This window comes from Medicago sativa, chromosome 4, assembly GCF_051527215.1.
Source record: "Medicago sativa cultivar Bolivia chromosome 4, Bolivia_mono, whole genome shotgun sequence".
Taxonomy (NCBI): Eukaryota; Viridiplantae; Streptophyta; class Magnoliopsida; order Fabales; family Fabaceae; genus Medicago; species Medicago sativa.
This window is the reverse complement of record NC_140752.1, coordinates 26,080,377-26,224,555: the sequence shown is the minus strand read 5'-3', so window position 1 is coordinate 26,224,555 and position 144,179 is coordinate 26,080,377. Positions and strand designations below refer to the sequence as shown.

Genomic DNA, 144,179 nt, shown 5'->3' with positions numbered 1-144,179 from the left:
TCATTTCATGTCTCATATTCATCATAAGCATCCACACTTCATATTCCTCTCCGTCTTATTTCTTGCACTTTAAGTTTCAATTTCATGCAAAATTAGAATGTAAACACTTAGGAGTTTTGTAATATTTTCCTTTATGCACTTTTAATTTCTTGGCAAAGAGGCCATAGAATGTATCTAGGGTATGATGTAAAGGACAATGGACTCTAATGATGTACACCGACACAAGCACCGACACATGCACACACTTCACTTTAGATAAATAGCTAGAATATGCATGTTTAGATGTATGTTTAGGATTGTATGTTTAGATGAATGCCTAGGATTTATACTTAGAAAAAATCATTTTCCAAAAAAATATGAACAAACTTCACTCAAATCATTTTTGAAATAAACCTTGGGATCAAAATCCCATTGTATTTTCCTTTTTCATTTTTTTAATCAAATTTCAATGAAAATAATCATGTTTGACTTTCTTTTGCAAATCACTAATCGAACTCCACTTTTTTCTTAAGTCTCAATGCTCATGAAGCCTCTCAATCTCCATTCTTCAAAATTCCAATTTTCAAACTTAAAATCAACCAACAAAAACAAAAACATTTTTTTGGAAGAGAACTACGGTGGATTTGATCCCTTAAACGGGTACGTAGGCAAGGAACAAAATTCCTTCAATTCAACTAAAATAAAAATCCAAAAACATTCTTCTCCCTCCAATTCTTCACTTAGCAAACTTTAGGTGTAAATATCATTTTTCAAATAGCATTTAAAAATAAAGCGCGCACGTAGAAATTAAAGACGGTTCCTATAGGATACTATAGTCGTTATGGGTGCCTAACACCTTCCCGTAGCGAAAACAACTCCCGGACCTCGATTCTCAAGGGTTTTGCTTACTTTTTCCCTTCCCAAGAAAAAATAAGATATCACCGGTTTAAAAGGTTCAAACGTTATCAATGTTTGACACCCGAAAAACCAAGATAAAACAGCTGGCGACTTCACTGGGGAGATTCGAGAGTTACGCCTAGTCTTTATTTCCACGCTTGTGCTTGTATTTTTACTTGCTTCTTTTACTTGCTTTCCTATGTGAATAAATGTTTAAATTCTTGCAAACGTTTGGGGTGAGAATATCAAAAGTCCTGCACCCGGGCTGAGTGAACTTAGGATTTAGGAGGGATATAATCGACAATCCATTCCGGGGGTTGCCTCGTGTTTTGGATTATGCGATCAATCCCACATAGCTGAGGCATTTTGGGGGTGATGTTGTCGGCGCGTGTTGTCGCGTTTAGGCACTTTACTTCTAATTGTTCTATGACGCTATGAACCGTAGATAACCGAACCCATCCATGGCCATTTTCTAGGACGTAGTGCGGATGCTAAACCGAGTGTTGTCTCGAGTTTTAGTCGTCACGCGATGCTACACTCAAGTTAGACCTTCTTACGCATAATCATGAAGCGAGTGTTGTCTCGTGACACCATGATATACGTCAGAGAGGTTGCAACTTGGGAACCTTTTTTAGAACCCGGTTACTATTTTCTAAAGCCCTAGATTCACCGGACGCCGTGTCCACCCATGACTCCTCGACTTTGAACTTCAACCCACCATGTTTTCTCCGAACTTGAACATAAACATGCATTCATGCATACATGCATAAACTTTTTCCATGCATTGTTATCGAAGGGCTTAGACAAGTTGAATTTGTAAACATTGTAGGAATGAAGAGGACTAATTCCTACAAGTTCAAGGAAGTGGATTTGACTAGTTTGAGAGATTTGGCACTCAAGATTGAGGATCCGACTGGTTTCCGACGTCGTTACGGGGCTTTACTTACTATTCTCCAGACTAATGTGGATGAGAAGCTTGTGCACACTCTGGTGCAATTCTATGATCGGGACTATCGGTGCTTCACTTTTCCGGACTTTCAGCTGGTGCCTACTCTAGAGGCTTATTCTTCCTTGATGGATCTGTCTATTGCTAAGGGGGTACCTTTCTCAGGACTTGAGCCTCCTCTTACTCCATTGGTTATTGCTAAGGATCTCTATCTCAAGACCACCGATGTCTCCAAGAATCTTGTCACTAAGGCACGTATCCGAGGGTTCACTTCAGAGTATCTTCTTGGGAAAGCCAACCTCAAGACCACTTGTCAGGACACTCTCGAGGCTATTCTTGCACTTCTCATCTATGGGCTTATTCTCTTTCCGAATCTTGATGGCTTCGTGGACATGAATGCTATTATGATCTTCCACTCCAAGAATCCGGTTCCTACTTTGCTAGCTGACACATACCATGCTATTCATGATCGTTCCGGCAAGGGTCGCGGATACATTCTTTGTTGTGTGCCTCTCCTCTATAGGTGGTTTATTTCGCACCTTCCGGAGTCTTTCCACACCAATCCGGAGAATTGGTCTATTTCACAGAGGATCATGGCTCTCACTCCTAATGAAGTGGTTTGGCTCACTCCCGCTTCAAGAGTTAAAGAAATCATCTTTGGTGGTGGAAAGTTTCTTAATGTACCTCTTCTTGGTACCCGGGGTGGAATTAACTATAACCCGGAGCTCGCCTTGCGACAATTTGGTTTCCCGATGAAAGAAAAACCCATCAATCTTGCTACAGCTCCTTACTTCTTTCACTACTCCAATGCTCCCACAGGCATAAGAGAGGATTTCATAGGAGCTTGGTCCAAGCTTCGGAAGAAAGAGGTGAAGCACATGGGTGTAAGGTCCGGTGTTGCTCATGAGGCCTATACACAGTGGGTAATAAACCAAGCTGTGGAGATTGGTATGCCTTACCCCCCCTATGAGATATGTGTCTGCATCTGTTCCTACGATGCCTTTGCCTCTACCCCCACCTACCCAGGAGATGTATCAGGAGCATTTAGCTATGGAGAGTCGGGAGAAGCATCAGTGGAGGGCTAGATACTATGAGGCTGAGAACTTGATCATGACCTTGGATGGAAAGGGTGAGCAGCAGACTCATGAGGTCTTGACACTGAAGAAAGAGTTAGCTAAGGCTAAAAGAGAGATTGAAGAGAAGGATATGTTGCTTATGAGAGACTCTAAGAGGGTTAGGGGTGGCCGTGACTTCTATGCACGATACTGCAGCTATGAGTCTGAGTCTGAGGATGACGCTTCCACTTCCTGTACTTGAGGATCTCCATTTCCAGTTGTTATTTCCATTTGTTTATATTGAAATTGTCTTGTAAAACTATATGTTGGTTGTTTGTTTCCCGTTCATGTTAATTGTTGTTTAGTAATGTTTACAAGTTTATAATTTGTCTAAAAACCCTTCGATAACACAAAAAGAGTCTTTTTTGCATATGCATTAACACATTTCATGCATCATATGCATTCATCGGTCACAAAAAACTTCTCTCGTGCTCATTGCCTCCTGGTTTTGTCCGACGCAGTCTGAAAAGTGGCTCGTGTTCGCAAAGTCTACCAACCAGATAGAATTCATCAAACAAGATTTCACAAGAGAAGGATTATGGCTAACTTTGAAGAAGAAAATGCTCAGCTCTGTGCCGAATTGGCTGCTATGAAAGAAGACTTGGCTAAGGCTCATGACACTATGTCTGCTTTGCTGGCTGCACAAGAACAACCAGCCACTTCTGTTCCAGTTACTGCTGAGGTGATTCCCTTTATCCCATTGTCTACTGTGGCTACTGATGCTCGTTTTGTTATGCCCAACGGCCGTCCTTATGGTCTCTTGGCTTACTATTCTCCTAATACTGCTGCTGGTGTCTCTGGTTTTGCTGGTCAAGGACAGATTCCTGTGTCCACTGCTATGCCTCAAGTAACTACTGTTGTTACCGACCCTATTGTACACACTGTGCAACAGGTGATTGATGTTGACACTCCGCGTGGACAAGGTCCCGCAATGGAAACTATGAAGAGACAATTGAGGGAGTTGGCTGGAGAACTCCGTGAGGTCAAGGCTAGCCGTGGAAACAATGGTGTTCCTGCTAAGGCTCGTGATCTATGCTTGGTATCCCGATTTGAGGTTCCTAAGAAATTCAAAGAGCCAGAATTCGACAAATACAATGGAACTTCTTGCCCACACAACCATGTTATCCGGTACGTCCGAAAGATGGCTAACTACGCAGATAATGATGCACTGATGATCCACTGCTTCCAGAGTAGCTTGACAGATGACGCGGCAGATTGGTACACTAGTTTGAGCAAAGACAACATCCATACTTTTGAGGAACTCGCTGCTGCTTTCGAAGGTCAATATGAATTCAATACCCGTCTGAAGCCAAATAGGGACTCTCTTAAAGCCCTATCTCAGAAATCAGATGAAACCTTCCGTGAATATGCTCAGAGATGGAGAGGGGCAGCTGCCCGTGTTTCTCCTCGACTTGATGAGGAAGAATTAACACAGACATTCCTGAAGACCCTGAAGAAGGAATATAAGGAGAGAATGATAGTCTCTGCTCCAAACAACCTCTCTGATATGGTCACAATGGGAACTCGTCTAGAGGAGGCTGTTAGAGAAGGCATCATTGTTCTTGAGAAGGGTGAATCTTCAACCAGTGCACCAAAGAAGTATGGTAATGGCCACCATAAGAGGAAAGAATCTGACGTGGGGATGGTATCTGGTAACCCATCTGCAGCTGCTACACAATTACCTCTGCCTTATCACTACATGCAATACTCTCAACATCCTTTCTTCCCACCATTCTACCAACAGTATCCTCTGCCACCGGGCCAACCACCAGTGCCCGTCAATGCTATTGCACAGCAAGTACAACAACAGCCTCCTGCTCAACAGCAACGGCAGCAACAACAGGGTCCCCGACCCAAACCTTCTTTTCCACCAATACAAATGCAGTATGGTGAGCTGCTCCCAACTCTACTTGCTAAGGGACACTGTGTCACTAGACCAGGCAAGCCTCCGCCTAATCCATTACCTCCCAGGTTCCGTCAGGATCTAACATGTGAATTCCACCAGGGTGCTCAAGGCCACGATGTTGAAGGTTGCTTTGCTCTGAAATATATTGTGAAAGACCTGATAGAAAAGGGACGGTTGACTTTTGAGAATAGTGTTCCTCATGTTCTTGACAACCCGCTTCCAAACCATGCCGCTGTTAACATGATCGAGGCCTTCGAAGGAATCCCTGTTCCTCAAGAAGAGCCCATGTTGGATGTCCGCAATGTCGTTACTCCCTTGGTACCACTTCATGCCAAGCTTTGTCAAGCTTCACTGTTCAATCACGATCATGCTTCCTGTTCAGAATGTCTCCAAAATCCTATGGGCTGTCGTGTGGTGAGAAATGATATCCAGAGTCTGATGGATGACAAATACTTGATTGCCAGTGATGTATGTGTGATTGTGCCAGTATTCCATGATTCTCCTGTTGAAAGTGCATCTCATACAAAGAATGTTGAGCCTTTGGTGATCAGGTTACCTGGTCCGGTATCTTATACCTCTACCAAAGCAATTCCTTACAAGTACAGTGCAACCATGATTGAGAATGGAGTGGAGGTGCCTCTGATATCCCCAGCTGCAGTTGACAATGTCGCCGGTGAAATTACAACTCTGAGAAGTGGAAAAGTCCGTCCACCCTTGTTTCAAAAGAAGGTGGTGACACCTATTGCCACGATAACTCCACCAGTTGTTCCTCCTGTTGACAAGAACACCAGCCCGGCAGGCCAATCTATTGAAGAGTCCAACCTGGACGAAATCCTGAGGCTTATCAAGAAGAGTGACTATAAGATTGTTGACCAACTGCTGCAAACTCCATCAAAGATATCCATCCTGTCTCTGCTCATGAGCTCAGAAGCTCATAGGAAAGTATTAATGAAGATACTGGAGCAAGCTTATGTTGACCACGAAGTCTCTGTGGATCAGTTTGATGGGATAGTGAGTAATATTACTGCCTGCAACAACTTGGGGTTTGGTGACGATGAGCTCCCCGAAGCAGGGAAACACCACAACTTGGCTCTGCATATCTCAGTACATTGTAAATCTGACATGATATCCAATGTGTTGGTGGACACTGGATCGTCTCTGAATGTAATGCCTGAATCCACACTAAGGCAACTGAGCCATCACGGAATTTCTCTGAGGGGTAGCAGCTATCTGGTTAAAGCTTTTGATGGATCCCGCAAAGATGTTCTTGGGGAAGTAGACTTGCCAATTACCATTGGTCCGGAGACATTTCAAGTTACTTTCCAGGTCATGGACATCAACGCTTCGTACAGCTGTCTCCTCGGAAGACCGTAGATTCATGACGCTGGGGCAGTCACGTCTACTTTGCATCAAAAGCTCAAGTTCATGAGGAACGGTAAGATTGTCACTGTACATGGTGAAGAGGCATATCTGGTTAGCCAAGTGTCATCTTTCTCTTGTGTTGAAGCAGGGTCCGCTGAAGGGACGTCGTTTCAAGGCTTGACTGTGGAGGGTGCAGAACCCCGAAGGGCTGGTGCTAGTATGGCTTCGTTGAAAGACGCTCAGAAGGCTGTTCAAGAAGGGCAGGCTGCCGGCTGGGGAAAAGTGATTCAGATCTTGGAAAACAAGCGCAAAGAAGGCCTGGGATTCTCCCCAACCTCTGGAGTTTAAACGGGAACTTTCTACAGTGCTGGGTTCATCAACGCTATTACTGAAGATGCTGCTGGAGGTAGTCACGTGCCTACATTTGTTGTACCAGGAGGCACTGTGAGAAATTGGGAGGCCATTGATGTTCCTTTAGTCATGCATGCTTCCATGTAATGTGTCTTGTTGCTCATGTTTTTCTTTGTTTTCAAAATAACAATCCTTTCGCTCTGCCCAAGGCGAAAGTGATATCATTGTAAGGGCATGTTTGTTTCGGCATTGCCGTTATCAATAAAAGTTGTCGTCTTTTTCGCGACTCTTTATTTTTTTTACTTTTTAGTGCCTTTTTCTTGGAAATAATGGTAATGCCAGAAAAAGCCAAAACATCTGTGTTTTCTTATTAATTTTAAAAATCTGCATGAAAAAAAAACATTTTTCTAAAAATCATCCCAATCATATTATGCAGATTGAACCACAATAAACCCGTTGAACACAGTGACCCTATGGTTCCTCCAAATTTTGAATTCCCTGTATATGAAGCTGAAGATGAGGATGATGATGAAGAGATACCGTATGAGATCACTCGACTGCTTGAGCAAGAAGGAAAAGCCATTCAGCCTCACCAGGAAGAAATTGAACTTATCAACCTGGGTACTGAAGAGAACAAGCGAGAGATCAAGATTGGTGCTGCACTTGAGCCAGAAGTGAAAAGGAAGATCATTCAGCTTCTCCATGATTATCCAGATGTCTTTGCATGGTCCTATGAAGATATGCCGGGTCTAGATCCCAAGATTGTGGAGCATCGGATACCGACAAGACCTGAATGTCCTCCTGTCAAGCAGAAATTGAGAAGGTCTCGTCCAGACATGGCTCTTAAGATCAAGGCTGAAGTGCAGAAGCAAATTGATGCGGGTTTCCTCATGACAGCTGAATACCCTGAGTGGATTGCCAACATCGTACCAGTACCAAAGAAAGATGGGAAAGTTCGAATGTGTGTTGATTACAGAGATTTGAATAAAGCCAGTCCGAAAGATAACTTCCCATTGCCTCATATTGATGTGCTTGTTGACAGTACTGCTCAATCCAAAGTGTTCTCTTTCATGGATGGTTTCTCTGGTTATAACCAGATACAGATGTCACCTGAAGATAGAGAAAAGACGTCCTTCATCACTCCATGGGGAACATTCTGTTATAAAGTGATGCCGTTCGGCTTGATAAACGCTGGTGCCACCTATCAAAGGGGTATGACCACTCTGTTTCATGACATGATTCACAAAGAGATTGAAGTATATGTTGATGATATGATTGTGAAGTCAAGTGATGAAGAGCAGCATGTTGTGTATTTGAAAAAGATGTTTGAAAGACTAAGAAAGTACAAGCTGCGGTTGAATCCTAATAAGTGCACATTTGGTGTGAGATCTGGAAAGTTGCTAGGCTTCATTGTCAGCCAAAGAGGCATTGAAGTTGATCCTGACAAAGTTCGAGCTATCAGAGAGATGCCAGCCCCTCAAACTGAGAAGCAAGTCAGAGGTTTCCTCGGACGTCTGAATTATATTTCAAGATTCATATCTCACATGACTACTACTTGTGGTCCAATTTTCAAATTACTCAGAAAGAATCAGCCTATTGTATGGAATGATGAATGTCAGGAAGCTTTTGATAGCATTAAAGAATACCTGTTGGAGCCACCTATCCTTGTCCCGCCGGTGGAAGGAAGGCCTTTGATTATGTATCTGTCAGTGTTAGATGATTCAGTGGGCTGTGTTCTCGGTCAGCAAGACGAGACTGGTAAGAAAGAGCATGCTATCTACTATCTGAGCAAGAAGTTCACCGACTGTGAGACTCGGTACACAATGCTTGAAAAGACTTGTTGTGCTTTAGCGTGGGCTGCCAAACGCCTGCGTCATTATATGGTGAATCATACAACTTGGTTGATATCCCGAATGGATCCAATCAAGTACATCTTTGAAAAACCTGCTGTTACTGGAAAGATTGCGCGTTGGCAAATGTTGTTGTCTGAATACGATATTGTGTACAAAGCTCAGAAAGCAATCAAAGGAAGTGTCCTTGCTGAGCATCTTGCGTGTCAACCTCTTGATGATTACCAGCCGATTAAGTTTGATTTCCCTGATGAAGAGATTATGTATCTGAAAGTAAAAGACTGCGAAGAACCACTGATCAATGAAGGGCCGGATCCCAATAGCAAGTGGGGACTGGTGTTTGATGGTGCTGTTAATGCTTATGGTAAAGGAATTGGGGCCATCATTGTAACTCCACAGGGGCACCACATTCCTTTCACTGCTCGAATAACTTTTGAATGCACAAACAACATAGCTGAATATGAAGCATGCATCTTGGGCATTGAAGAAGCCCTTGATCTGAGAATTAAGCACCTTGACATCTATGGAGATTCTGCACTTGTTATTAATCAGATAAAGGGTGAATGGGAGACTCATCATGAGAAGCTGATCCCTTACCGTGACTATGCAAGACGTCTGTTGACATACTTTACCAAGGTTGAGCTGCACCACATCCCTCGGGATGAAAATCAGATGGCTGACGCTCTTGCTACTCTGTCTTCCATGTTTCGTGTGAATCACTGGAATGATGTGCCTGTGATCAAGGTGCAGCGTCTTGATAGACCCGCTCATGTGTTTACTATTGAAAATATGCCAGATCGAGCTGATAGAGATGTGAATGATAAAAAGCCTTGGTATTACAACATCAAACAATTCTTGCAGAATCGTGAATATCCACCTGGTGCTTCCAACAGGGATAAAAAGACTTTGAGAAGATGGGCTAGCAGATTCCTTCTGGACGGAGAAATCCTATACAAGAGGAACTATGACATGGTCTTGCTGAGATGTGTTGACAAACAAGAAGCTGAGAAGTTGATGCATGATGTACATGACGGTACTTTTGGGACCCATGCTTCGGGCCACATCATGTTAAGGAAATTGTTAAGAGCCGGCTATTACTGGATAACTATGGAGCGTGACTGCCATAAACATGCTAAGAGATGCCACAAGTGTCAAATCTATGCTGATAAGATTCATGTGCCTCCACATGCTCTCAATGTTATAACTTCCCCATGGCCTTTCTCTATGTGGGGCATTGATATGATCGGAAGAATTGAGCCAAAGGCTTCCAATGGACATCGTTTCATTCTAGTGGCAATTGACTATTTCACCAAGTGGGTTGAAGCTGCTTCCTATGCAAATGTGACCAAGCAAGTGGTTGTCAAGTTTATCAAGAATAACATCATCTGTCGATATGGTGTTCCCAACAAGATCATCACTGACAATGGTTCCAATCTGAACAATAGTATGATGCAAACTTTATGTGAAGAATTCAAAATTGAACATCACAACTCTTCTCCTTATAGACCTCAGATGAATGGTGCAGTTGAGGCCGCTAACAAGAACATCAAGAAAATTGTTCAGAAGATGGTCACTACTTACAAAGACTGGCATGAAATGCTACCTTTTGCCTTGCATGGTTACCGTACTACAGTACGCAGTTCAACCGGGGCAACTCCTTTCTCTCTTGTGTATGGTATGGAAGCAGTTCTCCCTCTGGAAGTGGAGATTCCATCTCTTCGAGTAATCATGGAAGCAAAATTAACTGAGGCTGAATGGTGTCAAAGTCGGTATGATCAATTGAATCTGATTGAGGAGAAGCGTATGGATGCTATGGCTCATGGACAGTTGTATCAAGTGCGAATGAAGAATGCTTTTGACAAGAAAGTCCGACCTCGAGAATTCAAGGAAGGCGAACTTGTATTGAAAAGAAGGATAAACCAGCAACCCGACCCAAGGGGCAAGTGGACACCTAACTATGAAGGTCCTTATGTTGTCAAGAAGGCTTTCTCTGGTGGTGCTTTGATTCTTACACACATGGATGGTGTTGAACTCCCAAATCCTGTTAATGCCGATATAGTCAAGAAATACTTTGTCTAAAAAGAAAAGAACAGCGTGGTAGGTCGAAAACCCGAAAGGGCGGCCTAGGCAAAAATGCGCTTCCCGGTGGATCGAAAACTCGAAAGGGCGATCCTGGCAAAAGTTAGGGACAAAAAAAATGAATATGAAAAAGTTCGCTGAGATTGTACGCAACTCAGGCAAGAATGAGCGCCTCGATGAGCCGAAAACCCGAAAGGGCGGTTCATGCAAAAAGGAGGTTGACAATGAAAGACAAGTAACTATATCTGGCAAATCACCATCACCCTTGGGGCATCTACAACTGTCAATGATCGTCTTCATCAGAGGCTTCTGTACTTGTGAATTCAAAATTTCTATGAAATGTAGTGGTCATCGTGTTCAATGTATCACCAACCAATAAAATTACCATTTTTCCAAGCTTTGTAAATCCGTGGAGTTATGCCTTTGGCTGACTCTCACTCTTATACATCATTTTGAGCCTGTGCTATTGTTTGAAACTCTATTTTTCTTTCTACTTTCAATGCTATATATGAAATATTTTCTTTCCATTTGATAATACCAATGTCTGAAACAAACATCTTTTGAAAATCGAAAAATCTTTTTCTGTCTATTTTGAAAGCAAACCCGAGCAACAGGGTACATTTCAATGAAACATGCATGAATAAATGAGTGTCAATGTCTATTTCAATACATGTTACAAGCAGGTTACTCCCCAGGATGATCTGTGGTCAATGGCAAGAATGAAAAAACAAAATGAAAAATTGAAAAAAATGAAAGTGAAAAGCTCGCTAAGTTGAAAACCCGAAAGGGCGGCTTAGGCAAAAATGAGCACCCCGCTGATTGACAACCTATGAAGGCAATTCAGGCAAAAATGGGGCAATAAAAAGAATCTATTCCCCGGTGAATCGAAAACCCGAAAGGGCGGTTCAGGCAAAAATGGGGTTTGAAATTGAAAAATGAAAGGATGAAATATTAAAAAGCATTGACCACAGATGCGAACATCCAATGTTTACCCAGCACTGACACGCCTAGCAGCGGCGACCTGTATCCAAGAACTTTCCAAAGGTCCCTCCTTTACAAGTTTTATTGCCTTCAGCCATGGTTTCGATACGTCTCTCAACGACGGTCTCTCCAAAGAGGTTTTCCCCTGTGAATATGTTGCAGCACGAGCCACTACGTGCCCAACCTTCCAATGTTTTGTCTGCCTTTGTGAAACTTCTCTGTCAAGTTACAAACCAATCATGCATTTCAAGCATTCATACATGCATAATCATGCATTTTATGTGCTCATACATCCAATAATCTTGCTATACCATACATACATGTTGCATATCCAACTGTCAACTGTCAAATTCAATGTCAATTTCAATTTCAATTCCAACTGTCAATTTCAAATCATTTCAACTGTCAAATTCGATGCAATCTCAACTCTCAAATTCCAATGTCAATTCAATCCAATCCTAATTCGAAGCAATTTCCAATCTCAATTTCAATTCAATGTCAAATTCGAAGCAATTTCAATTCAATGTCAAATTCGAAGCAATTTCAATTCAAATGTCAAATTCGAAGCAATCTCAATTTCAATTTCAAATCAATCTCCAATTTCAATCCAATCTCAATGTCAATGTCAATGTCAATTTTTCAATTCAATTCCAATCCAATCTCAATGTCAATTGCAACTCTCCAATTCAATGTCAGTGTCTATGTCTCAATCCAATTCCAATTTCCAATGTCTCTTTCAATTTCAACTCTCAATCCAATGTCAGTGTCTATGTCTCAATCCAATTCCAATTTCCAATGTCTCTTTCAATTTCAACTCTCAATCCAATGTCTATGTCTATGTCTCTGCTCAATCTCAACTTTCAACCTCTCTTTCAATATCAACTTTCAATCCAATTCAAATCAATGTCAATTTATTCTCAATTTGCTCTTGGGCCAACAAAAATGGTCATGTCTACTTCCAAATCAAGTCAACAACAATTTACCCTCAATTGGTATCTTGTTAAACCAGACTTCCAACATATCTTGTTACTGGTCAAGTGCCAGGTTCGATCCAAAAAGAACCACTTGTACCTGCTTATATGCCTATGCTTCCGGACAAACGACAAGTTCGATCTGAAGAACAGTTTGTACCCAGCTTATGCTTTGATATCGGTCAAACGGCAAGTTCGATCTGAAGAACAGTTTGCACCTTCCCACATGACGTGGTGATAATCCAACAAACAAGTTCGATCCAAAGAACAGTTTGTATCTACCCTCTTGTCTATGTCTCCAGCCAAACAGCCGGTTCGATCCAAAAGAACAGTTTGTGTCTGCCTATCTGTTTGTATCTTCAATTAAGTGTCAAGTTCGATCCAAAGAACAGCTTGTATCTGCCTATATGTCTATGTTTCCGGTCAAGTGCCAAGTTCAATCCCAAGAACAGCTTGCACCTATCTCTTGCTTTGTATTCCTTGGTCAAGTGGCTAGTTCGATCCAAAGAACAACTTGTACCCTATTTTCTATCCCCTGGTTTGTCCACCCTGTCAATGTCCATCTAAATCCCCAGTGACATGACATGTTCCATAGACTCCAGTTGTTTGTCGTGCATTCATAATCAAAGTATTGCATGGCATTCATATTTTTGAAAATCTGAAAGCGTATTTTTATGTCCAAAAGCAGTGCAGATGTTAATATTTAAGTATCTTCGTCCCGTCAACTCTAAGACTTCGTCTCTTGACTCTCCGGACAAAGAAACTTAAATAGGGGCAGCTGTTACACCCTAATTTTGGACCTAAAAATACTAATCAATTTTTCCTTTCTTGCATTTCAAGTCATTTGATATGTCTCTGATCAATTGCATCTTTCTATGCATTCTATTTCAATGTTATTTGCAAAATCCACATGCAAGGGTATTTTAGTCATTTCCTATGTCAAACTTCTCTCAGTCTTTCAAAATTTTGTTTGAGCCCTTTCAAGTAGTTTGGATCAGTCTCTGTTTCATTCTATGTCAAAATCCATTTTAAAAAAATTGCATTTGAAGTCATTTTGAGTCAGTTTTGCCCCTAGGGGCATTTTAGTCTTTTCATGTGTTGAAGCCCTGTTTAAATCCTAAAAATTGTCTCTGAGTCTTTTTATTTTTGCTTGTATGAGTCTTTGCTTCAATTTCTTGTTAAAAATCCATTTTTAATCTGTATCTGAGTCATTTTCAGTCGTTTTAGCCCCAGGGGCATTTTGGTCTTTTCACACGAAATTTCGGCGGAGAGAGGTTACTTTAAAGTACCTCATTTAGGCCATTGGTTCGTTTTAGTCCGTTTTGTCAATTTTAATCGTTTCACTTTACGTTATTTGCCGGTTACCAATTTTAATTCATTTTATTTTTATTTTTAGTCCTAAAATTCCTAAAAAAATTGCATTTTAGTCCTTTTTGTCCAAGTCATCAGGTCTGTACACATGTCAGTTTCTCATTTGTCCATTTGTCCAAGAGTTTGTTACAAAGTTATGCCACATGTCATTTTCTTATTTGTCAAGATTGCACAAGTCATCACTTATAAAAAGCCAACTCATCACAGAGACCCACACACACAGTGCCATATCACAACAGAATCAGAAACAGATTTTTGTTTTCTCTCTCTCCAGAAAACAGATCAAACCATCAAAATCCACATGAACTTGATGAATTTCATCAAGAACACGTGAACACAAAACCATAACAAACTTTTCCAGAATTCAATCTCTCATCAACACACAATCATCATCACTGAACACTATCACCAAATCCACAAAAAACCACATCAAATCGTGATCAATTTCATCACAACACAAAAAAATTCGAAGCAAAACTCAACAAGATTCGCGAACAACACAAATCGATCACAGCCATACCAGAATTGAAATCGAAGAAGATTTGAGCGAATTTCTTCGCAATTCTCAGAGATTCAATCGAATCTTCATCATCGAATTGCCTCTTTCTGCAATTCCAGCACAGAATTTCTGTACGATCACAGAAAGAGGAGGTTGAGAAGAGAAAAAGAGGTGTCGAAGGAAAATTGATCAGAGAACACGAAGAAGAAAAGGATCAAGCTCAACAAGAAGCAGATTCAACAAGATCGAATCAGTTACACCACAAATCCACCACCGCAAGATCATAGAAAGAGGAAGAAGAAGGACCTTCGCTGAATCATTCTTGGATACGAAAGATTCCACGAAGATTGCTGGATTGCGTTTCGTTTCGTTCTCTGTTTTGAAATCACAGGTATACTCACCTTCTTCTTCCTCTTACACAAATTTTTTCGCGAGTGTCTTTTGTAGATCTAGGTCAAACGGCTTCAATTTTGGAAAATCCAAGCTCATCTTCGAAATCAACATGAGAAGAGGATGATTTTGCGTGTTTTTTTTTAAGAAACGGTGGAGGTTTAGATTCCGACGCGGTGGCGCCACCACCGGCCACCACGTCGGAATGAACAATCTCGTCGGAGAAGACGAAGCCCTTGCAGAGCTTCTCTCTCTGTTTCTTTACATGTTAGAGAGAGAAATTGTGGGAAGAATGGGTAAAAAACCGGTTCACTAGTTTATATAGGACTGTGAACCGGTTCAAACCGGTTCTTGACCCTACCCGACCCATTCCTTTTGGTTTTGAGCCCAATAGCTGTGTTTGCCATGCCTGCGTGATATTCTGCTACTCACACCCCCCTGTCCTGCATGTTTCTTGCTGTTCTTTTGCTATTTGCACCCTTACCTGTCCAATTTTCTTCACAAAAATTCTTGAATCTTTTTCTATGTGTTCTTGATATTTTCCTTAACATTTTTGTGATCTTTTTTGTGCTAAAGCCTGTGAAAAATATTTGAAGCATTTTTTTTCCTTATTTTTGTTAGAATTAGTAATTTTCTTGCACTTTTTAGTCCAAAAAACCTTTAAAAAAATTCCAAAGAAATTCATGTGCGTTTCTTGATAATTTTGTGACCTTTTAGTGTTAATTTTACATAATGAAAATTGGTAAAAGATAATGTGGTGGTTCTCTTACTATTTTTGTGATATTTTGTGCTAAAAATGAATGAAAACTTGCTTGATTTCAATCCCAATTGCTTGATGAATATTGGTGACCTATACCACTTGATTTCATGGAGTTTTAGCTGCTGTTTGTGTTTGACATTGTTGCATAATTGTGAATCTTGGTAGGTTGCTTAGTTTATAAGTCACTTGTGTAAATAAATAATGTAAATGTGCTTAGGTTTGCTTCTAAAATGTCAAGTTAGTCATGTTGCCTAAATTCCCATTCCAAAATTTGATTCTAAACCTTTAAAAGTGTATTGGAATGTGAGAATTATAGGTCGCATGAACCTTGCACTTTATGAACAAATTTTAGTCATGTTTGCACTCATTTTGCCTTTATTTTGGTTTGTTTTCCATCCTTTATGTTATAGTGTCTTTCTTGCTTTATTTCTTTTGATATTGCCTTATGCTACTAACCATTTCATTTCATGTCTCATATTCATCATAAGCATCCACACTTCATATTCCTCTCCGTCTTATTTCTTGCACTTTAAGTTTCAATTTCATGCAAAATTAGAATGTAAACACTTAGGAGTTTTGTAATATTTTCCTTTATGCACTTTTAATTTCTTGGCAAAGAGGCCATAGAATGTATCTAGGGTATGATGTAAAGGACAATGGACTCTAATGATGTACACCGACACAAGCACCGACACATGCACACACTTCACTTTAGATAAATAGCTAGAATATGCATGTTTAGATGTATGTTTAGGATTGTATGTTTAGATGAATGCCTAGGATTTATACTTAGAAAAAATCATTTTCCAAAAAAATATGAACAAACTTCACTCAAATCATTTTTGAAATAAACCTTGGGATCAAAATCCCATTGTATTTTCCTTTTTCATTTTTTTAATCAAATTTCAATGAAAATAATCATGTTTGACTTTCTTTTGCAAATCACTAATCGAACTCCACTTTTTTCTTAAGTCTCAATGCTCATGAAGCCTCTCAATCTCCATTCTTCAAAATTCCAATTTTCAAACTTAAAATCAACCAACAAAAACAAAAACATTTTTTTGGAAGAGAACTACGGTGGATTTGATCCCTTAAACGGGTACGTAGGCAAGGAACAAAATTCCTTCAATTCAACTAAAATAAAAATCCAAAAACATTCTTCTCCCTCCAATTCTTCACTTAGCAAACTTTAGGTGTAAATATCATTTTTCAAATAGCATTTAAAAATAAAGCGCGCACGTAGAAATTAAAGACGGTTCCTATAGGATACTATAGTCGTTATGGGTGCCTAACACCTTCCCGTAGCGAAAACAACTCCCGGACCTCGATTCTCAAGGGTTTTGCTTACTTTTTCCCTTCCCAAGAAAAAATAAGATATCACCGGTTTAAAAGGTTCAAACGTTATCAATGTTTGACACCCGAAAAACCAAGATAAAACAGCTGGCGACTTCACTGGGGAGATTCGAGAGTTACGCCTAGTCTTTATTTCCACGCTTGTGCTTGTATTTTTACTTGCTTCTTTTACTTGCTTTCCTATGTGAATAAATATTTAAATTCTTGCAAACGTGTGGGGTGAGAATATCAAAAGTCCTGCACCCGGGCTGAGTGAACTTAGGATTTAGGAGGGATATAATCGACAATCCATTCCGGGGGTTGCCTCGTGTTTTGGATTATGCGATCAATCCCACATAGCTGAGGCATTTTGGGGGTGATGTTGTCGGCGCGTGTTGTCGCGTTTAGGCACTTTACTTCTAATTGTTCTATGACGCTATGAACCGTAGATAACCGAACCCTTCCATGGCCATTTTCTAGGACGTAGTGCGGAGGCTAAACCGAGTGTTGTCTCGAGTTTTAGTCGTCACGCGATGCTACACTCAAGTTAGACCTTCTTACGCATAATCATGGAGCGAGTGTTGTCTCGTGACACCATGATATACGTCAGAGAGGTTGCAACTTGGGAACCTTTTTTAGAACCCGGTTACTATTTTCTAAAGCCCTAGATTCACCGGACGCCGTGTCCACCCATGACTCCTCGACTTTGAACTTCAACCCACCATGTTTTCTCCGAACTTGAACATAAACATGCATTCATGCATACATGCATACATGCATAAACTTTTTCCATGCATTGTTATCGAAGGGCTTAGACAAGTTGAATTTGTAAACATTGTAGGAATGAAGAGGACTAATTCCTACAAGTTCAAGGAAGTGGATTTGACTAGTTTGAGAGATTTGGCACTCAAGATTGAGGATCCGACTGGTTTCCGACGTCGTTACGGGGCTTTACTTACTATTCTCCAGACTAATGTGGATGAGAAGCTTGTGCACACTCTGGTGCAATTCTATGATCGGGACTATCGGTGCTTCACTTTTCCGGACTTTCAGCTGGTGCCTACTCTAGAGGCTTATTCTTCCTTGATGGATCTGTCTATTGCTAAGGGGGTACCTTTCTCAGGACTTGAGCCTCCTCTTACTCCATTGGTTATTGCTAAGGATCTCTATCTCAAGACCACCGATGTTTCCAAGAATCTTGTCACTAAGGCACGCATCCGAGGGTTCACTTCAGAGTATCTTCTTGGGAAAGCCAACCTCAAGACCACTTGTCAGGACACTCTCGAGGCTATTCTTGCACTTCTCATCTATGGGCTTATTCTCTTTCCGAATCTTGATGGCTTCGTGGACATGAATGCTATTATGATCTTCCACTCCAAGAATCCGGTTCCTACTTTGCTAGCTGACACATACCATGCTATTCATGATCGTTCCGGCAAGGGTCGCGGATACATTCTTTGTTGTGTGCCTCTCCTCTATAGGTGGTTTATTTCGCACCTTCCGGAGTCTTTCCACACCAATCCGGAGAATTGGTCTATTTCACAGAGGATCATGGCTCTCACTCCTAATGAAGTGGTTTGGCTCACTCCCGCTTCAAGAGTTAAAGAAATCATCTTTGGTGGTGGAAAGTTTCTTAATGTACCTCTTCTTGGTACCCGGGGTGGAATTAACTATAACCCGGAGCTCGCCTTGCGACAATTTGGTTTCCCGATGAAAGAAAAACCCATCAATCTTGCTACAGCTCCTTACTTCTTTCACTACTCCAATGCTCCCACAGGCATAAGAGAGGATTTCATAGGAGCTTGGTCCAAGCTTCGGAAGAAAGAGGTGAAGCACATGGGTGTAAGGTCCGGTGTTGCTCATGAGGCCTATACACAGTGGGTAATAAACCAAGCTGTGGAGATTGGTATGCCTTACCCCCCTATGAGATATGTGTCTGCATCTGTTCCTACGATGCCTTTGCCTCTACCCCCACCTACACAGGAGATGTATCAGGAGCATCTAGCTATGGAGAGTCGGGAGAAGCATCAGTGGAGGGCTAGATACTATGAGGCTGAGAACTTGATCATGACCTTGGATGGAAAGGGTGAGCAGCAGACTCATGAGGTCTTGACACTGAAGAAAGAGTTAGCTAAGGCTAAGAGAGAGATTGAAGAGAAGGATATGTTGCTTATGAGAGACTCTAAGAGGGCTAGGGGTGCCCGTGACTTCTATGCACGATACTGCAGCTATGAGTCTGAGTCTGAGGATGACGCTTCCACTTCCTGTGCTTGAGGATCTCCATTTCCAGTTGTTATTTCCATTTGTTTATATTGAAATTGTCTTGTAAAACTATATGTTGGTTGTTTGTTTCCCGTTCATGTTAATTGTTGTTTAGTAATGTTTACAAGTTTATAATTTGTCTAAAAACCCTTCGATAACACAAAAAGAGTCTTTTTTGCATATGCATTAACACATTTCATGCATCATATGCATTCATCGGTCACAAAAAACTTCTCTCGTGCTCATTGCCTCCTGGTTTTGTCCGACGCAGTCTGAAAAGTGGCTCGTGTTCGCAAAGTCTACCAACCAGATAGAATTCATCAAACAAGATTTCACAAGAGAAGGATTATGGCTAACTTTGAAGAAGAAAATGCTCAGCTCCGTGCCGAATTGGCTGCTATGAAAGAAGACTTGGCTAAGGCTCATGACACTATGTCTGCTTTGCTGGCTGCACAAGAACAACCAGCCACTTCTGTTCCAGTTACTGCTGAGGTGATTCCCTCTATCCCATTGTCTACTGTGGCTACTGATGCTCGTTTTGTTATGCCCAACGGCCGTCCTTATGGTCTCTCGGCTTACTATTCTCCTAATACTGCTGCTGGTGTCTCTGGTTTTGCTGGTCAAGGACAGATTCCTGTGTCCACTGCTATGCCTCAGGTAACTACTGTTGTTACCGACCCTATTGTACACACTGTGCAACAGGTGATTGATGTTGACACTCCGCGTGGACAAGGTCCCGCAATGGAAACTATGAAGAGACAATTGAGGGAGTTGGCTGGAGAACTCCGTGAGGTCAAGGCTAGCCGTGGAAACAATGGTGTTCCTGCTAAGGCTCGTGATCTATGCTTGGTATCCCGATTTGAGGTTCCTAAGAAATTCAAAGAGCCAGAATTCGACAAATACAATGGAACTTCTTGCCCACACAACCATGTTATCCGGTACGTCCGAAAGATGGCTAACTACGCAGATAATGATGCACTGATGATCCACTGCTTCCAGAGTAGCTTGACAGATGACGCGGCAGATTGGTACACTAGTTTGAGCAAAGACAACATCCATACTTTTGAGGAACTCGCTGCTGCTTTCGAAGGTCAATATGAATTCAATACCCGTCTGAAGCCAAATAGGGACTCTCTTAAAGCCCTATCTCAGAAATCAGATGAAACCTTCCGTGAATATGCTCAGAGATGGAGAGGGGCAGCTGCCCGTGTTTCTCCTCGACTTGATGAGGAAGAATTAACACAGACATTCCTGAAGACCCTGAAGAAGGAATATAAGGAGAGAATGATAGTCTCTGCTCCAAACAACCTCTCTGATATGGTCACAATGGGAACTCGTCTAGAGGAGGCTGTTAGAGAAGGCATCATTGTTCTTGAGAAGGGTGAATCTTCAACCAGTGCACCAAAGAAGTATGGTAATGGCCACCATAAGAGGAAAGAATCTGACGTGGGGATGGTATCTGGTAACCCATCTGCAGCTGCTACACAATTACCTCTGCCTTATCACTACATGCAATACTCTCAACATCCTTTCTTCCCACCATTCTACCAACAGTATCCTCTGCCACCGGGCCAACCACCAGTGCCCGTCAATGCTATTGCACAGCAAGTACAACAACAGCCTCCTGCTCAACAGCAACGGCAGCAACAACAGGGTCCCCGACCCAAACCTTCTTTTCCACCAATACAAATGCAGTATGGTGAGCTGCTCCCAACTCTACTTGCTAAGGGACACTGTGTCACTAGACCAGGCAAGCCTCCGCCTAATCCATTACCTCCCAGGTTCCGTCAGGATCTAACATGTGAATTCCACCAGGGTGCTCAAGGCCACGATGTTGAAGGTTGCTTTGCTCTGAAATATATTGTGAAAGACCTGATAGAAAAGGGACGGTTGACTTTTGAGAATAGTGTTCCTCATGTTCTTGACAACCCGCTTCCAAACCATGCCGCTGTTAACATGATCGAGGCCTTCGAAGGAATCCCTGTTCCTCAAGAAGAGCCCATGTTGGATGTCCGCAATGTCGTTACTCCCTTGGTACCACTTCATGCCAAGCTTTGTCAAGCTTCACTGTTCAATCACGATCATGCTTCCTGTTCAGAATGTCTCCAAACTCCTATGGGCTGTCGTGTGGTGAGAAATGATATCCAGAGTCTGATGGATGACAAATACTTGATTGCCAGTGATGTATGTGTGATTGTGCCAGTATTCCATGATTCTCCTGTTGAAAGTGCATCTCATACAAAGAATGTTGAGCCTTTGGTGATCAGGTTACCTGGTCCGGTATCTTATACCTCTACCAAAGCAATTCCTTACAAGTACAGTGCAACCATGATTGAGAATGGAGTGGAGGTGCCTCTGATATCCCCAGCTGCAGTTGACAATGTCGCCGGTGAAATTACAACTCTGAGAAGTGGAAAAGTCCGTCCACCCTTGTTTCAAAAGAAGGTGGTGACACCTATTGCCACGATAACTCCACCAGTTGTTCCTCCTGTTGACAAGAACACCAGCCCGGCAGGCCAATCTATTGAAGAGTCCAACCTGGACGAAATCCTGAGGCTTATCAAGAAGAGTGACTATAAGATTGTTGACCAACTGCTGCAAACTCCATCAAAGATATCCATCCTGTCTCTGCTCATGAGCTCAGAAGCTCATAGGAAAGTATTAATGAAGATACTGGAGCAAGCTTATGTTGACCACGAAGTCTCTGTGGATCAGTTTGATGGGATAGTGAGTAATATTACTGCCTGCAACAACTTGGGGTTTGGTGACGATGAGCTCCCCGAAGCAGGGAAACACCACAACTTGGCTCTGCATATCTCAGTACATTGTAAATCTGACATGATATCCAATGTGTTGGTGGACACTGGATCGTCTCTGAATGTAATGCCTGAATCCACACTAAGGCAACTGAGCCATCACGGAATTTCTCTGAGGGGTAGCAGCTATCTGGTTAAAGCTTTTGATGGATCCCGCAAAGATGTTCTTGGGGAAGTAGACTTGCCAATTACCATTGGTCCGGAGACATTTCAAGTTACTTTCCAGGTCATGGACATCAACGCTTCGTACAGCTGTCTCCTCGGAAGACCGTGGATTCATGACGCTGGGGCAGTCACGTCTACTTTGCATCAAAAGCTCAAGTTCATGAGGAACGGTAAGATTGTCACTGTACATGGTGAAGAGGCATATCTGGTTAGCCAAGTGTCATCTTTCTCTTGTGTTGAAGCAGGGTCCGCTGAAGGGACGTCGTTTCAAGGCTTGACTGTGGAGGGTGCAGAACCCCGAAGGGCTGGTGCTAGTATGGCTTCGTTGAAAGACGCTCAGAAGGCTGTTCAAGAAGGGCAGGCTGCCGGCTGGGGAAAAGTGATTCAGATCTTGGAAAACAAGCGCAAAGAAGGCCTGGGATTCTCCCCAACCTCTGGAGTTTAAACGGGAACTTTCTACAGTGCTGGGTTCATCAACGCTATTACTGAAGATGCTGCTGGAGGTAGTCACGTGCCTACATTTGTTGTACCAGGAGGCACTGTGAGAAATTGGGAGGCCATTGATGTTCCTTTAGTCATGCATGCTTCCATGTAATGTGTCTTGTTGCTCATGTTTTTCTTTGTTTTCAAAATAACAATCCTTTCGCTCTGCCCAAGGCGAAAGTGATATCATTGTAAGGGCATGTTTGTTTCGGCATTGCCGTTATCAATAAAAGTTGTCGTCTTTTTCGCGACTCTTTATTTTTTTTACTTTTTAGTGCCTTTTTCTTGGAAATAATGGTAATGCCAGAAAAAGCCAAAACATCTGTGTTTTCTTATTAATTTTAAAAATCTGCATGAAAAAAAAAACATTTTTCTAAAAATCATCCCAATCATATTATGCAGATTGAACCACAATAAACCCGTTGAACACAGTGACCCTATGGTTCCTCCAAATTTTGAATTCCCTGTATATGAAGCTGAAGATGAGGATGATGATGAAGAGATACCGTATGAGATCACTCGACTGCTTGAGCAAGAAGGAAAAGCCATTCAGCCTCACCAGGAAGAAATTGAACTTATCAACCTGGGTACTGAAGAGAACAAGCGAGAGATCAAGATTGGTGCTGCACTTGAGCCAGAAGTGAAAAGGAAGATCATTCAGCTTCTCCATGATTATCCAGATGTCTTTGCATGGTCCTATGAAGATATGCCGGGTCTAGATCCCAAGATTGTGGAGCATCGGATACCGACAAGACCTGAATGTCCTCCTGTCAAGCAGAAATTGAGAAGGTCTCGTCCAGACATGGCTCTTAAGATCAAGGCTGAAGTGCAGAAGCAAATTGATGCGGGTTTCCTCATGACAGCTGAATACCCTGAGTGGATTGCCAACATCGTACCAGTACCAAAGAAAGATGGGAAAGTTCGAATGTGTGTTGATTACAGAGATTTGAATAAAGCCAGTCCGAAAGATAACTTCCCATTGCCTCATATTGATGTGCTTGTTGACAGTACTGCTCAATCCAAAGTGTTCTCTTTCATGGATGGTTTCTCTGGTTATAACCAGATACAGATGTCACCTGAAGATAGAGAAAAGACGTCCTTCATCACTCCATGGGGAACATTCTGTTATAAAGTGATGCCGTTCGGCTTGATAAACGCTGGTGCCACCTATCAAAGGGGTATGACCACTCTGTTTCATGACATGATTCACAAAGAGATTGAAGTATATGTTGATGATATGATTGTGAAGTCAAGTGATGAAGAGCAGCATGTTGTGTATTTGAAAAAGATGTTTGAAAGACTAAGAAAGTACAAGCTGCGGTTGAATCCTAATAAGTGCACATTTGGTGTGAGATCTGGAAAGTTGCTAGGCTTCATTGTCAGCCAAAGAGGCATTGAAGTTGATCCTGACAAAGTTCGAGCTATCAGAGAGATGCCAGCCCCTCAAACTGAGAAGCAAGTCAGAGGTTTCCTCGGACGTCTGAATTATATTTCAAGATTCATATCTCACATGACTACTACTTGTGGTCCAATTTTCAAATTACTCAGAAAGAATCAGCCTATTGTATGGAATGATGAATGTCAGGAAGCTTTTGATAGCATTAAAGAATACCTGTTGGAGCCACCTATCCTTGTCCCGCCGGTGGAAGGAAGGCCTTTGATTATGTATCTGTCAGTGTTAGATGATTCAGTGGGCTGTGTTCTCGGTCAGCAAGACGAGACTGGTAAGAAAGAGCATGCTATCTACTATCTGAGCAAGAAGTTCACCGACTGTGAGACTCGGTACACAATGCTTGAAAAGACTTGTTGTGCTTTAGCGTGGGCTGCCAAACGCCTGCGTCATTATATGGTGAATCATACAACTTGGTTGATATCCCGAATGGATCCAATCAAGTACATCTTTGAAAAACCTGCTGTTACTGGAAAGATTGCGCGTTGGCAAATGTTGTTGTCTGAATACGATATTGTGTACAAAGCTCAGAAAGCAATCAAAGGAAGTGTCCTTGCTGAGCATCTTGCGTGTCAACCTCTTGATGATTACCAGCCGATTAAGTTTGATTTCCCTGATGAAGAGATTATGTATCTGAAAGTAAAAGACTGCGAAGAACCACTGATCAATGAAGGGCCGGATCCCAATAGCAAGTGGGGACTGGTGTTTGATGGTGCTGTTAATGCTTATGGTAAAGGAATTGGGGCCATCATTGTAACTCCACAGGGGCACCACATTCCTTTCACTGCTCGAATAACTTTTGAATGCACAAACAACATAGCTGAATATGAAGCATGCATCTTGGGCATTGAAGAAGCCCTTGATCTGAGAATTAAGCACCTTGACATCTATGGAGATTCTGCACTTGTTATTAATCAGATAAAGGGTGAATGGGAGACTCATCATGAGAAGCTGATCCCTTACCGTGACTATGCAAGACGTCTGTTGACATACTTTACCAAGGTTGAGCTGCACCACATCCCTCGGGATGAAAATCAGATGGCTGACGCTCTTGCTACTCTGTCTTCCATGTTTCGTGTGAATCACTGGAATGATGTGCCTGTGATCAAGGTGCAGCGTCTTGATAGACCCGCTCATGTGTTTACTATTGAAAATATGCCAGATCGAGCTGATAGAGATGTGAATGATAAAAAGCCTTGGTATTACAACATCAAACAATTCTTGCAGAATCGTGAATATCCACCTGGTGCTTCCAACAGGGATAAAAAGACTTTGAGAAGATGGGCTAGCAGATTCCTTCTGGACGGAGAAATCCTATACAAGAGGAACTATGACATGGTCTTGCTGAGATGTGTTGACAAACAAGAAGCTGAGAAGTTGATGCATGATGTACATGACGGTACTTTTGGAACCCATGCTTCGGGCCACATCATGTCAAGGAAATTGTTAAGAGCCGGCTATTACTGGATAACTATGGAGCGTGACTGCCATAAACATGCTAAGAGATGCCACAAGTGTCAAATCTATGCTGATAAGATTCATGTGCCTCCACATGCTCTCAATGTTATAACTTCCCCATGGCCTTTCTCTATGTGGGGCATTGATATGATCGGAAGAATTGAGCCAAAGGCTTCCAATGGACATCGTTTCATTCTAGTGGCAATTGACTATTTCACCAAGTGGGTTGAAGCTGCTTCCTATGCAAATGTGACCAAGCAAGTGGTTGTCAAGTTTATCAAGAATAACATCATCTGTCGATATGGTGTTCCCAACAAGATCATCACTGACAATGGTTCCAATCTGAACAATAGTATGATGCAAACTTTATGTGAAGAATTCAAAATTGAACATCACAACTCTTCTCCTTATAGACCTCAGATGAATGGTGCAGTTGAGGCCGCTAACAAGAACATCAAGAAAATTGTTCAGAAGATGGTCACTACTTACAAAGACTGGCATGAAATGCTACCTTTTGCCTTGCATGGTTACCGTACTACAGTACGCAGTTCAACCGGGGCAACTCCTTTCTCTCTTGTGTATGGTATGGAAGCAGTTCCCCCTCTGGAAGTGGAGATTCCATCTCTTCGAGTAATCATGGAAGCAAAATTAACTGAGGCTGAATGGTGTCAAAGTCGGTATGATCAATTGAATCTGATTGAGGAGAAGCGTATGGATGCTATGGCTCATGGACAGTTGTATCAAGTGCGAATGAAGAATTCTTTTGACAAGAAAGTCCGACCTCGAGAATTCAAGGAAGGCGAACTTGTATTGAAAAGAAGGATAAACCAGCAACCCGACCCAAGGGGCAAGTGGACACCTAACTATGAAGGTCCTTATGTTGTCAAGAAGGCTTTCTCTGGTGGTGCTTTGATTCTTACACACATGGATGGTGTTGAACTCCCAAATCCTGTTAATGCCGATATAGTCAAGAAATACTTTGTCTAATAAGAAAAGAACAGCGTGGTAGGTCGAAAACCCGAAAGGGCGGCCTAGGCAAAAATGCGCTTCCCGGTGGATCGAAAACCCGAAAGGGCGATCCTGGCAAAAGTTAGGGACAAAAAAAATGAATATGAAAAAGCTCGCTGAGATTGTACGCAACTCAGGCAAGAATGAGCGCCTCGATGAGCCGAAAACCCGAAAGGGCGGTTCATGCAAAAAGGAGGTTGACAATGAAAGACAAGTAACTATATCTGGCAAATCACCATCACCCTTGGGGCATCTACAACTGTCAATGATCGTCTTCATCAGAGGCTTCTGTACTTGTGAATTCAAAATTTCTATGAAATGTAGTGGTCATCGTGTTCAATGTATCACCAACCAATAAAATTACCATTTTTCCAAGCTTTGTAAATCCGTGGAGTTATGCCTTTGGCTGACTCTCACTCTTATACATCATTTTAAGCCTGTGCTATTGTTTGAAACTCTATTTTTCTTTCTACTTTCAATGCTATATATGAAATATTTTCTTTCCATTTGATAATACCAATGTCTGAAACAAACATCTTTTGAAAAATCGAAAAATCTTTTTCTGTCTATTTTGAAAGCAAACCCGAGCAACAGGGTACATTTCAATGAAACATGCATGAATAAATGAGTGTCAATGTCTATTTCAATACATGTTACAAGCAGGTTACTCCCCAGGATGATCTGTGGTCAATGGCAAGAATGAAAAAACAAAATGAAAAATTGAAAAAAATGAAAGTGAAAAGCTCGCTAAGTTGAAAACCCGAAAGGGCGGCTTAGGCAAAAATGAGCACCCCGCTGATTGACAACCTATGAAGGCAATTCAGGCAAAAATGGGGCAATAAAAAGAATCTATTCCCCGGTGAATCGAAAACCCGAAAGGGCGGTTCAGGCAAAAATGGGGTTTGAAATTGAAAAATGAAAGGATGAAATATTAAAAAGCATTGACCACAGATGCGAACATCCAATGTTTACCCAGCACTGACACGCCTAGCAGCGGCGACCTGTATCCAAGAACTTTCCAAAGGTCCCTCCTTTACAAGTTTTATTGCCTTCAGCCATGGTTTCGATACGTCTCTCAACGACGGTCTCTCCAAAGAGGTTTTCCCCTGTGAATATGTTGCAGCACGAGCCACTACGTGCCCAACCTTCCAATGTTTTGTCTGCCTTTGTGAAACTTCTCTGTCAAGTTACAAACCAATCATGCATTTCAAGCATTCATACATGCATAATCATGCATTTTATGTGCTCATACATCCAATAATCTTGCTATACCATACATACATGTTGCATATCCAACTGTCAACTGTCAAATTCAATGTCAATTTCAATTTCAATTCCAACTGTCAATTTCAAATCATTTCAACTGTCAAATTCGATGCAATCTCAACTCTCAAATTCCAATGTCAATTCAATCCAATCCTAATTCGAAGCAATTTCCAATCTCAATTTCAATTCAATGTCAAATTCGAAGCAATTTCAATTCAATGTCAAATTCGAAGCAATTTCAATTCAAATGTCAAATTCGAAGCAATCTCAATTTCAATTTCAAATCAATCTCCAATTTCAATCCAATCTCAATGTCAATGTCAATGTCAATTTTTCAATTCAATTCCAATCCAATCTCAATGTCAATTGCAACTCTCCAATTCAATGTCAGTGTCTATGTCTCAATCCAATTCCAATTTCCAATGTCTCTTTCAATTTCAACTCTCAATCCAATGTCAGTGTCTATGTCTCAATCCAATTCCAATTTCCAATGTCTCTTTCAATTTCAACTCTCAATCCAATGTCTATGTCTATGTCTCTGCTCAATCTCAACTTTCAACCTCTCTTTCAATATCAACTTTCAATCCAATTCAAATCAATGTCAATTTATTCTCAATTTGCTCTTGGGCCAACAAAAATGGTCATGTCTACTTCCAAATCAAGTCAACAACAATTTACCCTCAATTGGTATCTTGTTAAACCAGACTTCCAACATATCTTGTTACTGGTCAAGTGCCAGGTTCGATCCAAAAAGAACCACTTGTACCTGCTTATATGCCTATGCTTCCGGACAAACGACAAGTTCGATCTGAAGAACAGTTTGTACCCAGCTTATGCTTTGATATCGGTCAAACGGCAAGTTCGATCTGAAGAACAGTTTGCACCTTCCCACATGACGTGGTGATAATCCAACAAACAAGTTCGATCCAAAGAACAGTTTGTATCTACCCTCTTGTCTATGTCTCCAGCCAAACAGCCGGTTCGATCCAAAAGAACAGTTTGTGTCTGCCTATCTGTTTGTATCTTCAATTAAGTGTCAAGTTCGATCCAAAGAACAGCTTGTATCTGCCTATATGTCTATGTTTTCGGTCAAGTGCCAAGTTCAATCCCAAGAACAGCTTGCACCTATCTCTTGCTTTGTATTCCTTGGTCAAGTGGCTAGTTCGATCCAAAGAACAACTTGTACCCTATTTTCTATCCCCTGGTTTGTCCACCCTGTCAATGTCCATCTAAATCCCCAGTGACATGACATGTTCCATAGACTCCAGTTGTTTGTCGTGCATTCATAATCAAAGTATTGCATGGCATTCATATTTTTGAAAATCTGAAAGCGTATTTTTATGTCCAAAAGCAGTGCAGATGTTAATATTTAAGTATCTTCGTCCCGTCAACTCTAAGACTTCGTCTCTTGACTCTCCGGACAAAGAAACTTAAATAGGGGCAGCTGTTACACCCTAATTTTGGACCTAAAAATACTAATCAATTTTTCCTTTCTTGCATTTCAAGTCATTTGATATGTCTCTGATCAATTGCATCTTTCTATGCATTCTATTTCAATGTTATTTGCAAAATCCACATGCAAGGGTATTTTAGTCATTTCCTATGTCAAACTTCTCTCAGTCTTTCAAAATTTTGTTTGAGCCCTTTCAAGTAGTTTGGATCAGTCTCTGTTTCATTCTATGTCAAAATCCATTTTAAAAAAATTGCATTTGAAGTCATTTTGAGTCAGTTTTGCCCCTAGGGGCATTTTAGTCTTTTCATGTGTTGAAGCCCTGTTTAAATCCTAAAAATTGTCTCTGAGTCTTTTTATTTTTGCTTGTATGAGTCTTTGCTTCAATTTCTTGTTAAAAATCCATTTTTAATCTGTATCTGAGTCATTTTCAGTCGTTTTAGCCCCAGGGGCATTTTGGTCTTTTCACACGAAATTTCGGCGGAGAGAGGTTACTTTAAAGTACCTCATTTAGGCCATTGGTTCATTTTAGTCCGTTTTGTCAATTTTAATCGTTTCACTTTACGTTATTTGCCGGTTACCAATTTTAATTCATTTTATTTTTATTTTTATTTTTAGTCCTAAAATTCCTAAAAAAATTGCATTTTAGTCCTTTTTGTCCAAGTCATCAGGTCTGTACACATGTCAGTTTCTCATTTGTCCATTTGTCCAAGAGTTTGTTACAAAGTTATGCCACATGTCATTTTCTTATTTGTCCAGATTGCACAAGTCATCACTTATAAAAAGCCAACTCATCACAGAGACCCACACACACAGTGCCATATCACAACAGAATCAGAAACAGATTTTCGTTTTCTCTCTCTCCAGAAAACAGATCAAACCATCAAAATCCACATGAACTTGATGAATTTCATCAAGAACACGTGAACACAAAACCATAACAAACTTTTCCAGAATTCAATCTCTCATCAACACACAATCATCATCACTGAACACTATCACCAAATCCACAAAAAACCACATCAAATCGTGATCAATTTCATCACAACACAAAAAAATTCGAAGCAAAACTCAACAAGATTCGCGAACAACACAAATCGATCACAGCCATACCAGAATTGAAATCGAAGAAGATTTGAGCGAATTTCTTCGCAATTCTCAGAGATTCAATCGAATCTTCATCATCGAATTGCCTCTTTCTGCAATTCCAGCACAAAATTTCTGTACGATCACAGAAAGAGGAGGTTGAGAAGAGAAAAAGAGGTGTCGAAGGAAAATTGATCAGAGAACACGAAGAAGAAAAGGATCAAGCTCAACAAGAAGCAGATTCAACAAGATCGAATCAGTTACACCACAAATCCACCACCGCAAGATCATAGAAAGAGGAAGAAGAAGGACCTTCGCTGAATCATTCTTGGATACGAAAGATTCCACGAAGATTGCTGGATTGCGTTTCGTTTCGTTCTCTGTTTGAAATCACAGGTATACTCACCTTCTTCTTCCTCTTACACAAATTTTTTCGCGAGTGTCTTTTGTAGATCTAGGTCAAACGGCTTCAATTTTGGAAAATCCAAGCTCATCTTCGAAATCAACATGAGAAGAGGATGAGTTTGCGTGTTTTTTTTTAAGAAACGGTGGAGGTTTAGATTCCAACGTGGTGGCGCCACCACCGGCCACCACGTCGGAATGAACAATCTCGTCGGAGAAGACGAAGCCCTTGTAGAGCTTCTCTCTCTGTTTCTTTACATGTTAGAGAGAGAAATTGTGGGAAGAATGGGTAAAAAACCGGTTCACTAGTTTACATAGGACTGTGAACCGGTTCAAACCGGTTCTTGACCCTACCCGACCCATTCCTTTTGGTTTTGAGCCCAATAGCTGTGTTTGCCATGCCTGCGTGATATTCTGCTACTCACACCCCCCTGTCCTGCATGTTTCTTGCTGTTCTTTTGCTATTTGCACCCTTACCTGTCCAATTTTCTTCACAAAAATTCTTGAATCTTTTTCTATGTGTTCTTGATATTTTCCTTAACATTTTTGTGATCTTTTTTGTGCTAAAGCCTGTGAAAAATATTTGAAGCATTTTTTTTTCCTTATTTTTGTTAGAATTAGTAATTTTCTTGCACTTTTTAGTCCAAAAAACCTTTAAAAAAATTCCAAAGAAATTCATGTGCGTTTCTTGATAATTTTGTGACCTTTTAGTGTTAATTTTACATAATGAAAATTGGTAAAAGATAATGTGGTGGTTCTCTTACTATTTTTGTGATATTTTGTGCTAAAAATGAATGAAAACTTGCTTGATTTCAATCCCAATTGCTTGATGAATATTGGTGACCTATACCACTTGATTTCATGGAGTTTTAGCTGCTGTTTGTGTTTGACATTGTTGCATAATTGTGAATCTTGGTAGGTTGCTTAGTTTATAAGTCACTTGTGTAAATAAATAATGTAAATGTGCTTAGGTTTGTGATAGAAATCTGGCAAGTGTACCAAAAACTATCGAAGTAGTAAAAATATCGATCCACAAGGACTGTGTTAATTTCAATTATAGCAAGCGCGTTATATGTTAGGATGTGTAAAGTTTGTATTTTGTTGCCCTAGGCAGTCAAGATTGGTTTTAATCAGAGTTGATTAAAGTAGAAAGAATTTGAAAGAAAATTATATTGAGATGACTGGTTAAGCCGGTGAATCCACTATTGCTTTATATGAAAAAGTCTACCTCTCTCTACTCTCAATTACTACTCAGTTTTTACGATAAATTAACTAAGTGACTTTGATCAATCTCTCGCATCAAAGTCCTTTCCTAAGTTATAACCCTATTAATCTCTTAACGTGATTGAATAACCGCGGAAGCAAATATTGGAACGTTAATTCATGTATCATAACCCTCAATTTCCTATCTCTAGGTTCCTAGTGTTGAGTTAAACAAAATTACTATTTCAGGATTTAAAAGCTAGGGCTAGTAGTCATTCAATTCCTAAGATCGATTCATGTGATTGCAAGAAGCTAGGGCTAGTAGTCATACAAAACGATAACATGAAAAGCAATAAACACAAGTGATTCTGAATAAAAACTGAATAGCATTGATAATAGAGAGAGTTCAACTACAAAATCATATATTACAAGAGTTTCATCATAGCTTAACCAAACTAAAGGTTTAGCTACTCATAGCTAAACAATCATAAGTATTAACAAGAGAAAACATACATAAATCTAACCAACGGGGTGTTGGTATGAGATTCAGGGCTCGTTCCTTGGTCTCCTGTCGTCCTTAGTGCTCCAAATCGCAATAATAATTCCGTACCAAAACCCTTGCTAGCAGCTGGATATTTATAGAAAGAAATTAGGGTTTCAGAAAAGCCCATCATCGTGCCACGTTGCGGGTTGGTCGTGGCACGATGCTTCATTAATCCTACGTGGCAGCAGACAAAATCAACCATCGTGGCACGTTGCATGTTGCTTCGTGCCACGAAATTTCCAGAGATGAATCTTTGTCCCACGCTTCCTTCAACGTGCCACGAACATAACCAAACGTGGCACGATGCTTTGAGTTTTAGGCAATTTTCCTTGGTTTCTTGAAGTTTCTTCTCTTGAGCTCTTGTTCCTGTTTTGGCTTGATTTCACCATGAATCATTGCAGTTGACTCTCTAAATGCTATAATAAAGACCTAAATATGACTAAATAACTAATGTTGATGCACTGTCATCACAACCCCAAACTTAAACCATTCCTTGTCCTCAAGGAATCAATTTGCAAATGGAAAAATCGCAGTGAGATAACAACTTACCAACCAATGATATGCTTAAAAAGTTCACTCCTTTCCGGTGTAATGATGTACCGGATGCCCAGCTCTTTCCTCCAAATCCACAACTCCACGCAATTGTTTGAATAGGGTCACACAATCATCATGCAGGTCTGCTGTATTACCATAAGCTTGAAAAATTTCTAAACTGTCAATCAAAGTCAGAGTCAAGTACACACTTTTAAGGTCTTTCAAGGTTATAACGGGGCTTAGGTGAAAGGTGGATATAATTTGGGAAGTAGTGTTATAAAACAATGAAGTTAAGCTCATACTACTTGGATACTTTGGTAACAAAACAGAAAACTAATCCTTCCTTTCAAATTGAACACAGAAGAGTACTAGAGAACTTATTCTTTTGAGACATATAAACATTGTTGGTCTCTTAAACAATATTATTTTTTTTTTCTTTTCTTTTTCATTCATTTCATTTTCATTTTTTTTCTTTCTGCACATTTTTAAGTGCTTTTCAAGAGATAAAATACAGAGTTTAGCAATTTTTTTTCTTCTCTTGGTTCTCTAGTACCCCCACCCCAAACTTAGTAAGTTGCTAATTCCAGAAGCAACCCCAAACTTGAACATTTCACAACCTAAAGAGCTTACTTCAAACAAATAATTGGGACATTCATTCTTAAGGTCTTCTAGGTTTGTAATGTGGCTGGTCACCGAACAAAAGTGATCTATACCTAATGGCTCAAATTGGCTTTACAAAGGATAAATAATTCATAAATCAAGGTAGGCTCAAAAAGGCTCAAGGTACCAAGCACTTTGCCTTAGTGTGTACAAAACAAGACCAATTAACAAATAGAGAAATATCGCAAGTTCTAGAAACAGCAGTTGCATGGAACACTCATATATGTAAAATTGGAAAAATAAAAATTTGGCTATGGACCTTACAAGTTGAGATATCTGGGAGTTGTGGCTACCTACTTCCTTTGCCGAACACTTCCCTTTGAGACAATTAGACATCATCCTCCTTGAACTCTTTGGCATATCATTGGTATAGCATTGTTATGAAACTGATAAATTTCCACAAACAAACAGATTCATCAATAATAAACAAAGGAAAGCATCACAAACGGTGGGGATTAAAGTTAAACAAATCACCAACATAATGTTTAAACAGAATAAAAATTACATCAAAATAAAAGAAACAAAAGATAGAAAGCTGAAAATAAAATTGGACTCTAAGTCCATCACTACTCATCCTCATCAGTGGCCTCCGGATCACCCTGCAAGTCAGCATAAAATTCATTCATGCGCTGATCGCTAACTGCCTTTCCTCGAGCGAAGTCGGATCGAAGACGACCCTCTCTCTCACCAGCACGTCTCCTCTGCTCCATAATGTAATCCTCCATGTTGGCCTCAGTGCCAAACCTATCAAAAGTATTGCTCTGAAGGGACCTCTGACGGTGCTGATCAGCAGCAAGAGAAAGCTCCGCTCCAAAGTAAGGACCGTCCACATACAGCTGTGATGATGTATCCTGAGCCCAGCAAGCCATACCTCCTAAGTAGTCCAGCATCATCGGGTGTAGAGGTGGGTATTGAGGCGCATCCTCCTGCATAGGCTGTGCCTGAGATGATCCTCCACGCTCTCTCTGAACCGGTGGTCCCTCATGACCCTTCTTCTTCTCAAACTTCACCATAGCGGTATCATCAATGTCTCCTTTTGACTTTAACATGATGTCCCCATGCTCCTCAGGTACACCCTTAGCCTTGCACAATGCGTTGATCAAACAAACATGCCCCAAATGGACTGAAGTTCCACAATCTGCCATTTGTTGAATGCTTAAATTGATTAAACGCCCAACATTAATCCCATGTCCAAAAATGATCGCCTCCACAATGTATAATCGTTCCATAGGCAATTCAGAAGTAGCGGACACACTCTCCAAAGTAGAATGAATGAATGAAGCCCACGCCTTGTATTGTGGCTTGAGATCCACTACATCCATCCTTGTAGGAAGACCAGTAGCCCTAGACCGCGCATAATCCACTCCCACCTCTCCAATTTCATGCAAAATCTGCATCAGCTCATCATCAGTAGGAAAGTTTCTCTGACTCCTCGACCTCCTCCATTCCACATGACAGCTTCTCGGAGGCTTCAACCCTAGAAGTGCATTGATGGCTCTAGGGCTGTAATCAATCTTCTTTCCCCGTACAAAGGAAACATTATCTTTCCTTCCATAAGCATTTGCAAAGAATTCAAGAGCAATAGTACGATTGCCCTCTTTAGTCACCAAGTTGTTCAAGCTTTTCCACCCAAGGGCATTCATAGTAGTCTCAAATTGTGGATACCTCTGGAGATTGATGAAATCGAACTTACGTTCGCCAGAAAACTTGAATCCTTTGATTTTCTCAAACCGTTCGGCATGCACATCATCTTCAAATTTCTCATAAGTGGGTTCGGATGATTGTTGGGTTGATTGAGTGTTACGGGTTGTTCTAGAACGTTTGTGGGTTGATGAGGCCATTTGAAGGGTTAAGGTAATTGTTTGGATAAAGGGAAAGGGTGAATTTGTGGGTTAGGTTTAGTGAGGGAAAGATTTGGTTGAATAAGGGGTTAAAGATTAATGGGTTGGTGGTATATGTGAGCTAGGTTGTGTAAAGGGGTGATTGGGATGATGAATGGAGGGTTAAGAAGGAATTTGAGAGGATAAAGACAATTAGGGCAAAATTCGGGCAGAGTTTTGGTAAGGGAAAATGAAAGTTGTGCAAAGTTTGTGAGGCATGTTTATATAGGCAAAGAGTCGACGTGCCACGTTGGGTAATTTTCGTGCCACGAATAAGTTTGTAACGGTCAAATGTTTTCAAAACTTCCCACTCACGTGCCACGATTCAGTAAAACGTGGCACGATCATAGCTCTGGGCAGGAACGTGCCACGTTCATAGTCCCATCGTGCCACGTTCATAGTTCTTCCAGCAAACGTGCCACGTTTTGAGAGGGTTCGTGCCACGAACATTCCAGTGGCGAACCATGTTAAAGCTACTCTCAAAACGTGCCACGATGAAGAACCATCGTGCCACGTTGGTCTAGGTTTAGAGAAAAAATTTCTTTTCAGCTTTCTAAAAAAAATATTTTTGCTGTTTTTGGTTTATGAAAATGCAATAAATAAATATTAACAATACCTGAGCGGATCAAAATCCGATGGGTTGCCTCCCATCCAGCGCTTCTTTACCGTCACTAGCTTGACTTATGATGACCCCTAAGGATCGTTCAACACCACTCCCGCTCTATTCTTTGGGAGTTCACCTCCAAGGTATGGTTTCAGCCTTTGTGCGTTTACCTTGAAAGTTTGTTGCTCACCAGGCTTACTGAGCTCCACTGCTCCATAAGGAGACATATCTACAATCACGAATGGTCCGGACCACTTGGATTTTAACTTCCCGGGGAATAACTTCAACCTGGAATTAAACAGCAAAACAAGTTGTCCAATATAAAATTCTCTCCTCACCAACCCCTTGTCATGATACCTCTTAGTTCTCTCTTTGTAAATTACGGCGTTCTCATACGCACGCAATCTCATCTCCTCTAGCTCATTAAGTTTTAATAACCTTTTCTTTCCAGCTAAAGTTTGATCAAAATTTAGGGCTTTGATAGCCCAGTAAGCTTTATGTTCCAATTCAACCGGGAGATGACAAGCCTTTCCGTAAACCAACTGATAAGGGGACATCCCAAGGTGCGTTTTAAACGCAGTTCTATATGCCCAAAGAGCGTCATCTAACTTCCTAGACCAATCTTTCCTAGAAGACGCTACAGTTTTCTCCAAAATTTGTTTCAACTGACGGTTTGAAACCTCCGCTTGACCACTAGTTTGAGGATGATAGGGAGTTGCAACTTTATGTTTGATATTAAACTTTTTAAGCACAGTTTCAAGAAGATTGTTGCAAAAGTGCTTCCCCCCATCACTGATCAAAACTCTAGGGGTTCCAAACCTAGTGAAAATATTTTTCTTCAAGAAATTAACCACAGTTTTAGCATCATTAGCAACACATGGTATCGCTTCAACCCACTTGGTAACATAGTCAACACACACAAGTATATGGAGATAAGAGTAAGAGGAGGGAAATGGTCCCATAAAATCTATGCCCCAACAATCAAAAGGTTCAACTTCAATGATTCCAGTTAGGGGCATTTCATTCCTCTTTGAGATATTACCTGTTCTTTGGCATTCATCACACCTCTTTACGAACTCTTGGCAATCCTTGAAGAGAGTGGGCCACCAGAAACCACTTTGCAAGATTTTCGCAGCGGTTCTTTCCCCACTATGGTGGCCTCCATAAGCTGAGCTATGGCAGTGCCACATGATACTGTTAGCTTCCGTACCTGCAACACAACGTCTAATCAAACCGTCAGCACTTACCTTAAATAAATAAGGATCATCCCACAGATAGTGGTTTGCATCCTTGAAAAACTTTTTCCTTCGGTGCTGTTCCATGTCATCCGGAATTATATTACCGGCCTTAAAATTCGCCATGTCGGCGAACCAAGGCCTTTCTTCAATCGTCATCAGCTTTTCATCCGGGAATTCTGCTGTGATAGCCTTTTCTTTCTTCGTCACCTCCTCATTTTCCAACCTTGAAAGGTGATCAGCTACTACATTCTCCACTCCTTTCTTGTCACGAATCTCGAGATCAAATTCTTGCAATAAAAGGATCCACCTCAACAACCGAGGCTTTGAATCACCTTTTGTCAAGAGATATTTAAGGGCTGCATGATCTGAAAAAATAATGACTTTGGAGCCTATTAGATAAGAACGAAATTTCTCCAATGCAAATATTACTGCAAGCAACTCCTTTTCAGTAGTGGAATAGTTAACTTGATTTTCATTTAAAACCTTGCTTGCATAGTAAATTGCATGGAAAAATCTGTTCTTTCGTTGGCCTAAGACTGCACCAACAGCATAATCACTTGCATCGCACATAAGTTCAAAAGGTAAATCCCAATCGGGTGCAATGATTATTGGTGCAGTCACCAACTTGGTTTTAATCAAAGAAAAAGCATTTAAACACTCAGAATCAAAATCAAAATCATTTTCTTTGACCAAGAGGTTACAAAGGGGCTTAGAAATTTTTGAAAAATCTTTTATAAAACGCCGATAGAAACCGGCATGCCCCAAGAAACTCCTAACTCCCTTAACATTAACAGGTGGTGGAAGTTTCTCTATAACCTCTATCTTTGCTTGATCCACTTCTATGCCTTTAGCACTTATTTTATGTCCCAAAACTATACCTTCGGTAACCATAAAATGACATTTTTCCCAATTTAAAACAAGGTTAGTTTCGATGCATCTTTTTAGTACTTCATTTAAGTGGAATAAGCATTGGTCGAAAGACTTACCAAACACAGAAAAGTCGTCCATGAATACCTCGATGTTCTTCTCTATCATGTCAGAGAAGATGGAGAGCATACACCTTTGGAAGGTCGCCGGCGCATTACACAGCCCAAAGGGCATTCTCCTATAAGCAAATATACCAAACGGACAGGTGAAAGCAGTCTTTTCTTGATCTTCCGGAGCCACTGCAATCTGATTATACCCTGAGTACCCATCCAAGAAGCAGTAAAAGGCTTGACCAGCCAATCTTTCTAGCATTTGATCCATGAATGGTAATGGAAAGTGATCTTTCCTTGTTGCAGAATTCAGCCTCCGGTAGTCTATGCACATTCTCCAACCGGTGACGGTACGTGTGGGTATCAATTCATTCTTTTCATTAGCCACTACCGTCATTCCTCCCTTCTTAGGCACCACATGAACAGGACTTACCCAAGAGCTATCAGAAATAGGGTAAATCATACCTGCATCGAGCAATTTTAATACTTCCTTCTTGACAACTTCCTTCATTGTTGGGTTTAGTCTTCTTTGAGGTTGAACCACAGGTTTGTATTCAGCCTCCATATGTATTTTGTGCATGCAATAGGCTGGACTAATACCCTTTAGATCAGAAATGCTCCATCCCAATGCGCCTTGATTACTTTTCAACACCCTCATTAGTTTCTCTTCCTCTAAAGGTGTCAATGTATTACTAATGATTGCTGGTTTGGAAAAATCTTCACTAAGAAAGACATACTTCAAGTGTGGAGGGAGTTCTTTCAATTCTGGATTTTTTTCTTTTTCATTGTTCAATGTTTCCGATCCCCCATATTTTTCACCAAGTAAGCTTTCAAGTGGTGGGTGGTGCATTTGTTGCTTGCTTGCCTCAAGCTGCTTGATACAATCCTTTACTTCAATATCTTCAGTATCTTCATCATCCTCTATAGAATTAACTAATGTTCTCTCTAGAGGTTGTGTTGGTTGAGGCTTACGAGAGTCATCTTCAATTATCTCATCAACAACATCAATTCGGTAGCACTTAGGATTTTCAGCTTGATGCTTCATGGCTTCAAAAATATTAAACACAACTTGCTCGTTGTGGAATCTCAACATAAGCTGGCCCATTTCAACATCAATCAAAGCTCGACCGGTTGCAAGGAAAGGTCTTCCAAGAATGAGTGGCATGTCTTCATCTTCAGCCATGTCTAGGATTACAAAATCAGCAGGAAATACTAGCTCATTGACCTTAACTAGCACATCTTCAAGTATACCAAAAGGGTAAGAGATTGACCGATCAGCTAGAGTAATGGTCATTCTTGTTGGCTTTGGCTCCCCACATCCAAGCTTCTTCATCATTGAAAGAGGCATCAAGTTGATACTTGCCCCTAAATCACACAACGCTCTACCAATGTCTACCGGTCCAATAGAACAAGGAATAGTGAAAGCACCTGGATCTTTTAATTTGGGTGGAAGTTTCTTTTGAAGAATTGCACTACAATTTTCTGAAAGTGCAATGTTTGCATCATCTTTTGGTTTCCTTCTTCGAGTCAGCAAGTCTTTCATAAACTTAGCATACATGGGCATTTGATCAAGGGCTTCACCAAAGGGAATGTTCACCTGAAGTTGTGAGAAAAGCTCCATGAACTTCTTGAATTGACCTTCCTCCTTCTTCTTCTTTTTGGCTAAGTGAGGGTATGGAAGCTTCACATATGATGGAACAACTTGTGGCTGATCTCCATCCTTCAATATTTGACTCTTAGACTTCCTCAAGATTGAATCTTCATCAATCAATTTCTCACTTTTTTCTCCCTCTATTTTTTTCTTCCTTTCATTTTCAACTACTCCTTGATCATTAACTTTTTCAACTACAACCTCATTATTCTTTTCAACTTCACCTTCTTCTTCTTCCTCCACTACTTCTTCATCACCCTTTTTTGGAACTTTTGGAACTAGAGGTGTCAAGACCTTCTTGCTCCTCAACTCAATAGCATTGCAAGACTCATTTTTAGGGTTGTCTTGTGTGTTACCTGAGAATCCGCCTTTATTTTGTTCAGCCAATTGTTTAGCTAATTGCCCAAGTTGAGTTTCAAGCATCTTCCTGGAGGCTTCATTGTTCTTTCGCTCAGCCTCTTGACTCTTCTTCATTTCTTCAAAGTTGCCTTGAGTCATCTTCATAAAGTTCATCATAGTTTCTTCAAGAGCTGAAGGCTTCCTTTGTTGTTGTGGAGGATTAAGCATCTGAGAGTTCAAAGCATTGTTATTTGAGTAGCTTAGATTTGGATGCTTATTAATGCCTGAATTGTAGTATTGATTCTGCCTTTGATATCCTCCCATGAAGTTAGCTTCTTCACTTGATCCTTCCGGAACACATTCACCATTGGGATGTTCTTCACCGCATAAGTCACATTTGATTGCAGCTACCTGTTGTTGCTTATGAGCCAAAGTGAACCCTTGAAACTCCTTAGTAAGAGCCTCTATTTGTTTGTTCATGGCTGCTTGGTTAGCTAGGATTGCTGTTTGTTCACTTACCCCAAACACTCCTCTTTCCTTCTTCTTAGCTTCAGCACGATATTCATTACTCGCCATATTTTCAATTAAGGCTTGAACTTCATGATCAGTCTTGCTCTTAAGACTTCCTCCCGCGGAAGCATCTAAGAACATTCTAGTGTTTGGTGTTACCCCCTCAGTGAAGATTTGGAGGTATTGTTTCTCGGTGAACTCATGATTAGGGCATCTCTTCAGAAGCAAATTGAATCGCTCCCAAGCATCATACAATGATTCACCTTCTCCTTGCTTGAAGTTAGAGATTTCCATCTTCTTTTCCCAATATTTAGACATAGGGAAATATTTCTCCAAGAACTTCAGCTCTAACTCTTCCCATGTTTGGACAGTCCCGTTTGGAATTGTTAGCAACCAATCTTTTGCTCTTCCCGTCAAGGTGAAAGGGAACAGCCTTAGTTTCTTTTGTGCTTCAGTCACGGTGGCTGGTTGCACACAAAACTCGCAAGTCTCAGCAAAGCGGCTCAAGTGTTCATGAGGACTCATAGCTTCAGTCCCATCGAATTGCTTGTCCCTCAAACCGTTGAGGACAGTTGTCTTGATGTCGAACGCTACGGGGTTAGCTGGTTGAAAAGTGTGGGTCAGTTGACCGCGATGAGTGGCTAACCCGTAGTCTCCAAGCTTAGGTCTTGGTGGTACAACTCCTTCTCCTTCCATAGTTGCAGATTTAGGAGAAGAGATTGTTTCAGATTCACTTGAGAGTTGCTCCGGTATTTGTTCTCGAACACCCGGTGGAACGGATTGAGCTAACCTTTGCGATCGGACAGCTTTCCGAAGCGCTCTAGCAGTCCTTTCAATTTCCGGATCGTACTCTAAGTCGTCAGAGCTCTGTTTACCTCGCATAAACAGCAAATTACCTTAGTAGCACTGCACAACGCAAAGTAATCAAGTGAATATGAAAACAGAAAAATAAAAATTAAAAACAGAAAATTAAATTGCAGAAATCCTAAATTATAACGTAATTGCCTTGTTGAAACAAATCAACAGTCCCCGGCAACGGCGCCAAAAACTTGATAGAAATCTGGCAAGTGTACCAAAAACTATCGAAGTAGTAAAAATATCGATCCACAAGGACTGTGTTAATTTCAATTATAGCAAGCGCGTTATATGTTAGGATGTGTAAAGTTTGTATTTTGTTGCCCTAGGCAGTCAAGATTGGTTTTAATCAGAGTTGATTAAAGTAGAAAGAATTTGAAAGAAAATTATATTGAGATGACTGGTTAAGCCGGTGAATCCACTATTGCTTTATATGAAAAAGTCTACCTCTCTCTACTCTCAATTACTACTCAGTTTTTACGATAAATTAACTAAGTGACTTTGATCAATCTCTCGCATCAAAGTCCTTTCCTAAGTTATAACCCTATTAATCTCTTAACGTGATTGAATAACCGCGGAAGCAAATATTGGAACGTTAATTCATGTATCATAACCCTCAATTTCCTATCTCTAGGTTCCTAGTGTTGAGTTAAACAAAATTACTATTTCAGGATTTAAAAGCTAGGGCTAGTAGTCATTCAATTCCTAAGATCGATTCATGTGATTGCAAGAAGCTAGGGCTAGTAGTCATACAAAACGATAACATGAAAAGCAATAAACACAAGTGATTCTGAATAAAAACTGAATAGCATTGATAATAGAGAGAGTTCAACTACAAAATCATATATTACAAGAGTTTCATCATAGCTTAACCAAACTAAAGGTTTAGCTACTCATAGCTAAACAATCATAAGTATTAACAAGAGAAAACATACATAAATCTAACCAACGGGGTGTTGGTATGAGATTCAGGGCTCGTTCCTTGGTCTCCTGTCGTCCTTAGTGCTCCAAATCGCAATAATAATTCCGTACCAAAACCCTTGCTAGCAGCTGGATATTTATAGAAAGAAATTAGGGTTTCAGAAAAGCCCATCATCGTGCCACGTTGCGGGTTGGTCGTGGCACGATGCTTCATTAATCCTACGTGGCAGCAGACAAAATCAACCATCGTGGCACGTTGCATGTTGCTTCGTGCCACGAAATTTCCAGAGATGAATCTTTGTCCCACGCTTCCTTCAACGTGCCACGAACATAACCAAACGTGGCACGATGCTTTGAGTTTTAGGCAATTTTCCTTGGTTTCTTGAAGTTTCTTCTCTTGAGCTCTTGTTCCTGTTTTGGCTTGATTTCACCATGAATCATTGCAGTTGACTCTCTAAATGCTATAATAAAGACCTAAATATGACTAAATAACTAATGTTGATGCACTGTCATCAGTTTGCTTCTAAAATGTCAAGTTAGTCATGTTGCCTAAATTCCCATTCCAAAATTTGATTCTAAACCTTTAAAAGTGTATTGGAATGTGAGAATTATAGGTCGCATGAACCTTGCACTTTATGAACAAATTTTAGTCATGTTTGCACTCATTTTGCCTTTATTTTGGTTTGTTTTCCATCCTTTATGTTATAGTGTCTTTCTTGCTTTATTTCTTTTGATATTGCCTTATGCTACTAACCATTTCATTTCATGTCTCATATTCATCATAAGCATCCACACTTCATATTCCTCTCCGTCTTATTTCTTGCACTTTAAGTTTCAATTTCATGCAAAATTAGAATGTAAACACTTAGGAGTTTTGTAATATTTTCCTTTATGCACTTTTAATTTCTTGGCAAAGAGGCCATAGAATGTATCTAGGGTATGATGTAAAGGACAATGGACTCTAATGATGTACACCGACACAAGCACCGACACATGCACACACTTCACTTTAGATAAATAGCTAGAATATGCATGTTTAGATGTATGTTTAGGATTGTATGTTTAGATGAATGCCTAGGATTTATACTTAGAAAAAATCATTTTCCAAAAAAATATGAACAAACTTCACTCAAATCATTTTTGAAATAAACCTTGGGATCAAAATCCCATTGTATTTTCCTTTTTCATTTTTTTAATCAAATTTCAATGAAAATAATCATGTTTGACTTTCTTTTGCAAATCACTAATCGAACTCCACTTTTTTCTTAAGTCTCAATGCTCATGAAGCCTCTCAATCTCCATTCTTCAAAATTCCAATTTTCAAACTTAAAATCAACCAACAAAAACAAAAACATTTTTTTGGAAGAGAACTACGGTGGATTTGATCCCTTAAACGGGTACGTAGGCAAGGAACAAAATTCCTTCAATTCAACTAAAATAAAAATCCAAAAACATTCTTCTCCCTCCAATTCTTCACTTAGCAAACTTTAGGTGTAAATATCATTTTTCAAATAGCATTTAAAAATAAAGCGCGCACGTAGAAATTAAAGACGGTTCCTATAGGATACTATAGTCGTTATGGGTGCCTAACACCTTCCCGTAGCGAAAACAACTCCCGGACCTCGATTCTCAAGGGTTTTGCTTACTTTTTCCCTTCCCAAGAAAAAATAAGATATCACCGGTTTAAAAGGTTCAAACGTAATCAATGTTTGACACCCGAAAAACCAAGATAAAACAGGTATAGGTAGATGGCAACGTCACCGCCATATCTCGTCCTTGAAAACCTGAAAGGGTTGGTTCATACCAGCGCCAACCTCTTGACCTTGGTAGTTTTCATTGTGGCGATGTTTCATATTATGGTTCTCCTAGATCTAGTTCTGCTTGTTCGCTGTTTGGACTTCGACTTTGCTTCACGGGTTTGATTGTTGGTTGATGACACTCTGTCATCCTAGTTGTTCTTAGGCATTTTTATGTCATTTTGGGTCATATTCATTGCAATGCATGGAGTTACAAGCTACAAAAGGAAAGAAAATGAAGATTTTGAAAACTGAAAATCGGCCACCGATTTGTAAAATCGGCCACCGATTTTTGCTGCAGTTTTAGGCCATCAGCTTCGAAAAAAATCGGCCACCGATAAGAGAAAATCGGCCACCGATTTTGGCACTTCTGGCACGCGTTTTGGAAAATCGGCCACCGATTTCTGGAGCACGGTGGCCGATTTTTAGCTTCTTATAAATAGAAAAGAGGTGTTTCTGAAGAGAGTATCACGATTTTTGGAGATCAAAAGGCCTAGAAACACATAGGAGAGCGATTTGGAGCAACTTGGATCATCATTGAAGGAGTTTTAACAAGGTTTATTCATGAATTCATCTTGTAATTCTTCTTTTATTGTTTATTGCTCAATTATGTGTAACTAAACCCTCCATTGTTGGGGATGAATAGACCTAGATGAACATGTTTGTTATGACCTAGTTTATTTTATTGATTGAAATTCACATGATTGTTTCTCTTATTTCCGTTCTTAATGCTTTTTATTGTGTCGGCCGCCTTTAAATTGATTTACGGTTTATTTTGTGATACGGAAGTGGAATTGATAAATGTTTTGAAATAAGAGATCCTTGCCTTTGTAATCTAGGAATAGATACAAACCCTTGGAATCATTAAGAGAATTCTTGTTCGTTAATGCTTAACCCTAATCTTCAAATTCACTAAGGAATTAGGTCTTTAGTTTAGGTTTAAAGTTTTTGTCACTAAGGAATTAGGGCAAGAATAAATTAGATAATTCGGTAACAATCATATGAGTCGATTCAATAGTTGAGACTAAGTTATTAGCTTTTCATGGTCATCTAGTGAAATTCATCCCTAGCATCTTTCTCCAATTAATCTTAATCACTTTACTTTCCGTTATTTTCATTATTGCACTAAAAACAAATCTCGTACCTTTTTGTTCAATTAAGTCTTAAATACAATTCGATAGTATAACGCGATCCTCGAGTTCGACACTCGGTCTTACCGTTTTAACTTTACTACTTGAACGGTTTCGTACACTTGCGAAATACGCCATCAAGTTTTTGGCGCCGTGACAGAAACCGAAACAGGTTGACCATCACAAATCAGCCTGTGACGGTGGACAAGTTTGAAATCAATCCCGGTCTATTGCGGGAGTTGAAGGAGAATCAGTATGCTGGAAAGTACAATGAAGATGCCAACAAGCACTTGAAGAGTTTCTTGATACTCTGTGAGACAGCAAAAGTGCAAGGGAACTCTGAGGAAGCAAAAAGACTGAGACTGTTCCCGTTCACTTTAACTGATGATGCATATGAGTGGTTTGATTCCTTACCGGCTGGTAGCATAACAACTTGGAATGAGATAGATGTTGCTGGATTGATGACTGATAGTTTGTGGAAGCTGATTAGTACTGATAAGAATACTTTAGGACATTGTTGTTTGATTAATAGACTATGTCAGGAAGCTCAGGTTCCGGTCGAACCCACTGATGTGTATGTGAGGTCTTTGAGGCCTATATCTGATCCTGTGTTAGAAGGCTTTGAGAAAGAACAGGAAGCTTATGATCGGAAGTTTAGGGAGGCGGAAGAGCATCAGGCTATGGAGCAGGATCACATCCCACAGGTGCCTCCACAACAGGTGCCACTACCACAGATGCAGCAGCAGGGTCTTCCACCTTATTTCATGGAGTATACCTATGCCATGGCCAACTGGGCCCAAGACATTTCTTCCAGAGATAGGATGCCGCCACCAGCATTCCCTCAGCCTTTCTACGAGGCAGCTGAGCATTACCGCCAGAGTGCTACTGCAAGAACTAATGCTTATGACAGGTTTGCTAGCCCACTAGAGATGGAGAACTATTTTGCTGAAGAGAGGCAGCGGGGACTCAGAGCGGAGGAGCGAATTAGAGCGGAGTACTTTCGGATTCAAGCTGAGAGGAATCCGGGGGCAGACTCACAGCCTCTCTACTATCCATTTCCACCTTCAGGACCAGGAGGGTCCTCAGGAGCACGACAGTGATTTGGGCACCTTGTCTAGCCCAAACAGTTACTATTTTATCGCTTTCAGTATTTCTATTTTTGTTATGTCATTTAGTACTTTGTTTCAGTTGTATTTTGATTTGAACTTGAGTAGTGTCCCTTATTTGTACTTGTTCTTGAACTTGTTTATTATCAACGAATTTGTTTGTTTCAGGTGACCTATTCCAGTTTAGTAACAGTGAGTTGATGAAATGATATTCTGAAAGTTCAAACGGAGGAGTGACTGGGTTTTTAAAGGCGAAGTGTACGGCGTTGCTAGGTAGTCACAACTCCCAGAAATCTCAGCCATAAGGTTCATTGCCAAACTTTGTTTTTCAATTTACTTATATGATAGATTAGATTTCCATGCAACTACATTTCTAGAACTTGCATTGTTTCTCTACTGTTGATTGGTCTTTGTCATTTACACACTGAGGCAAAAGTGCTTGGTCCTGTGAGCCTTTTTGAAGCCTACCCTATTTTGTTTACTTTTGCTTTATCCATTTGAAGCCAATTTGAGCCAGTAGGTTTAGAACTTTTTGTTCGGTGACAAACTACAAATGAAGCCTAGAGCCTTTTAGGATGATTAACCCGAAATTTTATTTTTGAGTTAGGCTATGTAGAATGTTACTAAATGATAAGTTTGGGGTTGCCTTTGGAATTTGCAACCCAATAAGTTTGGGGTGGGGGTACTAGAGAACAAGAAAGAAAGAAAAAGGATGAAAAAAAATACACACAAAATGGTGTATCGAAAAAAGAAAAATTTTTAAAAAAAAAAATGAAAAGAAAAAAAGATGAAAAGTGAAAAAGGGACACACAATGCTATATCCGAGTGAACTTCAAACTCGAAGTGTCCCAAGTTTTGAAAATGTTCTCTAGGTACCTAAAATTTTGGGAATTGGGGGATTGAATTTTGTTTATCACTTGTAGGAATGCCTAACTCAAATTTTGTGTAGCCTACTTATCCAAATATATCCCACCTTTTACCTAAGCCCCGTTACAACCCTAAAGACCTCAAAAGTGTGTAATGACTTTGACTTTGATTGATGTTTAGAAACTTTTCAAGCGTATGGTAATATGTAGACCTGCATGTCGACTGGTAGAACCCTATTTCATATGTTTGCGTGGAGTTGTGAATCGGTGGATGCGAACAAGTCAAACTAGCTCATCTTTAGCTAGAGGAGATTGAACTTTTGGGTACTATCATTTCATCAGGTACCTGTTATTTTACTGTCGTTTGTCACTGTTGCAAGTAAATTCCTTGAGGACAAGGAATAGTTCAAGTTTGGGGTTGTGATGACACTCTGTCATCCTAGTTGTTCTTAGGCATTTTTATGTCATTTTGGGTCATATTCATTGCAATGCATGGAGTTACAAGCTACAAAAGGAAAGAAAATGAAGATTTTGAAAACTGAAAATCGGCCACCGATTTGTAAAACCGGCCACCGATTTTTGCTGCAGTTTTAGGCCATCAGCTTCGAAAAAAATCGGCCACCGATAAGAGAAAATCGGCCACCGATTTTGGCACTTCTGGCACGCGTTTTAGAAAATCGGCCACCGATTTCTGGAGCACGGTGGCCGATTTTTAGCTTCTTATAAATAGAAAAGAGGTGTTTCTGAAGAGAGTATCACGATTTTTGGAGATCAAAAGGCCTAGAAACACATAGGAGAGCGATTTGGAGCAACTTGGATCATCATTGAAGGAGTTTTAACAAGGTTTATTCATGAATTCATCTTGTAATTCTTCTTTTATTGTTTATTGCTCAATTATGTGTAACTAAACCCTCCATTGTTGGGGATGAATAGACCTAGATGAACATGTTTGTTATGACCTAGTTTATTTTATTGATTGAAATTCACATGATTGTTTCTCTTATTTCCGTTCTTAATGCTTTTTATTGTGTCGGCCGCCTTTAAATTGATTTACGGTTTATTTTGTGATACGGAAGTGGAATTGATAAATGTTTTGAAATAAGAGATCCTTGCCTTTGTAATCTAGGAATAGATACAAACCCTTGGAATCATTAAGAGAATTCTTGTTCGTTAATGCTTAACCCTAATCTTCAAATTCACTAAGGAATTAGGTCTTTAGTTTAGGTTTAAAGTTTTTGTCACTAAGGAATTAGGGCAAGAATAAATTAGATAATTCGGTAACAATCATATGAGTCGATTCAATAGTTGAGACTAAGTTATTAGCTTTTCATGGTCATCTAGTGAAATTCATCCCTAGCATCTTTCTCCAATTAATCTTAATCACTTTACTTTCCGTTATTTTCATTATTGCACTAAAAACAAATCTCGTACCTTTTTGTTCAATTAAGTCTTAAATACAATTCGATAGTATAACGCGATCCTCGAGTTCGACACTCGGTCTTACCGTTTTAACTTTACTACTTGAACGGTTTCGTACACTTGCGAAATACGCCATCATTGGTTGTCGCCACTGGTTATCGACATGTTGTTTCTTTCCGATGACAACATCGTGCGTCTGGTTTCTGTTCTTGATGACAGTCTCTGTTGCATGTTCCTGTCTTTGATTCTATGATTGTTTTCCAAATCAGTTAAGATCTATAGGTTTCAGGGTCTTAGTTTCAGTGTCAGTGTTGTTTTAATATTCATCTCAACACTTGTGTTTGAATTTGGATTGTTGTGATATCCTAGTATGGGACTGTTTGACTCGAAAGAGTTGTTATTGTGTGATGTCGTAGATGTAGGAAGTTGTCGGTACATGAATCAATTCGTGTTGGTGGTCTGTTCATTTGCCGCATTGTAAACCTCTCATTAGGATTAAATAGAGGTTCAATACACTTGTATTGTTTACAATTTGTGTATCATTTGGGTTGACCTACGGTTTTGTGTGGATTTACCAAGTTAGGTTTTATGTCTCCCAAGTGTTTGCGTATTTTCCACCCTTTTATTAATAAATATATACGAGCACTAGGCAAAGGATTAGAGTGTACAAGGGCTGTTAACATAGTTAGGACGTCTTCTATTCTTTTTGATGTCTTTATGCTCTTAATTAAAAAAAAAACCTTGTTAGTATTACTCTTAAGATAAATTGAAAATATTAGTTAGGTGTATATTTTTTTTTAAAATTGTATCTAATCTAATAATTAAAAAAAAAACTTATATTTACGCACAATTGTTTAAAGATACTTTTAAGTATTGTTTGACTTGTATTTTCAATGCATAATTTTCTTTTATAAATTATTTAACCAATGCCTTTAGCGCATTTGTTAGTATGCCCACAATAATTATTTCATTGACGACATGATTGAACGAATGCCATTATAATATTTGTATAAGCAAGTTTTAATATTTAGTTACATATCGTAAGATCAATCTACAAAATTTGTTAGTTTGTTTGGATTCTCACATTGCTGTGATTCTCAGATTATTCGGTGTATGAATGTGTTTGAATATCTCACTCGTTGATTCAACTTTTATTAGAGTGTGTTTGATTTGTTAAAAAATGAAGGACATGACAGAACAACTTCAGTTGTCCAGTGTTTGATTTGTAAAACTGTTTCAGGGACAGAACAAACTGGATGCAAGGGACAGGACAAAAACTGAAATTTTTGTCCCTCACCAAACCACAACACAACTTTTTGTCCCAAGTTCAAGTTGTCTAAAACACCAAAATAGCATTTCGTCCCCCAAAAAGCATATAAAACAAGAAATTATTCAATACCATAAAAATTTGTCCGGTGCTGTTATGCCTTGTGTTGTGTTGTTTTGCATTGTACTGTTCTGTCCAGTACTTACTGTTTTGCAAACCAAAAGCACGGATAAGATTCAAGTTTATTTAACAAAATATTTTTTATATAAATTGTAGGCCTATATGAATATTTGTGCTCCTCTATTGTGTAAAATAGTATGCTATTGTTGGTGCGTGTTGCACATATCAGGTGTGAAATCATTTGTGCTTATCTTATTGCATTGCCTTTTTTTGGTTTAAATTATTTATTTTTTTGGAGAAATTTTATATTTTTAGGTTTTTAGAAATTTGATTTGTATGTTAGTTTTTAAGATTGTTAGTGATGAATTAAGTTAGGAATTGTAGTTTAGATGTTGTTTAGAGTGCAAAGTGGTAGTTTAAGGTTTAGTAATTTTTAGATTTTATGTGGAATTGTTAGATTTTTGATATGGCTGACGGCGTTTCAGGACTTGGACAGGTTGGGCAAGTGGTCATGGGGCGGGATGACACTTGATTTTCTATACTCTCAGCTTTCTCTTACCTCAGACGGAAAGATTAAAGTCGTTGGTTACATGATCTTACTTGAGGTAATAATTTTTTTGTTATTTTTTTAGTGGATCATAAATATATATTTGTTTGTATGATACTTGTGCTGATACAAATTTGTCTCTTTGTGTTTGTAGGGATGAGTTTTGGCGCACTTTCGGAAGCTCATTCTGATGAGGCTTTGTCCGGAGTACGAGCGTGCTCACTCGCTTGTGGCGGGATGGTAACCTTCCAAGGGCTATTCTGATGTTGCACACGACAGAGGCCTCAATGATTTGATGGAGAATGTTAATGTACCTGGAGGTCGTACGAGGATCGGTGAGACATCACGTCTTTTCATGACATATGCTGGTACTTCGAATGGATCATGGCCAGTAATGAAAGGATGTGTCGTCACTTGCCAGAGCGTGTTATGAGATAGTACGGCTATATCCAGACTATTCCCAAACCTCATATGACGATTGAGGATCTTGAGCTAGAGATTGTGGTTATTGCCTTTGAGGATTTTGCTGTCCATCTCCTTAGTCAGGCGGAGAGGGGTCAGGCGGTCCCAGAGGACAAACTGTGGACGTATGCGAGGGGGTACATCAAACGGTTCTACCGTGTATCCCATCCTATTATGAGCGACCATGCGCCCGTTGTTGAGTACACAACTTATGTCCCTCCTTACGATGAGGTTATTGTTGAGCAGCAGTGGGTCAGACAGGTTCCCGACCCACTCCAGATCATCGAGAACATCTGGTGCAGAGTGGATAGTGCTATGGGGGCTCCTGATGTGTTTTAAAATCCTCTCGTTGTCGGTATTATGGAGGGCATCAAGTCGGAGTATAGCATGTTGCAGGAGGATCCGGTTCCGCGGAGGAGGATTATGAGCCATAGTCCATAAAAGTAGGGTTGTTTTTTAGTGTTTTCCTCACATTTGTATATATTTAGATGTTTTAATGACACTTTGGCAGATATGGATGTAATATATTTACATTTGCACGTTTGCGTTATTTAATGACATTTTGGTTAATTTTTGATTTATTTTGCATATTTAAATTTTGAATGAATGTATGTATGAATGGATGAATTATTGCATGAATGGATGTGTACATAGATGAAAATGATGGAATGGGTGTATGGAAGTATGAATGAATGAAGGAAATAAGGGAAAAAGGCCAAAACTGTTATGGTACTGGACACGGGCCCTATGTGACTTAACTCATGTTGGGTTACAACCTACGTGAGTTAAGTCACGTGAACGCGTAATCAGCGTAAGTTAAGTCACGGTGGATGCAACATGATTTAAGTCACGTTGGGTTTAACATCTGCATGACTTAAGTCACACTGATGGTATTTTAGTCAGTTTGTATGGGAGTAAGCAAAACTTGATGGGAGAAGAGCAATTTTCTAACATTCACACTTCTCTATCAAACGAGATGCACTTTACAAAGGACAAAACTACAAAGGCCCAAAGTGGATAATACATCGAATACTCAGTATTGTAGACTTGAGGTCAGAAATTTGTGCACGAGATAGAGGTCAAACATATCCCACGCTCGAGGGTTAACATACCTATAGCCCCTTAGCCTCGGTAGGGAATGACTCGCACAAAGGGCAAAAGTGGACAATAACTTGAAAATATTGCAGTATTGTGGAGTTGAGTTCAGAATGGTTGCTAACACACATGAAGGGATGGAGGAAATTAGACCCAAGAAATTAATGCGTTAGAGTTGTCTTATACACTTATTTTTGTCAACATCATCTAACTCTTTGATAAAGAAGTCTATGAACATGTCCCCGCTATCATAGTTTTGTTGATAGGGACATTTCAATATACAAGAGTTGAGGTTTAAATATGGAATTCTCCACTTATAGCCTCCAAATCACTTGTGACAAAAAAAAATGATAACAAGATATTTGCATTACAAATAATATGCACACACACTAAGTCCTAGATTATAACTTGAGTGCAATATATACAGGGGATTGTTAACTTACTCCTACCTAAAAACAATGGGTAAGTTAGCAAATCTACTCCCACTTGATTTTGACAAAAAAAAAAACAATTATACTCTATTTAAAACAAGGATAAAATCAATTATGCTATAATGTAATAAATTAGGCAATGGAGTTTTTTTTTATTGACCAAAATTTGACTTTTTTACTTAGGAATAGCTAACCTCCTATTTTCAAAACCTTCTCAAGTTGAATTGAGGACCAGTTTTTTTTCTTTCTTTGATTGAGAAGACCATTTATGGGAAGAGGTTATGTTGAACCAATAATTTTTTGTTTATTCTCACATACAAAATCAATAAATTTGTATTTATCCTATAATGCCCTTAACAAGCAATTATTTCATTCTATTTATTTCTTTTTATGTAATAAATATGTAAAGGTATCATTAACAAAACGATAGTCAAGCATCTTCAAAAAAACAAAATAATAGATAATCCCTAAAAAAAAAAATAATAATGTTGCATTGTACATAAAGTGGGTATCCTATAATACCCATTTTGTGGGTATCCTATAATACCCATTTTATGTGCACTTGTGCGACACATGTTTTATCTTGTCAAAAAATATTGCGATTTAAATTAGTTCGATTTACCACTAGAATTGTCGTTAATAAAACTACATGATTTATTTTTGGAAAATGCTTGCTCCTACGAATCAGCTATCCACGAAAACCACGAATTGATATCTGCCATTCATTTTCTTTTTTTTTTTTTGAAACACATGGCCATGATTTCCATTAAATCCGGAATTAATACTTTTCCATCTCTTTAAAACAGAAACGCATTACATTCTTAGAATTCGTTGGTAAATCCTTCGTGGAAAATAGCACTTCTCTTTATTTTTACCAAAATTTAACTACATTAATTGACCATAATTTTCAACTTGAATTGAATTAACTATATACTCAACAAAATTAATCATATTTTTGCAGGTGATTAACAAAAATTAACAAAATTAACCAAAGTTGAGTAGTGGATATCCCTGAAACATTTTTGAACAAAAATTCTAGCTATAGTAAAAAGGAACAGATGAAGTAGAATTTAGGACTGAGAATGGGCGTATCATATGCTCTAAGCAAGAAGCAGTTACTCTTTACTCCGACTTTGATTCATGTAATTTATATGAATCAAAGTTTGGCAATTGCCTAACCATTCACATGCCTAAATTGAGTTGAAGCTATCCCATTCCCATGCATGCCTCCCGGTTACTTTGCTTGACTTCTAAAACAAGTTTGGTCATCCTTTCTACCTATCCAAAAGGAAATTGGTTTGCTCAAAAAAAAAAAAAAACTGGTCCTCAATTCAACTTGAGAAGGTTTTGAAAATAGGAGGTTAGCTATTCCTAAGTAAAAAAGTCCAATTTTGATCAATAGGAAAAAAAAATTCCATTGCCTAATTTATAATTAGGGACGAAGATAGTATTATCTATCTCCTGACTAGAGTAGGGACAAGTCCATCAAAATAGATAAATTTATTTAAAAAATTTACCTCTCCCAATAAATATTTTATATTTTATTATGTACATATTGGTTCGGTTTGGTTTGTGTTTGAATACCTACGTATTAATTTAATGAGTTAAATTTTCAGGCAACCTTTTTTATATTAAAAAAGTTATGTTTTAAAGATGAAAATTCATTGCTTGGCATATGTATTTTTATTGCCTAACATATAGCAATTATGCACCCCACAAGTTCAATTTGAGATAACTATAGAGCAACCCATGTGTGAAAATAGTGATATATTCACTAATAAAGCAAGAATAGGATGCTGAATTAGTTGCCGATAATTTATAGAAGGGAACCTTTAAGTGTTTCTCTTCTTTTACTGTATTTTTCTGACTAAGTGTAACATAGCATTAGTGTGTTGTGCCAACTTGCCAATTCTTAACTTGTGACTCACCTATAAATTTTTTTTTTCAAAATGCCAAGATAATGCTGTCCTAATAATTAGGATTGAAATTGAATTTTTCCACACATTTTGTGTTGCTTCCCTTTCCCTCTTTTAAAATCTTTCTTTGCTAAGCTACTCTACTTTATTACTTTTGTCACTCTTATTATGCACAAAAGATTAAAGAGTTGCCTTAGGTTCACACCACAAATATCCTTTCCCTCTTACTAAAGTCTTGCACGTTCAAAAAAGCCTTGCACTACTTAAGTCGGCATAGTATCAATGTGTTACTATTACACCATCACATTTGAGTGGTGCCGTTAATCAAGAAAGTAAATAAGTTGGAGACTGAATTTGAAGTATTTGATAAAACTAGGGGTTAAATTAAATATAAAATATAAAATGACTTCAAAATATATTTTTAGTTAATATTTCATTTTGTTTAGTTAAGATTATGAAGGCAAAAATGAAAGAAAAGATGATACGTTATGAATTATAAGCTTAAACTCTAGTTGAAGTAACATTAAAAAAAAAAAAAACCTAGTGAGAATGGTACTCCAGAAGTATTATGGGAGATTGAGAGCAAGCCTTTGAAGTAATATATTAATGTCTCAATAGCATTTTTTAGATGCAGAAAGTATCATGGGAGAATGGAGTTTAGGTATGCTCCATTTATCTCGTCTTCTGTTTAGTTCATTTAGGGTCTTGGTGATGAATCATGTTTTTTGAGAATTACTGACATATCCACGATTTGAGTATGTTCCATGATTTTATGACTTGACGAATCTCTTTGGGAGGTGGGATGCTCATTGAATTTGCATCCGATAGTGAAAGAAGGTCAAGTGCTCATGTGGACTTGTTTCTTTGTTGTACTCCTCCATAGTTGGGAGCCATAGTCGCTTTGGTATTGCCTCTTCACCAATCACGCTCGTGAAAGGGAGTTTTGTTACATCCTTCATCATCATGGGACTATCTCCAATGTCGTTGTTGGTTTGTCTCATAGGCCCTCCATTATACGTTTGAATTTTGATTCAGATAACTTGGTTTCTTTGCGAGTACTATATTCTGGTAGATCTTATCTCCTAGTTCTTTTTTGGTAGATAGACGAAATGACAAAGCTATTATAAACTCACACACACCAGTGGAGGTACCGAGGTTCGAACCCCGGTCATGGCGTCCGGCCTAACAATTTCGGCATTTTGCCAGTTGAGCTAGGACTTGTGGACATCTTATCTCCTAGACCTAGTTATCACCAGGTTAATGGGATATTGAGGCATAGAATTTTTTTTATTGAGGCTCCCATGGCGGTCGTTAATGTTTTTATTTGTGAAATTACAGGGTTACTCATTGGGGTCAGTGATGTGATCTTCACGATAATGTTGATCCTCATCTCCTCTAGTTGTATGCTTCTTCTCCAAACAAGGTGGTTAACCTGCAAAAGATGCTCATGTGTGAAAGTGACGAAGGGTGCAAACATGTGAGTGAGATAAATGTGTGATCATAACTGGGGTATGCCTCTTATTTATAGTGACACACCAAGGGAGTAGTACGCTCTATTTTGATGTTGAAATCATTATTGTGATACATTTGGTTTATTGTGGTAAATGGTGGCATTTATTTGATTTGAGTATGTTCGATGATGTTAGGAACGATGCAACATGTTGGTACTTCTAAAATCCTTACATGAAGACGTGTTAGTTTTTTGGGATAACAATGAGATAATTTTTTCGTCCTGTTGTTTTTGTCAATATGAGCATCTCAAATGTTCTCATAATTTTGACCTCGTTGGAGCTGTTAATACAGACTACCAAACTCGTTTAGGGTTCGCCCCTACGGGCTTCTGGTTTTATCTAGCCGGACCAAAAAACCTTATTAAAATATGAGCTTTAAAAGAACTATTCGAGCTCGGCCCTATACGGACGGCGGGTTTAACGGGTCAGCTCTTATAAAAAAAAAATTATTATTTTTTATAAAGAAAGTACTGTAAAATTCTCCTACAAAATTTCTTTTAAGTAATATTTTTAATAGATTTAAACACTATCTAGCATAAACAAATTTTTAAACTTTTTTGTTTGAACATCGCAACACAAAAATGGCAAGTAAAACAACTTTAGATAAATTATGTATGCTATGATTATAGATATTTATATGTTCAACCTTTAAAATTATATGTAATGAAACTAACAACAACAATTTTTTATTACCTTTATATTTGTGTATTGATTCATTGAATTTTTCACTTTTATTATTTAGTGTAATAATCAACTAAGTAAGGAACTATTTTTGTCAAAAAAAAAAAAACTAAGTAAGGAACTTTTTAAAAATTATATATAAAAATTTTAGGTTTTTTTTGGTTATATTCATTGAATTTCTCACTTTTATTTTTTAGTTTATTTAATAATCAACTAGGTAAGGAACTATTTTGTCAAGAAAAAAAAACTGAGTAAGGAACTATTTAAAAAATATATATAAAAATTTTAGGTTTTTTTTTTGTTATTCGAGCTACCCGCAGTTAGGGTTGGGAATAGGCTAGACCGGTCTATGACTTGAACTGACCTATTTATAAAAAAAGTCAGGCTTAGACTTTTGAAAAAGCTTATTTAAGTCAATAGGTCAGACTTAGGCTATCAAAAATGCCTACGAAGTCTAATAGGCCGGACTAATTATGCATATTATTAAAACTTATTTTTTATTGATATTAAAATATAAATTATATTAAACATAAAAATCAAGAAAAAACTCAAATAATGGACTTTTAAAATAGGCTTTAAGGCCTTACAATTAAATAGGCTTTTAAGGCCTTATAGGGATAGCCAAGCAAAAATTGCTCTTCTCACAACAAAAATTGCTAACCGAACTTCATAAAATACCCCTCACGTGACTTAAGTCATGTAGGTGTTAAAGTCACTGTGACTTAAGTCACGCTGGAATACAACCTATGTGACTTAAGTTACGTTCACATACTCCATTTTGTTCCCTCTTCCTCCGTACGCACGACCACTTTGCCCTCTTTCGCTCATCTTCGTTGCTGCCATCAACCTTCGTCCACAACCGTCAATCACAACACCAACCTCTCCCTTTTCCTCTTATTTCTGCTCGCGTCGCCATCGTCGATATTGCGAATTTCGTGTGTGTTAATATATGAATTTGAATTAATCATCCTAGCATTGTCTCGCCGCCGCCGTAAAAAACTGATCAATTGTTGCTGTTGCTATTATTGTTCTGCTGGTAAATTATGTTATGCTTTGAACGCCGCTGTTCAAACCTCCAGCGCGAGTGCAGTCCACTCGCCAGACAGGTGCGAGTGGGTGTTACCCAGACACAGAGAGAGAAGGTGGGGTGGATAAGAATTGCCACGTGGCGCTTGCTGGTTGGATGACTAGTTTTATCTCATCTTAATTATTTGAAATCAATTATTTAATTGCAAATGATTTTTTTTGTCTATAAATAGAATATTGTTTCATTTGATTTGGACACAAAAAAAAAAAACAAAGCTTTTCACTATCTTAATATTACTATCTTTCTATTAGCTTTTCTTTTGAAGTTTTAATTGAAAAATGAGAAAATAAAATAAAATAATTTAAATAAATTTTATTTTAAAAAAAATCTAAAAGATAAATTGTTAAGTGTTTATTATTTTAATTTAATTATAATCGATAATTATATAATTAAATAAGAATATGAAATAAAAAGTGGTGGGATAGAGTGTGAATGTTTTTAAGAAAACCATTGGAGAGTATAAAAATTAAATAAGTGTTGAATTTTTATTTTATTTTTTTTTTGACAAAAAATAAGTGTTGAATTATATTAGATGGAAGAGAAAAAATGATGTGAAACCATTTTCCCATTTTAGGTAGTAGAATTTACCATTTATCCAAAGAGAAATGATATTTTGACAACCACTTTTTGACAACTTTTGGACAACTTTCTCTCTCATACTCACATGATATTGTTATCCTCTCTCTTCCTTTTTCTCTCTCCATTGTTTTTGACCAATAAGAAGTGAGAAAAACAAGGTTGTCAACAAAGTTGTCATCAAATGGATGTCATAATATCATTACTCTTATCCAAAGGACCCATTTTACCATTTCATCTTCACCTTCACATTGAAACGACCACCCAAATGTGCGTTTTAATCAGTACATCAAAAACAACAACAATAACACCCTCTCCTATATCCAATCGATTTTCCCTCTTTCATCACTCTCTTCTCATTTCCTTCACATCAATCAAATCCATTTCTTCACAAAAATGAATTATTCATCCTACAACTCTAATCAACCACAACAACAACAACCCTATTACGAATACGATCCATCTCAGATTCAACTCCAACCGTACGATCAATCTTCTTATGCTGCTGCAACATATCAACCTTCTTCATACTACGCCGCTGCCGCTGCTTATAACCAACAATACGCCGCCGCTGCTGCTTATTATCCAACTGCCGTTGATACTACTCCGGTTCAACATTCTTATTATCAAACTGAATCCAACCCGGTTCATCCTCCTGGTGTTAACCCTGCTGAACCCAACCCTTTGGCTCAACCCAACAATCTTCCGGTATATTCAATCTTCTGTTTTTTTAGATTTCTTGAATTTTTTAACATAAAGGATTTTTTTTTGTTAATTTTGACCTAGTTTAATTGTGTGTTTAATTTATGTGTGTGATTGAGTTTGGTTTTGTTAGCTTGGTGAATTAAATTGTGATTTTGATTAATTTCTGATGAATGTGCTTGAAATTAGGGTACTTTAATTATGTTAGGTTTATTCTGACACTTCTGATTGAAGATGGGTCCTGTGTCCAACACGTGTCGGTGTTGGACATGACACTGACACGTGTCGGTGTGGACGTGTCAGTATCGTGTCTAGTGTGTGTGCTTCATAGGACCAAAATGTGAGAGAATGTATTTTTTTATTTGAATGGGAAATGCTAGTGGTTGGATTAAATTTTTATCCTTCGGCCGGGTTTGAAGAACCCAGTACCTCTGACTCCTTATTCTTTAGCTCAAACCACTTGAGCTACCCAACCCCCCAAGAGCGTGTGTTTATATTATAACTGAGTTCTGCAATCAGTTTTATTCTGTTTAACTAGTGATCTATGAAGCACGGATATGGACACCGAACACGACACAGACACTGACACGCTGACACAGCTAATAATTTGAAAAAATCACATAATTCAGTGTAATTACAAGTGTCGGTGTCGTGTCGTGTCGGTGTTGGACATGATACGTGTCCGACACCGGGACACGCCTAATCCGAGGAGTGTCCGTGCTTCATAGCTATTGATGAGTGTTCTTGAAATTGGGTTCTTCAATCAGTTTTATTTTCTGTGGCACCTAGTGATTGAAGGTGTGTATGACATGTGTCTGTGTCGAACAGCGACAAGACACGGACACATGTGATCACATTGAATGAATCCATTTTCTCAAATTATATTGTTGGTGTCGACCTTACAATGTCGTGTCTGTCTCTGTGTTAGTGCTTCTAAAGGTTTTTTTCTGTGTGTGTTGATTCATCAGTGTAGTTATGGCGGTTGTAGTCTTAACTCTTGAAAGGCATTATGTTGGTGCAATCTAGATCGTTTAAAGTAAGTGAGAAAATTCAAGGGTTGTTATTTTAACAGACGAATGATTTGGTATTAAGTACCTACAATATCTACATTTGATTTGTTAATCAATGGTTGGTATTACTCAATTTACACTCTTAAGCAAGTTGCTCACTTTAGAGGACCCAGATCCATGTTGATCGATGTATGTAAGAAATGGATTTTATAGTGTTAGTAGTCACCGTAGTTGATGATCTTGGACGTTGATGAAGATCATATAGTTCAGACTATGAGTTTTTTATTTGTCGAAGTCACAGTGTGAGTTGTCCTATCTATAACCAATGGCTTAGATCAGCTAACTGCAGTGACTGATATAATTATCAACTACAGTAATTTGGGTGTGTCATGTGTGTGATGGGGCAAATTGGCAATGGCCAACATAGATTAGTATGTTTCTGTTGCATTTGTGTTTTTATCCTAGTTTATGGTGTAACTCATTGAAAATAGTATACCTGTGATCCCCTTTTATTAATCGTCGATTTAATGGTTAACATAGATGAATGGTAGAGATTAACTTTATCAAATTTTGATCATAACCGTTTGTGATTTTTTATTATAATCGACTATTATCCGTATTATGGTGGAACTAGAAATGGCCTTTTGTCTTCACTGATATTAATGTTATTTGGATTTGTGTTAGTTCTTTGGAATTTTATGCTCGGACTCTATTGTTTTGGACACTAGTGCCTTTTATCTGTGTTACATGGAATAAATTTTATCCTAATGTTGTCATTCTCAATAAATACTACTACTTTTTCTCTATCTCTCTTTTATAGTTTTTCTTCCTTATATTTTATGTTTGTTTTGGGTAAGGTGGGTGTGTTATTCTTTATCATCTTATTGTACCTTGTAGCATAGAGGACCAACCAAACAATGTTTCTAGATAGATTGTATATAAAGCTTTGCTTGTCTGTGCGTTTGTCTAATTACGATAACTTACCCAAAGTAGGGCAAAAACTTATGTGATTTATTATGGCTTTCGTCAAACTACTAGTATAAAAATTTGACCATCAACAACAACCATATCAAGCCTTATCTCATTGGTGGGTTGGCTACATGGATCAATTGATAAGATTAAGATCATTTTTAATATGAATTTTACCTTAAGGTTTGGTTGTTGTTGTTGTTATCAAATTTCTATATATGTGCATTTGCACACTTCTTATTCTACTAATTTTTCTCAAAGACCATAGCTGGAGGAAAGAAAAAGTTTCATCAGCCTCTTTTACTTGTGTCTTTGACACTGAACAAAATTAGTAGAATCATCATATGGATTTACCCCGTCTTTGTTCCAATAAATGGTCTCGCATAGGGTAGTTTAAATTAGGTTTGGCAAGTACCTACCTATGATGTTGCTGAAACTGAAGGAAGATGACTTTAAGATAGGTCGAGTCAAAATTAAGCCATAATTTGATATGGTTTATTCCTCCTCGAATCAGTTTTGCAAATATGCTGCTACTCTAACATTCCTAGTTTGTTGATATATTACCAAAATTTGGAGTAAACAGTAAAGGCTGATTGAAGATTTAGCGGCTCTTTGACTTTTCAAACATTTTTTATTCTTTTAGAGAGAATATCTTGCTGTGCTTCCTCAGGCTCTTTTGGGACATTCTGTGGACAAAAGGATGATACTGGAATAGGTATTTTGCCCCGGGCTTTTCATCTAAAACATTCAGAACTCAGAAGATGTTGAGAATTCAGCAAGCTTGGCCACAACACCCTAGAGTGACCAGATAAAGACAGCAGTTGCATAATCTGAGCTAATAAGTAATTGTGGCTCTTTCTTTCAATGCCACAATAATGCTCGCATGGTGGTGGGTCTTTGCTGGTTGCTTTAGAGCTGATGTGGACATAAGATCATCTCGTTTCTCTTCTTAACTGTCTGGCCATAATTTTGAAGTGCCTTACAGTTTGGGAATAGGAACTCCGATCTTTTGGTTATTCGATGGATAAAATCTTTGTTTGATATGCTTTATTTCTTCTTTTGTCAGAAGGTGTTCCATTTTCAGTTTCAGATTTAGGGGAGCATTGAGCATGTTTTCAGGACCTTAAATTGACTACTTCTCAAGGGTTACCTGATCAACAGTATCTTGAGGCTGATAAAGTTGTTAATGTGCACGAATTGGCCAACTCCCTGGTTAATTGATGGGTACATGGGTTGATATGCCATTGATTATCTCAATCATAATGAGGAAAATCCATGTTTGTTTGGAGATCTATTGGACATGAATTGTTGTAAGAATGCAGTAACATTCATAATGATTATTAAGAGTTATCTAAGAAATCTGTTTCATATTCAAAATTGAGATAGTTAGATTGGAATTTGGAAACTCTAAAGTGACTAAAGTGTAAAGTGGGAAAATCAAAGGTTGTTACTTTAACAAACTCAAGATTTGTTAATTAATGGTTGATGTTACTCACTTTACACTCTAAAGTGAATTACTCACTTTAGAGGAGCCGGAACCCTTAGATTGAACTGTATGTAAGAATTGGAATGATTCTTGAAATCGAGGATGCCTTGGTAGTAGTTTTAAGGCCATCACAGTCTCTCCTATTTGTTAATGTTAGTGGTGACTTAAAATTACTCTGTTATAAATGTTTCCTCGGTTATCACCTGGATGAACCAGATATTCCGTTTCTTAATCAGTTTTTTCTTTGTTATTAACTCTTCTACAATATTTGCATGCTTTTGGAGTATCAAAAGTTCCTTCATTAATCGACTTGCATGTCGCATCACATTGACAGATTTTCTCTCACCCCCCTCTCTCTCTCTCCCCGTAATATTTCTACCCTTGTGGTATTTATTCAATTGTTTGCATGTCTTTTAATCCAATCCTTTCCTCTCAAATTTTCAATTTATTTGTACCTTAATATTTGTGACCATATATATATATATGCTTGACTTTGAATGGGAATTCTTATTTTCAGATCGGGCCATCGTCTCAATACAGAGGTGGGGGTGGTAGATCATTCAGACGAGGTGGTCGTGGTCGAGGTCAGTTTAACCGTGGAAGAGGACGTGGAGTGGGCGGTGGGAGACACTTTCCATCTCATTCTTCCGGACCTGCTATTTCTGATGTACCTGGTTCATCTGCTGCTGCTGGAGCCACGTATGAGGTACAAGGTTCAGCATCAGTCTCAGCTCAAGTGCAAACTGCACCAGTGCAACCGCAACCACGTGGGGTATTTTGTGATATTTGTAAGATTGAGTGCAATACGTCAGAAGTTATGCAGGTGCATCTGCAAGGAAAAAAGCATCTGAAGAATGTGAAACTACATGAAGCAAAACAGAGACACAATCCTATCAACGGACCACAGATTAGTCAGAATCCTACCTCTGAATTGAACTCGACAGATCAATCTGTGATAGCTCAGGAATCGGAGGACCCCACCAAAAGTATGACCTCTGAAATTGCAGCTGATAACAAGGATGAAATGATGTTGCAGAATAATGTAGGAGAGACTTCTGATGTTCCAACTGAAGAGCCTGATGGGTTAAGAATCGAAAACTCAGGTGCAAGAGACCGTGGATTGAAGCGTAAGACAAGAGGTGCAAAAGGTGGACGTAAACAGATGAGGGCTACTGATGGTTCAGTACCTGAACAACATATAGCTATTACATGTGAGTTGTGCAATGTTAAATGTGACACCCAACGTGTTTACCAGGCTCATATTACTGGGAAAAAGCACATGAAGCGGGCCTATGGTTACCAAGGTCCGGCTGGAGTAGGTAATCAAGCTTTGGTTGGACTAGGCAACCAAGCTTTGGTCGGAGTAGGCAACCAAGCTCCGTCTGAAGTAGTTGGTCCCCAAGCTTTGCCTGGAGCAGCAGGGCTTCAAGCACTTTACCCACCCGACATCAATGCTCTAGCGACTGCAATTAATGCTCAAGTCCAACAAGGCGATAATGATCCACAGGTACTTCTGGCTCAGCTACTGGTGAATGCACTAACTCAAGCACAAGGATCAAACACAGCACCACCGAATGGCACCTTGGCAGCTCAGACACCAGCACCTGCATCTGTAGCCGGTTCAGGTAATGATCCCCAGTTGGCGCAGACACAAGTCTCGGAAGTTGCAGCAGATGTTGGGGTGGGAAATCCTACTGGAGAAATAAAAAATGAGATGTTATCTGTGCCGCTGGAATCAAATGCACATGAAGGTTCAACAAATGTTGTCCCCAAAACTGAAGGTGGAAATTCTGAAACTAAATAATTGCTAATGCCAGGAAGAGACAATTCAGGTGCAACAAATGAATACCTTCGTAATATGAAGCTTTCTAATTATTGTAGGACCGAAGTAGATACAATCATTCTCTTTCTCAATTTTTACTTTATTCGGATTAATGTTTATTTTATTGCCGGCGGAGATTTCTCTTCTACCAAATCGATTTGCAGACTATGTATTTCTCACATGGATGTTAGATGACTCACAAATCCTTTAGATTGTTGCATGTGTATGTGCTCGTGCCCCCGTGTTTGTGATGCTTTTTACCATTTTTGTAGACAGAAATCGAGTTATTCAATAAGTGCGTGCTCGCCCTTGTTTGTGACGATAATGCTGTTTGACATTAATGTTATGCCTAGTGGTTCAATAAGCAAGTTTAATGCTACATGATGAATGAGAGTTTTTTAATATAGCACAGGGTTATTATAAACCTTACGCATGAAACATGAAGTTAATTCAAAATGGTGTGTAAACTCAAGTCTGAAGAGTGAAAACTTGAAAATAATAATGGAGAGTAAGCTTAAGAATAAGAAATTATGTGAAAATGTGTATTTTATTGGTGACTCACTATGGTTGGGTGTCAATTTTGAAGTACTAAAAAGTAAAATTTGAAATTTTGGTCATATTCTTAGTTTAAACTTTAGAGTGAAATCTCATTGGTCCTTTACAAAAAACATGGAATTCAGGTTAGTCCATGAGAAGTAAAATAAATTTCTTTTACCTTCAAAAAAAAAAAAAAATTCTTTTGGTGCCTTGCGAAAAACAAATTGGGACAAGGAGAAAGTCTTACATAGACACAAGCTTTTGAACACATCACTTAGGCACCCACACACAAAAATACATTTTATTTAATTATTTAAAAAATAGATATGATTTTATTATTTTCTCTCTATTTTTTCTCAATTATGCATGTGTGCCTAAATTTAGTGACCAAACACTTGTGTCTAAAAAACGGTTTTTTTTTGTGGTGGTCGAGATTTGAATCCCGGACCTTGCATATATTATGCATTGTCCATACCAACTGACTTAAACTCACGAGGACAAAAAAAAAAAAAAACGGTTCCTTTGATATGTATTGAAAATATACTATACTTAATATTAGTTTTTTATATAAAATTAAAAACGATCTAATGCTATATTTTCTTTTTTTCGTTAAATCTAATGCTATAATTTAGCAAGGCATCTGATTATAGGATTTAAATTTAAAATATCACACTGCAGCTTATTACTCATTCTATTGTTATTATATAAGTATTATTTTCCAATCTTTGAAAGGCAACAGATGGAATATTAGGTTAGGGACGACTTGTGGTAGAGACTTGAAGACGACGTAAAGAAAAGCAATTAGGTTGAAGAAAAAGGGCATGCTTATGTGATGGATGACATTAAAGTGGAATGGTTAAATCTTCCTCTGGTTAAATCTTCCTCGAGAACTATGGTTGGTTATTTTATCAAAAAATATTAACAATACTTTTGATGTTATTAGATTTCGAGGTGTTTGTCCTTTGTGGTGCTCTATTATTCCCCCTACTTTTCCATCTCCCTCTCACACACTTCGCATTCCACACAGTAAATTTTTCCTTCTCCAAACTAATAAAGTATATCGCCTAGAACCATTAGTATCAACTAATTATTTTAATAAAGGGTGGATCATAAAGATTGAAGAATCAAAATTCGGCAAACTTCGTATCTTAGATGCTTTGAATAACACTCACATCGCATATACCCGTCGAAAGACGTTAGATTTGACGAATTTACGAGTTACGGAATTGTTTCAAGTGTGTGTACTCAATTTTTCTAAGGATGGAGGTGATTTAATTGCATTTAAGAATGTTTGTAAAGTAGCGATGTTTCTTGTTGAGGATCATGGTCAACCATTCTTTGCTTTGCTTGATAATAGAGTTTTTGGTTTGCAATGTTGGACATAACAATTTGAAGAGAGTGGATGATGATAATAAAAAGTTTGATGACATGATCCTTCATAACGACAAGGTTTATGTTTTGGATGGAAAGGGTGCTATTTATTGGTTCAATGGTTCATCCTCGAAGTTGGTCCAGTTTTCGCCCAACTTAAACAATGTTAGTGATAAGAAGTATTTGGTGGAGTCACAAGAAAGTCTCTTTGTGGTTGATATGTATAGAGATATTTGTGATATCAAAGTTTCAAGGTTTGATGAAAAATCAAATAGATGGTTTCATGCAAAATGTTTGGGTGATTAATACTCAAACTTTTCATTGTCAACTGAAGATTATCATGGATTTAAAAGAAATTGCATTTACTTTCATAAAAAAAAGGGACCGATTGTTTCAGCTTGAAAACTTCAGAATTTGAGCATATTGATGACATATATTGGCCTTGCCTATCTTTATTCAATTCTGATTCAAATCCGAATAACATTGAATGTGGTGCAAATGAGCTCAAAGTGACTACCCGAGAAACTAGGTAGACCCAAGAAAACTCTCAACCATGAACCTATTGGATGGGTTGTTTTTATCCATTTGATTTATAGATTGATTATTTTTTGGATTTATGGTATTATGAACTTTTATGGTAGTAGTTTTAGTGAATGCATTGTTATCTCACCCAATTATTGGGCTAAAAAAAAATTAATTTGCAGTTTTTTTTTTTTTTTTGTTATGCACGAGTAATAATATGGTATGTTTGGGTACATAGGTGTGTTTCGAGCTACTACCATCTATATATGTTTATATGGTTAATTAAGTAAATAGTCTCTATAAATATTCAGAATTTCATTTTTAGTCCTTAGAAAATAAAATCGCACCTTTTAGTCCCTGTAAAAAAATTCGTCAGCATTTTTAGACCCTGTAAAATTTTCCTTCAATATTTTTAGTCCCTGTAAAATATTTATGTCAGCATTTTTGGTCCCTAAAATGCTAAAGGAAAATGTCACAGAGATTAAAAAGTGTGATTTTATTTTGTAAGGACAAAAAACAAAATTCTAAATATTTATAGGGACCATTTACTTAATTAACCCTTGTTTATATTATTTAGTTTAATGATGCAAAGAACGACATTCAAACCTAATATGAAGTCCAAATCAAATTGTGTGTTTGGATTAATTGTGTGTTTGGATATGCGTTTGATTTATTTTTCTTACGTTCCAATATAAATTTAACGTGACTTTAGAGAAGCTTGGAATTGAAGCTCATAGTAGAGGTGTGGTTATGTCGTGGTTATGTAGTTTTAGTGTGTGTTTGGTGTGGAGTTTGAAATCAACAGCAAATAAAATAACACGTTTCAATGCACTTTTTAGCCGTGGAATGAGAAGGTGAGAATTCTAGCATCAGGTGATTTCTTCTTCTTCTTCTTTTTTTGTGATGTTCTGAATATCTTCTGGTGAAGATTTAAAGACGTGATTTGGTAATGGAAAAGTAAATTTCATTATTAAAAATTTTCATTGATAGTGTCACACATCCTTAATTTTTTTTTTAGATATAACCACATAAAATCTACAACGAGTGCGGTGTAGATATTTTACAATTTTTTTTGAAATATTAACAATATACTCCATATAAATAAAAAAAATATTTAATAAAAACATTACATTGACGTTGATGTTATGAAATAATAACGAGTTTTCAAAAAAATTTCAGATCGACTTTCTCATAACATAAAAACTTAATTCCAAAGATATAAGCAAATAAAATCCGCAACAGACGTCGTGCAAATAATTAATTAATGGATTTTTATGAATAATTTTTTTTAATTGACCCCAAAAAAATAGAAATATTACATTAATGCTGAAAATTTTCATTTAATATCTTTAAATATTTTAAAATATTAACTAATTTTTACGTGAGCCATGTAAATGAACTAGACTTTTATTGGTTTAAATATAAAAACACATAAATTGAAATACTGAATTCAAAATTTAATTATTATTAATTTATTTATTTGACTGATTAATCATTACCTTCTAGTAATATTTTTTTTAAGGATTCTAGTAATATTTTTTTAAAGAACCCAAACCCCTATATGGGGTTTGCTAGGATACACCCACTAGTTTTTATTAAGGTGTGTTTTAGCAAAGATATAACTAAAAAGTTGTTAAATACACCTTAAGGTGAATGTTGCTAAAACACACCTTCTAAAAAATAAGTGGGTGTATGTTAGCAACTCCTATAGGCATTTGCTAGAATACACCCACTTATTTTTTAGAAGGTGTGTTTTAGCAAGTTATAACTAGAAAGTAGTTAAATGCACCTTAAAGTGTAGCTTGCTAAAACACTCCCACATAAAAACTAGTGGGTGTGTTCTAGCAAACCCCTATATATATATATATATATATATATATATATATATAGGGTTATGTTACAAGACACCTTCATAAAAAGTAGTGTGGTGTCTTTTATCAAGTCACACCTCAAGGTGTGATTTTCACTTTTTTAGTTATAACTTTGATAAAAGACACCTTCATAAAAAGTAGTTGGTGTCTTTTAACAAATGCTCATAGAGTAACTTGATAAAAGACACCTTCACAAAAGGTGTCTTCTATCATAACCCATATATATATATATATATATATATATATTTATGAACCCAAATCCTAATTTTTTTTTATGGTGGCCGGGTTCGAACCTTAGACCTTGCATATATTATGTATTGTCCATACCAACTGAGTTAAGCTCACAAATTTGGGTTCATCAATATATATATATATATATATATAGATAGAAGGTTCTTTAAAAAATCAATTTATGTGTTTTTATATTTAGAGCCCGTTTGTTACAACTTTTTTAAGAAATTAATCACTTTGAAGAATATTACATCTGTTTGTTACAATTTTTTTAAAAAAATCAAAATCTAAAAAAAAAATTAGTTAATATTTTAAAATATTTAAAGATCAGTTTTAAAATATTTTAAATCAGTTTTTTAATCCGTAACAAACGGACCCTTAAACTAATAAAAGTCTCATTCATTTACATGGCTCACTTAAAAATTAGTTAATATTTTAAAATATTTAAAGATATTAAATGGAAATTTTCAGCATTAATGTAAACTATCCCTTAATATTTGTTATTTAAAAAAAATCCCTTAATATTTGTAACAAAATTAAAAAATTCCCTAAATATCTCCCTAAAAAAACCATTCCTTTGATATGTATAAAAAATATCCTTAATAATAGGATTTTAAAAAATTGAAAACGGTATAATGCTATAATTTAGCAACGCATCTGATTATGATATTTAAATTTAAAATAGCACATTGCAGCTTATTACTCATTCTATTGTTATATAATTTCATTCTTTGAAAGGGCAAACAGATGGAATATTAGGTTAGGGACGACTTGAAGAACACGACGTATAAGAAAGGCAATTAGGTTGAAGAAAAAGTGCATGCTTATGTGATGGATGACATTAAGGTGGAATGGTTGAATCTTCCTCGAGAACTATGGTTAGTTATTTTATCAAAAAATATCAACAATACTTTTGATGTTATTAGATTTCAAGGTGTTTGTCCTTTATGGCGCTCTATTATTCCCCCTCCTCTTTCACCCCCCTCTCGCATTATACATGGTAAAATTTTGCTTCTTAAAACTAAAATATATCGTCTAGAACCATTAGCACCAACTTATTATTTTAATAAAGGATGGATCATAAAGATTGAAGAAACAAAATCCGGCAAACTTCGTATCTTAGATGCTTTGAATAACACTCACATCTTACATACCCATGGAAAGGTGTTAGATTTCACAAATTTACGAGTCACGGAATTGTTTCAAGTGTGTACTCTCAATTTTTCTAAAGATGGAGGTGATTTAATTCCATTTAGTCCCCTTAAGGATGTTTGTAAAGTAGTGGCGTTTTGTGAGGATCGTGGTCAACCGGTCTTTGCTTTGCTTGAATATAGAGAATTGTGGGTTTCCAATGTTAGATATAACAATTTGAAGAGAGTTGGTGATGATCATAAAAAATTTGATGACATGATCCTTCATAAGGGGAAGATATATGTTGTGGATGGAAGAGGAACCGTTTATTGGTTCAATGGTTCATCCTTTGAGTTGGTTCCATTTTCGCCCAACTTAAATAGCGCCGGTAAAAAGAAGTATTTGGTGGAGTCACAAGGAAGTCTCTTTTTGGTTGATATAAATATAAATATTTGTGATATCAAAGTTTCAAGGTTTGATGAAAAATCAAATAGATGGTTTCATACAAAATGTTTGGGTGACTATTCGTTTCTTTTGGGTAAAGACTCAAACTTTTCTTTGTCAACTAAAGATTACCATGGATTTGAAAGAAATTGCATTTACTTCCATACTGAAAAAGGGACTGAATGTTTCAGATTGAAGACTTCAGAATTTAGGCATTTTGATGACATATTTTGGCCTTGCCTAACTTTGTTCAATTCTGATAGTGTATCGGATCAAAATAACATTGAGTGTTGTGCAAATGAGCTCAAAGAGACTCTTGGAGAAACTAGCTATGTCCAAGAGAACTCTTAAGCGTGAACTTGTTGGATTTATGGATTAATTTTTATTTATGGATTAATTTGGATTTATGGTTCATATGAACTTTTATGGGCAGTAGTTTTAGGGAATGCATTGTTAGTCACCTAATCGTTATGCTAATTTTAATTCAATTGCAGTTTATTTTACTTTTTTATTATGCAGGAGTAATAATATAGGTGTGCTAGGGTTTCATCGTTTTGATTGAGCGAACACATTTAAAATTATAAGACCATTTAGAGAGGTGATTTGGTTGCTAATTTTAATTCAATTGCAGTTTATTTTACTTTTTTATTATGCAGGAGTAATAATATAGGTGTGCTAGGGTTTCATCGTTTTGATTGAACGAACACATTTAAAATTATAAGACCATTTAGAGAGGTGATTTGGTGATAGAAAAGTAAATTTCATCTTAAATTTTTTATTTTTTTTGTGTCACGCATGATTAATTTTTTTTTCCATTTCGTTTAATATATTCTAATATTTTCTAATTAACAACAACTTTGATGGTGCAATATTATCGGATTAACTTGGAAGCTCAGTGCTCTATGCCCATGGCCATGAATAAAGACTCACGGCAAGACGAACACTTATGTTTATCTGTTTTTCTATAGTCTTTAATGGTGCATATATATATTAGCATATCTTGTTGTGCAAATTATTCCTACGAATTTATCGATTTGTTTCGGCACTCTCCAAAAAGTGCAAATTATTCCATTCTTTTTAACAAGAGATTGCTATTTTAACATATCTATAATCAATGCTATTTGAATATGAGGATTAAACAAATGCATGTTTATTTAACAAGTTAAAAAGTTAAAATGAGGTATATTAAACCAACACAAGTGGCATACCCCATACAAGGTGTGTTAAAGAAGGCAAAAAAAATAGTAAATACAAAGTCGGCGATGCCAAAACAACAAAAACAAATCCACCATAGGAATAACGAAACAATTTCAAAATGATTCTCATGCAAGATAAAGGATGGCGCCACCATTCATGATAAGTCAAAAGTAAAATTAATCACTATACACATTGGTGTAAATCGAAAGCTTTGTTATCGAAGATACTATACAGCACACCCATCAGCGCAGCTACCGATAGCTTCTACTTGAATAATACTCCGACGCAAAATATTACCCTTTGTTGAAAGTCGATTGCGGAAAAGATGCCACACAAATAAAGAAACATTTAGAGGAACTTGTTTATGTCAAATAAAATCAACACTCTATTCTATTGCGGTAAACATCTAATAAACACCGCTGACAGAATAACCTTTGATTGGATCATGCAACCATTTCCAACGGTCATAGGCATTCTCATACAAAATAATATTATGTAGCAAAGAACAACAATTCCTAAGAAGATCCTCCTCCACGCAAACAACATGGTTTTGACTTTTTTAAATCACTAATATTTACCTCAAAGTGTGGATGGGCAATGTTCCATTGCATAGTTATTTTGATTGTATTATCTTTATTTCATCGTATAAATGAATCTTTTTTTTTTTGAAAGACCGTATAAATGAATCTTGTTTTCCGTAAAAAAAAACTTTAATTATGTCACATTTTAATAAAGACACTTAAATGAGATGATAAAAGAAATAAAATCTTGATAATGACAACAATGTTAACTTTAGTATAGAGATTTCCTTTCATTTCGGTTCCAGCTCAATGGTCGATTCGAACTCCGGCACATAATATTCCCGTTGTCCCTATATATAAGCACTCTTTACTTTTTTTTACATTTCTTAAAAAAAGTAGTTAGTGTAATTAATATGTGTCAATATTACTAAATTGTAATTTGTTTATAAGAGTATGTAAATTTGAAAAAGGGTTTTAAGGTCAATTTTTTAGTCAAATAAGAGTTTAGATAGAGGGACAGAGGAAGTATAATATACAATGTCTCTATCAACCAGAGGGGGACAACTCAAATGGTTTAATCTCATCTGTATTGTGATTGAAAAAACTAAAAAATTAACATTTCTCAACAAGAATAATTGAAAAGAAAACAGAAAAAGTGCAAAATAATCTAATCTAATCCATAAGCTCTTTTCATTTTCAATATCAATTTCTCTCTCTCTAATGTGGACTCAGCAGCAGCTTGTACAACCAGTGCCACCCTTGAAACTCTTCCACTCATTTCAACCTTCAAATCATGCAAAAATTCAATCTTTATCAAAATTAAATTCGACCCACAATCTAAAAACATTAACTTTGGAAGAACTTCCTCCAAACGCGCTTCGGAGGAAGAAAGATGCAGAATGGAGAGGAGGCTTCTCTCTTGGTGTGGACTTAGGAATGGCTCGCACTGGCATTGCTCTCAGCAAAGGCTTCACTTTTCGCCCTTTAACAGTAACACTTTCTGCTTTTTCTCTTGATTTTAGTTTCTGTTGAAAATTTTGAAAGGATTCAGCATGCAATTTGTTACTCTTAGTTTGGTTTGTTTTTTCATTTTTGTCAACAAAGTTGTAAAATGTTGGGAGAGGGGGGATTGCATTAGTGGGATACCGAAGGCGTGTTTGGTGTCCGACACCGAATAACATGACACCAACATATTTGATTACATTCAATTACTTCTATAATTTAAAAGGAGTGAAAGTGCTTTTTTTGTTACAGATTAAAAGTGAAATTCTGGATATTTATAGGGATCATTTACTTAATTAACCGTTTAAAATTTTATCAGTATCATAGCTCAGTGATATGTTTGGATTGGCAGTATAAGGTGGAATAGAGTCGAGTGAAATGGAAAAGAATATGCTAGTTAGATTTTGAAGAACTGATGTTATCTCATTCCATCTTATGGTACCAATCCAAACATATGTCAAAATGTGATTTGTCAGTGTAAATTTTTTACACTGTCAGCCAATAAAAAACTATCATTTGTATGACTTTTAATTTAGATATGATGAAAGTCAAACCTTTATAAATACTGAACGATTGTGATTGAGTGATGTGTAAAAAAAATTACACTAAGTGCATATGAATTAAATTCTATATACGAGGAGAAATGAAATTAATCTGAAGTACAATATGTGCCAAACAGAAGCAAAAACAAACACCAATCAAAAGGATAAAATTGCAATACAAACCATGAAAAACAAGCCAGAAATCACTAAACATGACTGCATATCCGAATTATTTCATCAACCACTAAACATGCTGAAACTTTAGTTTCGCAAAAAGATGTGACAGCAGCACCATAGTCCTCTTTTTGATCTTTACCCAATTCACCGAATTCCTATTCAAAGCTCGAACACATTGTACTGCATATCCGATTACCTTTATTATCAATTTGTAAAAATTCGAAAAACAGATTGAATCCAATTTACTTCAGATTTGGCGCCTCGAAAATGAGTAGAGTGAGGAAATCAATGATTGATATTTGAAATGTATATTGGGTCAATTCCTAACACAGGTCAGAGTCGTTAATGTAGTCATTCAACCTTGCATATTAGGTTCTATGTCACTGGGAATGATACCATGTGTTGTTGTGTAGTATGTTGAAACTATGAAAGCATTTGTGTGCTTATTAGTGATGTTAGGTGGTATGTAAGTTTAGTCATTGGATTTGGAATACCGTGTCTTTGTTGTTTAGTATGTCAAAACTCTGAAAGAAATTGTGTTATTTGTGTTTCATCATCAGCTATTGATCCTTATAATTGTGTATCTACTTTAGGTTTTGAAACTGCGAGGACAGAAACTTGAGGTCCGGATAATGAACATCGCAGAAGAAGAGGTCTGGATCATCTTTTGTTTTGTGCGATGCTTAAAATTCGATTGATAAAGATCTGTTTTGTAACCTTAGAGATAACCAAGATGATTTTGAATTATAGGAAGCTGATGAGTTTATAATTGGACTTCCAAAGTCTTGTGATGGAAAGGAAACGATACAGTCAAACATAGTCCGTTCTTTTACTGGAAGGCTTGCTAATCGAGCTGCTGAGAGGTAATCCATTGTAATGTAATGTTGACAATATAAATTCTTTTATCTTTGTTTATAGATTCCAAAATAAGAAAATGAATAGAAAAGGGATGAATGGTTAATGTTCATTATATTATGATCACAATTCACAAGCACATTCTTCAGTGTCAAATTTGTATATTATATTCTATTCTTTTCATTTTACATACTGCTAAATGACGAGAACCGAGATATACCTCCAATAATTCGCAAACATAAAAAGTGCTCTGGGCTCTGTCTGGATAAAAGCTTAGTTAAGCGCTTATAGCATAACTGTTTATCATCTAAATGTTTACGCTATTTCTACAACAATAGATAAAATAAAGGTGAATTGTTTTCATATAAGTTGTTTTCATGAGCTATCCTGGAATGCTTATGGAAATAAGTAGAAAATAGCTAATGAACATGTCATAAGCTCTCCTCAAACAGTCTCAAAGTACTTATGTCAGTAGTTTAATTCAAATAAGTCACCAAGTCATTATTCTTAATTCTTATAAGGATCATAGATTTCTAGAACTAACAATTCACCTTGCCATTCTTCAATATCTATAATGAATTTCGTTCTAATGTTGACATAGAGCATCTCCATAGAGGTTCTTATCTCATCTTTTGTGGTCACTACTCTACCGCATTTGCTTTAAGAACTCTATTATCTTTATACTCTAATGGCACAGTCCTTTAAGAATTCAAAATGGTTCTGCAAATTACACCACATACTGAAATAATGATCTATTGATAAGAGCATACTTTGTATACAAGAACCATCCTTACACCTGGCATCTGCGCAAGCTTACTCCTATGATGGAACTTAGGGAAAACTGGTTCTTATTTATAAGGACCGACTTAAAAACACAACTGGTTGATGCTCTTTCATTACCGAAAGGAAAAGTCAAGTTTGTGCTCTGATGCTTATTTAGTATTTGGCAATAAATTTGAATATTATTTCTCGCACTTAATAGAGGTTGGTAAATTGTTGTAATTATTTTGTATCACAACTTTTATTTCTATGTTATATCTCAACTCTAACTTCAGAGGTTGGAGAGTATATCTACACGATGAATATGGGACGACAAATGCCGCCATAGATCGAATGGTCAACATGTAAGTGCTTTTAAACTTATTTATTGTTTGTATTGTATTCTTCAATACTGTCTGTTTTGGATGAAATGGCACAGTTCATATACTAATTGGATCTTTTCCTGAAAGTGTCGTTTTATAACTCTGCAGAATTCGAATTTATCTTTTATATTTTATAAATTTAGAATTACATATTATAAAAGTACTAAAGTAAATGAGTAGGGGGAAATTGAAACCTGCATGGTCCATAATAAATGCTTATGAAGAAGTATGCATGTTTTTGGGTTACAAAAGAAGTATGCATGTTATTTCTGAATGTCTGAGAAATATTTTATGAATTTATTTTATATAGTTTAAAACTATTTTGGATATAAAATTGTTTGCGTAGAAGAAAAGTGTTTTACCAACCCTCTCATCAGTGATCACTAGTCTTGGAGAAAATACTAGTATTTACCATTCTATCGACACCATCGAGTGCGAAAGTCAAATTTATATTAATACACACGCGCACACACACACACACACACAAATCCTTTTGAAAGATTTCAAGCAACATTTTGTATGGAATTTATTACTTTACTGTGGAATTGACACACTTAAAACTCTTTCAGGGGCTTGAGTAGGTCCCAGCAGAAGAAACAAGATGCCTATGCTGCCATGGTTAGTGTATTTGAGATATCATGTTTTTAGCGAAATTAACATTTTTGACAAAAATAATGACGAAGGGAGAAATTATTATTGATTAAATTGATGTTAATGACCATTTTACAATGGTTTCTAAGGAGATTTGAATTTTGTTCCTTGAGGTTACGAGATCAAACTCTTAGCACTGTGTTGACATCTCATGGATGAAAATATATTTCAGTTATTAAAAAAAGAATGTTTTTGGGATATATATTTTCCTGTTTTTCCTGTTTTGAAGTGCCAATGAAAAGAGAAGACAATTATGGAATGATTATCATTTTGTTTTTTTTAACTAGATGTTACTTGAGAGATATTTCTCCACATCAGGTCAGAAAACTGAACTTGTTGTGCCCAAGAATCTTGAACTACAAGGAAAACTTAGAAGTGGTCCTCCCAAAGATGATGATTATTTCTCAGACGAAGATTAATCACTTAATAAAGGAGCTTGTATCATTCCATCATTCGTGTTTTCTAATTTCAAGTATGCGTTTGGAAGTTGCGAGAAAATGGAGACATTCTAACAATTGTTAATCAACACAATGATTTGGTGTGTTTGGATTTCCATTACAAAACTTCAAATTAAGGATGTGTGGGAAAAAAATGTCAAAAGGTGAGTTACCGTTTATTTTGATGTAAGTAAAAATGGTAGGTACTGTCTAGAAGTCCTAGCTCAACTGGTTAAATGCCGAAATTGTTAGGCCGGACCCCGGTACCTCCACTTGTGTGTGTGAGTTTATAATGGCTTTGCCATTTCGCCTACCAACCAAAAAGAAAAAAAATGGTAGGTACTGCTAGGGTTAGTTATTGCAAAATCTACATCTAAATTTGTAAGTTGAAGTTCTTTGTAAGTAATGCTAGTATTCCAGTGTCAATGAACACAATCCTGCATGGATCTTTTGTTGACAGAATTAATGGACTTTTTGTGACTGCAATGATAAATGAGTGTACTTAATTAGTTCAATTGAGTAACTTTCAATGTACAAAGTAAATTTCTGAAGGTTTTTTTTTGGATTTTTTACCTTCATTATTCTCAGTTTAGACCAGCCGTTAAATGAAGTAAAGTTTCGTATCGTAAGCAATATTTGAGATATTTTTGCAAATATAGTAAAATTGACTTAGTACATATATACGTTGCACTAAAATTGTCAGCGTCCGTAAAGCTAAGTCCAATCGACAATGTCAAAATTGTTAAGTTGAACGCTTTCATTTTTGCAGCGCGTTTCTGTGGTGTTTACCACTTCGTCAAAGGAAAAAAAAAATTATAATTGTCAGCAATATCTTTTAAAAAAATCATCTAGCAAATTTTCATCTCAATTTAAAGGGATATATCAATTTGGCTTTCTAATTGTATGAAAAATAACAAAATTCCATACACAGCTTCTTCTATTTTTTTAGCAAATCCATAAACAGCTTATACAATGGATACTCTATTAATGTTTATCTTTCACTCAAAATTGTCCCCCTTTAAAGTATGAATTTTATACTACTAACTTTTAACTATTTAGAAGTATGGGTAAGAATTAAGAAACACGAACCATTGTGATATTCGATTGAATATACATATGTAAATGTCAATAATAAAATAAGATTGAATCTTGTACCAAAAAATAAGATTGAATCTTATCCCCCAAAAAATAATAATCACGAAACACTATAGCTCATTTTACGTTCTTATTTCCTTACAAATTGAATTAGCTTTTGGTATACCTGCTACCATAAAATAAATACACTGCCATCTTAGGCCATCCTCTGAAATTCTTTTCTTTAAATCCTTAGAAATCAAATTGATATTCCAAGATTTACAGCAAGCACATTCGCACCTAGCACACTAACCATTTGCACTAAAACTCATATGGCTAGAGTATACTCTAATGCGATTACGATTGCATGTTGAAATATAGATTAAATTCACTCCTGTTGAGGAGAAACTTCAATTTCTCAAATTTTGGAATATCAAGATCTTACAGGTTTATTAAAAAAAAAAAATTACGCAAATTGAATCTAGGAGTAATTGCTTTAAACTTTCATTGAATACTCACTGCTTGGAATTTATTTTATGTATGCTAGCATACTTTCCAAGTCATTTTTAAATCATCCAGCATACTCTCAATGCTTGAAACTTTATAAAATAAAATGGTAAACTAGGAAACATGGCATTTCGAATCACATTCACACACACTTCATGTTTTGAGATTCACATTCATCTTCCAACATCATCTATCAACGTACTTCAAACCAATAATGTGGTTCAAATTGAGACGATTTATCATGGCATAATTCCTCTAGAGATCAATTCCAACCAACTTGTTATATATTTTGCTTTCACGTTTCTACCGAAAGCAGTAAACCTGAAATAAACTTCCTCACGTTGTTATACAGTACCTTGAGCCAGGGGCAATAATATAGTATCTCTACTGAACCTAGCATCCTATTTACAGGTTAACTATAATTCAATATTTTTCCTCTTGCAAGACCCAACACCAATACAAAAAATATATTCATTTAACTAAGGTGGATCAACAAGCACCAAGAATCAACAATAGACCCAAAACATTAAGGTGTACATCTTGCTACCATGTATAAAGATCAAGTATAGAAGTCGTTAAGAAAAATATATAACAGACCACGTATAACAAACCACACACATCATGATTAAATTTAAGGGTGTGTTTGATTTGTTTTCTGTTTTCTGCTACCATGTAATAATAATAATTGTTGTTATTATTATTATAAAAAGATTTTTTTCGTAGTCATTACTAAAATATAGACTGAAAATGAAAAAAATCAACAACACCCTAAATATATGACATACTATTTTCAGCACAAGTATCAAATAAAAGAAAGGGAGATTCAGTGCAAAAAGCTTACCCCCATATTTGAAGTTTACAGAGGATCACAAAGATCCTGCAATCCCCTGGTTTTCAGTGACCTCAAATATGCACCAAAGCTCGGCCACAAAATTTCAAATACCAACCAAAAGAAGAAGCGCAGTCATACAATTTTCATAAATAAGTTTCAGACAACAATGAGATCCCCTCTTCAATCAGTTCAAAGATGGCACAATCTTAATTCACAATGAATTAAGCCTTAGCAATAGCCAAATTCAGTTAAGTTACAAAACAAAATTGACAACAGTTTTTTACTAATGTGTCCAAAGCTTATTTTGATGTGAAAATAATTACAAAAAGGAAGATAAAATATTTAGAGACTAACTTGCAAGATGATTGAGGCTTCAGTTTTATGGGGTGCCTAAGTCCAGCATTCTGTAGTACAGGGCACTTGATAGAGTACACTTAAGCTGTTTGATTCTTTTTCCTTGACAGTTAGCTTTTAAGGGAAGGAATGTCAAGTGCTTATGGTATCAGAGCTGATTATCGATATCTCAAAAAGGGCTACCTACAGAAGGGTTAACTTGAAAAAGGTCGAGTAAGGCGTTGTAGAGTGCAGCCATGAAACTTTGGCTCTCAGAGATAGTACGATTATGGGAATTTGGGTATTAAAGGGGGTTCTAAGTCCCACATCAAGTAGTATGGGATGCTCGATGGAGAGTACTTCGTGTAGTCTGGGATTGGCAGAATCACAGTGAGCCACTGCAATTTTGGCAAAAGCTAGACTTTGGAGCTTCAACAAAATCACAACGCCACTATGATTTTACCAAACTCACCATCATCCAAACATACACTCTTGTGGCTTGATTCATTGCCCTTGTCTGCTAACTTTTAAGGGAGAATTTCACTAGTGGCAGTGCTTATCAGAAATTTCCTTCAGCCTGCCATTCTTCAAATCCTGAAATTATATAAATATGAGAGATCTTAGATGTTGGAAGCAGATTTCATTTTGGCTGTTTACATCGGTAAACAAAAATTATTAAATTACAATCAATGGAGATTGAACAAGAATAAATGGGCACATGTAGTTCAAGGGACAGAGAAACACCTGCCAGACATAGCATTTATTTGTCCCAAGAAAACTCCCTTGGGTAATCTTTGCCTCTTCTCATCAACTGAGAAGAAAATGTTAAAAAAAAAAAAAACTCGATAAAAAAAATAAAATAGAAGTGAATGACACAATTGCTTCCAACTGCCAAAACAAGAAGTGTGCAATTATTTGGTTGGCATTAGCAACATATCTTATGTTCTAAACAACTCCACTGATGTAATTCATTAGGCATTAAAGAGCTCACCGACAAAGGGCAGGGAACCAGTGATCGAGAAGTAATTAGTTTAAACCACCAAGATGATCCACCATATACCAGAATGATACAAGTCCTAAGCTAGTTCTTGGCCTCAAGTACAGTGAAAAAACTTGTGATCAAATGCAAGATAACACCATAGGCATATGCAGCGCTTGGAGGTCAACATAGAAATATTTGAATTGTTCAACTTCTGAACCAGCATTTGGAATGCAAGCCTTCAGTTAATGATTCAGTTTCCATCATTCTATGTATACTCTGAATCACTAGAGCAGACCAATATTTTGGCATGCATAACTTCGCACAAACCCAAAAACCTGCCCAACAGAAAATTGAATATAATTATTTAAACTAAGTTGCATATATAAGTGTGTAAATAGTAAATATTTAGCTTGCAAGCTAGAGACTCAAATGGTAGACCAATATATATTTGCATATCTACACAAGTTTGTAAAACCACCAAATTCAGTTAACGAGGTTTGACCCCAGGCCCAAACCACTAAATAAGTCTACACTGCACTACTATGCCATAGCAAATCACCAATATAAGTGTACCTATAATATTTATCCACACACACACATGACTATTTGACAAATGCATATATTATATTTTTATTTTAATATAAATTTTGGTTTACTGGATTCAACCAATGACTCACTAAAATTTAATCAGTGCCCATTGATCAAATGTCTTGACAAGCCAATGTCCGGTCTAGGTTTTATAACATTGGGCAATTCAACCAATGACTCACTATATTTTAATCAGTGCCCATTGATCAAATGTCTTGACCAGTCAATGACCGGTCTAGGTTTTCTAACATTGGGCAAGATCAAGATCCTCAACAAAAATTCAGTATCCTCAATTTCAAATAAAAAGTGACAGGCTATCACGCCCCTCCAGTCCAGTTATTTCTATTCTGATATAACAAAGTTGTTCAAAGTCGGAACATCATGATAGTTGTCACCAGTTATTGGTAACATGAATTTTACCTTTCAAACAAAACTTTTCAGTCTTCATGTAACAAGAATCTTTATGATACATCAAGACTTGGGATGATTTTCGGAAGCAATCTGTAAGATGGTCTTGAGCTTGACTCACCATCGCCACTTAAGAACGTCAGTTCATTTTCAAGAACCGTATAAGCTTCTGAAAATGCCTGCATTACAATGTCATAATTTATGAGTTACACTACCAGTAAAGACAAATTCATTAAGGCATAACTTTTAAGATAAATAATGTCCAGGAAGAAGATGAGTTGGCCATCAATACAAGTTATACAACTGTACAAGTATAAGTAATCCCAAGAACCTTGCTTTACGCTAACGTTTGTTACCAAATTACCATTTTAACATCCAAGACATACGAAAAATATTTAGCACGAGAATCCTCAAAAGAACATATAAGATAAAATAGTTCAGTAATCGGTAAATAAGTATTATAATTTTTACTATTGAAGGTAAACTTTTAAGATTGGCACTTAAATCATCAGCTTTTATATGAATAAAATGAAGTTAATAACTCCCCAACTTAATCACTTACTATCAATTATGTTGTAGTACACATTAATTATCACACTTGAACAAGACCTTTATATTTGCTACAATTTTCAAAAATTACTTAAACAGACTCTTCAACAAAATAAACCGATACATACCACTTGGTCAATCAAAAGGCTATTTTATATTGCTGGAATTCATAGTTACGCATGAATCAGGTATTCAAGTTTGCTGTTCTAACCAGGGTTGGAACTACAATTGTCACTCAAGCATTTTAGATACTCTAATGGAAAATTTCATCAGTTAACTCAAGAAAGTATTAATACCACAATCACCTAAGCATTATCATTCTCAGCAGCAAGCACAAGACAGATTAGCATAACTGCCAGAGGATAATTTAAATCACATGATTCTGTCACTGAGACTTGGCAAAGGAAAATTTGTAAATAATGTATGCATTATTACCTTAATACATTGATGTATTCTGAAACAATTCCTTCCCACATTATTTGTTGGAAAAAGAGGATCATCTATGTGAATTGGATCAATGCTGCAAACAAAGCAGTTTTCAATTAGTTGGAGAAAAGGTAATTATAAGGATGTCACAAGGTGTACATAGAATCTTTGGTTTATCTATTACCTACAACCTCTTTCTCTCTTTATATAAAGTCCACTTCCCTGAACCGATATCCGCATGTGACGGGGATCAAACACGTTCCTAAAAGAAAATAATTGTTGTTATTTCTAACCAAAAACCTTTCATGATTACGAAATGTCCACTTCACACAGACAGCAATAAGAAATTATAGATTTCTAATCAGTTCTCTCACCCAAAAAAGTAAAGAAAATCCACCAGAAGACTTCCATAATTCTGCAAGAAAATGGAAGAGGATTTATTTAGTGGCAGTAGTGTATCTATAAGTAAAAAGGAACAGAGAAAGTAAGAACAACAACACCCCACAACCCAACTAAGGTAATATTTTTTTGCTGAATCATCATTGACTGAAACAATAGCAAAGTCTGGATTTTTGTTCCTTATTACTTGGTTAATTGAATTTAAACCTTTGATTTAAGCGCAAAAAATACAATAATGGAAAATATTATTAATCCTGGGTGGCTATCAACTGATATAGAGTGGAATAAATGAAAAGCTAGATGTTTACTTGGTTGATTGGCCGGCCAAGATGGTGCTCGTGCTGAAGAAAACGTATAATTAATAATACCTGCATACAAAGTAAAACAAAAAACAAGTTTAGAAGATATTTACTACCCTTTTCTCGAGTGAGAAAGTCTAGAGTTCAAGAAAATACGACAAAAAATTGATAAGGCAGCCTCCTTAAATCCTTAAAGAATATTTTTCCAGAAACAGTGGCAGACAGAAAAGAAAATTTATTACAACTGATGACAAAAGCAATTGATGATGAAGTGCATTGCAATAAGGATGACAAACACACAAATCACAGATTGCAAAAGAAACTGATGACAGATTATTTTTTTCCTTTTTTTTCACCTGACCGTCACTAGACTACAAACTACATAGTATGAAACAATTATCCGTAAATTTGCAGTTGGATCATATGAATAAATTATAATCACAGATTGTTGGTAACCATGTTCTATTGAGAAAATAAAACCATTACTAGTGTAGAAATTAGTTACTCATCAAGTAGCAATGAATGACATCATATTATAAAGTATAGACTATCTGAGAAGCTGCAGCAATTTGTTAGTCCAACACAAAGGAGATCTCGATAATTCATTAAGAAACGAAAATTATATGTGTAGGAAAAAATGCATACCAAACAGTAGGAACTTAATCCACCAGAGTAGGACTGGTCAAGGCTCCGGTCTGCTAAAAACTGTTTTAGCACCAAAGCAAGAGGAGTAGCAGCAGGAAATTGTTCAGTCAACTCCTTAACCTACAGGAAGCAGAATCATATTTTAATTGCCAAGCAATAAAATTGAAAAGCCAGTGATACTTCCAAACTCAATATTTATCATAATAGCAAATAGGTTGGAGAACAGAAAATTCAACTAGAACATAGTCAAGTGTCACTTTAGCTGAAGGGTGGAGATTGGTTTAATCTCCACCCAAGCAGAGAGCAATCATCATAGTTGTCGATCCCGAATAGAAATGAGGAGCCTTCTATCCCAAAAGCATACAGCAGATACCAGGATGACTTCAATACCAATAACCGGATTTTACTTATAAACTACAAGTAATTTATATTTATATTATGTTACACACATAAATGTTAAAAAAATACAAAAAAAATATAAAAAAAACCCAAAATTTCAGGCATAGTTGATAAGTCAAAAGGATAGGGCTTAAAATTGTTAAATACACAAATCATAAAATATATTTTTGATAATTGATATGTCAACTGAAGCTTATGTACACAACTCGAGTAACTTAATACCTGCATATAAATGCTCAAAAATTAAAGAAAATAATTGAAGGCATAATGTTAAATCAATACGACAGGGCTACCAAGTACAAACTACACAACATATATAAGAAAGAAAAAAGAATAGAAAATACATAATAGAAGAATGCTTCAAGTAAAACAGAGGATGTAAAAGAATGCAAAAACAGAGAGCGGTAGAGTTTAAATTACACAACACCACACACACACAAAAAGAACATACAACAACAACAACAACCAAGCCTTATCCCACTAAGTGGATCAAACGACGCCATAATATTCTAGCAGACAGTAACAAACCATGAACAGAAATTGAAAGTAGGCAACAAATTGAAAGTAACAACCAAGCCTTATCCCACTAAGTGGATCAAACGACGGCATAATGTTAAATCAATACGACAGGGCTACCAAGTACAAACTACACAACATATATAAGAAAGAAAAAAGAATAGAAAAAACATAATAGAAGAATGCTTCAAGTAAAACAGAGGATGTAAAAGAATGCAAAAACAGAGAGCGGTAGAGTTTAAATTACACAACACCACACACACACAAAAAGAACATACAACAACCAAGCCTTATCCCACTAAGTGGATCAAACGACGCCATAATATTCTAGCAGACAGTAACAAACCATGAACAGAAATTGAAAGTAGGCAACAAATGGAGGAGTGGAATAAGGCCTTTCATAAAAAGTGGGGGTTGGTGATGGGAGAGGCTTCGGTTCAAACCCTTAGAGTAGTGGGGGATCCACAAAAAATGATAGAACACCATAGGATGTCTCACTCTCTAGGCTTCCCTCTCTTTTATAACTGAAAGTCTTCCTAGATTCCAGGAAATATACTAACTTTTGTATTCCCACAGCTTCTATAAGCTGTGCTTGTTTGGGCCAACACATGTATAGGTTATATCGGTATGTATGTATATGTATGTACGCATGTCCTTTTGACTAAAAGATGGAAACATTGTTACAACAGAAAATATATATTAACAAGAACGATGACCCAAGAAAATATATAAAATTGAAAGCCCTAGTCACAAGATATTACCATTCCTGTAGTTTGGAGTCCTGTATGTGATGGGGACTTGAAGCTGATGTCAACGCGAACAGAATTGGAATCTTTCAAAGCATAAACATTAGTTTGAGACCTTTTCAACAATGCTGAATCTTCTAACTGAATAATATCAGAATGACTGTCATTAACATGTTCACCAGTTGTACAATGTGACTCTTCTTTTAATGAATGTAACGTAGGAGCTGATGAAGTGATAACATCTTGGGGTACTTCCACCACGAGCATAATAATAGGTATCTAATACAAGAAGGATACAGATGTTATTACTAGGAATGAGTGGTGTAGACTACATGACTTGAAATGACAATTAACAGCCAAGAGAAGAGGTATTACAGCAGTATTTTCCACTGTTTTCAGAGAATCATTTTTTACCCATTCCTGATTGGCAAGATACCTAGCTGCATGCTGGCACATAAACACAGTAGTGTCAATTGTCTGACATATTTAAAGATTTCTTGTTCTTGTGATTATTGTTGTAAAAATCATTACATCTTCGAATCACATGTTCACAAAGTATTGCAAAATGGGAATAAATTACAACAAAACAAAAAATTACTTTTAAAAATGTCAATCAAATCAAATCCTCATTCGAACAGAATTGAAACAGTCAATTAATAAGATCCATAACGCATACACCATGTACGGTGATTAAGTGACAAAGCAAAACATATCACCATGTCTCATTTTTCAGAACAGCTCTAACCAAAGCATACAGATCCACCAACAATTGACATCAAATCAATATCTTTGATGTCATTTACCTCGCCATATTGTATTTCATATTGTTTCAAATAACAAGAATCAATTTGTTAACTTCAAAGGAGAAAGGCACCCATCTCCCATCCCATCAATCGGCAAGCCTCAGATTATTTTAATTCAGTACACTTCATATATGTTCATGGTAGGAGTCACAAGTTCTATAGAAGTCCTATATGGGGAGTACAAAATGTAGGTACTGATTTATTTATTGTCAATACCTGAAGACATGTTTCTTTAATACCATTACGACCTTCCAATATTCCAGCTTCTTTAATAGGTTCCTGAACATTTCATTAAAATTTAAAAGAAACATAAGGCTTGGTTGTTGTTCTTGCTAAAAGAAAATAAGGTTAATCCAACCAGGTGATGGTCTACCGAAAAACACGAGACCAAACAAAAACTTTACCAGGTTCCTCACTGGTGGGAGAGAAACCACAAGGTCAACATCACTTGTTGGAAGAGCCATCCCAGTGGCATTGGAACCAAATATGTTTGTCCTGGATCTGGGCCAAAGAACCTGCAGAGATCGGGTAACTCTCTTGACAGCCCAATTAATGTAAGGCTTCCTTGCCATGTTTTCCGCCGCAACCTTGGATTCCATCATAATTATAAGTAATATTAGAATGCTTTGTTTTCAGGTGACAATATTAAGAAAGACAAGGCCTCTACATATTCAATAATAATTCTAATAGGAATAATTTCAAACAGGGATAAAGATATTAACGAATGTCCAAAGTTGGGATCGTTCAGGAGTAAGTTACAATAACAGAGGGTTTTCAGCTGGCTTGCAAAAGACTGCGAGAGGCATGCAACTGTAAGTACAAGTGTGTGTTAGTAACATCACCCTCAAAATATACTCTATCTATACCTGTTTACAGAAAGAGTCAATCTCATCATGGAGCATTCCGTGCATGGAAGATAAAGATGCACTTGTTGCAGAACAGCTCCGTAACTCGGGAGGTTGCAGAGGTAAGGTGACATCCGGCTGTATAATTAAACACCCACAATGAACACCAACATATATGTATCTAGTAGGACTTAAGCAACAATCTTTCTTACATGTTCCTGGTCACGTGCTATCTGTGACATTGCAATCAGGCGGTCTTGCAGCAAGGCAGCAGGTAAAGGTTGGATCAGTGGCTGTACTGCAATGTTTTTACCTCTCCAGGAAGGCCACACAACTTCAGCACCATCCATTCTTAAACAACCATCCTCTAAATTACTTCCATCATGATACCAGCCTCTCATTCCCCAGTGTCTTGGGCTGGAACTACCAGACCTAACAGTTGGAAAACCCCTTTGTTTCCTGGAGTCACTCACAGGGGAAGGTGGAGGAGGGCGTGGTGCACGTGGTACACAAAGCACCACGGGTGATGGTGGCCGCTTTATGCGAGGCTGCTCCCGCCTGGTAGGAGGAACACAAGGGCTTTTATGATCAACACATATAGACCTTTCCCTAGACAAGTTAGGAATTATTATTGGCCTTAGAATGGGATATGGATGCGAATCACCAGCCTTCCCTTCAATTTCTCCAGGTAAGTTATTAACCAAAGAACAAGAAGCATCATCATCCACTGCTGCATCTGTAACTGATGAAGAATGCAACACTTTCCCAGGTACATCATTACCAGACATTACATAACCAACAGTCTGGGTCCCAGTCCCTACAGGATCAAAGGGAGAGCAAAATGTTGCAGCTGTTGGAGATGCTAAACCATTTGTACTATATGAAGAAGAGAAAGCAACCATATCATCCACTGTCCTATTCATGTCAGCTTCACGCAAAGCCCATAAACTGTCATCAGAGCTGAGAGAGGGAGGCCGAGAAAAACCTTTTCCTGGATTTTCAGAAGGGTTCCAGTACATTACACCGCCACCAAAGTATTGATTATAATCTATACCAGAAACAGCATGAAAGTCATACTCTTCCTCTGATACATAGAGGTTGTCAAATTCATCTGTGAACTGTGTATTTATTTGGTCAGGTAAATCCAATGTATCCCCAGAGTACCTCCTTTCATCATCATGAGTTGTTGCATCAACCTGCATGCTGTGAACAGCCAGCCCTTTTGAAAATTTACATTGCCGCCTAGACATAAAACTAGAGTCATAATTACAATTTGGTGATGGGGTCACACCCCCACGAAAAACTGGGGGCCAGTCAAAACTCATAGGAACAGGTGTATTTCTTGCTTGCTGTAATGTGGGAACAAACGGGTGGGAGAAGTGATTATGCCAATTGCGCCCAACATCCAGATGCAGTCTGTCTGTTGCAGGAGGGAGATGTGAGTTAAAAGATGGGAAGTAAATAGAAGGTATACCAGGCCATTCATATGGACTGCATTTTGAGAAAGCAGAATTTCTGCTGTCAAATAGACATTTATCTCTCTCCTTCAACATGCCAAATTCTTTTACATTAACCTCTCTAATTGGTTTGTCATTAATAGTTGACTTCACATCAGCTTTGGCAGCACTTGTTGTGTTCAAAGAACAGGTATCTTTGTTACCAGATAAACTACCATTCTTCGAAGCAGGTACAGGCGGTGTTATGACTTTACATTCTACATCACAAGTATCTAATTCAGAAGACAATTTTTTTCTTTCATTTGACAATAAACAACACTGAGGACCTGAACTATTGCAACTTTCAGCAAGACCACCAACATTCTCTTCTTCAACACTCCTGGTAGAGCTGTTTTCCTTTGCAAGTCCATTATTAAGAGAGCAACAAAGGCTTGAATTTGAAGCAAGGATGTCATTACCAATTGAATCGTCATTTTTTACATTCTGAATAGTAGAACTATCGAAAGAACTATCGCATATTGCCACCTCAACTTTAGAAATAGCAGTGGTAGAGGCAACATGCGTAATTGACTTGTAAGAATTTACAACTGCACTGTCAACAGGGGTGCTTTTATTTTTATTTTTCTCTTTTCTACGTTTTCTTGGAGTGGTTCGAGGTTTGCCAACATTCGGTTCCCGAGTATTATCCTGATGAGAAGTGACTTATTATAAACCAATTAAATCTTTAGCAAGAAACATGATCCAGATTAAATAAAAATAAATAAATGACTTACTACAATTTTAACAGTTGATGACGAGCCCTCCATAGAGATATCCTTCACTAGAGGAACATTAGGAAGTTCCCTGGGTTTTGCTATATCGGTCTTCTTTTCATTGTCCACTATACAATCAATGTCCTGGAATATCATAACTAGAAGTGTAAATGCTAGCATTTATGTAATAAAATTGTCCCAACCATCTGTTAAATAAAGACTATATATTACCTTATGAATATTTTCATGTGAAACACCATTTACAGATGACTTTTGGGCAGGATTTTGTTTTTTAGTATTGCGGGTTCGTCCCTTCTTTTTACGGTTAGAAAGACCAGGTTTTTCCTTTGGTTTACCCGATGAGGGTTTGTCAAACTCCTCTAATAGCTCATGTTTTGTACAGTCAAGTGAAATAACCATCAGAAAACCTCTCAATTTTCTTAATATACAATCAGATATTGTAGAGACAGAACCCAACGAACTAAAGAAAAGAGTTTCTACATCATATTCACTATTAAGGCTTGATGTTAACAGTATGCTAATGTCTTGAAGCACAGATAAGGAATGTAAAGCTCTGGATAAAGCTGCAGGCTTTTTCCGAAGGCTGACTGGTGTAATAATTCTTCCAAATTCTGTATCATCACGAAATGCTCGGATGGTCCTTTGAGAAGATGCAGTACAATTATAGTCAAGTAGTTTATCAACTCCCTCCCCCCTATTGTATAGCCAAACCTCATCCTTGGATGCACTGCTTGCCATTTTCAAAACCTCATATGTCTGAAAACTTATGGATCAAAAGTCAGTCTAGTACTCAGAGCAGAGCAGGCCTCAAAAATATAATAATCTAAATTACAATGTGTATATGAATATACAAGCTGATAAAAAAAACGTGCAGAACCAAGTTTTACCCAATGTGCAGCTGATTTGAAACATCAACTACACAACTTAGAGATTAGTTTATTGAGCTTGGAATATCTGTAATCATTTACTTTCTGACAAACAATAAAAATAGGAGTTTCTGAGCTTTCTACAACATTGTACTCTCCCTCCTAATATCCTTTTTATTCCAGATATGCACTGTTATAATATTTCTATATTTTCTAATTACTGTTAAAAAAATACAAATTCATATTATTTTGGATAAAATGTATATTACTAATTATTTAATGGTATAAAATTCTACAAAGACAAACCAATGCACAATCCAATAACCCCAGGATCTATCATTTGTCCTATCAAGTTATCAGCCAAATCAAGGTACCACAATATGTCGCCATGGTATGAAACATATCCTATTTGAAAAATACAGGTATAAATAATAATTAATTAGGTGTTTTTCACCTCCATAAAGAACCCCACTTCAAAAATCCTACTTCATTTAGCAAAAAGTAACAATTAAATATATTTCATAATTGACATTATAGCTGCCAACAAAACACGATCAGTATCTTCCACTACTGTTCGACCATCATTTAAGCTTAAATCAAAGGGAAACGAAAGGTGCTTACTTTCCCAGAACCACCATGTGTTCAAATATTGAAGTTCACCGCAAAATATGTCGGTTTTATATTAAATTCTTATCCTTAACAATGCAAAATTTCCAATTTAAGTACTGAGAAAATCTGGTAAAATCATAATTACTTTCTGATTTAATCGGCAAAGAATGCACAACTGCATACCACTTCTAATGATGCTTCACACATACCACCTTTCCAACTAATATCAGGTATCCAAATTTTGACAATATACTGATATAGTAAATCAAGTAAACTATGATTGCATGTGCACATAGCTTAATATGTTCCAGCGATAAAATAAGCAAAACATAACAAGTTGCACAAAATCTATACTAGAAGATGACTATACAACCATATTAAGCTATTCTAGTGGACAATAACTTTTACACTACAATAAAGCATCATCTCATCAATATCCTAAATCAATTACCTCTAACTTATCCCACCAATGCCACTCTCAAATTAACATCTTCTAATGATTTTCATTTGGATTTAACTTCTATATACTGTGTAAAGATGTTTTACACATTCATTCATTACAATCGTTAGAGACTTTAATCATAATCACTTCTAAACACATATGACTAAATGTGATTTACTAAACTAATTTTTTTTCATTTTTCCAAAATGGAAACATGCCAATCTTATCTAATCTAATGTGTCATTAACAAATCGAAAATTTGTAAAGAATTCCCAAAAATCGAAACCATACCAAAGCTTTAGCCGATTTCATAAGAATAGTATCAAACACCTTCTTCCTCATCACAGAATCCAAATTCCTCCACCAATCAACACACCCCTTCTTCCTCCAATACACATTCGCCGCAACACCAGCCAAATTCATCTTCTCCTTCAACTTCACCCCTCTCCTCTTCCCACCACAACTATTCATCCAACCCAACCTCATCGAAACCTCCACCCTATTCGCAATAAACGCCTCAATCCGGTAATACCCCTTCATTTTCAACCAATTCAATTCCACCCAATCCTCACCTATCTCACTTTCTTCCCCTCTAAGAAACCCTCCCCCTGATATCTCATCCATCACCTCCACAAATCTATCCACATTTTCCACAAACTTCTCCGTAAAAGTCATTGCGTCTAGACATTTCATCGAACACGTAGCGCGCGAATTTTCTTCGTCTAGACATTTCATCGAACATGTGGAGCGTGAATCTTTTCCGTCTATATATCTCTTCAAACACTGCGAATTTTTGCTGTTTTTGCCATCTAGACATTTCATCGAACACGTGGCGTGCGAAGGCGAAGAAGAAGAATCTTCGCCTTCACGTGAATCAAAAAGGCGTACAGATTCGGAGATGAATTGAGCAGCGGCATCTTTATCGGCGATTCGAGATAAAAGACCTTGAGATTTCTTGAAGCAGAAGGTGGGGAGGAAAGGTGGGTCCTTGGAGGGAAGATCAGCGAGGAGGATGAAGGAAGTGTGACGATTGGATTGAAGTTTGTTAAGCATTTGAAGAATGATGAGAACGAAATTGTGATCGAGGATTGTGAGATATGAGAGACGGTGGTGAATTGAGAGGGAAGAGAACCATTTGAGGATGGAGGATCTAGGGTTAGGGTTAGGGTTAGGGTTAGGGTTTGGGGAATGGGAATGGTAGAGGGAGATATGGGAGGTGAGTGAGTCTATGAGTTTACGGTCTGCCATGAAAGAGGGTTGGAGTTTTGTTCAAGAATTGAGATTTTCAAGAAGAAAGAAGAAGGATCATGAAATGATGGTAAAGAGAGGAATCTGCGGAATTTATGTTGGTTTGTCTGAGTGTTATGTTTTTCGAGGGGTTGGTCGGAGAAGAAAAGGAATGGAAAAAGTGCAAGGAAACTGGTATATCAATGTTGTTGTAAGATATTTAATTTAATTTAATTAATTTTGTTTCTAGTAAAATCTATTGTAAGAAAAAGAAAAATGGAATCAAATGAAAAAACAACAATAACAATACTTTCTTTTCAACACTTTTTTTTATATTTATTATTTTATTGGTTTTTTTTTAGGAAATTTATTATGTTTATTGGTTGAAATTATAGATGTTTGTGGTTTGGTTTAGTTTGATTTTAATAATAAAAATCATTTGAACAGCAAAGTAAAGAAATATGTAGTTCGATTTGTTAAATTTTAAAATGAAAACTAAACTAAATTAAACCAATGCGGTTTGGTTCGGTTGTTGTAGTTTTTTGTGACACAATATAATTTTCGTTTCAACATTAAAATCAAGATAAAAATAATTTATTTTCAATTTTCAACAGTGTTATAATTTATTTTCAATTTTCAGTGTTATAATTTATTTTCAATTTCAATAGTGTTTTAATTTTTTTTCTGGGTGGTGTCTGAGATTCGAACCCCGGACCTTGCATATATTATGCATCGTCCTTACTAACTGAGTTAACCTCACGGGGACAATAATGTTTTAAATTTGTTCTAACTTTACAATATATTTGTCCTCTGATAATGTTTCTATCAACATAGACCATATTACAATTATGCACCAAAAACAACGCTCTTGAGAAAGAAATGCAAAAGATTAAAATTTTATCGTTTTCTTATGTTGTGGTTTGGTTCAGTTTGAGTCGATTGGTAAAATAAAACTCGAAGTCGATTGGTAAAATAAAACTCGAAAATTGAACCAAATTGTGTGGTTGAGTAAAAAATGGTTTGAGTACATTTTAACTAATTATGGTTTTTGGTTTGGGTTGGTTCGATTTGCGATTTTTCTATTTGGTTGATTCGGTTTTCAACATCAAAGTGTGGGATCACATTAATTTCATTCAATAAAAGAGTGGGTATTAGAAGAAAAAAAATGCTAGAAAGAGAGTGTTGTTAAAAGTCCTCGAATTGAAATGATCAGAGTTGGCTTGCATTGCAAGCGTGGTTTTTAAGGTTTGTTTGACGAGTGATATATAATATAAACATGATAAGAAGTTATTTTGTGTTTCTGGCATATAATAATAATAAATAAGAGAGTAAAGACCCGTTTTAGTTTCTTACAAAATGTACAAAGTTCAAAATTAGTCTTTGACAAAAAAAATCATATGTATTCTCTTACAAAATTAAATTAAGACAATTTAGTCTATCCGCCAATTTAGTCTATCATTCATTCTCTTATTGTGAAACCGTTCAATTTTTTGATTGAGTTTGTTTTTTTTTTAAATGAGGGACTAATTTGTCCCTTTAAAAAAAATTAATTCCACAATGGCACTTAACTAATAATGTTAATTTCACGTAGTCAAATTAATGATAAAAGTCATAGGTTAAATGATAAAAATTAATTTAGGGATTGAATTGTCTCAATTTGATTTTCTAAGGGACTAAATAGAATATTTTTATTTGTTGATGATTAACTTGACCCCTATACATTTTTACAAGAACTAAAATAGGTCTTCACTCTTTGTCAAAAAAAAAAAAATAGGTCTTCACTCTAAATAAAATAACATTATTTTATTTTACTCAATTTTTTATACATGCTTAATAATGACGTGGTAGGATAATTACTCCCTCCAAATTTTATTATAAGTTGTTTTGACATTGTCACATATTAAGAAATGTAGTTAATTTGTATTGAAAAGATAAACTATGAGTGATTTTACAAAATTATCCCTCATTAACGATACGATAAAGAGGGATTAAAAGAATTGAAAGAATATAGAGTAATAAATAAAAAGGGTATGATAAAAAACAAAATACATTGATAATGTATTGGTATTATAAAGTGATATATAATAAAACACAAATATTTTTTCTAAAGTGATATATAATAAAACACAAGGGAGTAAATGACAAGATTAATCTTGTGATAAATTACATAGTTTAAGATTTTTTTTTCCAATTAAATGACAAAAATGTTTTTGTAATCCAATTATCTTTAGATGGAAATATTACACTAATATTATTTTAAATTTTTTAAATAAAAAGCAAATGTTGAATTGTCTAAATTACCCTTAATATAAATTATGCAATACATAGTATCAAATTAAAATTTCCATGCAAATAAGTAGCAACAAATTATCCATACAAAAATTAATGTTTTAGATGTTTCATTAAACCATCCAAAAAAATTACCAAGAAAATATATTATATTTTGATAAATAAAGTCAATTACATAAATAGAAATAATAAATTAATAACTTGACAATCGCAAGACGGTCACATCATCATAACCCCAAAATATGTGCAAGCGATGTAGCACATATTATATTTTGCTTGCTCCAACAAAACGTTATTGTTCAGTTAGATTCATTTTCTTAAAATCTTTCATGACATTTCTTCGGTCATTAAACATTGTCATACCAACTACGACGATTTGCATCTTCACATAATCTTTTTAAGCTTTTATCAATCCTACCTCTAAAAGTCTCTCTTAACTCGTTTATACTATGAGCAAGTATATTTGCACATCTATTTCTTTTATTTTGTTGAATTTTCATATGATCACATTTTATGTTTGTTTGTGATTTATTAGGATATGGTGACTAGGTAAATTTAAACTTAATCTCCTCGACAATATATTGATGTTCCTCTTCTTTATATATCTACTCAAATTATCCACGAGGGGAGCAACTCTTTTATTAACGGCACAATCTTTTCCAAAAGCATGAGCAAAATTATAAATAAGTGGGATCAAAACATATCTAAATAAACACAAAAATAGACTCAAATATTAAGCAAAAATAGCAAGCAACACCAACTATAATTGAAACTCAAATAAACTATCAACAAAATAAATTATTAAGCACTAATATTTACATAATCCTTCCACATTTCATCATGTTCCACCTTAACTGTTTTTCTCTCCTCATTCCAACCAAGTCCACCTTGATTAACCACATCCTACAGTATTCCAAAAATTAATTGTAGTCTCTTCATTGTAGAGTAAACATGTGTCTTTACCTTAATTCTACATCCCGATAACTTTTCCTGCAATTTTGTCTCATCCATTTTCAAGGTGTAATTTGAATAGCCCATTATCACATCTTTGACCTTGGTTCACAACTTCAAACAATATATCAAAAAAGGTTATATCATCATTATCTACAATCTATTTTTATGTTATTACTTTGTTGCATGCCAATATAAGACTTCTTTTGTATTGCATAACCAAAATTATAATTAATTTTAACAAAAACAACAACCATTCAATGGTTTCAAAATATAAATAAAATCTTAAAATATAAAGTAACAACAACAAATCTATATCGACATTCTATATATTATATTATAAAAAGACAAATCTGCTATTTTGAAAAAATTACAAGTGGCACAATATGAAAAAATATATGACTTATCTTGCCATATGAGAATCTCAAGGTAATATCATTTTGAAGATTATTTTTAGTGTTTTAAGCGGGAACCATTATTTTTATTAAGTTGTTAGTGGGTTGTGGTAATTAGTCAAGAGCCGGTGTTTACTCGTTATTTTTACCATAAGTGAGTAGAAACTTGTGGATTGATAAGTTAGAGCTTTGAACTCATTTAAACATTTGGAGGGTTAGGCCCATTAGTGGTGAGTCTTTATAAACCCATGTCTTGAGAGAAAATAGGGTTTAGGGCATTCATTCCACAATCTTAGAAAGAGGTAGAGTGAAAGAGCTAGAGGAAGAGAAGAAAAGTGTTAGAAGAGAAAAGCTTGAAGATGAAGAAGAGGTTGGAGATTATACGGGTTGTGGTAATTTTTTCTTCAAATTCAACTCTTGGTCTCTTGGATTTAATTATTTTCTTGCATAGAAACATCCTGCAACTGATTTTTTTTTATACACCCAATATATGTTTTTTTAATTGCCTTAAGAAGTATTAGTTTAAGGATCTCAAGAGCTTCTATTGATTTTATTTTTTTATGGAATAGATTCGCTTGGAAAGGTTGCCCTCTTGTGGTATGGCTTCCATTGTGGGATCTTCATCTTTGTGTGAAGAGTTGAAAACATGCGAAGTTGGTAGCATTCATAGTCGAGTGTCAGCTCACCTCGATAAATTTACATTACTTGATCCTCTTGATTCTGTGTTTTCCTTTGGAAGTAGTGTTTCACTAGCTAAGGAATTAGATGTAGAATTTCGTCCATTCCTTGAAGAAGCTGTAAAAAAATTTCAAGAAAGACTTAAAACTTCAATGCCCAGTATAACATTAATGATTGAGCTGTTCAGAAGTTACACTCTATGTTTGGAATGTCTAGAAAAACTCTTTTTAGATTTTGATTGTCAACAAATCCTTGATGAGAGATACGTTCTGATGAGATGTTACTTAACCTGTGAGCAATTCGACAAGGCTGAAATTGAAGGTTTTAGTATTTAAGTGAGGATTCTCGGGCTGAAAAAGAGGGGAAACATGGTCCTTGGTACATTTCGTAAAAATATAACGGATGTAAATTTCTTCAAGTTTGTTGTTACCATTATGGTTTCAGAGTTTAAGATTTTTTTTTTCCAATTAAATGACAAAAATGTTTTTGTAATCCAATTATCTTTAGATGTAAATATTACACTAATATTATTTTAAATTTTTTTAAATAAAAAGCAAATGTTGAATTGTCTTAATTACCCTTAATATAAATTATGCAATACATAGTATCAAATTAAAATTTCCATGCAAATAAGTAGCAACAAATTATCCATAAAAAAATTAATGTTTTAGATGTTTCATTAAACCATCCAAAAAAATTACCAAGAAAATATATTATATTTTGATAAATAAAGTCAATTACATAAATAGAAATAATAAATTAATAACTTGACAATCGCAAGACGGTCACATCATCATAACCCCAAAATATGTGCAAGCGATGTAGCACATATTATATTTTGCTTGCTCCAACAAAACGTTATTGTTCAGTTAGACTCATTTTCTTAAACTCTTTCATGACATTTCTTCGGTCATTGAACATTGTCATACCAACTACGACGATTTGCATCTTCACATAATCTCTTTAAGCTTTTATCAATCATACCTCTAAAAGTCTCTCTTAACTCGTTTATACTATGAGCAAGTATATTTGCACATCTATTTCTTTTATTTGGTTGAATTTTCATATGATCACATTTTATGTTTGTTTGTGATTTATTAGGATATGGTGACTAGGTAAATTTAAATTTAATCTCCTCGACATTATATTGATGTTCCTCTTCTTTATATATAAACTCTTTTATTAATGGCACAATCTTTTCCAAAAGCATGAGCAAACTTATAAAACAGTGGGATCAAAACATATCTAAATAAACACAAAAATAGACTCAAATATTAAGGAAAAATTGCAATCAACACCAACTATAATTGAAACTCAAATAAACTATCAACAAAATAAATTAATAAGCACTAATACTAATATTTACATAATCCTTCCACACTTCATCATGTTCCACCTTAACTGTTTTTCTCTCCTCATTCCAACCAAGTCCACGTTGATTAACCACATCCTACAGTATTCCAAAAATTAATTGTAGTCTCTTCATTGTAATGTAAACATGTGTCTTTACCTTAATTCTACATCCCGGTAACTTTTTCTGCAATTTTGTCTTATCCATTTTCAAGGTGTATAATTTGAATAGCCCATTATCACATCTTTGACCTTGGTTCACAACTTCAAACAATATATCAAAAAAGGTTATATCATCATTATCTACAATCTATTTTTATGTTATTACTTTGTTGCATGCCAATATAAGACTTCTTTTGTATTGCATAACCAAAATTATAATTAATTTTAACAAAAACAACAACCATTCAATGGTTCCAAAATATAAATAAAATCTTAAAATATAAAGTAACAACAACAAATCTATATCGACATTCTATATATTGTATTATATTATATTATAAAAAGACAAATCTGCTATTTTGAAAAAATTACAAGTGGCACAATATGAAAAAATATATGTCTTACATTGGCATATGAGAATCTCAAGGTAATATCATTTTGAAGATTATTTTTAGTGTTTTAAGCGGGAACCATTATTTTTATTAAGTTGTTAGTGGGTTGTGGTAATTAGTCAGGAGCCGGTGTTTACTTGTTATTTTTACCATAAGTGAGTAGAAACTTGTGGGTTGATTAGTTAGAGCTTTGAACTCATTTAAACATTTGGAGGGTTAGGCCCATTAGTGGTGAGTCTTTATAAACCCATGTCTTAAGAGAAAATAGATTTTAGGGCATTCATTCCACAATCTTAGAAAGAGGTAGAGTGAAAGAGCTAGAGGAAGAGAAGAAAAAGGTTAGAAGAGAAAAGCTTGAAGATCAACAAGGGGTTGGAGATTTTACGAGTTGTGGTAATTTTTTCTTCAAATTCAACTCTTGGTCTCTTGGATTTAATTATTTTCTTGCACAGAAACATCATGCAACTGATTTTTTTATACACCCAATATATGTTTTTGTAATTGCCTTAAGAAGTATTAGTTTAAGGATCTCAAGAGCTTCTATTGATTTTATTTTTTTATAGAATAGTTTCGCTTGGAAAGGTTGCCCTCTTGTGGTATAGCTTCCATTGCAGGATCTTCATCTTTGTGTGAAGAGTTGAAAACATGCGAAGTTGGTAGCATTCATAGTCGAGTGTCAGCTCACCTCGATAAATTTACATTACTTGATCCTCTTGATTCTGTGTTTTCCTTTGGAAGTAGTGTTTCACTAGCTAAGGAATTAGATGTAGAATTTCGTCCATTCCATGAAGAAGTTGTAAAAAAATTTCAAGAAAGACTTAAAACTTCAATGCCCAGTATAACATTAACGAGTGAGTTGTTCAGAAGTGACACTCTATGTTTGGAATGTCTAGAAAAACTCTTTTCTGATTTTGATTGTCAACAAATCCTTGATGAGAGATATGCTCTGATGAGACGTTACTTAACCTGTGAGCAATTCGACAAGGCTGAAATTGAAGGTTTTAGTATTTTAGGGAGGATTCCCGGGCTGAAAAAGAGGGGAAACATGGTCCTTGGTACATTTCGTAAAAACAAACGGGATATAAATTTCTTCAAGTTTGTTGTTACCATTGTGGTTTCATAGTTTAAGATTTTTTTTTCCAATTAAATGACAAAAATGTTTTTGTAATCTAATTATCTTTAGATGGAAATATTACACTAATATTATTTTAAATTTTTTTAAATAAAAAGCAAATGTTGAATTGTCTAAATTACCCTTAATATAAATTATGCAATACATAGTATCAAATTAAAATTTCCATGTAAATAAGTAGTAACAAATTATCCATAAAAAATTAATGTTTTAGGTGTTTCATTAAACCATCCAAAAAAATTACCAAGAAAATATATTATATTTTGATAAATAAAGTCAATTACAAAAATAGAAATAATAAATTAATAACTTGACAATCGCAAGACGGTCACATCATCATAACCCCAAAATATGTGCAAGCGATGTAGCACATATTATATTTTGCTTGCTCCAACAAAACGTTATTGTTCAGTTAGATTCATTTTCTTAAACTCTTTCATGACATTTCTTCGATCATTGAACATTGTCATACCAACTATGACGATTTGCATCTTCACATAATCTTTTTAAGCTTTTATCAATCCTACCTCTAAAAGTCTCTCTTAACTCGTTTATACTATGAGCAAGTATATTTGCACATCTATTTCTTTTATTTGGTTGAATTTTCATATGATCACATTTTATGTTTATTTGTGATTTATTAGGATATGGTGACTAGGTAAATTTAAATTTAATCTCCTCGACATTATTTTGATGTTCCTCTTCTTTATATATAAACTCTTTTATTAATGGCACAATCTTTTCCAAAAGCATGAGCAAACTTATAAAAAAGTGGGATCAAAACATATCTAAATAAACACAAAAATAGACTCAAATATTAAGCAAAAATAGCAAGCAACACCAACTATAATTGAAACTCAAATAAACTATCAACAAAATAAATTAATAAGCACTAATATTTACATAATCCTTCCACACTTCATCATGTTCCACCTTAACTGTTTTTCTCTCCTCATTCCAACCAAGTCCACGTTGATTAACCACATCCTACAATATTCAAAAAATTAATTGTAATCTCTTCATTGTAGAGTAAACATGTGTCTTTACCTTAATTCTACATCCCGGTAACTTTTCCTGCAATTTTGTCTCATCCATTTTCAAGGTGTGTAATTTGAATAGCCCATTATCACATCTTTGACCTTGGTTCACAACTTCAAACAATATATCAAAAAAGGTTATATCATCATTATCTACAATCTATTTTTATGTTATTACTTTGTTGCATGCCAATATAAGACTTCTTTTGTATTGCATAACCAAAATTATAATTAATTTTAACAAAAACAACAACCATTCAATGGTTCCAAAATATAAATAAAATCTTAAAATATAAAGTAACAACAACAAATCTATATCGACATTCTATATATTATATTATAAAAAGACAAATCTGATATTTTGAAAAAATTACAAGTGACACAGTATGAAAAAATATATGACTTACCTTGGCATATGAGAATTTCAAGGTTTAGAGGAAGGCAACTTGATCCACTTTGAAAGAAGGTATGGCTTCATTAGAAATCATAGTCAAAGACAATGGAAACTCTTTGGATCATATAACTCGCTCGTAATAAAGGTCAAAAGTTGAAATTTATCCAGTCTAAGGGACACAGAGCATGCGTATAGTCATGCGTCCCACGAGTGTGATAGTGATATTTTACCTAAATATTTTGTTTTTCACCCAAAAAGAAGTATTATGAATCCTAACATCTCATAGGCATAAAAGTGCAATCAAAGCAACTAGAAGTGACATATTTAAGGCTTGGAGACACGATTGAAGTCAATTCTCTTCACTTTGTGTATGTTAAATTCAATTTCTATTTGATGATATATTCAATTACCATGAGTAATTAAACTCTTGGATTAGGAAGAGAGGAATCAACGTATTTTGTGTTGGTTTGTCTGAGTGTTATGTTTGTCGGAGGAGAAATGGAATGGAAAAAGAAGTCAGACATGTGGAATAAAACTGGTAGTATATTATTGTCGTCGTTGTTAGATATTTAATTTAATTATTTTAGTTACTGATAAAATCTTTTGTAAGAAAAGAAAATATATGGAGTCAAATGAAAAACAAAGGTACCAACACTTTCTTTTCAATATTTTCTTTAATGCTTACTATCTTATTTGTTGAAATTATAGATGTTTGTGGTTTGGTTTAGTTTGGTTTTAATGTTGAGAATTATCTGAATCACAAGATAAAAAAATATGTGGTTTGATTTTCCTCGTTTAACTTTTAAAATGAAAATTAAACTAATGTAGTACAATACAGTTTTTGTTTCCAACATTAAAATTAAGATAAAAATAACTTATTTTCAACAATGTTTCAAATTTGATCTAACATTACAATTTTTTTTATCCAAAATGTTTTCATCAACATAGACGAGATTAAAATTATAGACCAAAAGCAAACCTCATCGAAAAGAAATGCAAAAGATGACATGTGTACTTGTTTCAAAAGAAAACATACACAACCGATGATGAGCATACCCTCCTTATTGCGTTTATAAAATAAAACATAAAAACATGACATGTGTACTTGTTTCACACACGCACACAAACAGAACACTAAACTAGGTTTTTATTTATAACGTTAACTTCATCTTTTCTTTTCTTTCTCTCGTGTTATATTAGGGTTTTGGTTAATAAATCATATATTTTAACAAAAATAAATAAATAATATATTATATCTTTTTTACATGTGAAAACATTTTAATTTTAAACTAGTGTCAAGACGGATATGATACCAACCAAGTCACTGTTGATTATCACAGACATCAGATATTTTCCGTCTATTGTTGGAACAAAAAAATTTCAAAAGCCAAACATAGATTTCTTATGTTTCGTCGCCAACGATTGCACTACAATAAATAACACTATGACCGTGATGGTTTACCCCAGAAAAAATCACTAACGTCGTATTGTATTTTATTTTCTGATATGTAGCATCAAATGCCAACACATCACCAAACAACGAATAATCGAAACTATTCACTGCAAGACACCAAAACAAATGCTTAAGTGTTCCATCTGCATTCATGATATGCTTTCTTTCAAAACATCATATCATCTCTATTGCACATCACTTTAAGGAATTCAAGTGCATTATCATCATCAAAACTCTTACTAGCCCTCAATTTAAACTGTTCATTGTACACGTCTTTTCTATTATAACCTAATTTTTCATACTCACCACATGTGTAGCCAAATGATCATAGACGTGTGACGTAGAAATTCCAGATTTTCTCATTGTTTTCATTTGATATTTGTCATAACTGATGATCTTCTTATGTGTTGGTAACAATCATTCATACTTGTCATCCAAAAAAGTATGATTACGTACATCATCAAAATATTTAATGTACCTTTTAAACTGTTCATTGTACACGTCTTTTCTTTTATAACCTAATTTTTCATACTCACCACATGTGTAGCCAAATGATCATAGATGCGTGACGTATGAATTCCAGATTTTCTCATTGTTTTCATTTGATATTTGTCATAACCGATGATCTTCCTATGTGTTGGTAACAATCACTCATACTTGTCATCTAAAAAAGTATGATTACGTACATCATCAAAATATTTAATGTACCAACGGTCACTGTTAAAATCAATATGGACTTGAAATTTGACATTACAACCACACCTACTAATAGATTTATGCTCTCTTTAACTACTAATGGATTTGTTATACATATCATCCATAATACCGTCCCTATGACAAAGAAAAGTTTGTTGAACTATTAGGCCATTAGTATTCTTAACAACCCTACTCTTTCTTCCAGCAAATCCGTGTAAACACCCATACCAATTGTAGAACATAAATGCAATTTCGCAGTCAGGAAAATGGTACCTCGTTATTTCTTCGATGCTCATTTCCTTCAAGTTGATTTTGTCTAAATCAGCTATACTATCTACAATAGTAGCAACATTGAAATTGCAGGCAAATATTTCGTTGTTAGACTCCCCAACATCTTGTTCAGTTAACGAATTTCCTTCAACTGAAGCAGAAATGCTCCCTAAACCCTATAATTTACAAAATAATATTTATAAGATATTTTACACAAAATTATAATACCACACTAAGGTTCATAAAAAAGAAAAAGAAGTATTTTTGTATTCAAGTAATGTTTTGAATTCCTCTAAAAAAAGTAATGTTTTTAACTAAAAAGACACAAGTGAAAATTGATTTTTCGTTAAAATAATGCTGTTGTGTTTTCTTTCTTTCCATGTTTACAATTGTTTATTTGAAACATAAAAGGGTGTGTAAATTAGTGAGGTGGGTGCAAACAATTTGAGAAAACTTATAAAAAATAGTGTAAATAATCAAATGAGTGTAGATTGCTAACTTATACCTTAATGATTTTAGATGAGTGTAGCTACACCTTAGTTTTTTTAGGTGGGTGTAAATTAGCAACACACACAAACACACACACAAATATATAATTAATAAGTCTGCACCCCTGGCCCAAGGTTCTAGATGCCCCACTGATCAATGACCCGTGAAATGTGGTCATCAGTCTACTCATATAATAGTCTCTTGCTTTAGTGTTATCGCACTTCACAATAAAGTTTGACTACCGATACTTTAAGAATAATGTCCTTATGTTTTAATGAGGTCTTACGATTAAGTCACACTTAATGCTCTATTAAACAACCAATTATTCTAGGGACTTAATTACTATGTAAAACATGTATTTTAAAGAAATGAGATATTAGTGTTATCTCTGTTGTCGATTGCGGCCACTACCGGTGCAATCGTTGCGCGGAGCAGCCAAAATCAACCAGCCGCGTTTCTGCGCTCCGACACAGAGTGTTTGGGCACATAGGGTTTTGCAGACGCTTTTCGGTGGCGCAACGCGGGTCAGAAGTGGGTCAAAGTGCCCGTTTTTTTTGTTTCGGAGCACAAATACCAACTTGCCCCTCACTTAAGCACCGTTTGGAGGGACACAATTGTAATTTTTGACACCCTATTTTCTCTTCTCCATCCATTATGAAAGTGAAACAACCGCTCTCTTCTCTTCTCTTCATTCATTCATTGTTAGGGGTGGAAATGGGATAGGCCGGGACGGGCTTTTTAAGGCCTAAGCCTGGCATACTTCAAAAATTATAGGCCTGAGCCTGGCCTATTATCCATCATAGGCTTAGTTTCGAGGTTTGGTCTGGCCTTTTTAAAGACCTGATGAAGTCTGAAAGCCTATTTTATGCTAAGGCCTGACAACACATGTAAGCCTACTTTTAAATAGGCCAAAACTTATTAAGGCCTAAAACACATAAATAAGTTTGCTACTAAATGATGAATTCTTATGAAGGTCTAATCACACCAATATATCAGCTACTAAATAATCAATCATATGAAGGCTTGTGTTTATGAAGAAAAAAAACTTCAAAAATATCAATAATGGAAAATATTTTATAATAAAAAGCTTAATAGGCCGGCCTGATGGGCCTAATAGGCTTTTTTGCAAGCCTTAGCCTGACTTGTTTAATTAAATAGACCTTATAAAAAGCTTGAGCCTGACCTTGTTAATAAATGAGTTGGGCCGAGCTAGGCTTTAAATAGGCTAGGCCGTAGGCCCCTGTCGGACGGTCTGGCCTGTTCCCACCCCTATTCATTGTACAAAACAACATCACAATTGCTTCTGGGTAAAATTCAACAACACAACTGCTTCTGGGTAGAAAACAACAACAACACAATTGTTTTTGTTCATATCTTCACCTCTTTATCTTTGTTCTCTCTTCATTTATTTCACAGGTTTGTTCTTTCTTCATTCAACATCTATTTTTTTCGTTCTTTTGTTCAATCTTTACCTTTTGTTTTTCTTTTTCTTTCTTCATTCAACATCACATGCTTGTTCCATTTGTGTTTTTTTTTTTAATTTTACCCAGAATATCAACATCTATTTTTTTTCTTCGTTTTTTTGATATTTTTTGTGCAATCATAAAATTATATCATCACTTGTCCTTAACTACAACTCAGTAACCACTTGATTAAACATTATGTATCTTATTGCTGTTCAAAATTCAAATTCTCCCTCTCATTCTGTTCAAATCTTATATCACTTGCTCATAAAATTATATCATCATTTGTCCTTAACTACAACTCATTCTGATCATCACTTGTTCAAATATTATGTATCTTAATATTGTTTAAACATTATGTATCTTATATCATCACTCTAATTCTACCTCTCTGTTATGTTCAAATTTTATTCTGTTGAACAGTAGTTTATATGGCAAGCGGTTCAGCAGCACCATCATCATCTAAAGCTGGTGATTCTTCTAATGTTGCACAATCTGTTGCTTTCTCTGTTGAGTTGTTCAAACCATCCCTTCCTGACATAGTATGGAAGTATAACAGTTTAAGGGACAAGAGTAATACAAAAAAAGTCACGTGTGATTATTGTTTGTTGGAGTCTAATGGAGGAATTTCTAGGGCCAAACAACATCAAATGGGAGTGACAGGAAATGTTAGAGCTTGCACAAAGACACATGAGGAGGTGAAATTGATTTTAAAAGCTAGTGAAGAAGCTAGATTGGCAAGGGAGAAATCCATTTCTAATGAGTATCACAAAGATGACGATGAGGCAACACGACTTCAAGAGATTGGAAGGTTGGTAAGTGGGAAAAAACCAAGGACTAAAATGGGGAGTAATCCAGCTGCCAAGAAGGATAATACAAAAGGTCCATTGGATATAATGTTCTATCAAAAACCTTAGGTAACAGTGGGAAAAGGGAAGCAAACAAATGTGAAAGAATTTGATAAGGAAGCAAGAGAAAAGGCTAACCAGTATATAACTCGCTTTTTTTACATAAATGGAATTGCGTTCAATGTGCAAAACCAATAAGTTTCAAATTGATGGTTGAAGCAATTGGTCAATATGGTCCTCACTTGAAGCCTCATTCCTATCATGAGTTGAGAAAACCATGTCTTAATAGAGAGTTGAAAAATACACATAAAATGTTGGAGACTAACAAGGTAGAAGCGGCAAAATACGGTTGTTCCATAATGTCTGATGGTTGGACCGATACAAAAGGAAGAACATTGATTAATTTTCTAATCAACTCTCCGGCAGGTACTATGTTTATTAAGAGTATCGATGCTTCCTCACATGTGAAAAGCGGAAAAGCAATTTTTGAGATGTTGGATAAATTTGTTGGGGAGATTGGCGAAAGCAGTGTTGTGCAGCTGGTTACCGACAACGGGAGCAATTATGTTTTGGATGGTAAGGTTTTATATTTCCTTCAATTACTTAATGCCAAACATCTTATGTATTGAAATTCCAGCACGTAGGTATAACAGATGTTACACAATGTTATGACAAATCAGATGTCCCGTGAGATGTCAGAACTTCAGGATAACAGTAATAACAAATAAATATTTTAATGAGATAACATGATTTAAAAGACACAAGTTATTTGTTGACCCAGTTCGGTGCAACTTCACCTACATCTAGGGGTTACCAAGCCAGGAATGAAATTCACTATAGTAGTATCAATTCGAAGCATACATAAAAGCTTTCACCAGCCTACTAACTTCTCACTTAATCACTACCCTTGCAATTTCTACCTAAGACTCTCTCTAGTCCTAGATATGAGAGATCCCCTTCCCACTTCCTCTTAATCACAAACCAGTGATCGTCCTTGAAATACTAACAAATACGAAGACACTCTCCTAGCCAATGAATCACCTCGTGCTTACAAGATTTGAGAGATTCAGAGTTTTACAACTCAATAACAAAGTCCAACTCTAATATCAAAGTTATATAAGAGTCGCTCACAAATAACAAACGACAAACTAAAACCTTAAAAGACTCTTTTTCAAATTGCGGCTTCAGTGCTCAATTAGGTCTTCTGTCTTTGTTTATATAGAATGCTTGCTGAATGGGCTTGATGCACAAATCCGGCTAAGGATCAGCTGAATCACGATAATTCAGCACAAATATTCTGAAGAAGATAAGATGTTTCCTTAAATGTTATAACAACATTCTTAAGGAATAAACTAAGTATAAACTGCCTTTCTCTGCTTCTAGAACCACACTTTCTTGGTCAACTCTTCACGTGAAACAAATCTTTAGATAATACATGAAAATCTTCACGTTTAAAACGAATCTCCAAGTAAGCGGAACAAGGCACGCTATGATGTCGTACCAACATGTTAAGACATCGTGTCTGACATCTTGCTAGAACTAATGTTTTAGCAAAATGCAGACAATACATGTCTAAAAACCTAACATGTATCATTACATTCTTTAAGCTTCGAAACCTAAAATCATTTGGACTCCATGTGCTGCACATTGTGTAGATTTAATACTAGAAGAGATTGGAAAGATTCCAAAAGTAAAGAAGGTTGTAGCACAAGGAATTAGTCTTGTCCATTTCATCTATAACCATTCTTTGGTTTTGAATTTGTTGAGGGAGAAAGATGAAATGGAGTTGATTAGACATGGAGTCACAAGGTTTGCAACAAACTTTTTTCAATTGCAAAGGTTGCACAACCTAAAACAAGAAACTAGAACCATGTTTACTTCTCAAGAGTGGTCGGACTTAAAGGTGAGTGATGAAGCCAAGGCTAGGAAGGCAACTTCTATTGTTCTTCAAGTCTCATTTTGGGATGATATTGTTTATGCTCTTAAAGTTATGAGGCCTCTTTTAAAAGTACTTAGGCTAGTTGATAATGAAAAAAAATCCCTGCAATGGGTTTCATATATCAAGCAACAGTGGATGTAAGGAATCAAATTAAGAAAAACTTCGGTGACAATGAAAGCAAGTACAAACCAATCCTTGATATTGTTGACAAAAGGTGGAGTGTTCAGCTACATCATCCGTTGCATGTAGCTGGACATATCTGAATCCGAAACACTTTTACAACAATCCACAAATGGATAATGATGATATATTGTTGGATGACCTTTATGAATGCATTAGAAAGCTTTGTTCTTCTCCTGAAAATCTGGATGACATCCATGCAGATTTGTCAAAGTATACGGCTGGTTCGGGAAACTTTAGATTAGAAGAAGCAATAAGGCACAAAGAGGATAAGCGTACATCTCCTGGTAAGTGATTGATATTTCGTAAATAATTAGTCACATGATAAATTTTATATGTTTATGCAAATAATTTAATTGCATTTCAGCTGAGTGGTATAAGACGTGGGGATCAAAAACACCAAATCTGCAACTACTTGCTATTAAAATATTGAGTTTGACTTGTAGCGCATCTGGGTGTGAGAGGAATTGGAGTACTTTTGAGCATGTACGTCCTTGATAATATTAAGTTCTTTATATTTAGAGTTTCGTAATCATCTATCATTTAAATTTTAAACTAACATTTAAATTATAATTTGTAATAGATTCACTCTAAGAAAAGAAATAGGCTTGAATATGAGATGTTGCAAAAATTGGTTTTTGTTAAGTATAACCAAACTTTGAAGGAAAACAGTGAAATTGATGAATATATTGATCCGGCGCTCATGGATGATCTTGAAATTAATGCTGGTAGTGAATGGTTATTGGGAGATGAAGTTCATGTTCGTGATGGTCAAAGTGAGGTTGTTTATGATGATGATGATGATTTAGGTTGGCTAGATGTTGAAGAGGCGACTGGTGCTGCCGAGCCCTTATTCAACACTAGGAGCCAAGCAGCTTTGCAGAAGGCAACAACAGTTGCTACAACTCCTGCAGCTCCGCCCCCATAAAAATCTAAGGGAAATGGAAAGGGAAAGGGAAAGCAAGGGGAAAAAGTTTCTAAGGGAAAAGGAAAGAAAGTAGTAATAGTTGACAAATATGATCCAGAGTTTGTTAATGATTGGGGGTGAATAAAAAGAGGATGAAGAGGAAGATATTGAAGAGAAAGGGGATGAGGCATATCACATGAATGATGGTGGAAGTGGAAATGATGATGAAGATTTTCATGATTATTGAATTTGAACTTTTATTTCATGTTTAGTACTTTTGTTACTTTAAGCTTTAGAAGCTTAAAGGGTTGGCTACCTGGAATTTTATTAGTATTTCTTGCAAGCATGTTCTTATGTTTTGCATAAGACATGTTTTATTTCAAATTATGAATACATTATGAATTTTGAGTAATATATATTTAAGCTGTTTTAGTATTTCTTTTTCAACATTATAGTATTTTAGTATTAAATATATTAATGTTTGCGTCATGAAATAGCGCCTGCTACACGCCCGCATACCGCGCCATGTCAATTTTTGGGGTGGCTGCGCCGCGCCGCTCTTCTGCTTTGACAACTGAGATTTTGTTATTGAATAATACGATACAAGCACAAATTTCTAATAAAAATATTGACATATATGAACTACACCAATAAAAACGTCATTATTAGGTACTCTCTCCGTTCATTTTAATAAGAAATAAGTCATTCTTAAGTTCATTGAATAAATGATATATTTGGTGTATATTGTAAATGAAATACATTATTTATTCAATGAATCTAAACAATAAATTTTTCTTATAAAAAGGACATGTGGGAGCAAGTTTTCAAAAAACGGCCCGGTACCGGGATTGCGGCCGTTACAAAACGATATCGGCAGCCAACGTGATCCTTTTTGGACCTTTTAATGTTGAGAATGAAAATCACAAAAAAATCGTCGTACAGCTGTTATGGAACGTTGTTACTGCCGTGAAACTCCGTTACAGACTTGAAAATACAGAAATTTAAACAGGAGAAGAAGGAATCGAATCTCAAATTTAAAAAAAAAAAAAGCACAAGACTACATAGTCTACGCTTACAAAATAGAAGAATCTGAATCTTATCTTTATCAAATCAACATCTTTTTTGTACAAAAATTCAGGCATTTGAATTTTATCCTAATCCTCATTCACTTTCAATTCAACCTTTCTCAAACATAATTACTTACTTCTCTTCTCTTGTGTTACTCTTCTGGTGGTGACAAACAAACATGCTTCTCTATTGCTTCTTGTAGTTGTGCGATTCTATTTCTTGGTTCCTGCTTGCTTGTGTGCGTTTGCCGTTTCTTTGGTTCCTGCTTTCTTGTAGCTGCTTGTGTGCGTTTGCCGTTTCTTGAGATCAAGTTTGTGTTTTTTTTTAGGGAATAAGGTTTATGTTGTTGTTCACTTGGTTACATTACACACGTTTGCTTCACTCTTCAATACTGGATAATAATAATAATAATAATAATTACTTTTAGATCGTTGATTTTGTGTAGCTTCAAATAGAGTTATTTTAAACCACTAAATATTTTTAAGCTTTTCTAATTTATTTGTTTATTCATATATTTATTTATTAAACTCAAACAAAAAAAAAGTGTGCATTCATCTCTTATTTATTAAGTTCAAGTTAATTTAAAATTGACCACTCTCAACTCAACCTCTTAATTTAAGTATTTGGGTAACAAATATTAAATGGAATTTTAGAGAAAAAATTAGGACTTTGATGTTAGAACTTTGAACTTTGATTGTATATGGTGTTGTGATTGTGATTTTGTTGGTGATTAAAAGTAAAATAAAATGATAGAGGAGTTAGATTAGAGTATTTTTAGTATGGTTCCTGTAACTTTTTATTTATTTCATTTATTTTTTAGAAAGCTATTTTGATGAAGCAGCCCATTAATATTTTTCTTTAAACCCATTAACATGAAGTTTTATTTTTATTTATTTTAGAAAAATTTATTTTATTTTTAAAAATATATTAGTTGTAAATATTTTTTTGGTAATAATTTATTTTAGAAACCTTTATTTTATTTTTTAGTTGTGAATTTATACATAAAAATAATAATTTAGAACTACATTTATTTGTAGGTTGGTTGAACAATGCCCCGAAGAGAAGAAACACGTGAAGAAATATTTCCAATTGATAGAGCAGAAAATGCTCCAAGTGATGCTGTTGGTTGGCACTTTGCTAACATTGGGCCGGGTAGAGGTAGAAACACCATAAAATGTAAATTATGTCAAACAAGAATAACGGGTGGAATTACTCGGTTGAAGGAACATCTTGCACACATGATAGGAGAAGTCAAAGTTTGTCCTAGTGTTACAACTTTTGTTAGAGAAAGTATGATGAAGCTTATATTAGACAAAAAAGCAAAGAAAAATTATCAACGAAAAAGAAAGGAAGAATTTGTCGCAACCTTAAGAGGGGATTGCAATGATGACAATGAAGATTTGATGGAAGAGGATGATATAAGACAAGCTACACATGAAAGTATGACATCACATAGACAATGGGAAGATAGACAAAAGTTTCTTGGAAGTGGCATTGGTAGTGGTAGTGGTGGAGCTTCATCTCAATATCAGAGGCATGATCTTCAACAAAGAATGAGAAATGTAGATGTTGATCTAGAGAGAAGTAAGAGTATGAAGCAAACAAAAGTTCCTACGGGATTCATGAAAACTGCGAGAAAGCTTTTAGAAAGGGTGAAAGCTTTTAGAAAGGGTGTTATCTAAATTGATAGTATATGAGCGTCTGCATATGAATTTGAGCACTTCTCCTTGGCTACACGCCTTGTTAGCTGAAGCTGCAAAGTTGGGTCCAAGTGTTAAAGTTCCTACTCCTTATGAGATTTTAGAGGTATACTTGAATGAAGAATATGCGGAAATGCAAAAATATATAGGAGAATTTAAACCATTTTGGGAAGAGAGGGGAGTGGCTATAATGTGTGATGTTTGGACAAACGGAATAAACCACATGCATATCATGAACTTTTTAGTATATTCTAGTCATGGAACAGTGTTTTTAAAGTCTGTTGATGCCTCTGATGTTCCTAGTAGAAACACCGAGTATTACTTTAACTTGCTTGACAAAATAGTGGAAGAGGTGGGGGAAGAGTATGTTTTCCAAGTGGTCACTGATAATGAGGCAACACTAAAAGCATCTGGTTTGAAATTGATGGAAAAGACCTCACCTTTATTGGTCTCCATGTGCATCTCATTGTTTGGATTTGTGCTTAGAAGATATTGGGAAAAAAGTCAAATCTCCATAAAGTGCTTGAGGAAGCAAAAATGGTGACTTTGTTTATATACAACCATATTTGGACAATGAGTTTGATGAAGAAATATACTAATGATAAGGAACTTATTCGTCCAGCAATCACTCGATTTGCTACGTAATTTTTACAACTTGAATCAATTGTTAAAGAGAAGCAAGCTTTGAAAGACATTTTCGATTCTGACGAATACAAAAGTTCTAAATACGGAAAAGACAAATTAAGAGGAGTTGCTTATGAAGCAAAAAATTTGTGATGGATAAGGAATTCTGGAATAAGGCAACTGAGATACTAAAGGTATTTGAACTCATTGTTAAGGTCTTGTAGTTGGTGGATGGGGATGATAAACCAACAATGGGATTTCTTTATGAAGAAATTGATAGAGCCAAGCAAGCTATTGAGAAAAATTGTCGTTACAATACCTATTACAATTCAATCATTGACAAAAGATGGATTTACATGCATTCTGATCTGCATTCAGTGGGTTCGTATCTACATGTTTAATTTATTTATTACATGTTGGTATTTATCTTAGAAGTATAACTATTAATTTGTATCTACATGTTTATCCATTTTCTCTAAAGGTTATTTTCTCAATCCACAATTTCAATTTGGATTAGTCCATGGAAGGTATGTAGCTAAGGAAACCATGGAAGGAACTAGAAAAGTAATAACCAAAATAGAGTCAAATGTTGATATTCAAATAAACGCCATAAATCAGGTGATACATCTTTTCATGTTATATACATATATAATTTAATACTAAATTTTAGAAACAAAATTATTCATTTGGTGACTTATATGGTGTGTGTGTGTGTATATATATCATTGTAGTTATTACTTTTTTGAGATAAGTTAGAGACTTTTGGAACTCTACAAGCTCAAAAAGCATGGTCTCAAATGAAACCCGATATGTATGATTTATATTTTGTGGTAGTTGACATGAAAATATGAAAGGATATGCTAATTTTTAATATAAATTTTTATATAGCTGAATGATGGTTGATGTATAGATCTTGTGCTCCTGAACTTCAAAGCATAGCTGTAAAAGTTCTTAGCCAAACAACTTCAGCTTCAAATTGTGAGAGAAATTGGAGTACATTTAGCTACATACATACAAAGACAAGAAATAGGCTAAAGTATCAAAAGCTTCAAAAACTTGTCTTTACATTTTACAACATGAAGATGAAAATGAGGACTACCATGAGAAGAAGTCAGGAAGACATTGCAAAAAATTTTAATCCCATCAACCTTGATCATATATTTCAAGAAGACTATTTGTCACCATGGATTGAGAAAAGAGAGGGACCATTGTTGGATGGAACCCCAAATTTAGAGTGGCACCCTATTGATTCAGATGATGAGAATGATGAAATACTTGGTGGTGATGTCTCAAACTCAGGTCAAACTCCTAGTCAAAGTGGTGATGGTGGTTTAAGTCCACCCAGTGATGGAAATAGTGGTGGTAGTCATGGCAATGGTAATCCTGAACAAAGTCATGGAATAAATGAAGGGTCATTTAATTCTTTTCAAGAAGACTCATATGTTAGGCGTGATCAAAATTTGATGCCTCCTACAATGGAAGAAGATTCACATGCTGATATGATTAATATTGGTGGTAGTAACAGAGTTCGAGGAAGACGTGGGAAAAGTAGAAGGCGCAAAGAGACTCCATTAGATGATTATTCCTCATCAAGTGGAGTACAATCATTTGGTGATTTTGGTAGTCAAGGTAATTATCCATCATATTACCAACAACCTTCTTATATATCACATGGGTATTATCCATATATGCCAAACCCAAATGCACCTTTTTATAAGCAACCTCCTACGAATTGCCACCATGACTCATCAACAAATTCTTCATGTGACTACCAACAAATAGAACCACCAAGAACAAATAGAACCACCAAGAAGTTCTAGATTGTTTGATTATGTCTTCGGAGAAAGTGGAAATAACAATGATGAAGGTGATAGTGGAATTTATGATCTTGCACGTCGTTCTACCATGTGGTGACTAGTGGTGTACTCAATAAGTATTTATTAGACTTTTTCAAATGTATTAGTAGTTTCTTATGATGTGAACTAAATGTAGTTAATTGATCATGAACTTTGTTTAAAGATATGCTATGAATAGTTATTTATTAGTTAATTTCATTTCAATCTGTCAAACATTCTATCTTTACTAAATCTATCTTTACAAAATGTAGTTTTACAAAATGTAGTCTATTTTTATTATTTTTTTGGTGGTGGCCGGGGTTTGAACCCCGGACCTTGCATGCATTGTCCATACCAACTGAGCTAAGCTCACAAGGACAGTCTATTTTTATTATTATATTTACTTTAAACATGTTATAATAATGGGAAAAAGTATTAATATAATTTATTATACATTATATGATAATATAAATGGTTTTAATAAGTTTAGTGAAATGTTGTGATTAATTCACACTGCAAAGACCGCTATTTATATCGCAGTGTCCGTTACAGCCGAAATTGCGACAACCTTAACACGACTGCAACCGTTATTTAAAACCTTGTGTGGGAGTATGTAAAAACCAAACTACTAATTTGATGAACTCGAAAATTCAATTCTATCAAATTAAATTGATTTAATAATAGATTAGTTCATATCACACACACACACACATATATATATATATATGTATGTATATATATATGTGTCTATATATATATATATATATATATATATATATATATATATATATATATATATATATATATATATATATATATATATATATATAGGGTTATGTTACAAGCCACCTTCATAAAAAGTAGTGTGGTGTCTTTTATCAAGTCACACCTCAAGGTGTGATTTTCACTTTTTTAGTTATAACTTTGATAAAAGACACCTTCATAAAAAGTAGTTGGTGTCTTTTAACAAATGCTCATAGAGTAACTTGATAAAAGACACCTTCACAAAAGGTGTCTTCTATCATAACCCATATATATATATATGTGTGTGTATATATGTGTATATATGTATGTAGATGTGTGTGTGTGTATATATATATATATATATATGAACTAATAATTTGATGAACTCGAAAATTCAATTCTATCAAATTAAATTGATTTAATTTTCGTATTTGGGTTCAAAGTAAGTCGAACAAATCAATTTTTTATTGGTTTGAATACTAGTTTCACGTCATTCAAAACTGATATATATATATATATATATATATATATATATATATATATATATATATATATATATATATATATATATATATATATATATATATAGGGTTATGATAGAAGACACCTTTTGTGAAGGTGTCTTTTATCAAGTTACTCTATGAGCATTTGTTAAAAGACACCAACTACTTTTTATGAAGGTGTCTTTTATCAAAGTTATAACTAAAAAAGTGAAAATCACACCTTGAGGTGTGACTTGATAAAAGACACCACACTACTTTTTATGAAGGTGTCTTGTAACATAACCCATATATATATATGTATGTATGTGTGTGTGTGTGAGAGATATGAACTAATCTATTATATTTACAATTATCTTTTTTAATTTAAACTATATATCAGTAGTGTTATTTTTTGTTCAAGTAACATAATCGAATCCACTATTAAGATAAATAAGTGGGGATCCGGGATTCGAACTCAGCTCTTATATATATATATATATATATATATATATATATATATATATATATGGGTTTTGCTAGAAGACACCTTTTATGAAGGTGTCTTTTAGCAAGTTATTCTATGAGCATTTGCTAAAAGACACCAACTAATTTTTATGAAGGTGTCTTTTAGCAAAGTTATAACTAAAAAGTGAAAATCACACCTTGAGGTGTGGCTTGCTAAAAGACACCTTCATGAGTGGCTTCTAGCAAAACCCTATATATATATATATATATATATATAAAGAAAACAACTTCTTTCAGCTCTTTTGGGCTGTCATTTTCTCTTTCCAAAAATGCCCTTAACTTTCAATACAAATAACACATGTAACAAATAGATAAGAATAAATTTAAATATTAAAAAAATGTAACAAATACGATATGAGTACATATATATGTCTGGTTTTTTTCCTTTATCATTTAAAAAGTGTAACAAACTAGATGATTATATTTATACTTACTTTTTCATTATCCCAATTATATCCTTAAACAATTTTTTCTGTAATAAAGATTGTTGCTTTTTTTTTAAAGATAATAAAGATTGTTGTTGGTGTCATTAAAAAAGAATTTAGATTATATTTTTTTTGTTATATTATTGGTGAAATAGATAATCATGATTAGTTTGATTTGTCATAACTTTAAAACAACAAACATTTATATTTTTAGTTTTAATCAAAATCAAAATTTCATAAAAAAAACACCGTTCATAATTTTCAAACGTTAGCGGAATAAAAAGAGCGGAAAGACGGGCACATGAGTGCCCGTCTTTTCGCCAGTATATATAATGTGATGTCCTTACTAATTGAATTATGCTCACGAAGATTTATTGCTATTTTTTTACTCAATCATTAATTTTTTTTATAAGACTAATGTTATTTTAAAAAATATACTGTGTTTATATTTTTTTAATCATTATATATATTCTTATTTTTTATAAGACTAATTATTATTTTTTATTGTAGCTTATGTACTTATTTTGATAGTATTAATTTTCTAACCTATGTATAATCATCGTACATTATTTAGAAATACAATAATACTATCTTTTTGAAAGGAGAAATACAATAGTAGTATAGTTTACCAAACTAAGAAAAAGAAACGCAAGAATATTGAATTGTCGTGTAAGCATCATTTTACACTTAGGAATATACCAAGATATATCCCTTAGAATTATTCCCAAGAATAAACTACCTTACCACTGAAATAGTCCTTCTAAAAAGACCTTGTCTTGTTCTTTACATCCTTATTACTTTCCATTTTTCTTCTCTATCTGTTCAAAATCTATGAATTATAAGAAACAATGAGCATTGAATTTCGTTGTTGTTAATATTGTAACTTCATCACAAAGGTGACTTCGTAAGACTATGAACATTAGGACAAATAAGTTAAACCCAACATGACAAAAGCTGCCAAATCTTGAGCATTTTAGACGACATGCCATCTTTTGTTGTTGGAAAAGAGACAGCATGAGGCATGCCTTTGATAGATTGTACTTGTGCCCCACTTAGTTTTCATATTGATGCGGCGTTCCTTCCGTTCAAATCAACATATTAGTTCTGATTTAATGTAGTAGTTTTGACGTCTTCAACGTTATAAATATGAAAATTTGAGCAATGCAAACACTTTAATTTTGTCGTATTTATAGGTTTGACTATAATTATAGTCATGTTGACGTTGTATTCTATTAACTTGAATGTTATGAGTTTGTTCTCATATTCATCGTTGTGGACCGGTTATAGAATTTGTGTTGTTCAATGTATTTTCTATTTGTAATGAAAATTAAAATTTATATACTCAGTTGAGTTCTATTTGTTAAAAAAAAAAAGGAATCTCGATTAAATGATAAAGTATATTCATCAATATTTTTGTTCAATTTCTGATCTTTTTAATTTCTTTTAGATCAATGTGAATATAAAAATCCATACCCACCACCACGACACAAAATGGTTGAATTATCTTTCATGGATCAAGATCATCTAGAGGCATCATACTTGTTGTCATGCAAACACACTCGATTTAAAATTGAGTAACTTTTTTTTTTTTTTTTTTTTATAATTGAGCGACTTGTCTCTTAATTATGTAAAATAATAGATACAAAATATATCAAGTTAGAACTTACCGTAGTAAATAGATATAAGAAATCAAATCAAAACGTGAGTAGTTCAAATTTGATGAGATGCGTTTGAATTGATTGGCTAGGGATTTCATGACCCATGCAATGGAAAGTTGAAACCATATTTCTCATGGTCCATAACCATGATCCATACAACATGTAAAAGTGTGTGGATTTTAGAGAGTTTTGAACGAGAAAATTTTGGATGAAGTCTATATTTTAACATATATTTTAGAAACATGTTCTAAAAAAAAAAAAATTTAGAAACATTTCATTCATCTTTGAAAACATTTTATCACACTTCAAATTATAAGTCATTATTCCTCTCCAAAATTATCCTCCCTAAAGTCCTAAAGAGTTTTTTTTGCCCAAATGCCTTGTAGCTCAAAATCCACATATCCCCATTTGGTTCTTTCGAGGATTGCCAAAGTCTAGATATTATTGTTATTATTACTACTTTAATAATACTCATGAATGCACACATTTTCCATTTTCATTGGCGATTCCAAGTAGATTCTAAGGAATCATCCTATTCCCCCCACATCCCACATGACACCTTTTCCCCAACTTTAACATTTTCATTCTTGACAAGAGACAAGACGATCTCTTATTAATCACGACATCGATCTCTTTTTCCTTTTTTACACATAATTTATGTTTGTTTTATGATATTTTTGTTGGTATCTCTCTTAATTGACGATGTTCTTCTTTACTCTTTTTTCTTTTTTTGCAAAAGCAATGTTCCTTATTTACAAAAAAAAAAAATGTTCCTCTTTACCAATGCTTAACTTTGAAAAAATAGTTGCATTTAGTGTATGCGAGTTCCACCGTTAAACTTTTTAAAACTAAACAAGAAAAAAAGGACAAAAAAATAGTTTAAACAACTCGAGTTTCTCTAACATTTGATGTAGCTCCAAATAATTGTGTTGAATATTCAATTTTTTTCTTTCTTTCCAGATCGTCCAAGAACATGTGAACCGAATGATTTTCAGGAACAAATGAGATTGTCTAGGGAAAACGCCAAGTTGGCCGAAGCGGTGATAATGGTCTCGAGTGGCAGCAATGTCGACCAAAGATATGCCGAGCCAACTACAAATATGAGTCCATAGCTGACTGAAATGATGACAAGTAATGAAAAGATGATCCGTCTACTCCTCAAAACCACAACCACCTACGCAGACATTTGCTTCTGCTTCAAGGATGCCCCTTGTAATGAGGTTATCCTTTGTTGGAAGACGGTTGCGAAAGAGGCGCCACACAAATAAATATATTTTGAGAGGGTTGTGTTTGAGCCAAACATTAGCTGTAACAACCCGCTCAGTGTTCTGTTTTGTAGCTGTAAACAAGTGATGAACGTCGCTGATTGAGAAACCTTTGTAACAACAAGTAACCATTTCCAATGGTCATTAACACCATCATGCGAAACAACATTATGAAACAAAAAGCAACAGTTCTCGAGAAGATCCTCCTCCCACGCAAATAACCTTCTTCTCCACTTCCACGCCTCTCCACCTTCATCCCACCCTAAGTGATGCATCTCTGCCACCGTGCACGATGTGTTTTCAGCCAAAACATACAAACGACTGAACCTATCACACAAAGGGACGTCACCTAACCACTTGTCCGTCCAAAAAAAAATGCTTATACAATCTCAGACCGCCCTAAAAATATTACCGTCAAACCAGCTCCCCATCCCCATGCCTAAACCATCACGGATACCCGCCATAGTGTGCCACCAAGAAGAACCTAACCTACCACCCTCCTTAAGCTGCCCCCTTCTTATCCGTAACGAGCCTTCAACACACTATACCACAACCTATCTTTGTCAACCAACATCCTCCAACACCATTTTTCTAATAACGACAAGTTGAACTGTCTCAGCCTCCTAACACCTAACCCTCCATCCTCTTTACTCCGACAAAAAGAGTCTCAGTTCACCCAAGATATTTTCCTAAGATCCTCACCTCCCCCCCCAAAAAAAATCTTTTAAAAATAGATTCGATAGAAGAGATTATACCTGTGGGGGACTTGAAGAAGGAAAGAAAGTAAATCGGAAGAGAAGACATGACAAACTTCAGAAGGATCAGACGACCACCAAATGAAAGATTCTTGCTTTTCCAACTAGACAACCTCAAATTAATGCGTTCAAGGAGGGGGTCCCAAAATCTTAACCGACGATAATCCCTGCCAATAGGAATCCCCAAATACACAAAAGGGATACTACCGGTCTTGCACTGCATAACCCGAGATGCTTCATTCAACCACGAATCAGAAACATTCACCCTAGTTAACATGCTCTTCTAAAAATTAACTTTTAAGCCAGAGACTTCTTCGAATAATAATAACATAACTCCCATCGACCGGATATTGGCCCAACTTTTATCCCCAATAATTAAAGTGTTGTCCGCAAATTGCAAATGAGAGATGTGCACTGGAGAGATCGACCCAACCGAGTAACCATGGAAAAGACCCGCATCAACCAATGACCACATTAAAACATTGAGACCCTCCACTGCTAAAAGAAAGAGAAAAGGTGACAGAGGGTCACCTTGTCTTAAGCCTCTCTCAAAATGAAATTCATCGGTTGGGCATCTGTTAACTAATACTGAGGCTATTACTGAACCAACACATTCTAAAATCCACTTGCTTCATATGACTAAAAAATTCATATTTTTCATAACATTGTCCAAGTAATGCCAGTCCACATAATCAAAAGCTTTTTCGAATTCTACTTTAAAAAGCAACATCTCCTTATCGAGTTTCCTGGCATCATCTACCGCTTCATTAGTAATGAGGATACCGTCTAAAATTTGTCTTCCCTTGATGAAAGTTGACTGAACATGCGACACCACACTCCCAATAACAAGGCGCAATCTGTTAGCAAGGACTTTCACCATCACTTTATACATACAACCAATAAAAGAAATAGGACGAAAATTGTAACATCCCAGATGACTTGAAGCATTGCCGAGTGACCCTACAAACAAACACGAGTCTTTTCAGCGTGTTTTGTCCTCACTCGTACGCTTACCGGGAAATTTTCCAGTAGGTCACCCATCCAAAGACTACTCCAAGCTACTCCAAGTCAAGCACGCTTAACTGTGGAGTTCTTATGAAATGTCCTACAAAAAAGAAGATGTATCTTGTTGATATAGGTAGTACCAAACAATTCTTATAAGCATTCCTTCAACCATGCAGTCCCATACCTACACGGCCTCAGGTTCCCTCTTACTCCGGTGTGATTCGGTTTGTCTAGAAGCTGTCAGGAGCAGCTCATTGTCGTGCCTTGTGCACCGGGGACCACTCTCCACCCTCGTCAACCTTGGGTGTTACAAAATTCATTAAGGCGTTGAGGGCTATCAACCTTTGAAATTAGAGCTATAAAAGTAACGTTGATTCCTTTGGATCATTATTATTATTATTATTATTATTTAAAATAAGAGGGAAGGGAATGTAATTCAAGCTTTTAACATAAGAGGGGAGGGGAATGTAATTCAAGCTTCTCTTAGGGGAGGGGGGTGAAAAGTTTTCTAATATGTTTTGAATAAGAGGGGAGGAGATTGTATATTTTAACATAAGAGAGGAGGGAAGTATAATTCAAGCATCTTAGAGGGGAGAGGAATGTAATTTACTCTTATTTAAATAATTATTTTCACATAGGACACATAAGTTTTTTTTTTTTTTTTTTCGTTTTGAAAGGACACAAACTTATTGAAAGAAAAATTAATCACAAAAGAGTAACAAACAATAAATTGATTTTAATTGTCAAAGATTTAAATACTTTAACCAAATGATTAGAGGTTTTATCTTTAACTTTTACATATACAGAAAATTTGATTTGGAGGCATAAACTCACCTTGCATGCTTAATATGTTCCCCAACAAAAAATAGTCAATACCATACTATGCTTAATATGTTCTCTAACGGAGAGACTAGCCAATGTTATACGACGGTGGAAATTCGTAGCTATGATATGACAAATGAGTAATTGATGGGACCCACTTCACATACCTCACTTTCCATTGTTCCCCTAGTTTGGTTACTAAACTCAAGCCACGTTGAGCTGCCACCAAGAAAAAGTGGAAAAAAAATTAATTTTCAAAGTCATGGTCCTAAATATGACCATATAACATTATAGTAACAGAATATGCTTCCCAAGAATTCTCATGCTCCTATCTTAATTTACCCTTTTATACTCTTTTCTAAACCGCCACTCTATCACACGCTAAGCATATGCTTCCTAATATTCTACTAAACCTTTTGCCAATAAAAACCCCCGTACACCCCTTTTCTCACAAATATCAAACCAAACCACATTTTTGCAATAGAAAAAAAATTATCATTTTTTTCTTCCTTAGGTTAAGGTTTTTTTTTTCTTTCCTTTTTTGTAACATTATGAAATTTGGGAAGAGACTCAAGCAACAGGTTCAAGATACTTTGCCAGAATGGAGAGACAAATTTTTGTCATATAAGGAATTGAAGAAACTATTGAGACTTATTATATCAGCAGCACCAACATCATTGCTAAATGGTTCAATTGGGTATGGAAAATCTGAGGCTGAGTTTATGTATTTGTTGAACAATGAGATTGATAAGTTCAATGGATTCTTCATGGAACAAGAGGAGGATTTCATTATCCGACATAAGGTAATACTAAATTTTTATGTATTTTTTACTATAGTGATACTCATTTATTTACATTAAAAATGACATCCAAATATTCTTTTTTAAAGATTTGGAATTTAATATGAAGTTGAAATATAAGGTTTCTTTCTTTTTTGATAACTTAGAATGTAAGGTTTCTCACAAGAGACACTTGTTTAAGAAACAATCTCTCCTAAAAATAATCAAGAATTCTTCAATTATTCCTTAAAAAAGAAGAATTCTTTAATTAAATGATCAACATCACATGCTTATTGATGATAATTTATTTTTCTTTTGTTATAAAGTGAAATGAATGATTTTAGTATTTTTTTTTTCAAAATTGCATAAAATAGATATTGAGATAGTATATATGAATTTGTTTTTCTTACTCAATATTTTTTTATTATATATAACTATAAAATTGCATGAGTTGTCCAATAAAGACATGAGTAACGAGAAAACGTGTCGGGTAGACAAGAATACATGTCACTTCTATCATGTCTTACATGTCACTAGTATTATTATGTCTTAGCATTAAACACTTGTCCAGTTCGAAACTATTATTTGTAGCTTTTGTTTGGACGTGAGTTTTGATCGTCGAATCTCACGGTCTAAAATACACGTAGATTCTTTATAGCACACCATCTTTTACAAACTTTTACAACCTCATTATCTTTCTTATGACTAATTTTCTCTTCAACCTCATCATCAACTTATTAAAATCTTCATTGTTTAGGTAAAGATGTTTATGTCATTTCAATACATACATGATACATCATTTTTCTGTAAAACAATTAAGAAAGAAAATTTAAGTATCGTACGTTATTGAATGGGCAAGTAATTACTCATTTATGCCTATCGAATATTCGTTAGAATATTATTAACTTAAAAAGAGTAAAAGATTGAAATTTGTGTAAATATACCTTCCCTTGTGGAAATTTGTGTCTTTAAAAATGGGTTGGGTAGAAACTTCTAAACTCAACAACTAAGCACTTTTTTTGGGTAGAAAACAACTAAGCACTTTAATATAAGGTTTATTACAAAAGACATTCGTTTAAGAAATAATATATCGTTCTTATTATAATCAAGAATTCTTTAATTAAAAATGATCAACACCACATGGGTACTAAAAATAATTTATTTTTCTGCTGTAATAAAGTGAAATTAATGATCTTAGCAATTTTTTAAGATAGTATTTTCTTAATAAGCAGATATTAAGCGGCACACTTTTCTTTTGTATGTTGCTTTTTAAGTCTCCTAGCCTAGCATTTCTTTTCTTAGTGTTTTAAATAAATTTCATTTTAAGTTATTAAAAAAAAAAGCAGATATTAAGATAGTATATATGTATGTATTTGTTTTTTTTCCCTACTCAATAATTATATTTTTTAATGATTATTACGGTAAAACTGCATGGATTATGGAATAAGACACAAGTTGTGTTAAACTGGCAACGTGTCGGCCAGATAAGAGCACATGTTAGTAGTATAAGAATAAAAATAAAAAGTTAAAAAATGGAGAACTTTGTTAAAAGGATATATTATCTGCATTTTAGAATACAAGTTTTAGCTTTTGTTTATAGATTCTTTATGGCACATTCATAGATCCTTCATTCAGTAGCGGATCTTGCCGAAAATATTGGGGGTGCGGTAAATATGAACTAAATATTATAATTGAAATTCATAAAAGTAAAGTTATATACAATTTCATCCAAAAAAATATCACCGCAATAGCTCAAACACGAGACTAAAGCTCCAAATATATTACATACCAACATGAGAAGTGAGAATCGCGTTTTGATATGTGAGGATGGAGAGGAGAGGGGGTACCGAGAGAGAGACTCAGACAAAACAAGTGTGAACTAAAAGTGTCTCAAGGGTACTATACTAGTTTACTATATACAATTTTTTTTTTATTAGGGGGTGCCACGGCACCTGGGGTCTCAATAGAGATCCGCCCCTGCCTTCATTGTTTATCATATGAAAAAGGAAAATGTTGACCGGTGCCCCCGGAGCACTGGTTAAGGAAGCAAATATACTAATTTGAGACCTGTGCCCAACACGAGAATTTTTTGTATGTACTTTAAATTTTGTTGGTAAAACTTAGTTTATCATTTTTAAATTATTTTATTAATTTTTTTTAGAGGAAAAAATTATTTTATTAATGTTATTGTTTTTTAATCTAATTTGCCAAAATTATCCTTTTTATATTTGAGTGTAATATAAAATCTCAGTTGGTAGAGATATTACATATTATTTGTAGGGGTCGGGGTTCGAACCCCGGACATCCCACTTCTCCACAATTAAATTGTGTGAGCTCTAGCCACTAAGCTACACTTAACCAAAACAAAAAAATAATCTCTAGTTTTTTTTTTTTTGAGGAAATATCTCTAGTTTGATTAATAAATGATTGAGCTGAACCGGTTAAATGAGTTTGCATAATAATCTTTTAACAATCAAGAAAGAAAATACTAGTTTCATATTTATTTTCTTCATTGAATTGGAGAGTTATGTGAAGAGAAAAAGAAAATACTCATTATGCTTAACGAATATTCGTTGGAATATTACTAACTTAAAAGAGAGAAAAGATTGAAAATTTTGTAAATGTACCTTCCTAGGTTGGAAATTTAGTGATTTCTTACACTGGTAGTAGCTAGTGGCATAGATCACGCGGAAAAGTTAATGAAAATGCAAGATCCACCGAATATATGGGTCAAAAACATTGTATTTGAATTGCTTAAAACTATGGGGTTCATATAGTTATTTTTGGGTACACATTATTGTTAGAAAATTAAGTTTAATGGAGCTTAAAAATTAAGTTTAATGGAGCTTATTTCAATTGCCACAATACTCCATTACTTGAAAAATAATATAAGTTTTTTTGGTGGTGACCGAGGTTCGAACACCGGACCTTGCATATTTTTTTTATGCATATCATCCAAATTCAAAACACATGTTTGAAAACACATGTTTTATTTACGGAAAATGAAATTATCATATCATCCAAATTCAAGAGGAATGAGGGAATATATTTAGGGCATAAAAAAATGTTGAATCCGGATGAATTATTTTTTTGAGGGAAATCTTTGATTTGATATCTATTGTGAACTTGTTTGTGAAAAACAAATTATTAAAAAGGAAATATTATTCTAATTATTCTGTTTATCTCGAACAAAATTTTGTCCTATAAAAGTAAAAATATATAGGTGCTGATTTCATCTAAACCTATTGAAAATTGCTTTTCTGACATACAAATGTTCATAATAACACATGAAAATTACCTAAAAGCCTCCAGCGGCAGTTAACTGCCGCTCAAGTAACCGGCAGCAGTTAACTGCCGCTGGCACCAGCGACAGTTAACTGCCGTTCACACAAATAAACAGAACCAGTGCAGTCTGCAATGGTTTTTCCAGCCATTTTGGCCGTTTGTACCTGTAATTTCAAACGTCAATTCCACCTGAAATCAAACCGAAACAACAACATCCAACAATCACAAACATCAACATTTCATAGTTTATCAATTATTCGGTAACATTACACAAAAACCGATAATGCGTTAACGTTTCACAATTGTTTGAAATTCGTCATATTTTCCACATTATGCAACACATTACACGTAAAGTACATTAATTTATAATGAGGTAAGGTGATGAGTGAATAGGAGGTAGGGTTTTCTGGTTTTGGGGGGAAAAAGCAACGGTAGTTAACTACCGCTGAGGCCAGCGACAGTTAACTATTGCCGGTTTCCCCAACGGTAGTTAACTGCCTACTACCGCTGGGGGCTTTAAAGTAATTTTCTTGTATCAATATGACGTTTTTGAAGTCAGAAGAGCAATTTTCAAACCTATTTCAGTCTTTTTTTTTTTTTTTTTTTTTTTTTTGTAGAACGTTACTATCGAATTGTGAGATATACGTGGTCCATAAGCTTCATATGCACCTGGACTATTCAACGACTTCACACAAAGCTCATCATATTTTTGGCCCATAATTTCTCATGCACCTTTATCACCTACGTTCTTGCTATTTCCTATCATTACATGCTCAGGTTGTTTTTTGTTTTAGATGAGATGTTCTGATCTATAAGCAACAATTTTCTAGTTGAGATAGCATCTCAAAAACTATAAATTCGTGAAGAAAAAAAAAAACTATGCTCATGAGTGAAACGACATTTTAAAAAATCGTTCGTTTGATTATGCGAGTTTATCTGCTATAAGTTAGTCAATGCCAAAAAGCAAAATATTATCCTTCATAGTTTATTTATTTCTTGTATGTTGTAGTGTTGTGTTTCTCACATGGAGATAGGTTACCATCAATCTTATGATCATAAAGAAAATTGAAAAATGAATATTTTGGTTATGATCATGATTTTACAATTGGATTTTGAGTGCAGGAAGTACAACATAGAATCAAGAGAGTAGTTGATTTATGGGGACCAAATGGTAGTCAACCTTCAGAAGCAGATTATAAGGAGGAAATGGAAAAAATTAGAAAAGCTATTGTTGATTTTCATGGTGAAATGGTTCTCTTAGTAAACTATAGCAACATTAACTATACAGGTACAATTTTTTGACTTAAAAATTACCCAAATATACATGAGAGTACAATTTCTAGTTCAATTTTATCACGACTAATTGGTCTTGAAATACATAATTTTCGAAAGGGAAATGCTAGTTCTCACGAAAAACTTTTTGCGGATACATCACAACTGTGTAATTATACTGTAGTGGACCTTTTTCATTTACTTCAACACACCCATGTTTTCCGGTAAAAACAAGATCCAACGCACATAGTTTATTCGCGATGGTTTCGTGAAAATAGTTTTTGGTTTAAATAGGATCGCTCTTTTTGAAATGATCGATAAAATTAAAACCTCTCGATCATTTTAGTACTTTTGGTTAGACTCCTATAATTTTCTAGACTACTAAATAGGCTATTCACTAAAATGTTCACCATGTTTCGAATCAAATTCGTTTTCAAAGTAAAAACATGTTTCACTAAAATATGCATTGCTTTATTTCAAACTCAACCATAGTGAAAACAAATTTATGAAATCTAATTATTTATTCAATTAAAATCATGTTTATCACACAATCACCAAAACACATTGATTTTTTTGTAGGGCTGGCTAAAATTTTGAAAAAGTATGACAAGAGGACAGGAGGTCTACTTCGTTTACCATTCATTCAAAAAGTATTGGAGCAACCCTTTTTCACAACCGATTTAATATCGAAACTCGTGAAGGAATGTGAAACCATAATCGATGCAGTGTTTCCGGTCGAGGAAGAAGCTGAAAGAGCAAAAGAAGCAAAAGAAGCTATAGTGGTAGCTGGTGAAGGAATTTTCAGAAATACGGTTGCGGCTTTACTTACAATGCAAGAAATGAGAAAAGGTAGTTCAACACAAAGTGCATTTTCTTTGCCTCCTCTCAATTTGCCAGATTCTGATCTCATCCAATTATTTCAGCTTAATGCTGCTGTTCCAATTGTTTAGGATCCAAATATTGACGATGATAATGATAGTCGCAACTATTTGATCATACATTTGATACAGTTATACTAGGATGTAACACGTTTTCAAGGACGCGTTTTTTTTTTTGTTTTTTTGTGTTCGATAAGAAAACTTTAGTAGTTATGTTAGTTTTCATAGTTTAAATTCTCGACCTTCTCGTAATTACTCCTTCGATGTACCTCAACTCAGCAACCGAGCATCTTGCTTGGGACGGACACATGGTAGTTAGTTGATGTTAATTTACATTTCCCTTTTGATTAAGAAACATGTCGATTACTTGAGATGAAAACAAAAGCCTCTTCTAGGTTAAATATTTAGTCATTAAATATTTTGGTAATTACATCATATTTGGTTTGATATAGTCAATGTATTGATTTTCTATGTAGTTACAGAAGAAATAAAAAACATGTATTTTTCTGTTGGTGATTTTTGTATTTCAGAAGAAATGTGAGCTTCAGTGTATAGTTTTCTACTAATTTTAAGCTCATGTAACATCTCTATTTTTCCGACATATAATAAGACAACAATAGGACTTTTAAACCAAATTATTTTGTTCAATAGTTAAATATCATACCTGCAGTTTGTTAAAGAAGAGAGATACACATTTAAATAGCTAAATTGCCAAATACCGAAATTGTTAGGCTGAACACCATGACTCGGAATCCTCCACTTATGTGTATGTATTTTCAAATGTTTATTGCTCTCTATCCAAAAAAATAAAATAAAACAAAACAAGTGCACCAATGAATTGCATATAAAAATTCAATATAATAAGAATAAAAAAAAAATACTCGTTTGGTCTATTTGGCGGACTAGAAATGAACACTTGTTTAATAGTGTTGTGCCTTCGTGGAAGAAGTGGTGTATAACATTAAGGTGACTGGTGATACCATGGTGTTGTTTTCTTGTTCGTGGGGCTAGTTCGAAACCATGCTTGTATTATGAGTGGTGATGGGATCCGCCAAGTTGCATGGTGCGTAAATTTTTCTACCGTCATCTGTTGGCTCGAGTTGTTTACCTTGGCTGCTGGTTTCGCAAAGATTCTGGTATAGCAAGCTGTTTTTGGTTTTAGCAGTATGGAGTAATTTGGTTGCTCTCTGCTGTTCGTGTTTGGGAGTATGGTGTAGTGATCAAGTGGTAATTGCTAGCAACATGCTGATTTTTCTCTGTAGAAAAATACTATTACATTCTGAAACCTTACATTATGTTTTTATTAAATCAGAAAACCCATTTGCAAGTATTAAATGTACTGCATAAGTAATGTATACCCCCTCCAATCACTAATATAAGCAAAAATCTAATTTCTAGTTTCATTCAATTAAAGATGTATGTAGCCTTTATTACCGAGAAAATGTTTCCTAGGAAACTCTGGGACCCACACGCAGACGAACATTGAAAGGAGAGTGGAGAGTGCAGGACACATTTTTATTGGATGGAAGTTACCGAGGAAATTTTCCTAGGAAAACATGGGACCCACATTTAGACTTGACCGTTGCACACTAGCCGTTGGAACATAGAGTATATATATATCTCAATTGATTTCATTAAAACAGTCACAACTTCATTCTCAATCTCACTCTACCATCATTTTCTCACTCAATCTTTTCTCTCTGAGCTTCTATTTTACAAGATTTATGTAGGTAAATTTTTCCATCATATTTTTATATGTATTTTTTTAATTTTTTTTTAAGGTTAATTATTTTTGGTTATTAATATAGTATATGTTGTATTATTTTTTGTAGTTGATTTTTGGTTCCATTTCCTTGCTGGTTGTTGTTGTTGCTGCTAATCAAGGTTGCATTTTTTGAAATCAGATTATATGATTTGAGGTTAGTTTTTCTATTTTATTTTAAATTTTTAGAAAACAGTCATAGTTATTAGTAATAAAAATATTACTTAGTAAAAGAAGTGTAGTTTGTAAGAAAAATAGTTGGTAAATATGTTACTATAATTATTAATAAAAATATTAGTTAATAAAAATATAATTTTTTTTAGAGATAATATTAATTAAAAATAATGTTAGTTTATAATAAAAAAAGTGTTAGCTCGTAAAAAAAACTTGCCTTGCTAAATTTAGAAAATATGACATAGATTAGAAAATGTTATATATGTTAATTATTAAATATTATAAAAATTTTATGCGATAGAATGTGTAATTCGTACAAATTTCTAAATATTTATGTTTTTCTAAAAAATATTGTTATTAATAATATTAGAAAAGAAATATGTATGAAAAAGTTTGTTAGGAAAAGAATGTTAATTAATAAAGAATATATGCTGTTAAACATGTTAATTAGGTTGTAGTAATTAAATTTTGTCGACAGTGCGTGAAATTCTTATCTGCGCGTATTGTAAAGAATAAATTGGAGCTGATTTGAGTTAATATCAGAGAGGCGGAAGATGGATCAATATATTTTCTATCGTAGTTGGATGTACGATAGAAAATATCCGGGGAAAAAGGACACTTAAAGCGGGTTTATTTTTATTTTTATTTTATTTTATGGAATTCGTGAATATGTTGCTTACGCCATTTCACGAGATATCGTTAGAATGAAGGGAGGGATAAGATGTATGTGTCTTAAATCTACGTGTAGGGTGCTTCGAGCCTAGAAGATGTTCTAAAGCATTTAAAAAGGCTTGGTTTTATGGAGGATTATTACGTGTTGAAACGTCATGGTGAACAAGAGCTGAATATTATTGTTAATATGCACGCTTCAAGCAGTGGGGGGTGTACGGACTATGAAAACTTTGGCATGATGGAAAATATGGTGGCTAATGCTCTTGGGGTGAAGTTGTCTTACAACGAGGGCGGTGAAGAGGAAACAATCTCGAACGAGAAAGTGTTGAAGTTTTACAAAATGATGAAAGAAGTAAGCGAACCGTTGTTTGAAGGGTCATCTCATTCTAGGTTATCTATGTGTGTGAGGCTTTTAGCTACTAAGCAATGATACAACAAATGAACTAGGAGTTGCAATCTCAAAAAGAGATGTTGGCAAGAAAAGAATAATCGGAGAAGGAGTTGAGGGAATCGTTGGCCAAACAGGCCGAGGATATGAGATTGCAGCAAGAAATAAATAGTAAATTCCAAAGGATGGTTACAAAAAAGTTTGCGGCCGTAAAGAGTAGGAAAACATCCAAATCATCTTCGCCATCGACTCAATTATCACTGATGGCTCAAGAAGACCCACAATATGATAATGATGACAATGATAGCAAGTTATTAATATTCATTCTATATATCAAAGTAAATAGAATATTAATAACTCGCTATCATCGTCATCGTCATCATATGTTAGGTCTTCTTGAGTCGTCGGTGATAATTGAGTTGATGGAGACGATGATTCGGATGACTTCCTACTCTTTATGGCCTTAAATTTTTTTGTGACCATCCTTTGGAATTTTCTATTTATTTCTTGTTGTAATCTCATATCCTCGGCCTGTTTGGCCAACAATTCCCTTAACTCCTTCTCTGATAGTTCTTTTCTTGCGAACACCTCTTTTTGAGATTGCAACTCCTGGTTCATTTGTTGTATCATTGCTTAGTAGCTAAATGCCTCACACACACCTAGAATGAGATGACCCTTCAAACAACGGTTCGTTTACTTCTTTCATCATTTTGTAAAACTTCAACACTTTCTCGTTCGAGATTGTTTCCTCTTCACCGCCCTCGTTGTAAGACAAGTTCACCCCAAGAGCGTCACCGACCATATCTTCAATCATGCCAAAGTTTTCATAATTCGTACGCGCCTCACTGCTTGAAGTGTGCATATTAACATCAAACTCAATATTAATATTCGGCTCTTGTTCACCATGACATTTCAACACGTAATAATCCTCCATAAAACCAAGCCTTTTCAAATGCTTTAGAACATCTTCTAGGCTCGAAAGCAGCCTACACGTAGATTTAAGACACATACATCTTATCCCTCCCTTCATTCTAACGATATGTCGCGAGATGGCGTAAGCAACATATTCACGAATTCTATAAAAAATAGCAGCTTTAAGTGTCCTTTTTCCCCAGATATTTTCTATCGTACATCCAACTAAGATGGAAAATATATTGATCCATCTTCCGCATCAATAATATTAACTCAAATCAGCTCCAATTTATTCTTTACAATACGCACATATAAGAATTTCACGCACCGTCGACAAAATTTAATTACTACAACCTAATTAACATTCTTTTCCTAACAAACTTTTTTATACATATATCTTTCCTAATGTTATTAATAACAATATTTTTTCTAAAAACTTAAATATTTAGAAATTTGTACGAATTACACATGCTATCGCATAAAAATTCTATAATATTTTATAACTGACATATATAACATTTTCTAATCTATATCACATTTTCTAAATTTTTTATGAATTAAACATCACACGCGCATAAAAATTATGAGTTACAATAAAAATTACGTGCAGATAAGAATTTCATGCGCTGCAGACAAAGTGTAGATTCTGCCTCGTCTACTGCAATTTTCTTTTGTATTTTTCCGGTTTTTTTTCGGCTTTTGTGGCTGTGGAAACTCCTTTAGTGTTGAGACTGGTATGTTAAGTTTTTAGTGCAGGTATTATGTGTTTTTTGGCCTGCTTTTACTTTTTTTTTCCTGGTTCTGCTACCTCACTGCTTCGGAAGTTTTGTTGCAAACTTCTTGCAGGTTTTCGGGTCTCGGACATGCGGTTTATCAATATTATTAGCTGATTAAAAAAACATATTTCATTTCAATTTGTTATGCAACTGTAATCTAAAACATTATATTATGTTTTATTAAATCAGAGTGACCACTCTGCCTAAGTACTGAATACACTGCATAAGTATAGTGCTTAATCCATAATTTGTCATCATATCCTGTCAATATAGTAATGGATTTGCTATGGTAAGAATTTCCTATTAGCGTTGCAGTCGGTCAATCATCACAAGTAAACAAGATCATACGACTCTAATCACGAATTAGAGAAATCAGAACTTGAAATTTCAATTGTTAGTTCCATATCAACATTTGAGATTGGTGACCACAGTGGACACTGGAGGATCTATTGCTGAATATGTTCTATGATCTTCATCTAGTGAATTGTAATTGTTCAAAGCAAAAGTCACACATATATAGTCAATAATAATGTGTAGTTTGAACTATATATGAAGTACTAACACAAATACTAGAAGAAATTTCCCTATGCAAATTGGCACTGCTCTCTTTTCATGTTTCACACTTTTACCGTTTCTGTGGTACTTGTTAGTGGTTGCTGCTACTTAGAAATGTTTTGAGCTTTGGTAGAATTTGGAGTATTGTTACTGTAGTTGTTGTTATATTGCAGTGTATAATTTATTGTATATGTTGTTTAATTTGGTGTACCAATGAAGTTTGTTACATTGAGTGCATTGTATCGACTTAGATGGAAATTGTAGCCTACTTATGGATATAACTCTATATGGTGCATTCTGATTATAAAAGGAATTAACTCTACTGAGATTGGTGTACCAATAAAATTGATGGTTTCTTAATTTTGGGACAAAATAGATACTTAATTATCAAGATTTTTTTAAAAAATTATGATTTATTTTACAGTGAATAAAATGTGCACAAAAGAAAACGAGAAAGACCCCTAAAAAAAAAAGAAGAGAAAACGACAAATGATAGTAACACTCTTTTTCTAACACAAGAGAGTGTTTTTAGGACTCTTAAAATATTAGTTACATAACGATAATCAAAGTAGTGTACATTCGTTGACTCACCGGTTTTTCAAGCTCTAAGAAACAGAAGACAAACTCTTACAACAAAGTTTCATGAATTTCATTACAGTCAAGTCAGCTTGCCTTGTGTAATACTTCTTCCGTTTCACAATACTTGTCGCTTTTGGAGAATAATTTTGTTTCAATGTAACATTAATTATTGGTTTGTCAATAATTCCCTTGCTTGTCAACAATTAAGTAAAATAGAAACACAAATAAACATAAAAGTTTAACCAATCATGCATAGCATCTAAGGCTGTGGATCTTTTCCCTCAAAAAAAAAAAAAAAAAAGTTGTGGATCTTCAACAAAGAATTTAAAGGATAATGTATAACCACCGGTGGATGCACATAGAGTTGAGGATGTGCAGCTGTCTGAGGTTTAGAAAAATGCATTTCCAATATATAATATAGTAGTTGTACTTATTACCATGGTTATTTAACAAACAAAAAAGTACAATCAAATACGATAAGATTCATTTGTATTTATTGCATTAAGCTAATATAAAACCACTAGAAGAAGCAAACTAAGCCGGCCACCAGAAATAGGTAAATGAATTTATGATTATAACCCCTAATTTATTTCTTATCATGAGTCATAGTAGGGCTGAAAATTTTCAGCCATGTTTGGCTCCCAGTTAAAATAATAATTCTACTCTATGAGACAACTTTTGATTTGTAATAGTAATTACATTACTTAAAGCAAGCAAGACTTTGCTATTCATTTCATCTCAGTTTTTCTTAGCAATTTCAGATTCACTTATCATCACTAAATTTTCATAAAAAAATCCTTCCATGTCTTCCTTCACAACTTCCACTAGTAATCCAAACAGGAAGAGGTACGATGTGTACCTGAGTTTTTGCGACGAAGACTCGCGTTCTTTTGTTTTGGGTATATATACAGCTTTTACTTCAGAACCCGACGTTGTTGTTTTCTGGGAGGATCAATGGTTTGAAAGTGAAGATCGCAGATCAAAACAACCCTCAGATTCAGCTCTGAATGTTATTGGAGATTGCAAAATAGTTGTAATCGTATTTTCAAAGAATTATTTTAATTCAAGATGGTGTCTTGAATTGATGAATGGGAGAAAATAATCCAGTGTTGCCAAAGAACCATGGATGGTCTCATTGTTCTACCTGTGTTCCATGATGGTGTCTATTTATCTGACAAAAGTGTGTGGGTACGGAGAGATATGTATGTAGAGGCTTTTCATGATTCTGTGGACAAAATCTCGATGCACATGATGGAGAATTGATAAACATATATATAATTGTCTCTTCTTCATCTATTACACAGGAACGAAAGTGAATATATTAAGAATGTAGTTGAGTTTGCTAATCGTGTGATGAGCAAGAAGATATACCCCTTCAAAGAGAGCATACATTCTCGTGCGCAAGATGTGATTCAACTATTGAAACAATCAAAATCTCCTCTCCTACTAGGGATATGGGGGATGAAAGGGATTGGTAAATCATCCATTGCCAACGTCATTTATTTTCAGATTGGTCCTTATTTTGAGCACAAGTACAACATCCCTAACGTCGGGAGCAGCTGAAATAAAAGATACCTACAGTTGAAGCAGGAAGAGTTATTTTAAAAGAAAGACTTCGACATAAAAGGGTACTTCTTCTACTTGACAATGTTGATAAATTGGAGCAGCTAAAGGCTTTGTGTGGAAATCGGGATTGGTTTGGTCCAGGCAGCAAAATATTCATCATGACAACAGATAGGCATCTTCTCAAGGAGCATGGAGTTGACCATGTACATAGAGTGAAAGAACTAGACGAAAGTGAATCGCTTGAGCTTTTTAATTCGGTTGCATTCAACCAAGCTACTTCTTGTAAACGTTTTACTGAACTTTCCAAACAGATAGTTGTGTATTCTGGGGGATTGCCTCTTGCTCTCAAAAAACTTGGGATGTTTTTGTGTCGAAGGAATGTACTTGAGTGGAAGGGTGTGTTGAGGAGTCTTGAAAAATTTTCCTTTCCATCTCAATTACTACTAGAAGCTCTAAAAAAGAGTTTTAGGGATTTGAGTGATGAAGAAAAAAAAAATTCTTCGATATAGCATGTTTCTTTATCGGGATGAGTCAAAATGTTGTACTTCAAACATTTAATACATCAATTCAATGCACGACTCGTCAAATAAGTCTTCTTGAAGACAAGAGCTTTGTAACCATTGATGAGAATAACAAGCTTCAAATGCCATTTGTACTACAAGCCATGGCAAGAGATATCATCAAGAGAGAATCAAGTAATAAGGTGTATCAGGTTAGTGGTAATTCATATATGATTTGAGGCTATCTCGGCTTGAGGTATCATCAATGTATAGATTATTGGTTCCAAAATATATGACGGAAAAGGAAGCAAATGAACATTAATAAAATCAGTTTGTTAACATTTAGTTTCATAATCATCACAAGAATCTCGCAGGCTAATTATTAAGATTGTGAATTGAAAATTAGTAACAAAATAAATTGTTGTTAGCCTCGTAGTTTAAAATGTATTAGTGGCATCATGAATTTTAATTTTTTATTTCTTTTGGTGTTTCAGCCAAAGATGTACGATGTGTTCTTGAGTTTCAGAGGGGAAGAATGTCGCGCAAAGTTCATGTCACATCTTTATACATCTCTTCAAAATGCGGGAATTTATACTTTCAGAGATGATGACGAGATTCAAAGAGGAGATCAAATCTCAATATCACTATTGCAAGCAATCGGTCGGTCTAGAATTTCTATTGTTGTTTTGTCTACAACTTATGCCAATTCAAGATGGTGTATGCTAGAGTTGGAGAAGATAATGGAAATTGGCAGAACTAGGGAAGTGGTCGTTGTGCCAGTGTTCTACGAGGTAGATCCATCATAAGTACGTCATCAGACAGGTCGATTTGGAGCTTGTTTTGAAGATCTTATATCAACAATCTCAGTTGATGAGTCTACCAAGAGTAATTGGAGAAGAGACCTCATTGATATTGGGGGCAGAGCAGGGTTTGTACTCATTGATTCCAGGTTATTTGAATTTTCTCTTAGAATATTGTTTGTGATGTTTTAAAATTCTTAAGCCTTGTGGTGCAATAATATGTGTCAGTTTTAAGATTCAGTTTCTTTTAAAATTATTATATTTAATATTTTCAATAGCTTGTTCAAGTTTTTGAAAGAAATTACAAAATCCAATATTTGATTGCAATCAAAAGCTATTTCGAATAATTTGAAAATAGAAATAATATGAATCTAGAAGTATGGTAAATGAGGAAAAAGGCCACATTTACAGTCATAAACATATTAACTTTTGCTGTACATAAACATCATTTCTAATATTGCTGTTGTGATGAGTTATTTGTGGAAGCAATGACTTGTCACCTTCCAACTTCTACTCTTTTATTCTTCACTTTTCTTTAGGGTATGTTTAGGAGTTGAATTTTGGTATATATTTGATATTTAAAAAAAAATTAAAGAACATGCATAAAAAAAGTGTTTTGGTATGTTATTTGATATTTTGGTAATCATATAATACTTCAATAATACATAATTTATTTTAAAAAATATTTTAGTGTCTTTAATTTTAAAAAAGGAAAGTAAGCTCTCCCCTCCAAAATCCTTCATCCAAACATACCTTTAGTGTAAGGATCTGCCGTCCAAATGTGATGATATTCGTGGCGTTATAGATGTGGAATTTTAATTGAATCACTCACAAAGCGACAAAAACTAAAGGATATGGAAGGGTGGTGGTGGTTTGTTCTACTGCAAAATCATGATGAAGAGTATTTGAGGTCATAAACTTCACCATATCCATGGTGGAATCAGAGAAAATGCAGAAGCTTAAGCAAGAAGGAAGAGAGAAAAAGAGAGAAAATCTCTTGTTTCATTCAACTGAGATGAGTTTGTTACAACATAGCTATATATAGCTTCATGTAATCCTAACTAACTGTAACTAACTATTAGCTAGGACTAGAATCATATAGAGCTAGTACATAGTAAAGTTCCACAGAATGGCAAGATAACTTGCTGCGCAAGCTATCTGTTATTACAAATAATTACACAATTTAACATGAGGCTTAATATTATTACTCTATTATATTACAACTAATTATAAACTGCACGTGATTTTTTAGACTTACTATCGACTCTTAAATTACTCTAAAGTGATTCTAATAAACGACAACAAATTATTTGTTCACTAAAACCCCTGTGCTTCTTTTTCATTCCCATTGCAATACACTCCTTTCTTTTAAAAATATGCACATATATATACTTGCATATAATTCACACTCCTCTTTTGATAAAAGTTTATGTTAGAGAATGCTTATGCTTGCGTATACATACAATCGATTGTGCACCTTATCATTGGTTCATATTATATAGGAATGAAAGTGCAGATATCAAGAATATTGTTGAACGCGTCACCTGTTTGATAGATAGGGCAGAGTTATTTGTTGCTGAATATCCAGTAGGTGTACAATCTCGTGTGGAAACTGCAACTAAGTTATTAAAGAGATATGCATCTTCTTAGATCGTGTAGAATAATCATCACAACAAGAGATATGCATCTTCTTAGATCGTGTAGAGTTGATGAAGTGTATGCAATACAAGAAATGGACGAAAGTGAATCTCTTGATTTGCATGAAGTCTATACTGGCATGGATTTCCAAAAACCTACATTCCTGCAGAATTTCAACAAGGAAGCCTAGTTGCTGTCACATTAAAATACAGTAATTTAAAACAAATATCAAAGAAGAGTCAGGTGCAAATTACTATTTAGTATTTTGTTCATGATTTTTCAAATTCTGTTTAATATTTTGCTCTTGATTTTTTTCCTCCAATTATATTTCCTTTAAGCAATATATTTTCACCGGACCATAAAAGAAGAGTTAGGTACTTAGGGCTCATTAATTAGTATATGTTTGCAATACAGATTACAGAATTTTGCTCTTCTTTTACTCCGATGCCATGATTTTTTTTTTCTTACTATATTCTCTCGTGGTTTTGTTTTCTTGCAGATGCTAGAGAATCTAAAGATTCTTAATCTTAGTCATTCTCAGAATTTAACTGAAACTCCAAACTTTTCATACATGCCTAATCTTGAAAAGCTAGTACTCAAAGATTGTGCAAGTTTGTCTACGGTCTCCCATAGCATTGGATCTCTTCAGAAACATCTTATGATTAATTTGACGGACTGCACTGTTCTTCAAAAACTTCCGAGAAGCATCTATAAATTAAAATCCCTAGAAGCTTTGATTCTTTCAGGATGTTCCATGATTGACAAATTGGAGAAGGACATAGAACAGATGGAATCATTGACAACCTTGCTTGCGGATAAGACTGCTATAACAAAAGTTCCCTTTTCAATAGTAAGATAAAAAAGCATTGGATATATTTCTTTATGTAGCTTTAAAGGATTTTCACGTGATGTATTTCCTTCTCTCGTCCGGTCTTGGATGTCACCATCAAATAATGTGATATCTCAAGTTCAGACATCGATATCTCTGTCATCTCTTGGTACTTTCAAGGATCTTCTAAAGCTTCAAATTCTTTGCGTGGAGTGTGGATCACAACTACAACTAAATCAAGATGTAGCAAGAATTTTGGATGCATTAAAAGCAAATTTTTTTTTTTTTTGAAATGGCAAATATTATTCTCGTCGAGTATATGCAAGATGCATAAAGACTCGCGGAAAAGAAAGGGACAAAATACAAATATGATGCCGCATATATATGGAACACCACCCCAACAACACCAACATAAAAACGAAACCACGAGGGCCTCAAAACAATGAGTTTGGGATATACTTGTAACTACCAAGCATACCCCTGCCTCAAACCCGAAAAACCCCCACAAAGCTGTCAGCGCCCCTGCTGAACCAACAGACAACAGCAGACCACCCCCAACCAGCAAAACAGAAGCAAAAACCAGCAGCAGCAACAGCTGACAGAACCGGACCAGCAGCGCAGCCAAACTGCAGTGGGGCTGCTGTCCTCCTGCAAACCCGAGCCTGCAAACACACCAGCTAACAACCAACTACCTCCACCCTATCCTACCAAAGCAAGCAATCGGATCCCAACTCCATTCATAGAATATAAACAAACCGTGAATTGCTTCCTACTCAACACCCATCTCCAAGATAGCACCTTAATTTCCTCTACCGCTTCTTCCACCACAGGAGTCTTCCCATTAAAGATGTTGTCATTCCGGGCTTTCCACAAAACCCATAGCGTTGCAAGCCAAATTAGCCGACGTCCCTTTTTAACCTTCTTATTCCTACATCACAGATCTCTAATATGTATGCTTCTCCTTTAATTGATGATTGCCTTGCTCAAGATCACATTTCAAGGTCAAAGAATTACTCGAAATCCCTCTTAATTCAAATGGGAACGAAATTCCAAGTTTCAAATATTACTGTAGGCAAGGTTGTCAAAATCGGGACTTTACTTCAGGTCGAAAGGGAATAGCGAAATCGGGACTCGTAAAATCGCAATCAAAATCGAAGGATTTTACTCAAGGACTTTTGTAGAATCGATGTAGGAAATTGTAAATTCCCAATCGAAATTGATGGATTTTACCTAAAAAATTTAATACTAAATATGTTATAAATGGTATATAGTCATAAATGACTTAGTTTATAAGAAATCATAAAATCGCAATCAAAATCGATGGATTTTGTCTATTTTGGGATTCTACTATGGATTTAAGTCGTTGAAGGTGAAGAAAGTCGCAAAATCCTGGATTTTAGGATTTAAGTCGGGATTTTGACAACAATACCGGTATTTTCCAGGTTTGAATATCCTCTTTCACGTATTTATTTTTTAAGTAAATTGGAACTTTGGTTCCTGAAATGATATTTATTTTACTAACAAATGTCTTAATTTGAAATTTGATACCAATTTAATTCTTAACGTTTTCAAACATAATTTACATTAGTAATTCTTGAAATGAGTGTGAATTTTTTTATTAAAGGAAAAATTTACACTCATTTCACAAACTACTAATGTAAATAAAGTTTTAACAAGTGAGAATAACTTCATGATTATTTCACACATGATTTAAATCAAGAATTAAATTAAAAGCTAAGGACATTTTCAAGAAAAAATACATCCATTTTATTTTTCTTTCGTAAGATCACTTGACTTTTATTTCTTCTGGAATAGATGATAATATATGTGAAAAGAGAATACACTATCGTATTTAAGCATAAGTTTAATGATCATTTTTTCCTTTGATCCTTAATTTTAGCCATTTAAGCATTTGTTCATTGTACAGACTTCAAATGGGACTTGGAGTTCATTTTTTCTTCCCTCTGATAATAACTCTGATTGGTTAACCTTCAGTTGCAACGGTTGTTCTATAACATTTGATGTCCCAACAATATGAAGGGGAGTAACTTGAAGAGTATGATGTTGTTCACCGTCTATCACTCTTCACCGGACAACATAATATCAGAAGGTTGTCAAAGTGTGTTGATCATAAATCACACAAAGACAACCATTCACGCGTATAAAAGAGATACACTAACCACTTTTGGCCATGAGGATTGGCAGAGCATAACATCAAATCTAGAATCTGGTAACAAAGTGGAAGTTATGGTTGTTTTTGGGGAGGGATTCATTGTAGAGAAGACAACATTATCTCTCTAATATGATCAACCAACCAACAAAGAAATGGAAGACTGCAATGCAGTAGACAAGGAAGTTGTTACTGTTTCTGGTGGTGATAATATTTATATGCCAGCGGAGAATAATGTTACTGGTCGAGAGCAAGATGAAAATGTAAGTGAAGATATGCACGAACATGATGCAATGTATAGAAAAAGAAAGAGAGGAGACATGACAGAACTGTAATGGGATACACTATGACCAATTCGTAGTGTCCCTCACATTTATATTACTAGGTTAAGATAGTTGTACATAAGGGTGCATTTTTTTTAAGCCAATAAGCGGAAAACCATTGTGACATCAATGTGGAGCCTAAACATATTAGGTAATGGTTTTCTGGTGTGGTTTGAAAATGAATAAAACATGTCAATTTATAAATGTTTTTGTGCGTCGTGGACCACATAAAATATCGGTGCAATATGAACTACATAAATATGTCGGTGCGTCATGGACAACACATAATTCGAATAGAACCAAACCCTCCAAAGTACAAGTTTATACACAGTTTGGGGATGTTTCAGGTAATATAATCCAAAATAAAATGAGAATTATTTTTAAATATATAATCTGGAGTATGTCAGAAAAGTGGATGGTTGCTTGGTCAACAAGGTTGGCTGGCTCCAGGGTCATTTAACATGTGTTTTTTTATTGGTCAGAATAGAGCTGTCAATTGAGCCATAAATTGCAAAGCCCCACCTAAAAAGCCCCCACTAAACCCACTAAATGTTAGGCCCCCTTATTAAGTTAGATTATTTTGACTGAGCCCACTAATTATTTATTTTTTTAGTGGGCTATGGTGATGGGGCTCCAGGCCCACTAATTCTCTTTCATCTCTCCCTCCTCCCCACCTCACAAACCTCACTAACACCATTCTCTCATCCACCCGCAGCCACCACCGCCGTCTCACCTTCCTCCTCTCCTCCCCATCACTCTTCTCTCTAACGCTTCACCACCTCCACACTCTATCTCTTCAACAAAAAACTCTCCTCATTTCACGGCATCCTCCCCTCTCTGCTATTTGTTTCCGCCGCCGGTCCTCGGAGTTGCCTCTCCGCCGCCAACGCCGCCGCAAGATCATACTCGAAGAACTCGAACCAGTTTGAATCACCGGAGCTATTCACATATTCAGATCTTCACTCGTATCCATATCAAGAATTCGTTGCTGATTTTGTTGTGATCATAGCCGCAGTTGCAGGAATCCTCATACACAAGCACAACACCGAATCCTCTTCCTCACCAAACTCACTTCCAAACACCGAGTTAACACCCGCCACCTCACTCAAAGCAGTTTGTGAGTCAACTCAGTACCCTAACTCCTGCTTCTCTTCCATCTCTTCTCTTCCTGATTCCAACACCACTGATCCTGAACAACTCTTCAAACTCTCACTCAAAGTCGCCATTGATGACCTCTCCAAGCTTTCTCCGGCGAAGATTTGGTTGAATGATTCAATGTCCACGATTGTTGATGGTGGGAAGATGCTTTCTCCGGCGAAGATTCGTGATGTGGAGACGTGGCTGAGTGCGACGTTAACGGATCATGATACTTGTTAGGATGCCGTTGGTGAAGTTAACTCTACTGTGGCGCGTGGTGTTATACCATAAATAGAGAGGATCATGAGAAACTCTACGGAGTTTGCCAGTAATAGTTTAGCCATT

General features: G+C 35.6%; 7 protein-coding genes, 1 long non-coding RNA gene and 5 pseudogenes across 16 annotated transcripts; 10 read left to right on the top strand and 3 right to left on the bottom strand.

The window, feature by feature from the left end:
* The first annotated feature begins 58,880 nt into the window (after positions 1–58,880).
* LOC146927316 (uncharacterized) lies at positions 58,881–64,869 on the top strand. Its single transcript, XM_085700617.1, has 2 exons — positions 58,881–59,269; positions 63,246–64,869. Exons 1-2 carry the CDS (start codon positions 58,958–58,960, stop codon positions 64,530–64,532), a joined length of 1,599 nt encoding a protein of 532 aa, XP_085556743.1. The 5' UTR covers positions 58,881–58,957; the 3' UTR covers positions 64,533–64,869.
* A 4,975-nt stretch (positions 64,870–69,844) lies between these two features.
* Positions 69,845–71,077, top strand: LOC146927315 (F-box protein At4g35733-like). Its single transcript, XM_085700613.1, has one exon. The coding sequence runs from the start codon at positions 69,914–69,916 to the stop codon at positions 71,006–71,008; it is 1,095 nt and encodes a 364-aa protein (XP_085556739.1). The 5' UTR covers positions 69,845–69,913; the 3' UTR covers positions 71,009–71,077.
* A 1,860-nt stretch (positions 71,078–72,937) lies between these two features.
* Positions 72,938–77,674, top strand: LOC146927314 (Polynucleotidyl transferase, ribonuclease H-like superfamily protein). Its single transcript, XM_085700614.1, has 6 exons — positions 72,938–73,365; positions 74,690–74,749; positions 74,847–74,959; positions 76,007–76,075; positions 76,663–76,711; positions 77,032–77,674. Exons 1-6 carry the CDS (start codon positions 73,096–73,098, stop codon positions 77,161–77,163), a joined length of 693 nt encoding a protein of 230 aa, XP_085556740.1. The 5' UTR covers positions 72,938–73,095; the 3' UTR covers positions 77,164–77,674.
* Positions 77,675–79,695: 2,021 nt separating this feature from the next.
* MEE44 (Nucleotidyltransferase family protein) lies at positions 79,696–93,080 on the bottom strand. Of its 8 annotated transcripts, XM_085700610.1 has the most exons (19): positions 91,971–93,080; positions 89,973–90,518; positions 89,763–89,885; positions 87,745–89,676; positions 87,554–87,670; positions 87,092–87,274; positions 86,904–86,966; positions 86,260–86,331; positions 86,064–86,163; positions 85,900–85,970; positions 84,224–84,343; positions 83,588–83,647; positions 83,255–83,295; positions 83,065–83,142; positions 82,890–82,974; positions 81,918–82,084; positions 80,919–81,244; positions 80,672–80,815; positions 79,696–80,521 (listed from the first exon to the last, which is right to left on the bottom strand). In XM_085700610.1, the coding sequence occupies exons 1-16, from the start codon at positions 92,925–92,927 to the stop codon at positions 81,959–81,961; spliced, it is 4,674 nt and encodes a 1,557-aa protein (XP_085556736.1). In that variant the 5' UTR covers positions 92,928–93,080; the 3' UTR covers positions 79,696–80,521; positions 80,672–80,815; positions 80,919–81,244; positions 81,918–81,958. The 8 variants fall into 8 exon arrangements, with proteins under 8 accessions (XP_085556736.1, XP_085556732.1, XP_085556733.1 ...); XM_085700606.1 differs by having other exon boundaries at positions 85,900–86,163; XM_085700607.1 differs by having other exon boundaries at positions 80,672–80,738; positions 85,900–86,163.
* Positions 93,081–106,488: 13,408 nt separating this feature from the next.
* On the top strand, positions 106,489–109,319 carry LOC146927312 (uncharacterized; annotated as a pseudogene).
* Positions 109,320–109,396: 77 nt separating this feature from the next.
* LOC146927311 (uncharacterized) lies at positions 109,397–110,343 on the top strand. Its single transcript, XM_085700616.1, has 2 exons — positions 109,397–109,510; positions 109,608–110,343. The coding sequence occupies exon 2, from the start codon at positions 109,644–109,646 to the stop codon at positions 109,950–109,952; it is 309 nt and encodes a 102-aa protein (XP_085556742.1). The 5' UTR covers positions 109,397–109,510; positions 109,608–109,643; the 3' UTR covers positions 109,953–110,343.
* Positions 110,344–111,001: 658 nt separating this feature from the next.
* On the top strand, positions 111,002–120,104 carry LOC146927310 (uncharacterized; annotated as a pseudogene).
* Positions 120,105–120,143: 39 nt separating this feature from the next.
* Positions 120,144–121,892, bottom strand: LOC146927309 (uncharacterized). The gene is made up of 4 exons (XM_085707057.1): positions 121,677–121,892; positions 121,013–121,229; positions 120,670–120,789; positions 120,144–120,367 (listed from the first exon to the last, which is right to left on the bottom strand). Exons 1-4 carry the CDS (start codon positions 121,890–121,892, stop codon positions 120,144–120,146), a joined length of 777 nt encoding a protein of 258 aa, XP_085563183.1.
* Positions 121,893–123,289: 1,397 nt separating this feature from the next.
* Positions 123,290–129,560, top strand: SPX3 (SPX domain protein 3). Its single transcript, XM_085700603.1, has 3 exons — positions 123,290–123,642; positions 128,026–128,191; positions 128,755–129,560. The coding sequence occupies exons 1-3, from the start codon at positions 123,391–123,393 to the stop codon at positions 129,123–129,125; spliced, it is 789 nt and encodes a 262-aa protein (XP_085556729.1). The 5' UTR covers positions 123,290–123,390; the 3' UTR covers positions 129,126–129,560.
* A 1,135-nt stretch (positions 129,561–130,695) lies between these two features.
* Positions 130,696–133,705, top strand: LOC146927305 (uncharacterized). Its single transcript, XR_015005643.1, has 3 exons — positions 130,696–130,783; positions 130,886–130,972; positions 133,572–133,705. It is a non-coding gene; the product is annotated as an uncharacterized LOC146927305 (long non-coding RNA).
* LOC146927307 (uncharacterized) lies at positions 131,417–132,241 on the top strand (annotated as a pseudogene).
* On the bottom strand, positions 132,699–133,365 carry LOC146927306 (uncharacterized; annotated as a pseudogene).
* Positions 133,706–136,148: 2,443 nt separating the features above from the next.
* LOC146927304 (disease resistance protein RUN1-like) lies at positions 136,149–142,826 on the top strand (annotated as a pseudogene). Its single transcript, XR_015007943.1, has 6 exons — positions 136,149–137,149; positions 137,432–137,886; positions 139,240–139,375; positions 139,875–140,474; positions 141,105–141,272; positions 142,114–142,826. The product of XR_015007943.1 is annotated as a disease resistance protein RUN1-like (transcript).
* The last annotated feature ends 1,353 nt before the right edge of the window (positions 142,827–144,179 follow it).

What these genes read in the sequence shown, in the direction of transcription:
- LOC146927316 (XM_085700617.1), top strand. Translation starts at nt 58,958, where the DNA reads ATGAATTATTCATCCTACAACTCTAATCAACCACAACAACAACAACCC. An exon ending in CTCAACCCAACAATCTTCCG is followed by an intron (nt 59,270 to 63,245) that starts GTATATTCAATC and finishes TCTTATTTTCAG; the next exon opens with ATCGGGCCATCGTCTCAATA.
- LOC146927315 (XM_085700613.1), top strand. Translation starts at nt 69,914, where the DNA reads ATGGATGACATTAAGGTGGAATGGTTGAATCTTCCTCGAGAACTATGG.
- LOC146927314 (XM_085700614.1), top strand. Translation starts at nt 73,096, where the DNA reads ATGTGGACTCAGCAGCAGCTTGTACAACCAGTGCCACCCTTGAAACTC. An exon ending in TCACTTTTCGCCCTTTAACA is followed by an intron (nt 73,366 to 74,689) that starts GTAACACTTTCT and finishes TATCTACTTTAG; the next exon opens with GTTTTGAAACTGCGAGGACA. An exon ending in AAGATGCCTATGCTGCCATG is followed by an intron (nt 76,712 to 77,031) that starts GTTAGTGTATTT and finishes TTTTTTAACTAG; the next exon opens with ATGTTACTTGAGAGATATTT.
- MEE44 (XM_085700604.1), bottom strand. Translation starts at nt 92,927, where the DNA reads ATGGCAGACCGTAAACTCATAGACTCACTCACCTCCCATATCTCCCTC. An exon ending in GACTCCAAACTACAGGAATG is followed by an intron (nt 84,344 to 85,899) that starts GTAATATCTTGT and finishes TGCTTCCTGTAG; the next exon opens with GTTAAGGAGTTGACTGAACA. An exon ending in TTGGCCGGCCAATCAACCAA is followed by an intron (nt 83,296 to 83,587) that starts GTAAACATCTAG and finishes ATTTTCTTGCAG; the next exon opens with AATTATGGAAGTCTTCTGGT.
- LOC146927311 (XM_085700616.1), top strand. Translation starts at nt 109,644, where the DNA reads ATGTTGCAAAAATTGGTTTTTGTTAAGTATAACCAAACTTTGAAGGAA.
- LOC146927309 (XM_085707057.1), bottom strand. Translation starts at nt 121,892, where the DNA reads ATGGTGAAAGTCCTTGCTAACAGATTGCGCCTTGTTATTGGGAGTGTG. An exon ending in CTTCTTCAAGTCCCCCACAG is followed by an intron (nt 120,790 to 121,012) that starts GTATAATCTCTT and finishes AGTGTGTTGAAG; the next exon opens with GCTCGTTACGGATAAGAAGG. An exon ending in GATGGGGAGCTGGTTTGACG is followed by an intron (nt 120,368 to 120,669) that starts GTAATATTTTTA and finishes GTTGTTACAAAG; the next exon opens with GTTTCTCAATCAGCGACGTT.
- SPX3 (XM_085700603.1), top strand. Translation starts at nt 123,391, where the DNA reads ATGAAATTTGGGAAGAGACTCAAGCAACAGGTTCAAGATACTTTGCCA. An exon ending in ATTTCATTATCCGACATAAG is followed by an intron (nt 123,643 to 128,025) that starts GTAATACTAAAT and finishes TTTTGAGTGCAG; the next exon opens with GAAGTACAACATAGAATCAA. An exon ending in TAGCAACATTAACTATACAG is followed by an intron (nt 128,192 to 128,754) that starts GTACAATTTTTT and finishes ATTTTTTTGTAG; the next exon opens with GGCTGGCTAAAATTTTGAAA.